The sequence below is a fragment of the Cricetulus griseus genome, chromosome 2 (genome assembly GCF_003668045.3).
Source record: "Cricetulus griseus strain 17A/GY chromosome 2, alternate assembly CriGri-PICRH-1.0, whole genome shotgun sequence".
Lineage (NCBI taxonomy): Eukaryota > Metazoa > Chordata > Mammalia > Rodentia > Cricetidae > Cricetulus > Cricetulus griseus.
This window is the reverse complement of record NC_048595.1, coordinates 222,745,106-222,889,284: the sequence shown is the minus strand read 5'-3', so window position 1 is coordinate 222,889,284 and position 144,179 is coordinate 222,745,106.

The window sequence follows — 144,179 nt, the reverse complement described above, 5'->3', positions numbered from 1 at the left end:
AGTCTCATGGCTTATTACCTCTCATCCTGCTACTCCAGTGTCTGCTGGCTTCTCCCAGACTCTGCCCTTTTCCTTATATCTCTGCTTGGATTTCCCGTCTGGCCTTATTCTGCCTGTCGATGACCCAAATCAGTTTCTTTATTAACCAATGTTCTTAAAGCATATATTTACAGCATACAGAAAGACATCTACACCAGAAACTCTAGGAGAACATAAACAAAAATGTGTTCTACCTCTCAAAATAGAAGGAAGGGATTTGAATACACTCACCAGAAAGAAAGGTTAAAAGTTCAGGTCAGTGAACTTGCTTATCACTCTGAATGGATCATTAATCAGTGTATCCAAGATTCCAAACATGACATTAAACCTTACAAATTCTTACACGTGTGTCAACAAAAAGTAACAAAAGGATTGGTAATATACTGGGGGTAGAATGTGGCTCATACTACCTTATTTCCAGCTCCAGGAGACAGTGCCATCTTTTGGCTACTGAAAGTACTGCACTCATATAAACAAATCTACCCCAAACACACACACACACACACACACACACACACACACACACACACAATTAAATAGTTTTTTAAATTAAGTAAGAAAATGGAATTTTAAAAATAGTTTTTCCTCTTTCTCTAGGATAGTAAGGGTATATGATTATATGGTTTGTGGGCTGTCTTCCGATATCCTCAGTCTCGCTCCCCTAACTCCCATTCCATGGAGTGGTCAAAGACAGAGCTATTCGGAATTGCCTATACTACTCCTACCAGGAAAAAACCAAAACCAAAAACAATAAAACAAACTTCCAAACTAGTATCAGTGACTAATACTTCCTGAGAATGCACATAAAGAGCCTCGGTTGGCATAGCTCTTCAGTTGCACTGCTCCAGGGGACACCCTCAGCATTGTGTTCTAGTTGAATGTCAGTGAGGTGTCTTAGGCTGCAAAATGGCAGCCCTGCACAGGTGGCCACTGTGCAATGACCTTTAAGTATAATTCCCACTATTTACAGATAAGAAATAAAAATGTAGCTTAGTTTTTCCCACAATGATAGGGCCGGGAACCAAAGTTTGCCTTAAACCCTTTACCTTCTCACCATCCATGTAAAATGGGCACAGAGTGGTTTTTTGTTTGTTTGTTTGTTTTGTTTTTCAAGCACATGGTAGGGCAGAATGAAGCAGTGATCCTAAACTCCTGGGGGCTTTTTGAGTGTTTTTACTATCATGACCCTGTTTGGGGAAGCCCTTATCTCAGGGAGGAATAAACAGCCCCAGTTGTTAAGTAGTCAAATGAAGACAGCCAAGGAAGCGGAAGGGAAGGGCAGAGCAGGTGTTTCTGAGAGGGTTGGTGTGGTAGCAGGATGCACCCACCTTCAAATGACACGATACTTTTAAAAGCAACCACTCCAAGCAGCAACAGCTTTGGGGACCACGAGGATGGCCCAGCTGGTGATATGCTTACCATGAAAGCACAATGGCCTGGATTCTACCCCTATAATCCATGTTTAAAAGACTGGGTATGGCGCCTCACCCTTGTAATGTTAGGGCTGGGTAGGTAGGGAAACAGGCAGGTCCTCTGGGTTCCCTGACCAGTCTATCTAAAATCTGCATTCTGGGCCAATACTGTCTCACACAAAGGTGGACAGCACTTGAGGAATGACACTCAATAGACCTCCAAATGCGCATACACAAACATGTGCATCCATACACAAGTGCATACACACATGAGCAACTGCTTCATCTACTGAGTCACGTGAGACAGAATTTTCCCTCTGCTATTTTTCCTTTTCCCCTTCATTTCTTCTTTCCGTTCCATGTCTCTCTAAATGACAAAGTGTTCCTTTAAAAGGGGAGGGTTTTGAAGGTCCTTAAGCCCTTCAGGCATTTATATTGCAACATAAAACCCTTTACCTGGGGTCACAGGTTCAAATCCAGGCTGGGCCAGTAGTGACTAAAAGTCTAATGACTCACCATCTGTTAGTCCTTCCATGGCTTATGTGCGATGAATGAATAGTCTCTGCTCGTTTGCCAGTCTGCTTCAGAATGGGTATTGCCAGACACTGGTTGGCGTCCTCAGCACAGAGGGCAAGACCTCAATTGGAAGCTTTAGCTTCGGGGTACTGCAATTACCTTCTACAGGACACAGCCATAGGTGAAGCAGCAAGGGTGGGAGGTGATAGCAGAAAAGGAGAGCCCTTGTCTCAGGTTTCTGTTTTCTTGATTAAAAAGAAGATAGCTTATCCATGGGAATTATCACACACCTATGATCCCAGTCCCCAGTAGGCTGACAAGAGGAATCTGGAGTTTGAGACTAGCCCAGGCTACATGGTAAGTCTGTCTTCCAAAACAACAATAGCTTTCAGAAGCAGGGAAGGGAAACACTTCTAGTCTGTCATTCAGTTTTGCAATTCCGCTCAGCAGACTAGAGGTGATGGCTTACAGCAACAGATGATGCATGCGGGGAATGCTACAGCAAGGCATTGCTATCTCTCTTAACTAAAAGCAGCAGATGAGAGGACAGGTTGGACGGGGACTGACAGGAGACTGGGGCATGGACTTTACACCTAGGACCTTCAGAGCCAAGGGGAGCAAGTGGCAGCTAGCTTGTTCTTTCTCATTTGCCTGCCTTTCTTCCTGCTGGTTGCAAGCTTCCTTCAGGAAGGCAAGATCTCTGTCACTGCCCCAGATACCTCTCATGGAAGGTCTTTGTCAAGGACAGGCAAGAACATTGGTAGCCTCTTCTGCTACTTTTCACTGGAGAGTATCCCATCACTGTGTATGGGTCTAAGCATTTCTAGGCTAATTATGGATCAGGAAACATATAATCCACACACATACTATCCTTTCAAAAAGGCATTTCAATTTTAAGCATCATTTTCTAAAAGCTACCCTTATTTTCAAAGTTTTGCCTCAATCCCAGGTCCTTCTTAGTTGAGCCTTCAAATCCTTAGTCCACTGCCCATAGAATACAATATGGTTGGAGGTCAATTTCAGTGGGTCAATGTAGGGAGAAACTCTGATTTAGAGGTACTGCTGTCCACGCCCGCTTGGGGCTAGTCAGTTACCCTGACCACACCCACTTGGGCATGGTCAGAGTGATGTAACAAGGGTTTAAGTAGGAGGGAGGCACCCACGTGGCCCCTTTTCTCTATTTTGCCTGGCTGAGTGGACTAGGAGGCATCTTGTGGGTCCCTCCTGCTCCAGTGCAAACCTGGTCACTGGCTCCCTTGTGTGAGTACTATTCCTTAATAAACTACCTGTTATCAATCTATTTCTGACTCTACTTTGTAAACCTCTTTAAGTCAAGGTGCAAATGAAGCTAGTTGGAATCGTGGAATGATCTTTCCAGAAGGCTGGTAATGAATACAGAGTAATGGGGTTGGGGATATGCCAGAAGTTTTGCTGCGGTGAAGAAGAAATCACGAAGACATCCCTAGTTTGAGAGCTAAGAGAGAGTGAGTATGCTTAGGGAGGAAGGGATGTTGAGCAGGGCCAAAGACAAAAACTGCTTAGGAAGTTGCAGTGAGTTTAAAAGGGAACAAAAAGCCATGGCTGCATTTCAGAAGAGGCAGGCTCAGTCAACAATGGGTAATCTACATTGTGCTTGCTACAGTTTCAGGTTTGAATATGTCTCCCAAAGTTGAGTGTTGAAAACTTGATCCTCAGTAAAATAGCTTTAAAGGGCTAGGGGAGATGACTTCACTGATAGAATGCTTGGTGTGCAAGTATGAGGACATGAGTTTGGATTCCCAGAACCCACGTAAAAGTCAGATGTGGTAGTATGTCTGTAATCTTGTAATCCTAAAGGGAGATGGAGGTGGGAGAATCTTCAGAAGTTTGAGAGGCAGCTAGCCTGGCATCTACAACAGCAATAAGACCCTACTTCCTATAAGGTGGAAAGTGAGGACAGACACTGTAGGTTGTGCTCTGACTCTACACACACACACACACACACACACACACACACACACTACACATGCACAAAGGTGCACACACACATACACATAGTGGGTGGGGGTTGAGGTATCCTTTGAAAGGCCCCATACTTATGAATAAAAGGATTACATCAATGTTGATTATAAAAGTGTGCAAGTCTGTGGTGGTACATGCCTTTAATTCCAGGACTCTGGAGACAGAGGCAGATGTAACTCTGTGAGTCCAAGGCCACCCTGGCCTACACAAGAGTGAATCAGTCTAGAAGAGAAACAGTCACACAAAGGTGATCTCAGCACTTGACATCTCAGGCCTTTAATCCCATCACTCTGGAGGTATATGAGACAGGAGTTCAGTGTCTCATGCTGTACCCTGGCATTCAATCTCCAGCCACACTGAGGATTCATGGAGCCAGTATCGCCCTTTCAGTCTGGGGTAGAGGTAGAGGCTTGGCTGCTTTGCTTTTCTGATCTTCACCTTGAACCCCGATATCTGTCTCTGGGTTTTTATTATTCATACTACAAGTCTGTGAACTCTTTTCCCTGCTTCCTTTCCTTGTATGGTTCCTTCCACCATTTTACTACACAGCAAGAATCCCTTCTCTATAGTTGGTTCTTGAGTTTGGATTTTCCAGCTTCCAGAACTGTGAGACAAATAAATATGTCTAGTTTACACAGTACCTTGACTGGGCTATTCTGTTAAAGCAGCATAGAAATGAGCAAGGCAGTGCTCTGCATTCTGGACAAGTGGACCGGGAGGCTATTCATAGAGATGTGGCTGAGAGCCCAGGGAAGGTGCTAGGAATCTGTAGGGACAGGGAAAAGATTCAAGGGAAAAGAAGAGCTGGTAGGGCTGTGTTTGAACAGCTTTGCATCCTGGCTTTGTATATTAATATCATATTTAAGCACCACCCAGCATAGCTTGGCTTTCAGTCACGCAGAGATCAGCACTGCTTTATATTATATAAGGAGGTTTGATGTGAAGAGAAAGACAGACTAGAAAATTCCATCCAGTGTGTCCATGGAATGAGGGAGGGATGCAACAAATGGGGTTGTCAGAAAGTTTTCAAAGAGCTTCACTCACACACACATAAAAATCTTTTCCCTTATTTAAGTCAAAGCAGCATGGAAAATAATATTATGGCATTCAAACTACATTCTCTCTGTTGGGGGTGATGCATGAAGCAAAAGAAAAGTGTATTCTGTGGTTAGTCAGATTTTAATTGGTCACAATATGAAGCAAAAGTTCAAAACTATATGCTAGAAATATCTCCCCTCTGGAACATTCAATTAAAATCTGTGGGGGGAAAAGGCCTCAAAATGACAGCCAGAGACTAACAATAATAACAACAAACTCACTGTAAGCTGAAACTTTAGTGGGGCAGATGACATTGTAATGAGCCTAGTGTGTGGATGTTTGAGGACTTGGCAAGCTTGGGTAGGTAACCCAGCTTCTCTTAGTCGATGGTTTGACTCAAACATTAGCATTCTGTTCCTAGAAAGGTGTTTTTTTCTAAGGCAGTATTACCCGGACAGAGGTTGTTAGGGAATTGGAAGCCCTACCTAGCCTCATGCTCTCTTAGCCATGCCAGGTCCTTCCTCCAACCCTACAAATTTCCATTGTCTTTCCTTCCATCACAAAGGACTAGAAATGAATTCACACTAAGATGGAAATAATGAGGGGTACAAAAGACCAGTTGCTCACCTCAAAAGCAGTGCATTTTAATAAGGCTGGTGGCCTTAGGCAAGATGGATGCCACTCAACTCTGCCCCATGGTGGTAAGAGCCTAGTAGGCTTATTTCTCAAATCCATTTTGAGACCATCCCATGTTCCACCCAACAAGAAGCCCCGGGAGAGAAAGAGCTTCTGGAAGAGAAGGGAGCTTAAAGGTTGTAGCATGTTCTATTGATTAAAATGATGTCAAAAGCACCATAGAAAACAATTAGGGTTGCAATTGGCCTCAGCACCACTTTGGCTACTCTATGTCCACTTAACATTTTGGTTTTCACCTTAAAGGTGAAAACACGTGTTCTACTGAACATGCAGAATACATGTGTGTACACATATCAATATGAGCTTATCTGAGCCCAGAAGTTTGGCAGAATTGTAACATCGGAAATATACTACCTTTGAAGAGCCAGTACCTGGCAATTAATTATCCCTCACAACCTCCCTGTGAAGTTACAGAGTACTGAGCTGAGGCAGAGCCCGAGAGACTTGCCAGATCACATTGTGTGGCACTGGGACTGACACTCATGGGTTCAATATGGTCCTTCCTCAATGAACTGGCTTTGAGAACCTGAGGCAAGCAGCAGTGAGGAGATGGATTTTAACTGGGCATTGAAGGCTCTGTTCTTTAGTTTGGGGTGGGATGGGTCAGATCTGGTGTGTTTCTTACTAAATTCTATGGTTTGGGGAAAATTCTGTATTGTGAGGAGGCACAGGATAGATTTGAATGCCTCCCCTACATTACTTTCTAAAAGCCAGAGCTTAGATGCTATTAATGTGGTCCCCTCAACTATGGAGGCTTGTTCATGTAGGACACTGAAGGCATGCTGTGACATTTGGGCTTGATTGGGAGGGAGAATGTTTGACATCCACAACTGCTTGGGAAAAATGCACAGAGAAATCTTAATAGTGTTAAAGTACTTGACTTGGTATTGAGTTTAGGTACAGATCTGTGATACCAGCTGCTCAGGAAGATTGTAAACCCAAGGACTCTTTTGGCCACATTGTGAGTTCAAAGTTCACCTGTAACTGTAAAGTAAAACAAGAGCTGAGCATTTTCAAGGCCCTGGGGTCAATTCTAGGTACCACAAAAGAGCAAGCAATTTCACATGGTAGTATTACTGTGAAAATGAGACAAAATGAGTTCAGGACTGTCTTAGTTAGGGTTTCTCTTGCTGTGAAGAGACACCATGACCATGGCAAGTCTTATAAAGGAAAACACTTAATTGGGGCTGGCTTACAGTTCAGAGAGGTTCAGTCCATTATCATCATGGTGGGAAGCATGGTGGCATGCAGACAGACATGGTACTGGAGAAGTACCTGAGGGTTCTACATCTGGATTGGCAGGAAGCAAGAGTAAAGAGAATGAAACTGGGACTGACTTGAGCATCTGAAACCTCAAAGCCCACCCCCTGTGACATACTTATACCAACAAGGCCTCATCTACTCCAACAAAGCCATACCTCCTAATATTGCCACTCCCTATTGGCCATTTTCATTCAAACCACCTCAAGGATGTATAGCAATATCTTAGTAAATTCCATATCCTCTTCTTGTTTCTTACTCATTCTTTTCCTTTCTCCTCTTGTTTTCCCTCTTCCTCCCTCCCTCCTTCCTCCTCCTCCTTGCCATCATTATTGGAGAGCATGCTCCATGGCAGTGGCTCCTCTTTTATATTCTCTGGCCTAGTCTCCACATTCAGGTGGCCCCTGTGAGCTTCCAGCCAGACAGGCACAAGGTAACAGAGTAAGACCACCTGAGAGACAGACTATCATGAACACTCAGGGCCATCTGGAGGTGAGAAGGCCATTTCTCCTCCCTAGATCCCATCTGTCTCATTTGCAAAACTCAGAGAAAGCTGCTGAAGGCTGGAACACCACATATTCATTCGGTCTCCACCAGGCAGTTAGGGAAGGAAAACATTCAGGTACAACTGAAAGCCCAGGTTTCATTGCTCCCAGCTGGGCTTCTGGACAGGGTCATGTTACCAATGCTTACTGCACAAAGCTGGACATCTAATATTAATAGCTAATAGATCCAGTATCACACAATTGGCATTGCATATCAAACACAGTGTGACTGGTTTTGAAGCTGATATCAAATAACATTTCCATGCTTGATTATGTTCCCTTTGTTCCAGGGCAGTAGGGAAAAAATGAGCAAAACATCCCTTGTCCTGTTACATTGGGAGTTGTCATCAGTGGTCCAATCAGCCAGGAAGTCGGGGCTAGAGAAAAGATTACATTTAAAGCATCATCAACACACCAGTGGTGTGGTACATACTAAGCCAGTCCTTCAGCAACCTGATGTGTAGGGCTTGTTGTGCCCAGTGTACACATAAGAAAACAGTGCCCCAGATTAAAGAAGGGTGGGGGCAAATGGAAATACTGGTGCCGGGACCCAAGTACAAATTATTTCTCAGGACAACCACATGGATGCAAGCAAGTATTAACACAACCAAATCTCTCTCTCTCTCTCTCTCTCTCTCTCTCTCTCTCTCTCTCTCTCTCTCACACACACACACACACACACACACACACACACACACACACACGAGAGAGAGAGAGAGAGAGAGAGAGAGAGAGAGAGAGAGAGAGAGAGAGAGAGCTCCTTAGGTAATATAACATCGACAAGGCAAGCCAACACTGCACCTGCTTATGGCTTATCATCAGTGGGAAGGACATAGTCACCATGATCAAAACCTGCCCAGGGAAAGCCAGCAGAGCTCCAAATAACAGATTAGGGACCCAGAGTGAGAAAGATACTAATTATTAAACTAAATAAGCAAGTAACAGAATGGCCAAGACTGCCAAGTGCAGTGGAGAAAAACACAGCAAGGAAGAGATGGAGAGTCTTGGGGACACCTTGACCTTGACCAATGGTGCTACTACTGAGAAAATTTCTCTCTTCATCCAGATTGCAAGGTTCATAGTGAAAAGATAATGTCTATTTTGTCACCATGGATGTTCAGTGCCTTTAGCAGGCCTACAATAGAGTTGGGTTTCAGTTAGCATGTGTTTAATAAACATGAATGAATATGCACAGGGATGTCAACATATACACCTTGCATGGGGCAGATTCACACAGAATCAGATTTGGGGCAGTAAGATCTCACGCCTGAATCATGAGCCTCTCATCTTAGTTAAGGATTCTAATTTCAAACTACGAAGGCTGATAAAAGACTTCTGAGAAAGGTGAGGCAATGTGCTAGCAAATTCCAGGAGGAAGAGGAAGCAAGAGGCTGAGCTGCAGGAGTTGGTAAAGTCCTTTTCTGTGTTGGCCCAGGAGGACTTAGCCTGTGGTTTTGGGGAGGGGAGCAATGAATCACCCTAGCCAGCCTTGGTCACTCTCAGTCAAGGTATCGACTCTGATCTTATTCAGTTCTCATGCTGCTCCAAGGAGCATGGGTTGCATTGTGTGCCATTCAGAAGTACTGTGCTCAATACAGAAACAGAATCAGGAAATGCCTTAGAGCAATGTCAACCCGGGCCTTTCTGGATGACCAAGTTACCCATTTGCACAGAGCTGTTTTAGTCCACTGGTTTCAGTGTATAATTCAGTTCATTTCTGGCTTCAGAAAATGGCCAGCTCTCGGTAAATAGATTGCTTCCGCACTGATCTATCACGTGTTAGTTCAAAATTAAAACTGACTGAATTTGGTTAGCTTAGATGGATAAAATGTCAGCTACCTACTGTCATTTTTGCCACTTGCAGAATGTGGCGATAGTAGCATGGGACACTACCAGGGCCAATTAAATTAAAACTACAATGCTTTATCTTGTTGCAAAGAACAGAGACATGAGCTGGATAATTTTAGCATCAGCAGGTAAGTGAAAGAATTCAGAGGCAAGCAAGGGAGCAACAAAATCATCTTGGATCTCCACAGGCTTCTTAGGGCTGAGGGGCCATACAGAAAGAGACGGAAGAAAGCAGGCTTAAGTTCTAATTCTACTTGCCAGCTGTGTGATCTTGGCAAGGAGCATAATCCCTTCATCTATTCAAGGGGAAAGGACAGTATCCACCCCACAAGGTTGTTAAGATGAAAGGCAGGCAGGTCCTTGTAGTGCCTGGCAAATGTGCTGCCTACCCTTGTAGCACTATCAATCGTTCTATTGTTACCATTAAGCTCATCCAGTTACAGCAATGGCGGTGACCTGCTCGTCTACGGTGGTGGATCGAAAAGTGGACACTCTTATTCTTGTCCCCATATTAGGAACTCAACTGTTGTCTGATGTCATCTTGGTGTCACCTCTCCTCTCCTCCTTTAGCTTTCTAGTTGGCTTACTCCTGGCTCCACACCATCAGTATTTAAACCTCCAGTCATCCTTCTTCTCCTTTTGTGCAGCAAAACCACATACTCCCCAAACACCAAATAAGCTCTGAACGAATACAACTGTCCCTTCTCCTCTCAATGAGACCAAAAGGAATTAGAGGAATTCTCTCACATTCTTGCCAGGAGCTCCAGAAGACAACTTTTCTCAGCACCTCATCTGCTGGCTTCCTGTTTTGTCATAGTGTCCTTCCTGTCTGGACCACCCCTTCAGTGGACTCTGAATCTCATGTCGGCCACCCTGCCAAGTGTTTACAAAGATCCTTTCTTTTCAAGATTGCCTATATATGTTTCTTTTTTTTCCATTTTAAAAAATATCCTATCCATGTTCCATCTCACTTTCATTTCTAGAAACATCTCAGTGCATTAGCTGTCTCCATTCTGACTCTTACCCCTTCCTAACCAATGTTTAGCCACCCCAGTCTCCTCTCCACCTCTCTAGTCAACTCCAACTCTCCCACCAAACCATCAGCAATTAGGATTTTGCTTAATTTATTGGACACTATTCATTAGCATCCAACCCCTTAGGCTCCTCCCTCCCTCCCTCCTCCCCTCCTTTCTTCTCTCCCCCCCTTTCTCTGTCCCTTCCTTTCTTCCTCTCAGGGAATCATACCTTACTCAATGCTGGCCTTTTTATCTTCTTTCTAACTTCTCTGGCCACTTGCTATTCCTCTTTGACATTTCTTCTTCCTCTTTGGAAATTAAAAGAAAAGCTATCTGATCTACCCTTTCCTCCACTATTGCCTCACTCCAAAGCTTCTTTCCATGAGTGCTGCCCCTGTAGCGACTCTCCCACTAGAACTCTATTCATGGTTTCCCAGATGGCTTGCATACAAGAAAGCAGTGGTGTTTCTTGTCGTAGCTTGGAAGATTCTGCGTGTTCTATTATCCACTTTCTGCTCTAGAAGTACTGACTTGGGTTGGTCCCTCAGATGCTCATGTTTCTTTCATCATGGGTTGTCAAGTTCACTGGTGCTCACCTCCAACTCAGTACTTGCCTCATTGTTTCATTTACTTCTTCCACATCAGAAGCATAGAAACTTTAAAAAACAGCATTTAGAACTCTTTTCCATTACAAAATAATACATATTCATTGCAATCACTTGAAAATGTATTTAAGAAAAATAAGACTAAACATTTGAGCAAACAGCAGCAACCATTATACCTCTTTTGGTTATACCATTATAAAGCTCTATCCATACATATATGTACATTATTTTGAAAGTATCATGATCTTTACTTTTTAAAAGGGAAGAAATACAAACTTGCAATTTTCTAACAAAACCAAAATGGCTATTAAATATATGAAGTCATATTTAACCATACTAAGGAATGTAAATGAAGACAATGACAAGATGCTTTCCCTGCCAATTTTGCTAAAAGCATTCATTGGACACGTAAACTTGAACATTTCTGTTAGGGGAACTTCAGAATAAAACTGTATAAGTAAACGATTATCAACACATTGTCATTCTTACTTAGCTTTCCTAGTAATTTTTCTTTTATATTTTTAAAATAAATTCCAGAGTTCATGAAGTCTACCCCCATAAGATGTCAATTCAGTATATGACTGTAAAATAGAAAATTCAAGATTATAACTGAAACATCATTAGTCTATGTAACAAAACCAAAAACCAGTCCTCCTCTGTTTCATCTATTGCTTAGTCCATATTTGGTTTCTTCTGTCTCAAAAGTGTCTTTTTACAGCTTGCTTGTTTAAATTATAATCCAAAACTGGCATGTTATATTTTATTCATATATACAGATTTTTAAAATTAAGAACATATTGAACAAGCTGCTTATAATATGCCTTTTAAACCCAACATATTATGTGAATTTTCCCATATGTTGGGGATTTTTTTTTTGTCAGTGGTTCTAACATCTTTCCAATTGCTCAAACTTTTTACACTGTCTTAGATTGGGCATTTAGTTTCTTTTCAGATATATTTCCCATGAGTATGCCTTTGATGTACGCAGCTAGGCATGAGACTTGGGCTCAAGGTGAATGAATTTATAGTGCAACATTGCTCCTCAGGCATCATACACCAAATATTCTTTCCATGTGTGTTTCCTTGTAAACAATCATGACTGTCATTGAAAACATGCCATTATTTTTATCCACACCAACAAGCAAAAGTATCTTGCTGTTGCTTTACTTACATTCTGTAGTATGGTAAATATGGCTTCATATATCTAATAGTTGTTTGGTATCTTTGGAAAATTGCATGTTTATAGTCTTTGTTCATTGCTTTAATTTTTTTGTCTTGAATTTCTTTTCAGGGATGCTTTATCCAAGGTATGTTAAGAATGCTACAAATGTTGTACTTCTGAAGTTTTTCACTGAAGACTATTTACTCCCCATCTCACAGTCTTAAATGACCTCAACTTTTAATCACCTTGAGTCTTATTTTTTCATGGATTCTGAAATGTGAGCCTGATATTACAATGCTGTGACTCCAGCTGAACTCTGCTGCAGCCCTCTATCCTGGCGGGTTTATTTCTCTCTTTTGTAGTTCATTGTGAAGACCGCAGTCTGATGAATTATCACATTTACTCTATCTCTCTTCCACTGAGGACTTGCCAATGGCTTTTTGCAGCCTAACTGATAGAATCTAAGCTTTGCAATCCAGCATTTAATAACACTCATAGATGAGCTGAAACTCCCCTTTGTAAATTCATTTCCATTCTCTTTTTCACAGGGGCTGTCCCTGGCTACCCCCATGATTTCTCTGCTCTGCCTATCATACAGTTCTTTGGCCTATGTCTTGCTTCTCTTCTTTCTGAAGCTCATTTCCATCAAGACTTCTGTGTCTCTGAGTGGCACCCGAAGTCTCATCTGCTCTGAGATGTCTTCTGTGAGTTGCTTCATGCCTAGGATGTCTTCTCATCTCCAGCATGTTTATACCACCATGTCTTTAGCATTTCAAGTCTAAGATATCATCCCATCTCCACACATGTTTATACCTACCACCATGTCATTAGCATCTCCTAATTATTCAACTCTAATGAAGCAACCCAACTCCAAAAATGCCAGATCTAAATGTCCCAATATCTGAATTTTCCTAGATACCTCCTAGATACCCAACATGACATCACAAGTGGACAGTTTCATATCTGACCTCCTGTGACAGTCTGCAGTCACAACATGGGCCTACTAAAATTGCTGCATAAAATTTCCTCCAGGCTGTGTGTATAAATTGTGTAAGAAACATAAATGAATTTCATCTTTCTGCTTGGGTCCCATCTCCAAGATATCTCATTATATATATGCAAATTTCCTCAACTCTGGGAAAAGCTGAAACACTTCTTGCCGCAGGCATTTTGGTTAAAGGAAGCTCAACCTGTATTTAAATTTAGTTTTCTCAATAAAAGTGCAATTATTTTCTAATGGCAGATATTCTGCCATCTTCTTTTGACTTTTGTGGGTTGTTTTTTTTTTTTTTTGCAATGTGTGTACCTCCCCAAGTTGGACACTTAGTGACCATGAGTTAATAGTTAATTCTTTCCTTTCTTTCTTCTTTTCCTCTTTCTTTCTTTTCCTCTTTCTTTCTTTCTTCCTTCCTTCCTTCCTTCCTTCCTTTCTTTCTTTCTTTCTTCCTTTCTTTCTTTCTTTCTTCCTTTCTTTCTTTCTTTCTTTCTTTCTTTCTTTCTTTCTTTCTTTCTCTCTGTCTCTCACCCCCTCTCTTTCTTCCTCCTTCCTTCTTTTTTGTCTTGAGACAGGGTTACATAGCCTAAACTGCCCTAGAACCCTCTATGTAGCCCAAGGTAGCCTTGAGTTTTTGATCTTCCCGTTGAAGCCAACCAAGTGCTGAGGTCACAGGTATGGGACACTGCACATGGCTATTAACCACACACAGGTTTTGACAGCTTGACTGTATTTGGGAAGAAGGCACTATTTATTAGCCAAGAGTAGACCAGGTACTTTTTAATCATTCTACAGGCAGTAATAGCGTGGGTACTATTGCATGGATTTTCTAGGTAGTGATGAGAGGATTCCGGGACCATATCATCTAAATCTTTTTTATTCATCTATAATTCTCAGTCCACTCTTCCTTTTGGCCTATACCAGTTCCTTACATATAAACTATGATGCTAGTCTCTTCATCCAGGAGTGGATTAGTATGTTCATCTGTATACAAGCCAAAGGACTCACTGGAAGCAATTTATTTGTTCTGCCAAATGGAACTGTTGTCTCAAAAACAGGAGAAAATACAAGACTCAATCTGCCTCTTAAAAAGCTAAACTAGAGCTGGAAAGATAACAGTGTTCAGAGCACTTGCTGCTCTTGCAGAGGATCAGACTTCAGTCCCCAGCATCCACACAGAGTGACTCGAAACCACCTATAATCCCTTTTCTCCCTTCCCAGAATCAGTACCCACCTGCATCTTCCTCCCAAACACACAGATGCATACTTATTTTTAAAACTAAGTCTTGAAAAGAAAGCAGAGTGAGAAAACTAGCATTTATAACCACTTCATTTCTACTGATAGGGTTGGGGAACAGCCAAGCTCAGCCCTCTTCTAATAATTTATTTATTAGCTTTTTTATTTCTACCATGGAGGTGGAACGGGGAATCCACTGTTTATGTCTCCTCAGAGGAGAACACTGAAAGTCAAGGGGTATGTCCAGTGGCTTTGCAAAGAGACACCTCCCTAGCAGAATATTGTCTTTGCCAGAGTGAAGGGCATTTAATCACCCAATGGTCTGCTTTTCAAGGTTCCATCATGGATTCTACTGCTGGAAATGCTTAAATCTGTAGGAAGCCGGTTCCTGCATTATAATGCTGCCTAAAGACACCAAGGTGTAAATTACTTCACAGGCGCTGGGTAATCTCCATTCCTTTGATCTCTGCCTATCCCATGGCTCATTCTTGCCTGAGGAGCTGAAGCCATTCATAGGGTAATACGTCCCAGGCGGCTGGTCAGCCTTTTATATAGGGATGGTTTTCTTCGTTCAATGTCTCTGCTCAGTCTCTGCTCAGTCTCTGCTCAGTCTCTGCTCAGTCTCTGCTCAGTCTCTGCTCAGTCTAATGCATTAAAGCTTGTCTGCAGAAGGATCCGAGTGTCCTGCGTGTATTTCTTGCTGGCGAGGAATACAGAGCGGGCGCGGGACATATGGTGCCGAAACCCGGGACGCTTAACATCTCCAGCATATGGTGCCGAAACCCGGGAAGCTTAACATCTCCAGCACCTCAGAGACCCCTCTAACGAGGCGGATTCAGAACTGCAGGGTGGTAAATTCGGAGAGGTATGATTTTTCTGGACTTTGGCTTGGGAATGTTGCTATTTTGGGAGGTTAATCTATTTTGACTTTTCTCACTGTTGTAACAATCTTAAAGAAGTCCAAAATTACATATCAGAAACCGAATGTAATGAGAAAAATTCGGAGAGGTATGATTTTTCTAGACTTTGGCTTGGGAATGTTACTATTTTGGGAGGTTAATATAGAGGCTTCTATACTTTTACTAGGAGCTATTTTGACTTTTCTCACTGTTATAGCAATCTTAAAGAAGTCCAGAATTACATATCAGAAACCGAATGTAGTGAGAGATGGGGCGCGCCTAACAATAAAATATAAGAAAAAAGGACCTCCCGGGATGTCTAGTGACATGGGAGTGTATGTAAAAAGAGAAACTACAACGTATAAGAAAAAAGGACCTCCCGGGGTGTCTACTGACAAGGGAGTGTATAAAGCTTTAAATCTTGATAGCTCTAATGACTCTAAAAGCTCAAGAGATAAAGTTTTAAAAGGAACAGCTCAGCTGGATGAGGGAGAGACAGAGAAGGAGAGAGAAAGAATGGGGAATAACCGGTCACACCCCGGTAAATTTAGGAGAGATGAGGAACCTAGCCTCTGCCCTGCAACGAAACTGGAAGCCTTGGAGCTGAGCAGCTCAGACTCTGAGATTTTAGACTCTAACAAGGAAGCAAAGCTAGAGAAAGAAACAGCACGGCCAAAAATGCCAGCGGGTGTGCTTCCATCAGCACCCCCACTATTTGGAACCGACTCCTTCTTACCATCAGAGGAGCGAAGAAAATTACAGATGGCTTTCCCAGTCTTTGATAGGGGAAAAGGCCATGCCTGCTATTCAACACTTCTTAAAGGCCTGGAATGCCTGGGGCTTTAAAGCCTCATTAACATTAACGCTGGGGGCCATACCGAGGCCAAGCGTCTCACCTCAAAAACTAAAAGGCCAAAAGGAAATGGTAAAATGGAAAGATATCTTAACTGATCTTTGAAAAGGCCCGGATCCTATTCTCATAAGATCCAGGGGAGCGATATTGTGTTTTCTCACAGGATGAAGAGAATCCCCTGTGGATCCCAGAAAGACTCACCCGAAGAGTCCCTTCAGACCTCCAAAAGTCGGAACTCCACCCTCTACCCCCGGGAGTTGAGAGCCGCTATTGTTATCCAGATTAACTCCTGCCCTTGGCGGAGCGATTGTCTCTACTTAAGGGGTGGGGGTAATTGTTCGATGCAGCCGTTTACAGATTGCTGTTATTTTTGGCTGGCCTGTGAGAAAAGGGGTGGGTGTAATTGTTCGATACAGCCGCTTATGGATTACTATTACTTTTGACTGGCATGTAAGCTCCAGGGCTCAAACCAAGAGATCATCCAAGCGCTTATATCTTTGGCTACTAAGCGATAGGCCGCCGGCCAGACAGCTCTTGCACACCCGGAGCCTAGGCTCACTGCACAGGGTAGAGTGTCTGGTTTGTGCAGCCCCAAAAAGAGGGATGCTGAGCATAGGCATCGCACAGAGTTGCCTATTATACAGGCTTCTCTGGGAGGTACGTTGACCTGCATAAGGGTTACCTGCCTTGAGAACCCCCTTTCCCAGAAAAACGGCAGAGGACAGGTCGGGAGTACTTCGGGTCAAACTGACAGCCTGATGGTGACTCTCGTACACAGTCTTAATGTTTGATTTTGGGAAGGTCAACCCCTGCCTCTATCCCTCAACATATGGGTGACCTATTTGCTTGTAATAATATAAAGCCTTTTCATTAATTAATAAAAAAAGGGTGATATGTAGGAAGCCGGTTCCTGCATTATAATGCTGCCTGAAGACACCAAGGTGTAAATTACTTCACAGGCGCTGGGTAATCTCCATTCCTTTGATCTCTGCCTATCCCATGGCTCATTCTTGCCTGAGGAGCTGAAGCCATTCATAGGGTAATACGTCCCAGGCGGCTGGTCAGCCTTTTATATAGGGATGGTTTTCTTCGTTCAATGTCTCTGCTCAGTCTCTGCTCAGTCTCTGCTCAGTCTCTGCTCAGTCTCTGCTCAGTCTCTGCTCAGTCTAATGCATTAAAGCTTGTCTGCAGAAGGATCCGAGTGTCCTGCGTGTATTTCTTGCTGGCGAGGAATACAGAGCGGGCGCGGGACATAAATCAAAACAGAATCTTAAGCTGTCTAATTCTGAGTGTGTACTTGAAGTCTGGCTGCCTGGTATTGCATCAGCACAGTTTATCAGTGCATGTTGTTTGTTGCTAGAGGATGTACGATCTGAGGTTTAAGAGGTACCCAATAAGTAGTTTCTAATTTAATTTGTTCTTCTCAGTCACATGTGCACGTGTATATATGCATGTCTGTGCTTGTGGTTTCAGTATAAGATGGCCTTCATGGGTTCCTGAGTTAGAACATGTGGTCTCCAGCTGGTGGGTTATAAAGCCTCTAAGAAGCAGACCCTGCCCTGGGAGAAGCGGGTCACTAGGGGTATGCCTTGAAGCGACATACATTGACTCTGCTTCTTGTTTTTTCTCTGATTGCTGAATATAGATGCATCTGTATGTGACCACCCACTCTATGCTCCTGCTGTCATGTCTTCCTTGCAATGATGGCCTGTATCCCTTCTTAAGCCATAAAACAAAACAAACATTTCTGTCCTTACACTGCCTTTATCAGCTGCATTTGGTCACAAAGACAAGAACTCAGAAATTCTTTGTGCTTTAAATATCCTAGATAATAAATACAACACAATGACATTCATGATGCTTTTCAATTTGTGAAGATCTGTCATAATTCATTTAGTTGACTTTTGGGTGGTACCTGGAATGAACTTGCCACTCTGGTGGGAATCAAGGATGCAGTGATGATGCCAGTCTGCCTGGGTTTACATCTAGATGAGAAAAGTGGGCAAAAAATTCTGTTACACAATGCTGTGAAATACGGTGGCAATCAAAAGGAATCTATGATAAAACCATTCACCTGAACATGAAGGTCCCAGAGCCCTTTCCTTGTCTCATTCTCTCCAGGGACCCTGGGTTTACATTTCAGCTGCCATCAGGAGCCATAATTTACCTTCTATAGTGTCAAGAAAATATAATTACAAGGGCCATGGTGTAGTCAGCACCTTCTATGTGTCTATTGTGTGCTAGGGACATGAGCCATCATCATATATAATGACATCAATAAACCTGAAAAGTAATTCTCGGTAGCAGGTGAGAAAAATGAGACTTCAAGAACTGAACCATATACATAGGGTTATACTTACTTGCAGGCTTAGCCTTGAAATTTGGCCTTTATAGCTCCAAAGCTATGATCTTTTTAAAATGTTGTATGACCACACTCCCAGTATAAGGTCATCCTGATGAGTTATTTCCCAAGAAGCCTTCCAATGAAGAACTTCAAGCTGTTTATAACCTGTCTGTAAAGGCAGAAAAGAGACTTCTACAGTCCTCTGACCTGCAGTGCAAACAATTCAAGGTTTCTTGGACATGAAGTCATGTTTTAAGACTATGGAACTCCAAGAAACAATGGCAAGTTATACATATCTGCTGTTGGGAATACGGAGGTAAGAGATAAGTTTTGTCTTTAAACCTAATAAGGGAGTTAGACTCAGTCAAAGTACTGCCGTGGATCAGCCTTACCAGTAATCCCAGAACTCTGGAGACAGAGGGCAGAGGGTTGTGAATTTGAGGCTGGTCAGGACTAGAAAGCAAGATCCTGTCAGAAACAAAATAACAGTGTAGTAGAGAAAATGCAACAATCGAATTGCGTATAAAGAGTGGTGTAAGAAGAGGTGAGATCAAGTCAGCCCTGGGACTCTGTGGAAAGAGGGGTCACAGAGAAGATGACACTGGTATCAGGCTGTGAAGTTTGAACAGAGATCCAGGAAGCAAAGGAAGAAGACATCAGAGATACAGGGAGTTGAGTTGATCTCAGGGTCCTGCCTTGGTCAGCCAACATGGCTTGTATGTACAAACAAGACACTTGGTCCCTTTGGGTCTCTGGTTCCTCTTTACTGAGAAAATACACTACAATAGCTAAACACAGAAACCCACTAGCATCCTTTCCTGCTTGCAAGTCTGCTGAGTTAGCAGAAAAACCTACTGTAGTGTTCTTATTGCCTAGGGGAAGCATGAGATTCCCTGGCCTTTGTGTTCTCCAGTGGGAGGGCATTCACCCTTCAGAGCATCCAGAAGCCCATTTAGTTAATGAATACTGGAGGTGCTGGGGATTGAATCACAGCTTGCCGTTGTCTTCAGCATAGCACTCCTGGAGACACCTCTCAATGCAGGCTACCAGGTGCTTAGGAGAGAAGGGTTAAGTGTCCTCCCATTTCTTCTGGTTGTAGTGATTTTCATAAAGATGAGTGTGGAGAATAGCTCTGTTTAAAAGGGGAAATAATTATGACACTATCCTTCATGTATGTGTTTTTTTTAAGTTGGAGATAGTAACTGTAACCAAGTATAATGCCAGCTATTCATAATGTATATTTACATTTTTAATTTCAGTTTTTATTTTGTTTTGTGTATGGATGTTTTGCCTGCATGTATGTTCCTATGCCACAATTGTGCTTGGTGCCTGTAGATGCCAGAAGAGCATCAGGTCCTGTGGGACTGGAGTTGTAGGTGGCTCTGAGCCCCCGTGTGGGTGCTGGGAATCAAACCTGGGTCATCTGGAAAAGCTGCCAGTGCTCTTCTGAGCCCTCTCTCCAGCCCCCAAAATGAATATTTCTCATTTAGTAGGCACAGTTAGCATCTATCTCCAAAATACTCCAAAATCTGAAACTTTCTGGTCAATACCATGATGCACAAAATCCCATTCCTGACCTGATAAAAACACACACAAGACATTTAAAATATTGTATGCAGTTACCTACAGATATGTATATGAGATATGCAAGGAACATAAATGAGGTTTTCATTTATATTTGGATTTCATCTTCAAGAGATATTTTTTTAGCAAAACTTTTTTAAAAATTTATGTGGCTGTTCCTGAGGATGCTTTTGGAAGCTGGAAGAGAGACTCAGAATCTCTGGAGCTGGAATTACAGATGCTTGTGGACCTACTTCCCTGGGTGTGGGGAGCCAAACTCCAGTCCTCTTGTAAGAGTGGCCAAGTCTCAACCACCCAGCTGTCTCTCTTGCCCTGGATAGTTCATCGAATTTATGTAAATATTCTAAAATCCGAAAACACTTCTAGCCCAAGCATTTGTGGTAGACACTATGTGACCTGAAAGTGGAAACATTATGTTTTAGTACTGTGATAAACTGTTTTTTAAAGGCTTCATAATGTATAGACATTGTATAACTTACTCATGCTGTAGTAAACCAATGTCCTACCACAGGGCAGGGAGATGGTGTTCTAGCACAGTCATAAACAACTCTGTGATGAACATCTTGAGCTAGCTCTTTAGGCAAATAGGTGATTGCTGCAAGCCTAGTCTGGTATTAAGCAGGCAGATTGGATTCAAAACTAAGCCTTCTGCATGACTGCATGCATGGAAGCTTTGCTTGGAGAGTTATTTTCCCTCAGTTGTGTGTGCTGGGGATGATTGGCCAACCCAAGACCCTCGGCACACCCTGCTGAGTCATATTGGTATTGCCACCTGGCACCTCCCTATGTGCTCTGAAACCTGCCACCGGGCTGGGGCCTTCCAGTTGAGATGGAAGGCTTGCAGGGTGGGAAGGCACCGTGGGGAGAAGGAGGAGAGGGCCCTCAGCAATTTTTTATGACACCAGGCTTCTGTTCAGTGCCTTGGATAATTAAAAATAGACCCCCACCCAGGCCTCATCTTCAGTCTAAAATGTACTGCGTGTGGATTTTGGAATTAGCTCCTGAGGGACGGGGTGGAAGCAAGGTCCTCTGGGACATTTCTACTAGCTGCAGGAGTGTTCCAAAGCTTTGTGTGGAGATGAGGCCTCTGCAGGCAGTGCTCAGAGAGATGACCTCATAGGTCCTTCCCATCTGTAACTCCTGTGATGATAGGAACAGATTTGAGGCTGTGACCAGACTCAGAACACAGCATTTAAAAAACGATATGCCTGTGCGCAGTTATGGAGAAATGAGATCTGCTTTCTCTGTATTTTCAGCTCAGCTCTTGGAAAATGGCAGCATCTCTTCCTTAGTCCCTATGACTGGAGGGAGGTCTGTTTGCCTGAGTAATAGCAGAATATGCCAGAACCCACTCTTTGGGGATTTACAGATGGTCTCCTATCATGGCCCTGTCTGCACATGAAAAAAACGGGATCAGTGCACAATCTGCCAGCCTCATGTACTATGAGATGCCCAGTGATATCACTGGGACACTTGAGATTGAGCCACAGACTTCCTGCTTTTCCCCTTGGTGACTTGAGGGGTGTTTTCCTCAGTTGGAGTAGAAACTATGGCTGCAAAGATCTGGCCTGCAGGTATCAAAACTTCATCTGTAAGCCAATGTTTACTTCAAGAATGATACAAATCCCTTGGTTTTATTACTAAATTTTATAATTTAGTATGTTCATTTAACATTTGTCTTTAGGAATATGGCATGCCTTCAATTGATATTTGTTGAACAAATGAATGAGTGGATGAATGAAGCATCCACTATGGCAAGGCACTGTAGTAGGTGATGCCATCAACATGGTATCACAGAAAGGCTTTGATTTCCACATTTATGGGTTCCAACATACAGTTCTGAGGTCTCTATTTCTCCTGAAATCTGGTATGGAAGATGGCCCTCCTCATCCTAGGAAGACTGTGGTGGTTTTATCTGTTGGTCAAATGCCTAGTCTAGGACCCAGACCCAGGACTTACCTATCGAATCCTTATGATTTTCCTGATGGGCATTCTGGACTGTGTGGCTCCTGAAGACCAGCCACACTGGGCAAATGTTGCATGAGGGAGCCTTGGCTGTTCCTGTGTTCCACTGTTCCTCCCTTATGCCACGTGGAGGAGACTGCCTGTGCTTGCACTAAGCCGTCCATCGTTTCAAGCCACACACCTGGAACTGGGCATAGAGAGGAATCTGCTCCAGTGGCAGCTGCTTTATTTTCTAGCTACAGACCAGATGCTCGAGAATTAAGAGAGGAGACAGTTTCATGTCCCTCTCCATGCTTTGAGAGGCCCTCATTTTTGTTCTGTATATTGAAATACCAGCTTGGTGAGCATTGCCCTGCATAAAACCACACCATTCCAACTTAAGGCACACCAGAACTTCACTATATTTTAAAGTCAGATAGAGAAGCTCTCCCTGGTCCACAATGGGGGAAAGGAGAAGCAGCACCAGCTATTCTGTGTACACTTAACATTCCCACAACTAATTGCTCATTTGCTTAAACAAAAGGCTTCAAGTACAGTCCTCAGCAAAGCAAGCTGATGACATTTAATAAAAATGAGTCAACTACCTGAGTTTTATAATTCATACCAGAAACCTTAGCTGAAATGTTTTCATGTGGTAACACCATCGATGGAAGCAAAAAAATAATTTAAACAAATAATTAGCCTTGAGAATAAAAGTATACACAAAAGCACAATAAACGAATTTACTAATTGTTCTTCCCTGCTGTGGACATTGCTCAAAGTTGAATTTTAAGCTCTTGAATAAATAGAAAGTACTGTACTAAGCCACCAAACTGGGTGATTCACCATTAGTCACCAGTGCTGTCTTAGAAACAAACTGGAGCTCCGGGGGCAAATGCCTGCACCTAGGCAGACGTTGTTGGGAAAATAAAGCAAGTCTTGGGTGATAAACTGTGTTTTGAGACTTTGGGAACACACACATACATACATACATACATACATACATACATACATACGTGTATACACACACACACACACACACAGAGAGAGAGAGAGAGAGAGAGAGAGAGAGAGAGAGAGAGAGAGAGAGAAACTGGGGGATTTGTGGGTCTTAATGCCCTGTGTAATGTCAGACAGGCACCATCTCTTATTCAAAACTCTCCATTAGTGACAAAGGAATAAATTTGGTCTGTCCTGGCCATTTGATCAAAAATGTCCACTTCCATCTCTACCCCAAGCCCCTGTTGAGGGGCAATAAAAATGGGACCTGAAGTGCTTCTATACTTGGTGCTGATGGCTTTACCCTTCTCCCCAGCCTTCCTCTCCCCTTCTCTCCTTCCACTTTCTCTCTCTCCTCCTCCCTTTTCTCCTTCCATCTTTAATTCCTGTCAATGCAGCATTCTCTGGGTTTGTCAAAAGAGCTATAGGCTAGAATGAAAAGCAGAAGTGGGTCTCTCTCTCTCTCTCTCTCTCTCTCTCTCTCTCTCTCTCTCTCTCTCTCTCTCTCTCTCTCTCTCCATCCTGGGAACAACAGGAAAAGGAAAGCAATGCTCAAGAGTTGGTTCCCTTCCCTAGCAGAAACTACTGGATGTTTTCTCCAACAGAAAACTCCAGCAGCAAAGGTCTTTCTCTCATAGCACTGTTCGCTAAATACAGTCCCCAAAGACGATAATTTCTAACTTTCGTATTTCACATAAAGAGATCATGCAGGGCAATGCTCACCAAGCTGGTATTTGGTATCTGCCTAGGACTTTGCAATCCAAGATATGAAACATCTGGATAACCATGGCACTCTGTGTGTGTGTGTGTGTGTGTGTGTGTGTGTGTGTGAGAGAGAGAGAGAGAGAGAGAGAGAGAGAGAGAGAGAGAGAGAGAGAGAGATCTGTCGTTTCATCTACACTTTATATTGCACTGGACTGAGTCACAGCATTATCCATGCTGGCATCAGGGAATGAGAAAATAAAGGAGACCCTGGGCATCAGGAAATGTCTCAGGCCGTGTGTTCAATGTCACAGATTCCAGGAAGGAGAAAAAAAAAAAAAAGAGGTGAGCCTTCTAAACATGGGGGTTTAATTACTAGACACTATTTGAAAACACTACTTGGAAATACTCCACCGGGCAGGCAGCAAAGACCTTGATGTGGCAAGCATTGGGAGTTGGAGGAGAAAAAGAAGGCTGGGGAGGGGGTGGGGTGGGGGATTCTGCACGGAGCGGAAGGTTCCCTAAGTCCAGCTGCAGCCGGGGCAGGGTAGGAAGCAGTGGAATAATAACGCCGTTTCGGGGGCTTTCCACCTGTGTAAGGTTTCTATTAGAAAAGTTTGTTCCCATTTCCGCCACCCTGTTTGGGCCCCATCCCCTGGGTGCAGGGAAGACGAGGAGGCGGGAAGGAGGGGCCATTGGTGCCTTTCTTGTCATCTTCGCAGCTTGGATGAGGTCACGGTCTCTTCATTTCTGTTTGTGTTCAGATAGTACATTGCTGATGCTTTGGGTAATTTCGGCAGAAAAGGAGGGCCCGGCTCCTCCCTCGGGGCCAAGGAGGAGGCGCGGGGAGGAGAAGGGACAAAGGACACTGAGCGGAGGGGGGGGTGTGGCTGGCAAGCCAAGGTATTTTTCCATCTTTACATTTCTCTCCAGGCCTTCCAAGTCCACCAGCTCAAGAGCTACTAGCGAGAGCACTTCTAACCGGCAAAAAAAAAAAAAAAAAAAAAAAAAATTCTAAGCAGAGTGCGTGGTTTTCAGCCAAAGGCAGCACAGCCGGAGTCCCGACGCTGAGGTGCCCGGCGCCAGAAGGAGCAAGCTTGGGGAGGGAGACAAACGCCCAAAGGCGTGAGCAGGGGTTGGGGCTGGCTGCTCTCTGATGATTTCTTAGCGAGAAGTCCTGTGCTCGGGATCCCAGGGAGACAGATGGCCGGATGCCAAGCTTCCCTCTCTTTGGATCTTGGCTCTGCCATCTCCCATCTGTGTGACCTTGGGGCAGAGATTTGACCTTTCTGCTTCTCAATGTCCCCTCTCTTTGAAGTGGGGATAACGACAGGACCTACCTTCTCCCCCAATTGTGAAAAGAGTTAATTCGTAGAAGGAAGTCTTAAGTATCCTAACTGTTAGCTGAAGTCTCAGTAGCTTCCTCCAGAGAGGACAGAATTTGTCTTTGCATCCAAGTGAAGAACGAATCATTGTGTTTGAGTATTTTTTCCTTTCTCTTTTTTCACTATCCTGGAATGTTCTCCAGGATGATTTGGCTTCTGAAGAGGGAGTAATAAGGCAGCTGAACTTGCCCGGTTCTGTCTCCCACTCATTATCGCACAGGAGTAACACAGGTTAATCACATAGCTAATTAAGAGATAACATTAATGGAATCTGAGTTGGTGCCCTGATAAAGCCGGAACCCTGGCAGATAAATGCTGAGGTGGAGCCAAGCCATTTATTTGAGGAGCAGCAGGGCTCCTATCAGGGCACCGGCTCCACTTCCATTAAAGTTATTGATATTACACCCCAATCTACAACTGTAAGAAAATCCAATTCTCTCTCTCTCTCTCTCTCTCTCTCTCTCTCTCTCTCTCTCTCTCTCCCTCCCTCCCTCCTCCTCCTCCTCTCCCCTCTTCTCCTCCCCTCCCCTCCTCTCTTCTCTCCTCTCCTCTCCCTGTTTTTGTTTTCCGAGTGTTAACCATCCAGATTGAACCCATGAAAAGAAAGCTAGGTAACAAAGCCCTTATCATCGGGCACACTTAATAATCAATTAACAGATAAATGAATGACTACATATTAAAGAAATTCATTCATGCAAACACATCTGCAATTAATATGTTGTTATTCTCAGGGAATGTTAACTGGGAATCTAACAGAGTCTTTTGGGTTGATTCATCTCTCTCTCTCTCTCTCTCTCTCTCTCTCTCTCTCTCTCTTTCTCTCTCTCTCTCTCCCAGACTTCCATTTCTTTATCTTTCCCTGTCTCCTTCCAGTTCTGTTGATGAAAGGGCTTTTGGAGAGCCCCCCTTTCCAGCTTTAATAAATTCTCTAATAGCTTCTTTAATTGTTGCTTTTTTTTTTTTTAACCTTTCTCGGGGAATCATGATCAATTATGGCATTCAGCTGGTTGATAGCTGACAAATTCTATTTGACACAATGCAGGCATGATTTAAAGAAAGAGCCTCCTTGCTAACTACATAGATGCTTCAGGAGTAACAATGTGGTATTGTACCCTTTCGAAGGTGTGGGCGTGGGCATCTGCAGTGAGCCAAGTTTATTTCACCAAGAGCCACTGGTAGCTTGAAAGGGAACCAGACACTCAAGACACTGTTACCTCTGGTCACGGATTTAGTGCATCTCATCACATACATGCTGTGGTCACCCCTCGTCTCTGCTCCTTGAAGCCCCCACACAAGCAAAGTCCCTTCAGAGTCAATAAGCTTCGACAAAGGCCTTTGCCAGGGTGAAGGGAACCTGACAGCAGAGCGATGAGACTTCACTTGGCGTTCTTGTGCTGAGAATGTTAAATACCAATTCCATGATGAGAAGTAAACACTGGGGCTGTTTGAGAATCACTAATCAGCCAACCAGCAACTCCCTGGCCATTCAGATGTACCTGGGAGTGGATCACAATGGCTCCCTGGCCATTCAGATGTACCTGGGAGTAGATCACAATACCACTCTTACATATCTTAGACAGGGATATGTCTCACTGAATAAAATGTCTGGCTAGCAGGCACCAAGTCCTGTGTTCAATTCCTAGAATTGCAATCAAACCAGATGTGGTAGCACATGTCTCGGAGGGAGAATGCAGGAGGATCAGAAATTCAAGGTGATTTTCAGCTGTTTTTGGAGCTTGCGTCAGTCCAGGGGATAATGTGCCTCCTAAAAGAGAGCATGGGCTTTCTGGGTGATCAGATTTAATTGTTTTCGAAGCCAGGCATATGTAGAAGAAAGCTGGATTCCAAAGAACAATGAGAGAAATAACTGCCCATTATGAGACAAGTTCTCACCACATAGTCCAGGCTGACCTTGAATGTGAGATCCTTCTCTCAGCTTTCCAGTGTGGGGATGTTAGGGATGCACCATTCCACCCCAATTCCATTATGACTGTTAACTCATATAACAGGAAAATTCATCCTAGGTGGTTGTAGTTTGGTGGTCTGTTTAGGGCTTTGAATAGGAGTAAATTTAAATTCAAAAAAATAATCTGCCTTTTATTTCATTTATATAAATTAAAAATGAGTTGAAAATCCAACATTCATGCAGTTGTGTGCTCCTCAAAATTTTCATTTATTGAGTCTGAAAAGCATTTCTTTTAGCAATTTACCAAATAAATCTGAAAACACCAGAGACAGTAAAACTCAAGAGGAAAATTCTTTTTCTCCTGAAAATTTGAGCAGATATTTTACAATAAAATTAGATGTCATAATTGTGCTGTTATATAGGAAGGTCTGTAATTAAGCCTTATAAACACATGATTATACTATTTACTTTAATTGCTTCTTTGACAAGTAAGTCTTAAGCATATAAATATGTGACAAAAAAATAGTCTGTGAAAACCACACACAAATGGTCCTCACATGAGGAAAAGGACTTACAAAGTAAAGAAACTCACAATTAAGAATTAATCTCTAAAATCTACACACAAAGCAAACCAGGGTTTTATGGAGATGGTGACCTAGCGTGCCTATGTACTAAAGAGTAAATTCTATTCGCCTCAGTCCTTGCTAGATACACACCATTTCCACGCCAAGCTGACTCTAATTACCAGCAATGTCAATACAAGGTTCGTGCCCGAGAACACAGAATAGCTACTGGACATAAGGGTATTCTTGCCTTTTTTCCCCTAGGGGACTGAACTTGAGGTTTTAAACACCAAGTAGGCCAGTGTGGGTCTCTCTCTCTCTCTCTCTCTCTCTCTCTCTCTCTCTCTCTCTCTCCCTCCCTCCCTCGCTAACCCCCATCTCCCTTCCCTGTCTCCCTCTCTCCTCTGGCTCCTGTCACTCTCTACTTTTCTCCCTCCTTCCTTCTCACTCCATTTAGAGTTACAGCAAGATGCTATACAAGATGTCCTTGGGCAAAGTGCAGCATCTGACTTTCTCAGAAAGTGCAAAACATGTCTGGGGCTTGGTAAGAAGCTTGCTACCTGACCCAGCCCGGCTTGCTACAAGGAATCTCCCGTTTCCTTCCTGCTGTTCTCAGAGGCCTTCATTATATCCATATTTGTCTGCATCTCCTGCCTCTATTCAGCCCTCTTGCTTCACACCTCTGCATCTACAGTATGTTACCACCATCTGTATTCTTTCACTTAATTCATTGTAAGTCCTTTCAACCAAGTTTTCATTTACTTTGTGAGGACAGAAACAGTTTCATTTATTTCTCCCTATTCCCTGAGCCAGATGCACAGTCTCTAGCATGGAGAAGGTGTTTCCATGTGTTTATTGAATTGACTTATTCAATGTGATCCTCTTGGTCATCACTTCTCGTTTTGTGTGTGTGTGTGTGTGTGTGTGTGTGTGTGTGTGTGAGAGAGAGAGAGAGAGAGAGAGAGAGAGAAAGAGAGAGAGACAGAGAAAGAGACAGAGACAGACAGACACAGACAGACAGACACAGACAGACAGACACAGATAGACAGAGAGATGGCATCAGCTTTTTTTCTTGCTGTGAAAGGGGACCTAATATGATCAATTTTAAATAAGGAAGGGTGTGTTTGTGCGCTTGGCTCCAGAGGTTTCAGTCTAGCATCATTTGATTCTGTTGCTTGGGGCCACAGCCACAGTCTACCATGATGGAAAAACAGGAGGGGAAAAGGCCACTCCACTCATAGTAGGCAGAAAATGAAGAGGGTAGGGGGCTGGGGTCTCCATAGCCCCTTCAAGGACATGCTCACTGTGCCCCCACAGGTGCATGGACTGAAACCTCCCAAAGCCCTGCCTGAGAGCTGGTGGTTTCAGTCCGTGCACCTGTGGGGGCATTCATGATCCAACCCAGACCAGATCAGTGAGTTTGTGTCCTGTGATCCCACCATGAAATGGCTCTTAATTGTTGCTTTTTTTCTTGCCACACATACTCTTTGAGGTGTCCAAGTTCTACTCTCTGACACCTCAGAAATTCCCTGATATGTGCCACCTGTTCTTTCCTTTCTTTGTATTTTTCTCCCAGGGGGATGGCTTTTTTCTTTTGCTCAACAACTTGACTGATTAGCTTCTGGGTTCTCCTTGTTCTGTGGTCACCATGGGCATTAAGATTCCACTCCTCAGGATAGTCATTTTTAGGAAATACCATAGACTCCATGCCTCTGCACAGCAAGAGCTGCAACGGGGGTTTGGGACCTTGCTACACATTCTCCTTCCAATAACAGAAGCCAGGTAGCTCCATCTTCTCTATGACAGATGTGCAGACATCCACAAAGGTACAACTCACCCTCTCCTAGAGAAAGGATGGCAGCAGGTATTATAAGGAGGCTTTACAGAAAAATAAATGCCCACTAGAAATAAACTAGTGGTTCCTATGTCTTTTTCTTAAAATGAAAAATTACAAATACTGTCTAATGAATTTCTTCAAACAGCAATATCACCAGCCAGAATTCAGTCAGAGAAATAGTGCTTCCTTAAGGTCAACAGAGAGACTTGGACACGAGGTACTGTTTACAAAGGTGTTGGAATAATTAAAAGACAAGCACTACCAAAGAGCAGCGGGTAGCAAGGCTGCAACCAAAGCTACCAAGATGGCTCAGTTTGTAAAGTATTTGCTATGCAACCATGAGCCTTATAGTCCTGATCCTTAGCATTCACATAAATGCTGGACAGCTATGGCAGAGCTGTGGTCCCATAGCTCTGATAACCAGAGACCCAGGTTGCCTATAGCAAGCTTACTAGCTAGACTAGCCAACTCAGGGAGGTCTGAGTTCAAATTAGAGACCCTGCTAATGTGGGAAATTACCAATACAGAGCCAGGTAAAAATACAAGAGAATTTAATAAGGAAAAGCCTTGCTTACAGAGCAACCTAGCCAGCCAGCAGGGTAGCAGTAAGGCAAGCCGAAGATGAAACGGAAGAAGGGGCTGCCATGAGAGCGTCCCTTACTCTGAAACCTTCCTTACATTACTCTGACCACGCCCTCGAAGGCATGGTCAGGCACACCTGTAGCCAGACCCTACAGGTCTCGAAGGCATGGCTACAGCATCCCCTACACCCTGCCTCAGTACATATGGTGGAAATCTATCAAGGAAGATACCAATGCCAACCTCTGGCCTCTGTGTTGTGTGCACATACACACACAGATGTTCCCACCTACCTGTGAACACACACATGCAAAAGAAAAGAGTCTCTATGACTTGAAAGATGGTCTTTCCAGGGAGCAGTCACCATCTAATGGCCACTGGAATCATAGGAAGAAGACCTGCATTCGGGGGTCTGGACTAGAGTCCCTGGCCCAGCTGTCACTAGGAGCAGAAGAGGAAGGAAAAGAAACTTCGATTCCCTTCTTTTCTCCCTAAATTCCCAAGCCAGAGCCCAAAGCTTTCAGTAGCAGCTTCTATGGGGCAATGTTCAAGAACCACAAAGAAAATAAGTCCCAGGCAGAGCAGAGCAGAGACCCTAGCCAACCACATATAGTTCTAAGGCTTTCCATTTTGTTTTGTTAGCTACTTTTTAATTTTTTTATAAATTTTTTATTTGAATTAGAAAGATTATTTTATATGTCAATCCCAGTTCCCTCTCCCTCCCCTCCTCCCCTGCTCCCCCCAACTAACACCCTACCTATCACATACCATCTCTGCTCCCAGGAAGGGGGAGGCCTTCCGTGGGGGGGGTCTTCAGAGTCTGTCATATCCTTTGGGAGAGGGCCTAGGCCCACCCCCTGTGTGTCCAGGCTCAGGGACTATCCCTCCATGTGGGATGGGCTCCCAAAGTCCATTCCTATGCTAGGGATAAGTACTGATCTACTACAAGGGGCCCCATAGATTTCCAAGGTCTCCTCACTGAAACCCACATTCAGGGGGTCTGGATCAGTCCCATGCTGATTTCCCAGCTATCAGTCTGGGGGCCAAGACCTCTCCCTTGGTCAGGTCAGCTGTTTCTATTGGTTTTCATCAGCCTGGTGTGGACCCCTTTGCTCATCAGTCCTCCTTCTCTGCAACTGGATTCCAGTTCAGTTCAAGATTTAGCTGTGGGTGTCTGCTTCTGCTTCCACCAGCTGCTGGATGGAGGCTTTAGGATGGCATATAAGTCAGTCATCAATCTCATTATCAGGGGAGGGCATTTAAGGTAGCCTCTCCTCTGTTGCTTAGATTGTTAGTTGGTGTCATCTATAGTTAGTTGGTGTCATCTGTTAGTTGGTGTCATGTTGGTGACATTTCCCTTATTTCTCTTTAAACCTATAATGTCTCCCTTTATTTTAGTATCTCTTATCTTGCTCTCTTCTGTTCTTCCCACTTTTTAAATGAGGTCTAAATGGACCCTGGTAACAAAACCCCAGCACATGTCATTTGCAGCTCCTTACATTGTACTTTACTGCATATAGCTTTCCTTTCATGGCACAGGCTCAGTCATCTCAACCAGCATTTATATTGTCTTCATAGCAACTGATACTGAAGGAGTCTTACAGGTTTTGTCACAGGTAGACATATGAGCAGTTTCTCCCTCTTGACCATTAGAGGAACTACAGGTAGACATTTGAGCACATAGCTGCCCCCTCTTGACCACTGAAGGAACTACATGTAGACATATGAGCACAGAGTTGCCCCCTCTTGACCATTAGAAGAATTACATTGGAGCCTGTGTTGGTTTATGTTGCTGGGCAACTCCACAGGGTTGAGTTGGAGATAAATTTCTGTGTATGTTTGTAAGGGATTGTTTAGATTAGGTTAGTTGAGTTGGGAAAACCCACCTTAAATGTGGGCAGGACTATTCCCTGGGCTGAGATGCTGAATCACATAAGAGAAGATGGGCTGAACACCAGCACCCGTCACTCTCTGCTTCCTGTCTGGATGCAGTGAGCAGCTGCCTCCTGGTGCAGCCTCCAGGCCTTCCCCATAATGTACTCACCTTAGATGTGAGTCAGAATAAACCCTTCTTCCTTAACGTACACTCTTCGGGACATCTTATCACAGCAATGGGAAGAATGACTAACGCAGTGTCCAAGTGAGACACATGGACTGTGGACTCTGCTGTTTGACTGGAAAAACTGACTGTTGGACTCAAACTTACAAATCCCCTTTAGCACAGACCACCTTTGAGATGTTGTTCCATCAGTCAAGATAATTGCCCCCTAGCAATGCCAGCCTTCTACCAAGCTTGAGACGTTACAATGCTTGTCCTGCTGGAGTCCCTTAGGTCTCTCTCAAGACCACCCTTCTGGAATGTATTTTTTGCATATGTAGTTAGACAGGGAGAAATCCCCCAGCTCTTTCCTCCTCTCCCTTTCCTTCCCACCTACCACAAAGTGAACAATTTTTTCCACCACTAAAGCAATGAACGGAGTTAGGTATAGACTGAGCTATCAAAACCTAATAAGCCATACAACTTTTTTTCTCTTATTAAGATATATATGCCTTGGGTATCTTATTATAGTCACAGAAAGCTAACACAAACTTAAAAAAAAAAAACCCTGCATTCCCTCTAGAACCTTCTCTTCATTTCACTAACCAGTTAGGAGTGCCCTCCATTATCTAAGCATACTGACCCTTGGTGCCTGTCTGCACTCCCAGCCTTCACTAGACACCACAGTCTCCTGTCTCCTTTATGACTGTCCATCAGGACCATCTTGGTACTTTCTCCATGCAGGACCTTCCTCCTCCCATGCCCCATATGCTCTCCCACCTCCAGGCTAATCCCTGTGTTTCACTGGTTCCTGGAACTCACCCTTCTGTCCTCTGAAGTACCAGAGAGGAAAAGGCCCTTTCTTTGAAGCAAACATGTGCATCATAATCAAAGTTTTGAACAGGCAGCCTTGGAGGCTTTTTTACTTGCCTCTAGCCCATTTTCTTTCTGCTCACCCTCTCTTTTGACCTCCCAGCATTCTCCCCAAAGCACCAATCAGGGCAACAAATCCAGGTTAAAGCAAGCTCTGTGGCAATCTGGACCCCAAAGTCCTCCGAATCCTGAACCTGGTAGCCAAGGAAGGGGAACGTGCCCATCATTTCCAAGGGTGGGGAGCCTCTGTGGGGGTTTCTCAGCCTCCCATCTTAATGAATTTAACTCCAGAGATGGGCAGCTAGAGCATTCCCGCTGAGCATAATTACCATGATGGGCCACCTGGGGAGAGATCGGCACAAAGATAACTGGGTCTCAGGCTATTTAGCGTCTTACAGATGAGAGTGAGGTGGTGACTTGGAAAAATGAGGTCTGGTTGGGCTCATTTTTCCTCCCTCCTTGTAGAAGCATACACTGTTGTGGTTTTAACTGATGTACATGAGCCCCAAGCATAAAGCAGAGTCGCTTTTGGAATCACAGGGTCCTGACACCGGATGGGATTGGAGGGGTCAGGCTGTCCACACTTCCCCTCCTCCATCCGCTGCCTTCAGGCAGGACCTCCTGCTAACCGCTGTGGAAGGACGGCTCCCTACCCTTTTCATCAAAACCTCAGGAGGTCAGAACACAACACATAACCAAGGGCTGCCTGGGCACAGAGATGCCTTGCAAAGGACTATTTGTGTGTTTATTCTGGCTCTCCTCACTTAAAAGCCACAGTGAAGGTCAGGGTCAGGTCCCTAACACAGGCAGCTTGGAGTAGCACACTGAAATGTCAAAAAATCACCGGCAGCATGAATATACTGACGAACACCCAGGAAAATATATTGAATCAGCTTGTGCAAATTCACACTTCACTGAGGAGCCGAATGGAGAGCTTGACCTCTTACCCACTGTCAAGCTCTCCCTGGGAGTATAGCAGGTTGGGTGGGCTTCTGTCCATACCCCACAAGCAAGTGGATGGCCTCAAGCAAAGATTGATGGAGGGGGCAGGGGACAGGTAATCTAAGTCATTTAAAGGTGACATTCAGACCCTTGCAGAAAGCAATATGCTAACTGAGCAGGCCCAGAAGGCAGGGGTCTAAGGAGCTACAACTTCCATTCTGCTTCAGGGTTTTCTTTGTCTGACTATGGCGTCATTGAGAGTTCTTGTTTGAGGACTACACGGAGCTTATATTCTATAGGAACTATTTATCAGCATCTTCATCACGCTTCTCTCTGGTTTTGTCCATGATAGGATGTGGTTCTGTAACAACCACAACAAACAATGTTTCTTAATGACAGGAACCAATAGGATATGCACAGATGACAACCACAGTTCCTTAATGACAGGAGCCTGTAGGACACTCACAGAAACTGGACAACCTCTTGAGAACAACCAGCAATACAAAGAAAGCAAAGCAAGCCTGTGACGTTTAGTAAAAGCCAGCAAGAGAGGGGATGGGAGAATAGGCTTCACTGAGCCAGGGCAAACAGCCATGCTGATAGGGTATTTCAGTTAAGAGAGAAAAGGACCAGCGCAGGTAAAAATGTGGAAGCATTTCTAGTTAGGGATGTGATCTATCTTTTTCTTGTCATGTGTTTAGAAGTAAGGCATGTGGAAAAACTAACTGCTCAGACTCTGAAGATGCTGCCTGGCTAGAAATTTTGTTACCTCACTCCTAATACTCACAGGGCCAGGTGAGTACAGGACAATGGACTGTGGCCAGAAGTAGCAAGCATCACTCCATGGTAGGATGGCAGAATGCCTAAGCTACCTTCCCATGTGCTTTTCTACTCTGTGCTCACTGGCAAGGCCCCTGGGTTAAAACTGAAGTCATCTCTAAATGAGCAAAGTCTTCATGCCTGACTCATGGCTTTGAGAACACCCAGAAAAACTGGAAGCAGGGAAATAGCCATTTTTGTCTCTGGTTAGGGTAGAAAAGAAAACCCTTTACTATACTAAATACACTTTTGAGTTTTGAGGTGGTTTGTTACAACAGTGCTCTATATTTATTTACCCAGAGTAGGAAAATTTTTCCAGAAGTGGCTAAGTGCTGCCTGAATTTACTTCTAGAGCAAAGGGCAGGCAGGGCAGGAAGAGTTCTGGGTGGCCTTGAGAAGATATACGTGGAGGAGGGCTGTTGGCTCCCAATCGCATTCCCCCATTGATTTTTGCTGGGGGCAGTGGTCTTGGACTCATCGATCTTTATTGCTGATTAAGTCATGTTCCTGTCTGTCAGCAGTCACTCTGTTTTCTTTCATCGAGGTTTCCACAGGCTTGCAGCTTCACAACCATGGGATCTTGACTCCACAACTAGACATTCCAGAAGGATTGAAAATAGCTCCTCTTCTGCATGGCATTGTTCAGTCCAGACACTTTTCTTTCCTTGAAGAAAGCTGCTCTCAAGGCTATATTGCCTGTTAGACACAGGAAACGGTAAAGCAAGAGGCAGCTAATATTCACAGACTGAGTTCCATTTGGAGGAACTCAGTCCTACCAGGAGTTACCTTGATACAGTAATACTGTTTTCTCCTCCAAAGAAAGAGCTATGAAGATACCCAAAACCCAAAGCAAGCTTACCAGCAAACAGGAAGTAAAGAGTGTAGGGCAGGTGGTAGCTGGGATACCAAAGCAAAGCTCATTCCTCAAGTAAGGGAGTGAAAAAAATAGAACCTAATGTGGTCCAGAGTGCTTAGACTGGGATGAAAACTCTCCTCTCCTCTCCTCTCCTCTCCTCTCCTCTCCTCTCCTCTCCTCTCCTCTCCTCTCCTCTCTCTCCTCTCTTCTCCTCCCTCCTCTCTCTCTCTCTCTCTCTCTCTCTCTCTCTCTCTCTCTCTCTCTCTCTCTCTCTCTCTCTCTCTCACACACACACACACACACACTCAAATTTAACAAGATAGTTGGGGATGGATGCCTAGCACCTGAAGAACACCAGCTCCAACACTCATGGGGCAGGTTTGTCCAGGTGTACACATGCCACAGCTGTTCTGTCCAGCAGGCCACACACCTCTTCCACTGATCAACCTGCATGTGCTAATGGTTTGATTTTGAGGACAGCACACAGAGATGAGAGAGACTCTAAGCTGGGTGGAATTTGCTCATGGGAGGTCTTCTCTATATCTTTTTCTCCTCTTTGTCCTTTTTAGGAGAAAGTGAGGCAACCGTGAGAATCAACCCTTCCCCTCCCTGTACTGCACCACCTTATACAGAATGCTCCCAAAAGATGGTGTTTGGTGCCATCTTCAATGCCCCAGAGAAGAGTCAAATGATCAGAACAGACTGGAAGCTTTGGGTAGACAGGAGATGTGGCTTTCTTTAGAATTAGAAACAAATTCTGTCACCAGGCTGGGGGCAGACAGGATTTCTGACATGTAGAGGCATGCACTTTATGTTCATTTTGTACTTTATCCTAAGAATAGACAAACCAGTATGTTAGCTCCTGAACAGTAAGAGGCAATCTGATGTCTTCTAGGAGGCCAATGCCATGGACAGCCCTGTTCCAGATACAATGATGGTGGCCTAGATGGACAGATGGACCCTCAGGGCTCATTCGTGTATATATGTGTAAGTGTGTGTGAGCGGATGTGTGGAGATTTTTGTGTATTGTTTTATGTATCTCTGTTTGCTTTCTGTATACACATGCATGCTTTGGTTGTATTTCAGCTGTGTCTCTTCTGAAGTTTTCTTTACAGCCATGGAGAGATGGTCAGACTTAGCAAGAAGGAAAAACCACATATCCAAAAGATGGCATGTGAGATGAACAAGTCCTGGAATCCTTGCTTTATTCTCCTAGGAAGCCAGTAGAACATTCTCAATGCACTTCTAGGGATTCCCACCTCTTTCTCCTCTCACTGAAGTCTATGCAACAACCATGGAGGCCTTTGTGGAACTCCCTTCTCCTTTTCTCCCTAAACATGGTTCATGTATTTTAACTTCAGGCCTGAGACTAGCCTGCCAAACTTTCCTAATCCCCCTATGGTGTAAGTCAGAGGGGTCTCTTCCTTCTTTGAATGGCAGTCAGTGGAATGGATCACATAATTTTTCTGCACCCTGTGTGGCTCAGATAATTAGCCCTGTGGACACCGGTACCTTGCCTTAAGCATTTTGATGTCTCTATACCACAGAAATAACGGTGCTTATCAATTACTGAACTTGAAATACTCTCAATAGTCTTGAAATACTCTTGAATGTATTTTCGGGAGGAAGTAGCAGCTTCAAGTTTTGTCCCCTGCCCCCATCAAAACTTCCTCAAGAACCAACAACATACCTTTTAACTGACAAATCCCAGAGAGCTTTGCTGGCCATTGCCCCACCCACAGTGAACCCATTGGAATCATCTCTCCTAGGCCCAGAGCTAGACACGTTCATGGCTAAGCCTTGGGTTTTGAGTGCATGCAGAAGCATTTTCATATGTGTCCTTTTCCATCTGACTCTAAGCTAATCCTTCTCGACTTCAGATCTTTGCACAAACTCCTCCTGTCATCACTGGGGAGTTCTGGGCCCAGAGCAAAGGTAAGAAGAAAAAGCCCCAAATCTGCACGTTTTATTTCATTGGTACATGTATTTAATCCATCTGCAAACTGTTCATTGGATAGCATCGTCGGCTTCTCTCTCTGGGAACACTAAGGTATGTGTATTCAACAGTGGAAAATAAACATAAGATTTTATTACAAAGTGCCACTGCCGCTCTTGGCATGAGTAATTTGTGCACCTGCATTTTTAAAATGTTTCAAAGTTTGTCCCCTTGGTGGATTCGTGGTAACACACATTAGCTTCCTGGCTGTCACAGTTTGGTTCTTATAGGCTCCTGTTATTTCTACTCAGGCTATCCAGAAGTTATTGTCTTTAGAACAGAGAGCAAGCAAATATGATGGGTGACCTTGGATGTCTCCAGAAATTCAGATTTTGCTTCTGTCCTGATAAATACCAGCTTCCAGGAGGTCTGCAGACTTGTTACTGGTCTAAATGCCAAGCCCCGAGGGAGAGGAAGCAAAAATCAGAGTGGTCCCCACAAGATGTGATTTCTGGAGTTGACCCCTCCTGCCATCTTAAGCACTGGAATGAAGCTGGTTGACTGGGACTTCTCAACAAATATAGTGACCCAGTCTAAACCACTTGGACCTGGGAAGGCAGTCAGAAGAGAGCCTGGCTTCGGGGCTCCTCAGGTTTGGAAAGTGGTATATAGCCATAGGAAGGAGGGACTGTTGCTACTATGACAGCATGCTGGCTTCCTCAGGCTTTCCACTCTTGTGTGTGTGCAATGATTCTGGTTTTTGCAGGTGTCTAAAGTCATCTCAGTATGCACTGTGCTAGCTAACAATTTCCCCTGTGATGTCTGTAATCTCCTGGAAATGTTCTCTGATTCCTTCCAATGTCCCCCACAACAACCCAAAAGGCTGGCAATTCCAAGTCATCTCAGGCATGCTAATACTTTCTTGAGTCAAATTGTAGCATATTGTACTCTTCCCTCCAACAGCAGGTCTCAAAGGAAGATGCTAACGGCCCAGTGCTACACCAAGTTGATCATTACAGTTTCCGTTTCTCTAAGCGACATCAGGCAGAGAACTTGTTCTAAAGAGCATTTATTTATCTGTCCAGCACTGCAAATTGGAACAGAGAGAGCACCCCTGATAGAATTGCTGGGTGTAACACTCTCATTGTTTAGTGTGATGGAGAGCAATGCAACTCTTATTCTTTTAAGCAATACTTAGTTTTCAAACACCACACACCATCTGCCTTGATGCTCTTTGGCCCAGGCACAGGGTTGAATACACACAGAATTTTCAATAGTTTAAATGCCAGCCTTCTCTGTCTTAGCACCATGGGTATTTTGGGAATGGTAGGTGGCATTTTACTGGTGAAGCTCAAGTTCCTTATTGTGACTATGGACAGGTGTCTTTGGGCCAGCTGTTCATTTTTTAGTTTGACTATTAAAGTGTTTTTTAAGAATCCTTCTTGGAAGGCAGGAAAGATTGTGGGGTGATACCTTCTGTGTTCTGTGTTCTGATGCTTATGTTAAAGTCCTGAGTTTAAGTTAACAAAGATATTTCTTGGAGTCCTCTAAAACTTCCAAAGCAGTTGATCTTAAATCCTGCCTCAACTAATGTATGCACCGTTGTCCAAAGGCAAAAGCTGAATTGTAACTGAAATCATACCATACGTACACCATAGAAGCACACACTACACACATCATATATAAAACATACACATCACAAAAGTACACACTACACACCACACATCCACAACAACAAATCTACCACATATATGGTCCTACATAAACCATGTAAGTCACACTCACCACACATGCCATACACAGCACACAAAACATACGTACAGAGCATACCCAGCTACATTTATCCCCCAAATCACCACCCCCACATACATATCACCCAAACATACACATAATACCACACTGCACGCATAAACCACAGCACACACCACTTCACACACATACCACACATCATATCCCCATATGTCACACACCCCATATTTGCTTGGAGAGAAATCAGGTTTGAGAGTCTTCTAGATTAATCTGTGCCTTAGTTGCTTGTTGATATAATTCTATGTAACATTTTGGAAGCAGACTGGCAGTAACTGAGGAAATGATGGTCACATTCAGTAGAGGCCCACATGACCTCAACATGACTTACATTAAAAAAATCACTTAGACTATCCATGGTTTTAGGCAAGAGATTACTGCACTGATTATGTCAAGGGCCCAGAGTAAGGGCCTTGCACTTGGAGAACACACTCAAATGAATAATCCCACAGTAACAAGACTAAGGTATATTGTCTTCCCATGCAGATCTTTGTGATTTTCTTTTGTGAATATTTTTTTAATGCAAGGTCTCCTTATAGCCTAGGGTGTCCTCAAACTTACAATGTATCTGAGACTGATCTTGAATTCCTAATCCTCTTGGCTCCATTTCCCAAGTTCTAGGATTACAGATATGTGCCACCAGGCTGGCTTACCCATCAGTCTAAACATGATGGAAGCAATGGTATAAGGTTGGGCACCAGGCCATAATTCAGAGATTCAGGCTACTTCCATCTTTTGTCACTAACAATGTAATCTTCAAGGTCCAATAAACAGAATGTATCCCAACTCTTCACTTCCTTGTCCCCAAAGTTCCTTCTCAATACAAAGGGACTTGGAAGTATCATCCGGAGCAAGTCTCTGCCACTTCAAGAGGAAATATCCAGCTCCAGTCACAGATTGTTCCGCATTCTTCTGTGTCTTTGAATGGGTGGAAAACTTGCAGGGCTCCTTCCTAAGGCTTTTCAGCGTGAGCGTTAACCCAGTTCCATTCAGCCTGAGCTAGTTATGACTATGTCATGTGCATGCCCAGGTCTTAGATATTCTTCAATCAGCATCTACCACCTAGAGTTCACTATGTAGACCAAGTTGGCTTAGAACTCAAAGAGATTTGCCTTCGTTTCCCTTCCAGGTGCTGAGATTAAAATGTGTACCACCAAGACTGGCTGACTTGGTTGCGTTTGACAGTAGTATTTTTTCAATCAGAAAACCAGTGATATCAAAAATGGATTATAACATTATTTTAGGATTCCAGTGATAAATTAAATACTAACTTTATAAGTGTAACCAAATTAATAAATACTAATATTTATATATACATAAATATATTTATACCCATTTATATACTTCCATAGTGTTTATAATATTATTATATTAATAGAGTGTTAACAGTGTAATTCATGAAGATCTATAATAGCATACAAGTACAATTTTCGCTCATGATCCATTATTTAAATATTTAAGCTTAGTTTCAGCATGTCTGTTCCTTAGCATGATAATTTTGCTATGTTGGCTTACACTGCCTAAAATCATAATCATTTTTTAATCATTCTGAATATTGGTTTTATTTGTGGCATCCTATTTTTAGGATTCTGGTGAAAAACAAAAGAACAGTGAAGCCTCTTCAGAAATTTCATGAAATGGAATTTGAACCATTTGGAGAAGAAACTTCGTGGTCTAATGACACCAAGATCATAGGTTTGTGGGCATTTTGCTCCATTGTGCCTGAAATAAACTCACTGTCTTCCTGGTCTCTATTTTGAGCACACTGAACTAAAGGGGAGTCTACTTCTCAGGAGAATAACCAAGCTAAAGATGTCATGTTCCATCTCTGTGATGAAATACAGATTTGTCACTAAAAGGGCAATTTTTCATTCCTAGATCCAGAATATAAATAGATCCCCAAGAAATGTTGACTAATGAAACACTGGTCCCTCTTCCCTAAAGAAGAATTTGGGAATATGCTCTGGGCCTTAGCCAGAGTCTTTCATGGGGGTGCAGACCATACACATGTTCTTTGTCTTTTGATGTTGTCATACAGTATTTTGCTGTCTACAGGGTGGCAGGCCATTGTCAGTGGTCTCCATGAGTCCTACCTGTGTACCATGCCTGACTTATTTCCAGGCCGCTTGCAAGGAAACACAGTCCATATGATCCTGGGTGCTCTGGAGGGAGTACCTGAATCAGCAGAACTGCTAGCATTCTGGGTGTTTGGGGGACATCCAGGCACTGACCTGATTAGCTTCCCTCCTACTGGGCAGCCATTTTCTTCTTCTTCTTCTTCTTCTTCTTCTTCTTCTTCTTCTTCTTCTTCTTCTTCTTCTTCTTCTTCTTCTTCTTCTTCTTCTTCTTCTTCTAAACAGAGTGTACAAATATTAAGGATGGGGATGCCTTCTTTCTTTCCACCTGCTTCTTCTATCAGTTTATGTTTTATGTTAGTGTGTGTGTGTGTGTGTGTGTGTGTGTGTGTGTGTGTGTGTGTGTGTGTGTGTCTCCGGCTGAGCTTCGGAAGTTTCTAGGTCTCAAGGGATCTTAAAGATTCACCCCTCACTTGCCAGCTAATCCTGGTGAACTGCAGTTTGGGGGCATTCCCTTCATTTCCAAGCATCTGAATCTCCTCCTTCCCCCATCGTCACTGATATTCTTGTGGTTTAGATGAGTCACAGTGAGCCCCAGTGCCTGCGGTGGACTGGCCAAGGACAGGATGGATAGAATTTGGTATCTTCATGCCATGTTGGTGCTTTCAAGTATCTGGCTGTGTAGACATGGTAGTCTTGTGTAAAGAGAGGTTCCAAGGGAGACATTCCAAAATGCAGGAGGACACAATCAACACATGCCATAGCAAACAAATTTACTTCTTTCCTGTTGAGGCCTGGAGAGGGGTCGGGCATACCACCTAACACCTTCTTGCATTTGCCTTGGTTTTGCTGTGACTTCCAGTGTGACTTTGGAGGTTTAGCCTCCAAAGTTTGGCCTGTCCAGCAAGGGGACAGTGAAGTCCACACTTCGTGGGTGTGATGGGGAAGCAAAACTGCTTGGAAAGCTAGCTTCTACTTGCCCATGGCTGAGGAATGCAGAAACAGCAACCTTCACCCTAACATGCTCGTCTCCAGATCCCCCATGGTCAGTGTCAGGGTTCTGCACAGAAGCTAAGTGAGGAGACAGGTAGGTGTGACCTCCACACTAGAGGGGGGCCAACCTCTCAAGCTATGGTTGCGTGGCTCACTCTTGATGTAAACTTGTGCGGAGTGACATCCCAGCCTGAAGAGATTCCGTTTCATCATTTTGTACACATACATTCATGATGTGCTATATGTTATATATAATTTACTAAAGCATGCTTTTTAAAAATAGATTTGAGGAGCATGGAGACCCCAGAAGCGTATGTTATTGTACTGGGCTCAAGTTTCTCTTTCCTGCCCACGGGGGACCTCTGAGGTCTATTTGAGGGCATGAATATGGAAAATCCATCTCCAACTCCCCACCCCCACTCCCTGAACAACACTGCAGAACTATGAGATTTTGCAAGAACAGATGCAAGAGACAAAATAAGTGTAAAAGGAATTTGGGGAACAGGTCCTAGGCATCAACACATTTCCTATCACTCTCAGAACATGCAGATATATCCAGGGGTACTGTGCTTCCGGGTGGCTTCAAACTGCCAATTATTTTCCCAAGCAACATAATTACTGCCTTCTCCCACAAATGCCAACCACTCGAATGAAATGCAGCTTCAGAGATCTTCACTTAAGTTAATTGGTTCCAATTATTCAGACCTGCTCTGCCCCCCAAAACACGTGAAAGCCAAGTGTTCATTTTCTCCCCCCCCCCATTTGCTTTTTGTAAAGGAAGAAAGGACTGGAGAAAGGGAAGGAAACAAGCAAGAGAGAAAGCTTCGCATGAGTTCTCCACATTTCATTGGGAGTCAACTGGACTTGGATAGGGAGCATAAGTAATCGAACAGACAAGAGAGACAGTCCAGCTTGTTGTCTGCACAGACACTGAGGGGTCATGGATGTCGTTGGCCTTCCCATCCAAGCACTCTGAACATACTTCTGTGGGGCTTGGTTTGCTGAGTGCACATGTCGGTCAAAGAATGTGGGGATAGATTATTTATAAGATGTTCACTCCAATTAGTATTGCTTAAAATGTGAGCTTGCATTTGGCACACAGCACAGCAGCTGGGTCTGTTCTGGGACTGGGCATGTTTGGGAGTGGGGCGTGGTTAGATGCCTCTTACTGGGCAACTATGAGACCCTTTATCCAGGATGACAACTGGGTATAGCTTTGACTTGATGCAGATTCTTAGTTTAGATGTACAACCATGTACATGACATGATGAAAGACATAGAAGGGGATATGCTTCAATGTCCCTGGGAACAATGCATACAGGTTTAGAGACTGTTGGACCATTTTGACCTATTCTTCTGATGCCTACTTGGAGAACTGATCCATTTCATTCAGTAACCATGTCTGTCTCAATGGAAACCAGCCCCACATTGTAACATCATGGAGGTTGAGAGCCACTGGCTTCTTATTCCAGAATCTGATACAGTAAGTAGACCTTCTAAAGACGAATTCACCCAATCCAGTTAACTAAATTTAAGGGCCCCTTTTGCCGAGTTTGATAAGACCCCTGTTAACAGCTAGGAAGGTGGTCAGGAGGTCAGAAGGGAGATCCGGGTCTCTCTTGATGACAAGGCAGAGGGTGGACCTTTGCCTGCTGCTTATCCAGCACCAGAAGCAGGGGGCACAGCACAGGAAAATGGGATGGGAAATGAAGCCTGAACCTCGTTCTCAGAAAGCTATTCAAAGCCTGCCTTTGTTCTTCAGACTAGAATATGGTGGATCCCAGAACATGCCACATTCCATGGAACCTGCAGCAAGACCCTCTAACTTGGAACATATGTGAAGGGGGGTGTGTACACTGCCCATTACTGCTGTTGCATGTTACCACAGCACTTCCTCTGCAGTTAAGGCCTTCAGCAAGGCAGAGCGGCAAACACCCGAAGCTCCCATCCTGCTTGAAGTTTAGTCTCCATGCAATGAAGTGAGTTCAGCCTGAGCTTTACTTGCCAAGTGTTACTGTCATAAAACTCCCCTTCATCTGGCATTGGCTGTGAGCCCCCTTGGACGATATGACTGAGGTTTGGATAGACAAAGGGCTTTTTCCTCCACAGTGGTGTACCCTTAGCAGTTCCGAAGCCTGCTGTATTTGTGGGCCCTTGGGGACAATCAGCGGGCCAGCCTGTCCTTGTTGGCAGGGTGGCATTGTGAATGTCAATCTGGACTCAGAACTAAGACTCGGAGAGATCTTTGCAGACATGAAGAGAAAGATAAGAGAACGTTCTGTAATGGCACATGACTTAGAGAGCACTACAACAGGAAACCACAGGATTACAAGATAGGAAAATCAGGAAAAGTATGGTCAAGATATCACACACTATTGAATACAAAATTTCCATGTTGATGGGTGCAGGGAGACAGCTGAGTGTAAAGGTTTGTCTTGCAAGCATGAGGACATGAGTTCAGTCTTCCAGGGCCAAGTGAAAAAAAGCTATGTGTAGCAGTGCATTTGTGATTGCTGCACAAAGGAGATGGAGAAGGTGTGGACCCCTGGAGCTCACTGTTCAGCCAACCTAGCTTACTTTCATTCCAGGCCAGTGAGAGACCTTGTCTCAAAACAATAAGGTAGACACTGTCTGAAGAAAAACAGCTGGCAATGCCCTCTGGTACACACACACACACACACACACACACACACACACACGCACACGCACACGCACACGCACACGCACACGCACACCACACGTTGCCCATTGAATCTGAGGTGTGCTTTCCCTAAACTTAAATCTGTTGCTCTCAATCAAAACCTCAGTGAGCTTGAAATTTAAAAACAAAGAAACAAATAAATAGCAACAACAACAAAACAGGAAAATAAAAACCTAATCAGGAATTTGGGGAGAAGTCTTCTTCCTCTAAGGGAGTGTTTTTGTCAAACCAGTGGAGCCAAATGATAGCCATACAGTTTATTCCTTATCCATCAGAAAGGCAAGGAAAAACAAGAGGCCACTAGGCACTGTGACAAGGATTTCCATGGAGCAGAACACTCTCATGCTGGGGAAAACACAGTGACAAGATCTGGATCCCCTTCTCGTGAGGGGAACTTTGTATTGATTATTCTCAATCTCCTTCAAAAGATTTGTCCTGGATTCAGAATAATTGTTAATAGGCATTATTCATTTGTGCATAAGTGAGATGGCTCCATTTATTCTTTTATGCTTTTGTTTGTTTGTTTGGGCAAGAGGGGCATGTGTGGAGCATGTGTGTGGAGGCCAGAGGACAACTTGTAGGAGTTGGTTCTCTCCTTTCACAATGTGGCTCTCAGGACTGATCTCGGTTTGTAAGTCTCGGCAGCAAGCACTTCTACTTCCTGAGTCATCTTATCAGCCATAGATGGCTCTTTTTATTTTTTTGTTAAAATGTACATAATAAATTTTGGCATTACTTAGTATGAAAAATATTTTCATGATGTCTTCCTATAAAATTATCCATGCCTTCACATTGGAAGTAGTCTTTTTCTGAAGCATATTAAGTCTAAGCCATCCGCCTCGTTCATTATCTAGATAAATGCCTCTCAATAACTTCCAGCTCTCAGTATGAAGCAAAAATGGTTTAGATGTCCTGGAATTGCAGTAACGTCATCCCTTACTATCTCTGAGGAATTGGCTCCAGGCCCCCCGTGGGTACCAAAATCTAAGGATGTTCAAGTACTTCACCGAAGATGGTGCAGAATTTACATATAACCTACCTCTACCCTCCATATACTTTCAGTTGTCTCTAGATGACTTCTAATACCTAATACAATGCAAATGCTATGTAAATACTTGTTTTGTTTAGGGCACCAATGCAGGCAAATGAGTCTGTGAGTGTTCAGTAGAGATGCAATTTTAAAAAATATTTTCAGCGTGTGGCTGAGTCCAAAGATTGGGAAGGACTGAATGTACTTCTCTGATGTTGACTGAATGCTTATGGTGGCACTCCTTGTTATCATCTTTGAGCTTCCCCTAGGGGGTCAATAGGGCCAAGAGCTTATTCCGGGAATAACTGTTCATCACTTCTGTTAAGGATGCAAAGGAAATAGGGCCATAGTTTTTGTTCTCAGAAAGAGAGTAAATTTAGTTAGTGAACTCTCTCTCTCTCTCTCTCTCTCTCTCTCTCTCTCTCTCTCTCACACACACACACACACACACACACACACACACACACACACACGTTAATAATATTACACTCTTGCATGCTTCATCAGCCATGGGCAAGTCAATCAGAATGGACTTTGTGATTCAATTCAGGACCAGGCTGAATGATCATACAATCAAACACAAGGAAGTGTTAGGTATGAAAGTGACAATCCTGGAACAGTCATCAAAGACAAATTGTTTGCATCCTTGGCTCATGGTGCCAGAGCCAGATCTGAAGCCTGCAGAAGTCACAGACAAGTTCAGCATTGTGCAGGTAAATGATCTAGACTTGCCCATCTAATTCCTCGTTGTGATTCCAGGGTTCCCACTCAAGTTCATGGTTAAGCATTTCCTACTCAGTCTCAGTGATGTCCTCCCATGTACTAACAAAACTTGGGGCATACCATGGGAAGGAGATGAACATACTATGCCAAGCTTTGCCTCTGACTAGCCATGTGTGCAGCTGAGTGGGTTGTGAAATGACTCTTGGTTTCAGATTCCTCGCCTGTTAAATGAGGTCATTTGCCTATTCCATTGCTCTCCACACTTTTCCACAGTAACCCTCGAAGCAGAGAGACTTTGGGCAGGATTCTAGTAATATACCAATCGGCAATTCCCTCAAAACAAGAGTTGTTCTAAGAATTGGAATTTGTCCATCTTTGTGATCTGTATAACTTCTACATTTACATTAATGTGGTGCAATGTGGTCAGCAGTATAGGACATTAAAGTCTGTTTGGTTGTAATATGAAAATCATGTTGGAAATTTCTTCCCATTGCCAGAGAGTTAAGGACTAGGTTTTCTAAGGCTATCTCCCTCACACACTATACTTCTCTGTGGCCCTCAAAAATGCTGGGACATTTGAAGAAGGAAGAGAAGCACACACACACACACACACACACACACACACACACACACACACACACACACAGAGAGAGAGAGAGAGAGAGAGAGAGAGAGAGAGAGAGAGAGAGAGAGAGAGAGACATGATAGAATTAATGTACTATGTGTCTCGAAATGGATAACAGGCATCCTACAGATGCCAACTGGAGTTCCTTTTCTAGACAGTTCTGTGGACCATCAATCTAGCTTTTGTCTAAAGGAGATATGCTTTGGTATCTAGCCAATTTTTGATCCTTTGCCTTAAATCTTTTCTGGAAAGAAATGGGCTGTGAATAAATATTTGGGTTTAGGAGGAATTAACCTAAACATGTCTAAAACTCACAATCATTACCTCTTACTTAGAGGCAAATCTTTTGAGTGCCCAGGAGTGTTGTTTCTCTCACCAGAGTCAACACCACAGCAAATGTCTAGCTCTCTCTGAACTCTAATGGCAGCTCCCCTGACCTCTTGGAATTATGGGTAGTTGGAGTAGAAGGGATAATACCGGGGTTGCAAAGAAGGTTGGTTCTCACCCAGTCCCTGGGCGGTTATCAGCAAAGACAGGAAGGTCAGCCAAATGCCTCATCTGCTGTAGTTGCAGAGTCGCCCTCCCCAGTGGCTTTTCCAGATGGAAAAGTACTCTGAGCTTTTGACCATGTCCCAGAGGATAGAGTGAATTTGAGGCAGGGAGACGCTTGAGCTTTGAGGCAACTGAGCCCATGGGAATCAAGTTGTTTGTTGGCATCTTCAAGCAGCTTATGTGTAGTAGGCATGTGATAAGAACAAGTCAGACACAAAAAACGGTGCTAGTTCTCCTTGCAAACAGATAGTGCTAAGAGATTTATGAAGAAGAATATCTCCTTAGTGACCAGTATCTCTTCAGGTTAAGCTTTCAAACTTGAATTTAGAGAGAAAGAGGCTTGATTAACATAGAGATGATGGAATTTCACCTAACCAAATGGTTCAGTGCTGGCTGCATATTAGAACAACCTGGCAAGGTTTTAGAAGTTACTGATGCCTGGGCCCTGCTCCAAAGTGACTGAATCAGAAACTTTAATGAAGGGCTGAGGCATCTTTGTCTAACTCCCTAGTGGTTCTGATTCAGTGAACCTGGAAATGGTTCCTCTTTTGGGGCAGGTAGAGTGGCTTTTCCAGAATCCCAACAGGTTGGTGCAGTGCAGGGTGGAGAACTCAGGTCTCCCAGCCGAGTACTCTCCACTTTCCCACACAACACATCAACTCTCCTTATACCCTGTGGCCCGTGGGATAACTTGCACTACTCCACTGGGAAAAGGGAGCAGAAGTTGACCCCTCACCTCCTGGACACAAGTGCTTCAGTACCATGGGAATTTTCCTGGTCCTATTTGTGGAAATGGTCCAGCCTTGGATGATTTTCCAGGAAAGAATATTATGAGCAGAGTTCCTTTGGTAACTGCCTACAAGCATTACTTGTAATGCCTGGGAATATTCTGCCCCCAAATATCCCCCCTTGACTCTCCGTCACTTATGCTCAAAGGCATCTCAGATAGGGTGAAGCAATGTTACACATCAGAACACAAATGAAGTCATGGACCCCTTTTCTCTCCCCACTGGGATAAAGGAAGGATTGAAAGCTTAAGCGCCTAGCAAAGTGTTTGACCTTAATAGTCTCACAATCCATGAATGGCAAGGATCATTTTTATATAATTACTCTGTGAGAAAGTCATGCTGGCTCTTATGTGCATTCTCTAATGTAATTATTACCCCAAACTTATGAGGTAGTTATTATCCTTGTATTGAAACAAGGACATGGAAGCTCTCATTCTAATTATCATACCTACAGGCTTAAATTGAACCAGAAGATCCTATTAGCAGACTAACCCCTCTGTTTTATGTATGAGGGGACGGGCCTAGGGAAGTGGTCGGGCTTTCTCAGGGGATGTATAACACATTCAATGGCTTATCAATGATTCTTGCTGTGTTACAAATTAATGAACCCGTTCCTTTCAAAACCGAGAAAGCAAAGGCAGGCTAGTGAATCGCTCAGCTTAGTGTTCAAATCCTGCTCTGACTATTTTTATCCAGGGGCAAGTTACTTAATCTGCAAGAGGTTCACATTTAGAAGGGAAAGAGGAAGGAAAGAAAAGATGGCTGGGGAGAGCAGGGAAGGAGAGCGCTAAGAATGACAAGACAGAAAACAGGAAGGGCCAAAGGGAGCAGGGAGAGAGGAAGGGCGAACCCTCTACAGGAAGTGGAGGGATAGGAGAGGCAGTGACGAGGAAATGGCTGGAAATGCAAAGTCCATGAAGGACCTCGATCCTCCGGGACTGATGTCCAAAAGGAGTTTTTCTCTTCCCTATGACCCCGGCCAACCTCGAGGGTGGGAGGGAGGACTTGAGACAGGAAAACATACAAGGACAAAGGAAGAGTCTAAGTGACTGTCCCTACAGAATAAGGCCAGCACAGTGGATGGGTTTACTCTTGAGACATTCATTGACAAGAAGGACATAGGAAGAAGAAAAGAGGGGGGAAAGTGGGAGTGAATTTCTAAAGATCGGCTTTCCTCTCTGACTGCATTGAAGAGCAAGGTAGCCCTAACAGGGGTAAAATGCAAACCCCTCCACCAGGAGCATGTACCACTTTGAAGTGTCACCCCACCAAAACGGCATGTCATGGGCCATAGCTTTTGAAGGAATGACAAGGACAAAACTGGTCAGAATAAATCAAAGAATGTGATAAATCTGTCTGTGACCCTTGTCTGAGACAGAGCACATGTCATTAATTAATGCATTTAGCTACCTGACCAGAGCAGCCTCTGAGCCAAGCCCACCTTGAGGGCCCCATCTAACATGGAGGTCTTTGAAGATGAAAAGCACTTTTAAGAGCTGACTCTGACCATGACCATGGATGCCGCTAACTCCACAGGGAAAGAAATAAAAACACATATTCAAAGTGTTACGATACTTACAAATGCCTCTTTGAAGGCAGTGTCCTCTAAGCACAGATAGGCAGATGAGAGAATAACAAAGGTAAAACGGGGAGCAAAGTCTTTGGGGTGGTCCTTTACTGCCCATGCTGGGACGAGGGTGGGAATGTCCAGGTGGGAGTCGGGAGAACACTTAAAAGAGGAATGCTGTGCACTGCTCTAAGAAGAGTAAACCAAGCCTCCCTGAGGTTGGCCCACATGAGAGAAAGGAACTGTGACACACTGAAGGAGTTGTCGGTGATGCTGCAGAGAACAAACCTGACCAACACGTGAAGACACCAAACACGAGTCTTTAGAGGGCGTGAGAAAACAGACAGTTGAGTGTGATCATGCATACATGCATAAAATTCTCAAAGAATAAATGAAATGTAACATCAAACTCTGTTTTCTTAAATTGGCCTATGATTGGTTCCCCTTAGTAAAAGTTTGGAAGTTTGGTGTTTTTCATAATTTGCTGGTATCATTTTCAAAACATTACTCAGGGCTCATGAATCCAGGAATAAAGGAAGGGGCTGCATCTTAGCTCACTGCTTCTGACTTCCTAGCTGTGGCACAGTTGCATTTTAAATGCCTCTCTAGACAAGCCTGTATAGTCTTATAGGGAGCCAAGGCTGGGTGCCTCAAGGCACCGCCTTCTTGCCCTAATGAGGCAAGACCCGTAGAACACCTCTTCTGGAGTTTCTTGTGCATATCCACTAGGGAGGCAGGAAGGACAGTGGGGCAAAGATGTGACTAGAATTCTAGGCTGTCTCAAGCACAAGCTGTTCAGTTTTTTCATCTATGAAGAATTACTGTTACTGTATTACTGTTGTGATCATTCAGTAAAATGACACATGGAAAACTGTTTTATATGTAGGGTGAAAACAATAAATGAGAACCATTGTCCTACATTTCTTTCCTTTGACTGTGATAAACACCGTGACAAAAACCAATGTGGGGAGGAAAGGGTTTGTTTGACTTACACATCCTGATCACGGTCCATCGCGGAGGTAGGTCAGGCAGGAGCAGAAGCAGGAATGGAGGCAAGTACTGTGTGGAAGAAAGCTGCTTCCTGGCTCAATCGCTCTGGCTTGCTCAGGAGTCTGATAGGAGCTAAGTTCAGATGCCTGGGAATGGCATCACTGACAGTGTCTGGGGCTCTCCTACATGAGTTAGCAATTAAGGAAACACTTCACAGACATGACCACATGTCAGGCTGACCAAGGCAATTCCTTAACTGAGATTCTGTCTTCCCAGGTGTATCAAGTTGACAACAAAAATTGGCTGCCACAACTAGTGTCATTCACAAGGGCCACAATTACAGGGAACTTGTTACATAGTGTGGGGGCTCAAACTGAACTCAGCGCACTTCTCTGAGCGATCAGCACTGTAGTTTTTCTCTTGCCTTTCTGATTCTCACAGTGGTTTCCCCTTTCAGAATCTCACAGGCAGGAAATTGTTGAATAAGGGCAGCTAATTCAGAGAGTTGCTTCCTCTGTATTTTAATGCTTTAATTCATTCTACCCACCTTTTCTGGGATCTTTAGGGTTAATTGTGGGCAGCTTACTTCTTGGAGCATCAGTTAATCAGGATGCAGAATGTTGGGGAAAGCTTCTCAAATGATTTCCATCTTAGCATCCAATTCCCAGGAAACCTGGAAAAACATCATTTTGTGTGTCTAAGGCCATGTACAGTATGAGGTAATTATTAAAGCTGATTGCATATCAGAGCCTAAGTAAAGCACTATAGCACTGTACTTCACTCTTGTTTCCTCACAGTGAATGAATCAGAGATGCCGCCATGTACTTTTGAAGAGTAGAGCTTTGTGCTAATTAATTATATCAATACCAACATGTTGATATTGATATAATTAGCACAGTGGATGACACTGATATAATTAGCACAAATATTTACTCTTCAAAAGTAAGTGGCAGTGCATATGCATATAATAACTTTAATAACAATACCACTTGGTGACAGGACCACTTTCTCTGAGGGGCTTCTGAAACATGTTAAAAGGCAAAGAAATGAAACTCGGTCTTTCTGAGGGCTTTGATAGTGGTGCTGAGCAAGGTAGAAGGGGTTGGTGTAGTCAGAATCTACATAGATCTGTCTTTGAAAGGGGAATTTTCTCCCTAAATACCAGTGAACCTAAGCAGCTACTAATAACCCTAAAAATAAGGAGAATTACAAAGTGTTGGGGGCTGGAGAGGTGGCTCAGCAGGAAGAGTGCCTGCAGCTCTCCCAGAGGGCTGGAGTTCCATTCATGGTACCCACATCACGAGGCTCGCATCACCTTTAACTGCAGCTCCAGGGGATCTGATGCCCTCTTCTGTCCTCCAAGGGTGCACCTGACTCAAGTCACATATTTATACAGAATACACATTCGTGTAATTAAAAATGAGATCTTTTATAAAATATTTCTATAGTTCTGAGTATGGATTAAAGATGTTTCACATTTTCTTACTAAAACTGTATTTCCAGCCACCGTGGTTTAAGTCATCACATAATATATAAACAGAAACACATCCATAGATACATTCTGAGAAATGTGCTGTTCGTTGCCTTTGCTGTACAAATCGCATGTAGAGCTAAGACGGCTACGAGGTGACTAGCTGGGAGAAAGAACCTTGGGGGACCAGCTCTGCATAAACTGCACACGATTGCAATTGGGTTGAAATTGAATAGGGCTCCCTTTCTTTCTTTCTTTGGATTCATGTTCAGCTAATCTAAAACCAAAATTATTTTGTTTAGAAACAAAACAGAATTAGGTAAAATCAGGGATTCAAAAATAAGACAAAACGAACATACTCAGTTTTCTTTTCCATGGCATTGTTAAAGAGACCTCAGCCCACTTACTCTGTCTGTGTCACCCATTCTTTGTTTGATAATGTAGATTCCTCACCTTGTCACATAACTGTGACAGAAGAGAGGGTTTGGGGAAAACGTGTGTGGTACCATGAGAGGAGAAAGAAAGTGGCATGGTGCCTAATGGTTCTACTGGCACTTTGCTTCCAGGAGCCAGTGAGACCCACCTTCCCCACTGTGTTTGTGATGGGAGATATTAATCTCAACTAATTTCTTATTTCTTTATTTCTGAGTCCTGGAAAAACAAATTTCACATTTTCTTATCATAACAACTATGGAGACAGTCACCACGGTTTTGGAGTCATCAAGTACATATAAATAGCACACATGCAAATCTGTACATACAAATGAACACCAAGTCACACAAGACAAGGCTCCACTGTGCATTGAAAGAAAAAAAATACTGGCTCAGAAGACTGTGAAAATTGGTTGCATTTTACAAACACTGACCTCCTGGCAAACACTGGAAAGTGAGCCTGGTTTTATGGACAGCCGGGAAGGAATGTTTGCTTTCACCCCGTTTTCCTCCTATAACAGAATATTCCAGATGTTTTGAGTCTTAGGGCCTCTTTGGATGAGAAGATTACACAGCAGGAGGTAACATCTGTGGGAAATGGGAGAGATCATGAGAGATGTAGAAGATTGGTGTGTGCCTGGTTGTGACTCTTAAATATGTTTGAGAGAGGTTTTCTGGCTGCCTGCATCACAGGTTTACATTTACCATTTCTGGGATGACGAATACTATGCCAGGAGTTTTTCCTGAGGCTGGAGTTACTGAATTTTCAATCTTCTAAAGAAAATAGAAGTTTTTTTTTCTTGCATTAATGCAGATTTCAAATTTCAGATACAGACTGGCCTCCTCTTTAGCACAGAACACACTGTTTTTAAGCTTCTTAACACATAAAATCTCTTTTTAAAAGTTCAATAAAGAACTCCATTGTTAATCGTGGTGAGCAAAATGAGGCTGCCCTGGTTTTGAGGGCTCATCATCACACAGACAGTCTGGGTTCAAGGGGGATGGAGTTCACGTCTGATGCTTATGATTCGTGTTATTGTCTCGTTTCATTTTGCCACCACAATTGAGACTAATCTCCACATTCCCCCACCCTGACCTTCTTGCTTGTGAATTTAGTCTTCCAATACAGTTTGAACACAACAGAATTGGAAAAAGTCCATTCTTGGAGGCACACATTGGAATCATTTGCCCTGTAGCCTCGGCTCATTACTCTTTCCTGCGCAGGTATCCAGAGGCACACACTGAAGTCATTTTGCCAGCATCATCGTGACTTTTAATAGCTTCCTAACAGGGCATCCAACGAAACACTCTGGAAACATTTTACCCTCCTCATTTCATGTTGTAACGACACCAAAATGTCATAAAGCAATTATCATCCCAAGCACAAAATGATCTTTAGAATTTCCTTTTCTAGCTTTAATATCTTGATTGTTTTTTAAAAATGTTAATAGCAACTGACTTTGTCTAAAACTGCATGCCATTTACTTAGTGAGCTCTCTTTCTCTCCCCTCCCCGCCCTTCTCTCTCAAATTGCAATAGACTGACAAAGCTCTAGATTTATAGGTACCCATACACCTTCTGACCTCTCAGTTAAAATCTGAGTGGAATTGATCTGGTGGCAAGCAGAAATCAGCATACGGCAAGGACTGCTTTGAGGACAAAGGGGAACGGGAGATAGTGGCAGTGTCCTTAGCAGTGAGCACAGCCAAAAGTTTTGGCAACGTCTCTAAAATGAAAAGCTGGTTAGTCACCATGTTATTGGGTCTGGAAGAAATGTGACGTGCTTAACTAGACAAGTTTCATAGGGCAGCACAACCATCCGATTCCAGCCCCCCCATTTCTCCTGACAGGGGTCTGCCATGTGCACTTCTCCAAATGGAAAATGTAAATCAAGAGAAAGGACAATGACAGATTGGGTTCCACTGCTCTGTGATGCAGGCTGTGATTTGCAGCTGTGCCCTCCCGAATCGTCTATGGGTTAAGTTCAAGTTTCCATGTTCTTTGGGCCATTTGAAATAAATAAGAAATGGCAGCCAGTCTTACTTCTGTCATAAGCATAGTCACCAGTTTGCTGGTGCACAGCGCCAGGTGCCTCTATAACTTAACCTTTACCACCCACGCACATTCAGCTCTGGAGAATGGGAAGGTGTGGCACAGTTCAAGGGGCATATGGCCCCTGTACCCAAGTCAGGAGATGCTGGTGGCCTCTGGCTTTCTCTACAGACCATGACTAAGGCCTTAAGTAAGATTTTCTGTCTCAAAATCTGTCAGATGTGACCTGTAGAGGCCCAAGCATCAGTCTCATTATTTACTGGAGGAGAAACCGAACCATTGATTCTGATGCTCAGAATAAAGCTAAGGTGGGGAAGGAGCTATTTGCTTCATAATAAATACAAGGAAGATATATGAATTAAAATAAGCACCTTAATGATTTAATGCCACTAGCAAGCCAATAGGCTGGTGATCCAATCTGATACCGGCAAATTTGTATAATCCTCCGGGTAAAACAATTTAATAGGCTGTCTCTTTTATAGTTACAAAAGGCCTTTCATGTGATCAATTATACATAAGAGTACAATAAATGTAACTTTCTTCATACTAATCACATCTAACTTAAATTCTCCTGTTGGCCTTTGGAGCGTATGTAGCATTCCCAATGAAGTTTTTAGTTCTGACTTGTCCCAAAAGTTAATCTGCCCAGAACTTCCAAATAAATGCTCAGCATGAAAGCGCCCCCTCCCCCCTCCTCCCTTCCTCCTTCTCTTTCTTTCTCCCAATAAAACTGATCAAACAAGACACTTGGTCAGGAAACGGTCACCTCTGCCCAGTCTGGCCCCTTCTTCCACACAGCCATCCTGCTGCCTGTGGGCAGTGGGGGGTGGGTTTGATGGGTTTTCTTCTGTTTGGTTTTGTGGAAAAGGCAGCCTAACACTGTGTTAACACTGTCACCCGAGGCTAGCAAAACTTTTTAAGAGATTGGTATTTCCAGTCTTCACTTTAGTGCAGGTCTCAGAGGCCCTTGGACCCCCAACGTCCTACAAAGACCCCAATTCCATCTGTTTTATCATGTTTGGTTGGTTTGTTCCTCTATGGAGCAGGAAAGTAAAATGTAGTCCCTCATCAAGTGCCACTTAAGTAAGGGGCAAAGGTCACTTTGACTTTACTCTAGAAGTCTGGGTTAAGAATAAGACATGGCCATGCCTAACTATAACTTTAGTTGACTGGATAAATATTTTTGACCTCTATTACATAGCAGGAGTTTTTCTGGGAAGTAAGATTCCTTGTGCTCTTTGCTTCAAATAGGAAGGAACTTTAAGCAACTCCCTCTTCCTACATACTCACTGTATTTATTTTATGGTATGAAATAAACCAGGATATAAAGAGCAACAACAGAGAATAGCATAGAGGAAGATCATGGGCCCTTCTCTACCAGTTTCACAGGAGAGAACACTAAGTTTAGTGAAGGAGATATCCTTGGGTCCCTGTTAGGAGACCATTATGTCCCTTGAGGCACATCTTTGGAAAGCAACATACACATAAAAAGTTTAGGAAAATCCAGTCTTAACCACTGAAATAAAGAGTGTGAGAACGTGTGTGTGTGTGTGGGGGGGGGTGGCCTGGTGTGTGTTAATAGGTTTTCTGGATTGAGATAATAGCATTCTCCACAGACACAGTAAGCCAAATCAAGTGGAATTAAAATAGTAAAAGGCCACATTTATCCTGAGCAAAGCAACTCCCGGGTGAGTCCTCCAGTCCCCAGAGATGAGGATGGGAGAAGGGGCAAGAGGAAATCATACGGCCAGTCTATGGCAAGGCGCTTATGTACCCTATAGGCGAGGGGTGAAGATGTGCCCTCCATAAGCTGGGTTTGTGCCCAGGTATGGTACACTTTCAGGTGTGGTCTTGGGCTACCGGCAACTTCAGGGGAGGAGCTACCTTTGTTGTTGCCAAGAATGCTGAACAGGGCTTTTTGGAGGCTCTTCTCTATTGGAGATTCTCTGAGAGGGTGGGATTTGGAGAGACAGAAAAGAGAAATGGAGCAGGAGCGAGCTGGAGGTTCCAGCAGAATGTCTGTGTGTGTGTGTGTGTGTGTGTGTGTGTGTGTGTGTGTGTGTGTGTGTGTGCGTGTGTGTTTAGTTTTCCCAAAGAAAGTTTTTAAACAACATCTTCTAAAGGCTTACTTGTTGCTTCTGGGTCTATGCCTTTTGCTTTTCCAATGTAGTTTGCTAAGAAATCTGGCTGCTAGCACAAAATAGCAACTTGAAAAATGATTTGGAATGTCATATATAATCTGCTTCAGCTTTAGAAAAGAAAAAGAAATCTGGTAGACCTCTTGGAAGTCAGCCAAAGAAGAAGACTTCAATTAGAAGAAAGAACATGTCCTCGGGAGAGCATCACTAAGCTCAAGAAGTTGTAAGTCCTGTGTACTACCTTGAAAGCCAACTCTCAGAAAAAGCCATTTGAGCAAGACAGAGTGAGCAAGCCTCGAGTTCTTCCAAGAAATATTTTTTTCTGAATTTACTATCCTAATTGATGATTTAATAGTAAGTGCCACAACCCAGTGATAGAAACAGACTAGCACACAGAGAGAGGAGCTGAAGATCAAGGGAGCTGGATGCTATCACAACATTACTGGTGCATGATGATGTGGAGATGTGATGGTGATGACCAGAAGACAACTGAGCTTCAGTTCCCACCATCTGGTTCTTACCATGACCCTCAGGCAAAAAAGAGCTCTTCATTCTTGGGGATCTCAGTTTACTCACCTGAAAAAAATTAAGATACTAAGGCTTACTTTATAGATTTAGAGGGAGGCATACACAAAATATTCAAGAATCAAGACAGTTGATTCAGTGCATGGAATAAATAGCATACCCTTCCTCCCTGCTCAGTAGCATAATCAGAGAGAGGAGAACAGTCATGTTTGCTAAGAACAAAATACTAATTTTCATCTTTGATATATGAAATCTGATATAAACAATGTTGCTGAAATAAAAACCTTGGCTTATAATATATTGTGTTTTCTTGAAGAATCATGTGACCCCAGAAGTAGTCTCAAATATTGAACATAGAAACACTACACAAGAAGTCATTTAGTCCACACACAAGAAAGAGCAAATAGCCAGGTGGTGGTGGCACACACCTTTAATCCCAGCACTTGGGAGGCAGAGGCAAATAGATATTTGTGAGTTTGAGGCCAGCATGGTCTACAGAGCAAGTTCCAAGACAGGCTTCAAAGCTACACAGAGAAACCCTGTCTCAGAAAACAAACAAACAAACAAAAAGCAAGAAAGAAAGAAGAAAGAAAAGAAAGAAAGAAAGAAAGAAAGAAAGAAAGAAAGAAAGAAAGAAAGAAAGAGAAGGAAAGAAAGAGCAAATGGCGAGTAACTGCAAGTGTACTAGGGTCCCGAACACTGAAGTGGTACAGTAATTTCAGCAGACTCGAAGTCTCCTTAGCAGAGAATCATTTCTGTATTGTAATTTCCCCCAGAAATGATAGATAATCACACAGGCATAAACTCAGGTGAATTTAAGATAACTATCATGGAATTAATGTAATGATTGTGTATGTTGATCGCGTTCAGCATGTTTTGAAACACATGCACATGGTGTAATGTGCTTTAGCTCACAGACTTAATCTATTCTCTTAGCTATTTTCAAAAATATAATTCAGTGTTAAATTACTAACTATAAGCACCATGTTACAGTATAGACCTCTGAAACTTCTCCTATCTAACTGAAAATTTGTCTTTTACACAGCGTCTCACCACCTTCTCCCTAATCATTGGTAATCACAATTCTAGCCACACCCCATGAGTTCCCTTTGTTAGATTTCACATATGTCCTAGTTTATTTTCCAATTATCATGATAAAATACTCTGACAAGAGCAACTTAAGAACTCAAAGGTGTATCTTATTTTTCAGTTCCAAAATGTTAGAGTCCATCTTGAGGGAAGATATGACAGCAGGCCGGAAGCAGAGAGTGAACAGGAAATGAGACCTGAGGTCTTGTATAAAACCCTGAGGTCCACTCCCAGTAGCCCACTTATTCCAGCAAAGCTCTGCCTCCTCAAAGGTGCCATAACCTTCCCAAATAGCGCCACCAGCAGGAGAACAAGTGTTCAAACACAGTAGCTTGCATCTTGTTCTCACCTGGCATTTCTCATTCAAACTACAAAAACATAACATGTATGTGAGATCATATACTAGTTAAAATATTTTTATGTCTGGCTTATTTCACAAACCATAATGTCTCCCACATTATCCATATTGAGACAAAAGTCAGCTTTCCTTTCTTTTTTAAGTTTGACCTGCATTCATATACATTGCATATATATTTTTGTTGTGTATACATATACCTGCTGGGAACACAGTCTAAGAATGAAGTCATGTGAGGAGAATTCTGAGTGGTTGTAAGAAAACTCCAAGAAAATAAGACAAGAATTTGGTGACCTCGGTTTCTTTAAAACATGGAATTATTCTTGGAATGTGTTCCTGTGCTACTCCCAAGTGGAGTGGATTGGAGCATGCAGCTGCACATATGACCAGAAGAGGGTGACAGATGTCCTGGAGCTTGAGTTACCATCTGGAGCTACCAGAAGTGGGTGCTGGGAATCAGTCTCTGGCCTTTGGAAAGAGGGACAGATGTGTTGCTGGAGTTACTTGTCCTACCAGATCCCACAGCCCTCCTCAGCCCCAAATAAATACACAGAGACTTATGTTAATTATTAAACTGTTGGCCCGATGTTGGTGGCGCACACCTTTAATCCCAGCACTTGGGAGGCAGAGGCAGGCGGATCTCTGTGAGTTTGAGGCCAGCCTGATCTCCAGAGAGAGTGCCAGGATAGGCTCCAAAGCTACACAGAGAAACCCTGTCTCAAAAAACCAAAAACCAAAACCAAAAAAACAAAACAAAACAAAACAAAACAAAAACAAACAAAAACTGTTGGCCAATGGCTAGGGCTTCTTATTGGCTAGCTCTGCTTAATTATTAACCCATTTCTATAAATCTATGTATTTCCACATGGCCTTGGCTTACTGGAGATTGCCCGGACCTGTTACTCCTTTTGACTGCTACATGGTGTATCTTCACAGTACCTCTCTACCTATTTTTGCCAGGATTCTCCTTGTCTCCCAGTCCAGTCTATCTTCCTGCCTCTCTTGGCCAAAAAAGTGCTTTATTCATCAAACAATAATAGAAACATATATACAGAAGGACACCCACCATCACAAATGTTCTCAACTAACGAGCCATTTCTCTAGCTCTCTCATAGTAATTTTGACTGGCACTTATTTCTCTGAGTGATTTCTTATGCTGAGCACATTTTCATATACCCATCAGCCATCGTGTGTCTTCTTTTGAGAAGTTCCTGGCCCAGTTTTTACTGGCCTTCTCTTCAGGTTGTTTCACATTCTGTTACTGAGTTGTTGAGTTACTTGTGTATTTCAAATATTAACCCTTGCTATGTATATCTAGTTCCGATACTTTCCCTCCTTCTGCTGCACTGAAGCACTTTGTTATGATGTAATCCCATTGTCTATTTTTGATTTTGTTGCATGAGCTCTGGGCTTTAGACTTTAAAAGAGCATTACTCAAACCAATGTTAAAGAGCTTTTCTTCATTTTAAAAATCTTTTATTTCATAGCTTTGCATTTATAGGTCTTCAATGTAAGCCTTCTATCTATGTTGATTTTTTTTATGTGGTAGAAGACAAAGGTCTAGTTCACTCTGTTTTAAAATTTCTTATTACATCAGGCATTGGGAGGCAGAGGCACTCTCCGTGAGTTCGAGGCCAGCCTGGTCTACAGAGCGAGTGCCAGGATAGGATCCAAAGCTACACAGAGAAACCCTGTCTCAAAAAAACCAAAAACAATTTCTTATTACATTTATTTTTCCATTCATTTATTCTGCAGATATATTGGGATGGACTCATGCATAGTATGGCATGTGGGCACAAATCACAGGACAGCTTGTGATACCCAGGTGCTTTCCTTTCACAATGTGGATTCTGGGGCTGGAACTCAGGTCATCAGGCAGTGCGTGCCTTCCTCACTGGGCCATTGCTGGCCCTAATCCCTTCTGCATGTGGGTATCCATCACTTATTGAGGACTACGTCTTCACCTAGGCATTCTTGGCAACTTTATTGAAAATTAGTTCACCATAGGTGTGTGACTTATTTGGTCTGTCAGTCTGTGTGTCTCTTTTGCATCCCTAGCATTGTTTTAATCACTATAGATTTGTAGTGTAATTTGAAAACAGGAAATTTGAAGCTTCAAGTTATGTTCTTTTGGGGGGTGTTTTGTGGTTCCAAATAAATTTTAGTGTGTTTCTTTTCTATTTTAGTGAAAATGCCATACATTTTCACAGCAATTGCTTTAAATCTGAAGATCATTTTTGAATAGTATAAACAATATTAATTATTTCAATTTATGAACATTGGGTATCTTTCTATTTATCTGTGTTTAGGTCTGTACTTTTTCAGTGTGCCGATCTCTCACCTTTTGGGTTAAATTTACTCCCAAGTGTTATTTTCCTAACTTTTCATTGTTGTTAACCTACAAAGTCTGGCTTTCACTATGATGTTTTCATACATGTATGTTATTGTACCTTGCTTATCTTTACCCCCTCCATACATCTTCCTCCATCCCTCTGTCTCCTCCAAAGTCTCCTTTCTGCTTTCATGTCGTAACACACACACATGTGCACACACCCCACAAGCACATGCACAAGCATGCACGGGCACTTGCACACACATGCACATACACATACACACACACACACACACACACACACACACACACACACACACACGTGCTTGCATGATTGATTCTGCAGGAGAGAAACTACATGACATTTCCTCCCTTGTTACCCCACCCCTTCCTTAACCCCTCCCCTTCCCTGGAGGAGAAAACTCTTGAGTGATCATTAGCTGATTACTTAGTTTGTTGAGGGTATCTAGTTAATCACTCCAGCACCACTCAAGCTCTCTGTGAGTCATGAGCCCATGTCCCAGCAGTCATAATCTCTGGGTCTCTCCAGCTAGTCTGAGCACCCCGGAGTGGAGACTCTCTTGTTTCTCTCAGTGCTCAGCTCTGTCACAAAGACTGGCACATGACATACGATGGAAGAAAATCTGTCCAGTGAATGAGTGAAATTACTCACTAAGACCTGTGGCTTTTGTGAGTGGGCTATGTAAGTGGTGAGGGCAGCTGTGGGGCCATTAGACCTGAGGCAGGAGAGGAGAGGAGTTTAACAGAGTGGGGGTTAGGAATGGAAAGCTCACCTTCTGCCTCCGAGGTCAGCCAGGAAAGATTCGGGCCTTACCTTTCTAAATCCAGGAAATTGCTTCGTGGGGCTGTTGACCTCAGAAAGGCTAAAGTTCACTAGTAAACACCATCTTTCTATCGAGAAATTGATGGATGGCCTCTGAAATGAAGAGAGGCAAACAGTGACTTCCAAACCTGCAGTTACAGTTGGAGAAATCCCCTACCCAGCCCACGTACAGAGACAGCCTATCCTCCTACAGGTGTGGAGTACTGGTGCTCTGCCCCCCCCAGGGGAGGAGCCAATGGGATCTGAAGGCTCAAGTCTTGAAAGTGTGAGTGGGTTTTCTGTGAAGACCAGAATGTGCAGAGCTCAGAAGCTGAGTCCGTGCCAGATAATCGTGGCCTGAAAAAGAAAACCTTCTCAGGGCTGGTGAAGGAGAAAATAATGAAAACCCAAAGCACCAAAAACAATAGAAGGGCCAGGTAGAGAGGTTAACTGTATTGTAAAGAGCCTACTCTTGTGCACAAGCACAAGGACCCGAGTTCAGATTCGCAGCACCCACGTGAAGGTTGGTTGTAGAGGTGTATACTTGCATCCCAGCACAAGGGCAGGGAGCAAATACAAGCAGATCCTGGGCCCTTATTGTGCAATGTCAAGTCCATTTGGTGAGTCTCTAGTTTGGTAAAAGATCTTATCTCAGAAAGTGAACTGAAGGGGAATGAAATACTTCAGTTTGTAAAGATGCTTGCTGCCAAGACTGATGACCTGAGTTCAAGCCCCAGGACCCATAATGTAGAGGGGTATAAAGAATGACTCCCAGCCGGGCGTTGGTGGCGCAGGCCTTTAATCCCAGCACTCAGGAGGCAGAAGCAGGCAGATCTCTGTGAGTTCGAGACCAGCCTGGTCTACAAGAGCTGGTTCCAGGACAGCCTCCAAAGCCACAGAGAAACCCTCTCTTGAAAAACCAAAAAAAAAAAAAAAAAAAAAACAAAAAAACAAAACAAACAAACAAAAAACAGAGGATCTCATAGCCACCTTATCTCTGTCTCCCAATCCATACCTTCACATCCCTGAACACACACACACACACACACACACACACACACACACACACACTCACACACACACTCACAAATAAATTATTTTAAAATGTAAGGTGAGTAAGTGATCAAAGAAGATACCCAGTCTCTCTCTCTCTCTCTCTCTCTCTCTCTCTCTCTCTCTCTCTCACACACACACACACACACACACCACACACACACACACACACACACACACACGAATGGAAGAAACAAAACAAGTTTGGGCCAGTCTTGTGACCATATCAAAAGCAGTTTGGAAAGAAGAAAGAGGGAGACCAAGTCCTGATTTGGAATGCCTGTGTAAACACATCTCCATACTTTCCTCTCTTGATTTGTGGTAGATGGGAAGTCTGCAACGTGAGAGAAATGATTATCATGTGCGCTGACTTCTTCCTAATTCCCTAACACGAATCTTCAGTCTGAGAAGCCATGTGTGCAGATGGCTTTTCCACAAGGAAAATCTGAAGAGATAATGGAACAGTCCATTCTATCACTGTGGCCTTTGACCTCTGAGGATCATAAAAATCCACAGTCCTTCCCACTTATCAAATGCTGGTAGCTCTTTCCTGGAGTGGATACAAGTGTCAAGAGGAAATAGCAGTGAGGGCTCTTCCAAGTTATTTCATTACTGAACCACTTGGGTGACTTCCATGCAGGTGAGACACCACAGATGTGCACCACACAGAAATCATCTAGAAAAAATCTCAAGAGGGCATGAGAAAAATTTTGCCAACAGTTTTTTCCTTTTTCCCTGAACATCTTTCTATATTCCATCTAAGATCATACAGTCGACAACAGCACTAGAGAAATAAAAGAAGTTACCCAGCCTGAGAGCTAATCCAGTTTTCATTTAGTAACTGCCCCACCTCGAAGAGTTTGCTTACCTTCTTATTGCTTCTCCATTACTGTTTGTGTCTCTGAAAAAGAGGCTCTGTCCCTTTTCCTTCAAGGCCACTCTTTGTCCCCGTGACAAAATGCTCAGGATAAGAGGAGATATTTACTATTTATTTATTTATTTATTGAAACAAGATCTCCCTGTGTGGCTCATTCTGGCTTCAATCTTGCCATCTTAATTCTTCAGCCTCTCAATCCATACACTACCACAGCTAGGTGAAAATATCTATCTTTCCTCATGGTATTGGTCAGTCATTACTTGACCCCATCATTGTTTTGGGGCCTGTTGGTGAGGCAGTCTCTTGTTATGGAAGCATATGGCTGAGGAAAGCTGCTTGCGGTAGCCAGGAGACAGAGAAAGAGAGAGGGTTCTTTCTGGTGGCAGCTTCAGAGGAACACTTCAGTGGCTCCGCTTTCTCCTAGGTGCTCACTTGTCAGCGTTTCTACCACCCCTGGTAGCTCTATAGGCCAATAGTCAAGACTTTACCACACAGATCCAAATTCTAACACTTCTTCAAGGGTCATCTGGACAACTGACTGGCCAAGTCCTTGCAAAATCACCTGGCACATGATAAAAGTATAAAGAGATACTCTCTGAGGTTTAGTGCTGAGTAGAACTACTCTCAGGCACAACTTGTTGACTCTTTGTTTCTTTTCGTTGTCTGCAGTAGCATGGTTAGTATTATGTGGCTGACACCATGTGCCTGGTCTCCTGTGTCATTTTCTAAAATGCTTTTTAAGTTTGACCTGCCAAACCATCAGATAAATAGGGCAGAGCTACAAAACCCACAATGAAATCTGCAACTTGTAATAGATTGAAAAAAAGTAGATGTGTCACTATGACTGATGTAATAATTGTAACTTCATTGAGTTCCTAGTCTGGAGTTCTCTCTGTGTGCCATTACAGTATGTTTTATATAGTGCCATTTACAAATTATGATAGCTACTTTAATTTATTTTTATTTGATTTTCTTAGAAACCAGAACATTTGTTATACAACTGATGGGTGAAATTCTTAGAAGAATTGGGTTTTGGTTTTGGTCACCCAAACAGAATCTGTTTGAATCTGAAATATATAATTTTTAACTGACTTATTCCCACAGTCTGAGTATTCAGTCTTAGCCTTATCTCTCCAGTTATAAGTCTTCTTACCTTGGTCAATGTCTGAAGATGGCAGCAGGCCTTAGAGCCACAGCACAGGCGCAATGATGACACTTTTCTAATGATGAAACCATGCCCTAGCATCATCTCTCGTCTGCTGCTGAAACTAAAGAACCCCACTATTTACTCTTTTATGTACTAAAAAGCTGTTTGTCACTATGCTGTATACTTTTATTTACATTTATCTCATTTGTTCTTCCACCTTGCAGAGGAAATTAAGACTAAATGAAGGAAGTGAATTGCTGAAGGCTACACAACTCCTGTCGGGTAAGGGTGGGGTTGTGATTCAGGCATGTCTTTAATGACTTTCTCCATTAGCCACAAACTGGTAATGTTTCTGTGAGTAACTAAGTTTCTAGATGGGATTCCATCAGGACACAGGATGCTCCCAGAGCTGGAGACAAAGGGCTGCCAAATCTGAAGATATTTGTGGTGGTTTGGACAAGAGATGTCCCCCACAGGCTCTCGTGCAGTGTGTGTAAACACATGGCCCCTAGCTAGTCCTGATGATTGAAAACTTGTAGAGTGTTTCAGAGGTGGGGCTTTGTTGGAGAAAGTAGACCACGGGAGGGTGGGACATGGGGTTTTATAATGTGGACCCACTTCCTGTTCCTCTCTGCTTCCTGACTATGGCTGTGACATGACCAATCAGATTCTTGCTCCTGCAAACAGGCCTTACCCTTCTTCTTGCCTTGCCATGTCTTCTCCATCATGATGAACTATTTACCCTGAAGACTCCAAGCCAAAGCAAGGCATTTCTTCCTTAAAGTGCTTTTTCCAATGCATTTTGTTGCAGCAACAGGATGGTAAATAAGACAGCATCCACTCATCTTACATTAAACTTGATAACTTAGAACCCCACGTGCCCTTCAACCACCACCCTTAAAATCATGCCTCTTTGCCAGGCAGAGGTGGCACACACCTTTAATCCCAGCACTCGGGAGGCAGAGGCAAATAGATCTCTGTGAGTTTGAGGCCAGCCTGGTCTATAGACAGGTACCAGGATAAACTCCAAAGCTACACAGAGAAAACCTGTCTCAAAAAAAAAATCATTCCCCTTATTGGAGAAGTAATGACAATCTGATGATATTTGTGTCCCTTCATTCATCCCAGGATTAGTTACTCAGGCTTAGGTTTGGAGTGAGTGCCCTTCCCTACCTTTTTTTGTCATTGCAAATCAATCTCCATTGGGACTTGGGTTGTTTCGGTGAAGTTTTCCTTAGAAAGTCATATCAGCAATGATAGAAGAGTGGTCCTCACCACCAGGGCCCACAGAATCTGGGGTGGGCACTCCTGTCATGTGTATCCCTATCCTTTTGATAATGTTTAGTGTTTTCTTCATGGGACTGAAGCCGGCATACAGTGGGATGACTGGTTCTGGCAAACAGAACCGAAGTGCCAATGGAAGAGAAAGTATTTGATTTATTTGTGTTTAGGCAGCTCCATGTTAAGAGAGAGAGAGAGAGGTCATTAGGATACTGCAGCTGCAAAGCATGGGATATATGTAAAGCAGGCATAAAAATCCATGTAGAAGCACATCCCAGAATTTATTTCACTGAAGAGCAGAGCCTAGCCTAAATATGGCTAATGGCACAGACTGTGACAAATGGTTAGAAGCTGTTTAGACCCAAGTTGGTGTCTCAAGTATTAGAGGTATGAAAGGGAAACCAATAAAGTGGTGAAGAGTTTGGGGTCCTAGCAAGGTGGCTCAGAGGGAGTTTCCTGCCAAGACTGAATTTAATACCTGAGATTCACACTGTGATCCAACCACTTAACTCATGTTTACATGTACACACACACACACACACACACACACACACACACACACACCAGAATGAAATATTAAAAGAGTTTGGTTCAGATATCTTCCTGGATTTGATCCACATTTCTATTGTTTCCAGCCATGAGTGATCCCTGAAATGTTTTATTGTCTCCCAACTAGACTCCTCTTGCATCAAATGAAGATGATACTTTGCAAGTATAAGGATCTAAGTTCATTTATTCAGCACAAGTATAAAATCTGGTCATGGTTGTGTGTGCCTGTAATCACAGCCCTGTGGTGGGGTGGCAAGAGGGGGATCATTGAGATTTGCTTTCAGCCAGTCCAGCTGGACCAGTGAGGTCCAGGTTGGATGAGAGATGTTGTCTTAAAAATAAGGTGGCTCCAAACTCTCCACCTACACAGAACATACACACCCTTCTCCACAACCTCCATATCCTCCTGTCTGCTCCAGCCTGCTCTGTACATATCAGACTCAGAGCTAACAGAAGTAGTTCACATGCCCAGTTCGAATCACAAAAAGTCAAACAACATGTAAGATTGAGCCAGAGTCTCCACTCAAAACTACCAATCCCATAGACATGTTTGCTAATGAGAATTACCTAAATGAAATCAGGGACACAGAATTAAAAATCATAAATTCCATCTGAGATTCAAGGAGTTTAAAGAAGACACAAACAGTTTAATAAAATCAAGGAGGAGGAGCTGAAGGAGAATAAACACCTGAGAGATACCCAAGAAACACGAAGGTAAGGTTGGTGGGAATGACAAAGACTTGAAAATGTAATTCAGTAAAGAGCTAGGAACACTAAGGAGATCACAAGCTGAAGTGAATGGAGATGGAACGGAAAAATCCAATAGTTCAACTAGAAACTCAAAAGAAAGCCTGAGGAATGGAATAAATCCAGTAGGAGACAGACAATTAGGACTATCAGAAGATAAAGGAGAGGATCTAGACCAAATAAGAAACAGATAGGAATTTTTTTAAAACACAGGAAAGGAACAAACAGGAAATGTGGAACACCATAGAAAGATAAATCTTAAATTATAGGTATAGATGAGGGAGAATGCAAAGTCAGTGACATACACCAGATCTCCAACAAGGCCATAAAAGAAAACTTCCCCAACTAGAAAAGGCACACCAATACAGATCCAAATAGACATGACCAGGTAAGAAAATATTTTTGGTATATCATAGTTAAAACACTAACTATACATAATAAAGACAGTGTATTGGATATCCAAGAAAAAAAACCTCACAAGTCACACATGAAAACACAACAGAATGATAGCTGACTTCTCAATAGAATCTTTGAAATCCAGAAGAACCTAGAGAAATGTGTTTCAAGTTTTAAAATACCATTATGACCAAACTATACTAATATAGCCAGCAAAACTATCTGCCATAGTTGAAGAAGAAAGAAAAACATTCTTTCTATGGCATAAGCCGCCTACAGAAATTTATTTACAACAAACATAAAGAAAATAAAGTAAGCAATAATTTAGGCTGAAGAGAAGAATGAGCATAGGCAAGAGACTGTGGGAAGACACAATTACTAAAACACAAAATACCATTGGGAACACAAATGCTAACACCAAAAATCAACAACAAATGATAACACCCAAAATCAGCAACATGATTACTACACTTACATTTCAATGATAACTTTAATTTCAATGGCCTCAATCCTTAAAACAAAAGATATAGGGTAAGTGAATGGATCAAGAAACAAAATTCATCTATCTGCTGCCTACTAAAAAACACATTTTAGTTTTAAAGACAGGCACCACCTTAGAGTAGAAGGATGGATGAAAGTACTCCAAAGGGACCAGGAAGGAACCAGAAGTCCCCATCCTAATATGTAACAAAATAGACTTTAAAAATCATCAGAAGAGAGACACTTCATTCTAATCAAGGGAACAATTAACCGAGAAGACATTGCTATCATGAACATATATGCACCAACTGGTACACCCAATTTTATAAAATATGTATTACAGGATTTAAAGGCACAGATGAACATCAATCCATTAACAAATACTACATAATTTTAAAACTCTACTTTCTATAATAGACAGGTCATCTAGACAAAAAAATAAACAGAACAACATCAGAATTAAATGACATATCACATCAAGTGAACTTAAAATACATCTGTGGAATATTCTACAAAACACTAAAGAATACACATGACACTCAGAAGCACATGGAAGCTTTTCTAAAATAGACCACATCCTGGGACACAAACTTTTCAAAAATGCTGAAAGAACCATGTGTGTCTTAGCTGATCATGATGCAATAAAACTTAAAATTGACAGAGAACAAATCTCTAGCAAATATATAACCTCATGGAGATCAAACAAATCATTATTTAATGATGAATGGCTGGGTCAAAGAAGAAATTAAGAAAGAAAAAGAAAGTTCCTGGCACTAAATGAAAAAAAAAATGGGACAGTTGAAAGCAGTTTTACAAGTGAAATTTATAATAGTAAGTGCATAAATTAAAAAAATCAGAAAGAGCATAAATAGATGATGTAATAGTACAAATAAAATATTTGGCAAAAAAATATCCAAACCCAGTGATCAGCAGGAACTGATAAAAGTTAGAGCAGAAATTAATGAAACAGAAGCAAAAAAAAAAAACAATATAATAAAAAAAATCTAAGAACTGTTTCTTTGTTGAGGGGATAAACAAGATTGACAGACCTGTGACACAACTAACCAAAAGAAAGTAAGAGAGGACCCAAATCAACAGAGTCAAAATGAGCAGGGAAACATTACAACAAATACTGAAGAAACTCAAAACAAAGCCAGTATTTTAAAAACCCGAACTTCATCAAATTGGAAAACCTAAAAGAAATGGATGAATCTAGATTCAGCCAAATCACCAAAATCAAACCAAGAAGTCAACAACATAAACAGGACTATAACAAATGAGATTGAAATGCTAACAAAAAGCCCCCCAGCTTAAAAAAAAGTCCAGGACCAGATGGATTCACAGTAGACTTTTACCAAACATTGGAAGAAGATTTACAGCATCTTAAACTATGAAAGAAAAGAGAAAGAAAAAGAAAAAGAAAGGAACGAAAGAAAGGAAGGAAGAAAGGAAAAGAAGGACACATAAGGAAGGAAGGACACAGAAGGAGACCTGAAAATCCATCTACAAGCTATCATTCTAAAACCAACAAATATAAAAAAATAAGTAAGAAAAATAAAAGAAAGCTACAAGCCAACATCCTTGATGTATGTAGATTAAAATGTGCTTGATAAAACACATGCAAACAGAATAATAACATACTTCAAATAAATTATCCATTATGATCAAGTTGACTTGATCCCCAAAATGCATGCGTGGTTTGACATATGCAAGTCAATAAATGTAGTAAACCACAAAATGGACTTAAAGACAAAATTCACATGATCACCCCAATATATGCCAAAAAGCCTTTGACAAAATCCTACATGCCTTCAGGACAGAAGCCCTAGAGAATATAGGACTGGAGGGAGTGTGCTGAAGCATAATAAAAGGTATATACAAGCAACCCAAACAGAAAACAAAGTCAGACTATCCCAATTTGATGATAATGTGATATTAAATTAAATTTAGAAATCTCTAAAATTCTACCACAAAACTTCTAAAAATGATAAACAAATTTAGAAATGTGGCAGGATACAGAATCAACTTGTACAAATTAATAGCTTTTCTATGCACCACTAACAGACATAAAGATAAAGAGATCATGGACACAATCCCATTCACAATGGTCTCAAAGAAAATAAAATATCTAGGAATAAACCTAACCAAGGAAGTGAAGAATTTCTGCAATGAAACTCAAACCTCTAAAGAAAGAGATAGAGTAAGACACTAGAAAATGGAAAGTCTCCACATGCATGGATCCATAGAATTATGGATACCAAATACCAAAAGCTATTTACAGATTCAGTGTAATCCTAATCAAAATTCCCATCTCATTATTTGCAGAAATAGAAAAATAAAACGGCCTTAAAATTTATATGGAATACAAAAGATCCTGTATAGCCAAACAATCCTGAGCATAAAGAACAACGCTGGAGAGATTGCCCACTCCCGGTCTCAAGATATATACAGAACCATAGTTGTAAAAAGACAATATGGTGCTGCCACAAAAACAGACATGTAGACTAATGAAACAAAATCGAAGACCCAAACATTAGTACACGTATCTTCAGCCATCTAATATTTGACACAGTGGCCAAAAACATATGCTGGAGAAAAGAAAACATCTTCAGCAAATTTGTGCTGGGAAAACTGGATGTCCACGTGTAGAAGAGTAAACTTATACCTATAACTATCATCTTGCACAAAAACTAACTCCAAATGGATCCTTAAACACATAAATGTGAAACCCAAGACACTGAAACTGCTAGAAAAACACACAGGCAGTACCTTTCCTTATAGGAAAGGGCTTTCTGAATAGGACTCCATATTCCCCAAATTAAGACCAATAATTGAACAAGTGAAACTTCATAACTAATAAAATTTCTCCACAGCTGAAGAAACAGTTACCCAGGTGAAGAGGAAGCCACAAAAATGGAAAGAATCTTGGCCGGCTACAGGTCTGACTGAAAATTAATAACCAGAATAGATAAAGAATTAAAAAACCAAAGAGTCAGTAAGACAAATGAGAAGAATGAGAGGCATCTCATGAGATAAGAGAGATGGAGATAAATACTGAAGAAGGAAGAAGATGGAAAAAAAAATACTAGTAAGGATGTCAGGAAGTGTCAGAAGGGATTATGACACACTACCTAAAAAAAGACACCTATAATTCATGCAAGTCAGTGAATAATGTGCATCTATCGTCTAAATGAAAACTTCCCATCTGAACTGGCAATACTCAGTCCAAAAGTCAAAGGTCATCTAACACAGAGGTTCTCAACCTGTCGGTCACAATGGGGGTGTCAAACCCCATATAGGGGTTGCCCAAGACCATTGGAAAACACAGTTATTTACATTAAAATTCATAACAGTAGTGAAATTATAGTTATGAAGTAGCAACAAAATAATTTCATGGTTGGGGGTCACCACAACATGAGGAACTGCATTAAAGAATCTCAGCATTAGGAAGGTTGAGAACCACTGATCTAACAAAAACCCCAACACCAGTCATCAGAAATCCTCCTTTGAGTTGTTGGTCAGGATTGCCCAAGATATACTCAAAACATTACAGGCTATTGCCATTGCCCTTGGTTTCCTCCCAGAGGTAGTAGCTAAGTCCCTATTGCTGAAGACGCCATGCACTTCAGATGCAGGGCCCAGGGACCCGAGCTGGAACTGACCTGAAAGCCTCCTCTCTGAGAACTAGCTTTCATGATATCAAAAGTCACCATGCAAGTTTCCAAAGGAGGGAAGCAACCAAAAGCCCTGTCCAATTATAATACCTATGAACCACAACAAACACCAGCATGACACCATAACCCTAGAAGTACAGTAGTACCACAAATACCTTGGCAGTAACCAACACCTCTCTAATTGGACTACTCAAGAAGAGGGAAATTATGTCTGGTACTGGAAACCCATCTAACTACCCAGAGATAGTGAAGTCCCTTTAACTACAATAAGTACAGCCCTCATTCAAAGTCAAGAGAACTTCTCTTTGTAAAACCACAGCCCATCAATATGGAGAGTTGTGGAGCCTAGCTCCATATGATACACCCACAATGCAACTCCTGCAGCCAAGGCTCAGGGATCATTGAGGAAGGAGGGGCAGAAGGAGTGTAAGAGCCAGAGGACCAGAGAACTTGCTGTGAGAATGTGTCTTGTAGGAATGTCAGAAGCTACACCCATAAAGTATTACCAACATGACTGCCTAAACAGGAGCTGAACAAGGACAACAGCAATACACATGCCCAAATGGACAGGGAAAAGACCACGAGGCCTCAACCCTACACAAAGAACTACTATTGGTAACTAAGGAATAAGAGCAAGAGAAATACTCTTCCCCAGGAAGATTAATGAGTCCAATAACAAATTATCAGCCCTGCAAAGGTACATTTCAGTAATTTTCAGACTGAGCGAGTTGTATTTACAAAATTAGGAATGTGTGTGTGTGTGTGTGTGTGTGTGTGTGTGTGTGTGTAAGAACAATTAATGAAACACAGGCCATGAATTTGAAAACAAGTGCAAAGAGAAGTGTGTGGGGATATTTGAAGTAAGGAAAGAGAAAAAAATGAAAAAAAAACATTTAAAAATAATGTAAAAAGCAATCAAGGCAGACACTAGACACTCATCTCTGACCTTCATATGTACCTGTTGGCAGAGTTTCTGTTCATCCTGGTCCCTCTGTCCTTTAGCCCCAAATAAATACAGAGAGGCTTATATTAATTAGAAACAGAATGGCACCCTCAACATGGGGCAAGAATTTCCACATAAAACCTGACAAAAATTTTAAAAGGGATTCTAAGAAGCAAAAGAACAGAGGTAAGCATGGCTTCTTGGTGGCAGTGTTTTCCTCTGGTGGGCTCTGTTTGCGGAGGCAAGCAGAGGCTCCTGGATCCTTTAAGAGAGGTTTCCTGACATAGCATTATTGGCAAAAAGCACAGGGGTCTTTTAAGAGGCCCTGCTACCAAACAATTAAATGGTGTTTATAAGCAGCTTGCAACATGCTTCTTAGTGGTGGCATAAACCTAGTAACTCTGCCATGAAGCATAAACTCTCAAAAAAGCCAAGGAATAGGCAAGACCAGTCACCACTTTAATCTTAGCCATGCAGATTAAAGACTCACGGTCAGAAAAAGATAGAGATACAGTAAAGACAGATTCAGAAGAACAAAACCTCTAAATGGTATACATTGTGTTAGAAAATATACATATGCCTGGGAGAGAAAAGAAAAGGATAGATAAAGTCCTTTAAAAAAAGAAATAAGAGTAACTGGATGTGGTGGCACAAAACATTAATCCCAGTACTCCAGAGGCAGAGGCAAGCAGATCTCTATGATTTCAAGGCCATCCTGGTTTACAGAGTGAATTCCAGGACAGATAAAAAATACACAGAGAAACCCTGTCTCAAAAAACTAAAAACTATAAAGTAAAAGAAATAGAGTAATTTAAAAAGCCATGTAAAGATGGAAAATACAGAGTCTGGATACTGTATGTTATTATGTTTTCTTTGAATTGTTTGACTGCTAAGGAAGGAGCAACCACTGCTAAAAGCATTTCATTATAGATGCTGCTGGATTAATCCAACTTATATATTTTGAAAAAGCCTTGACTTCAAAATGTGTAATTAAATACAGATTATAAGGACCTATGATTGTCAAAACTTATAATCATATTAGGTTTTCTAGATATACAGAGATATATTTCAAATGGATAGGAATTCTTCAAAACCTTTCAAGGACCTACAGAGTATGGCATTTCAAATGGTTTATTAGGGTTTATCATGACAATGAGACACAACTGCTCCTGGCAACACCAATTACATCAGAGAGGATAATGGGCATTGAAGAAACTCAATATGGAGTTTGCCTTCAATATGGCAAGACTAGCCATTTATTCAAGAAATTGTTCTTGCCTGGATTATTTGACTGTATGCTGAATAAACTGGACATAAAGGACCCACAGGAAAGTGACTGCCGAACTTGCCAAAAAAGATGGGACAGTCTTGCAGGGTTCCTGTTTCATGGACATTCTACAAGACATAGAGAAAAATGACTGACAAACTGCCAATACAGGCGAGACAGTTTCAAATTTCCTGCTTTGTTGAGAAGTCTGCCAGACACTCTAGGCCTATAGGCTGAACTTTGGGTCACTGTCTAGACTGTGAAGATGTCTCTGTCAATTCTAGAGTTTATACATTATCCTTCTGAGGTCTTTGATGGAGTTGAAGACAGATAGTTATGGTTATGTTTTTTCTTAGTTATGATAAAAGATAAGTTACACATAAACTTTAGACTCACAGAGATTAGATGATAAAATATTTTCTTCAAATTTTGCCAAATATCAATGGTCTAAATATTGTTAACTATAGTTCTTGCCTGATAACTGTTTTGTTATATATAATTTTACTATGTTAAAGTTAAAACCTTTCTTTTTATTAAGACAGAAATGATGGAGGATGTCCTTCTGTATATATGTTTCTCTTACTGGTTGATGAATAAAACACTGATTGCCTAGTAACTAGCAGGAAGATAGGTGGGGCTACCAGACTAGGAGAATTTCTGGGGAGAGGAAGCAGAGAGAGGTCACGGGGGAAATGCCATGTCGCCTCTGAAGGAGTCACATGCTGGAGCCTTCTCTGGTAAGATAAGGCCATGTAAAAATACATAGATTAATAGTTATGGGTTAAAAATTAAGAGACAGATAGCCAGCAAGAAGCCTAAGCCATTGACACAGTTTATAAATAATATAAGTCTCTGTGTGTTTATCTGGGACTAAACGGCATCGGGACTGGGCAGAACAGGAACTCCATCGACATGTACCCAAATTTGAACATGTACACACAAACAAAATATGGTTTATTAAGTGTTGTTGATGATAATAGCAGTAGTTTGTGTTCATTTTCCCTAGCTCCCCTTATTTTTACTCAGTGTGGTCAGGGGAGAGAAGTTTATCTTCAAGGCTTTCAAGAGCTGACGACTGTCCTGTGAGCTAAGATGATGAGAGCATGAGGAGCAGGGGAGGGCGTGGTGGGTTCCCTTGGGCTCTGTTAGCCCTGGGCTTTGAGGACAGCGGTTCTGATGCCTTGTGTTTATACAGCTTCCTGGATGAGAGCACATGGACTTCATTATTCCCATCAAAAACTCCCTGGCGTGTCAGTACACTCCTCCCTGTTTGGAGGTGGAAAGGTTGTTACCAGAGTCGAGTATATACACTGGCCCCTGGGCCACTCTGTCCCAGTGAAGTTAAGCATGGGACAGCTTGTCAGTGTTACTCCTTGATTCATTCCTGAGTTCTGAGAAAACCAGCTGTTTAAGAGGCTGTGTCACAACTCACTGATTTCTAGGCTCCAATAACACTTGCTGGAAGAGACATGCTATCTCAGGATGATCTTTTTACCAAGCCCTCATGTCTGCAGGTCAGAGCCTTCCAGTGACACATTCCAGGTGGGCTACAAGTCAAGTGGATTTTCCTTACAAATTCCTAAGAATGCAAAGCCTGATGTGTAATTCTGCACTTGAGCCCTTAACCCTCGTGATGGAAACCAGGTAACCATGGCCAATGCTAAGAAAGCTCAGGACAGACAGCTACGAAGCCAGCCCTCTGCCAGAGAATGAAAGAGGGCTTTGAAGGACCCAGTCATACCATGAGTGTGAAGCCTGGATTCACAGGGAGTTTTCTCTTGAAGCCAGGATTTGTGGTACAGCTCTTCTGTGAGAGATGGTGGATCGTGGCCTGTGTGCCCTTGCTCTATCTTTGAGCCCAATGAGTACTTCTGTCTTCAGTGCTCTTTCTGGTTGACATATCAATGCTTTTGTGTCTGCAGTTAACACAGAAGTTCAGGGTTCAGAACTTGGGACATGAGAGCTGCTTCTTCCTCCGCACAACACCTTGTCCTGCCTCTGTGACCATCCTGTCCACATGCACGTCTCCTCTTTCCCTATGTCACCTGGCACATTAGCTAGTGTCCTTCCTGGGCACACTGCTGGGCAGAATGGCAATAGCAACTGAGAAAGGACCACATGTTCGAACCCCATGCTCTGAAACGGTGAGCTTTGGTGTGAATACTCTACCACTACCACATACACACTCATGCAAACACAAAATTTAAAAGTAATTACAAGTCTTACAGATACAGTCCTCTGGGAGATGCTGTCAGGAGACAGTCTTAGAGCTAGGGTAAAGGGTACAGACACATAGGAGGCCCAGAAGAGAAGGGGAGAGAACAGAGGGCAGGGATATGAGCTAACAGTGTGCTAAAGAGAGAGAGAGAACTTTCCCTGTAGGAAACCACACCCCCCACACACTTCTTTTTTTCTCATTGTCACTTGCCCATTCCTTTTTTATTGTGACAGTTCCTCAGATTTTTTTCTGGGCTTTTAACATTTTACATTTAACTGTAATGTTTTGTTTTGTTTTTAAAGCAAATTATCAAATCCACCCCTCCCTCACCCTTTTCTTTCCAATTCCTCCTCTATCCTCCAAACCCCCTTTGCTTCCCAAGTTCACAAGCTCCACTTTGTTTTGTTTGGTTTTAATCCCTGAATGTACTTTGTTTCACCAGTATGTGCATGGGTAGTCCACAGGTTCATGGGTCATCCACAGGTTCATGGGTCATCCACAGGTGCATGGGCCACAGGGGTAACATCCCTGAAGAAAACCAACTCTCCTCAAATACCATCATTTCCAAGTGTCAAGAAGCCCCACAGTCCTCCTTGTGATTTAAAAATGTCTATTTAATCCCACAGCCTATAGCTACTGTTCTGTGCTGTGTGACATTGGAGCTACTTCTGCGCTTCTACTACTAATGTTTTGCTAAGTGGATATAGCATCAATGTACCTTCTAAATACTTATCTTGGGCTGGAGAGATAGCTCTGTAGTTAAGAGGACTTGTTCCCTTTGCAAAGGACTGGGATGTGGTCCTAGAACACACATGGTAGTTCACAAACACCAGTAATTTCAGTTCCATGGTATCTAATATCCTCTTTTGACCTCCATGAATACCACTCACACATGTGGTATGCACACATACATGCATTAAAATGAATAAATATAAGTTTCTGCATACCCATAGACTAATGTGGTTCTCGGTCTTCTTTTAGAAGTGTCTGGAAATCAATACAGAGAGTCACAGCTTGTCAAAGTGTAGATCATGGGGTGTTCATATCACATGACATACACAGACATATACACAAACACAGTGTAGACCATGGATGCTCACATCACACACACACACACACACACACACACACACACACACACACACACACACACACACACCCCTCACCCCCAAGCTCAGGGAACATTGTAGAAAAGGAGTAGATAGATTGTAAGAGCCAGAGGTTGTGGAGGACTGCTATGAAGCAGTATCTTCTGGAAGCCCCACTCCTGAATTTGCAGCAGCCATTGGTTCCTCCATAAGACCTCTACAAGATGAAGCTGGGTCAACATTCCGTAAGAAACTGGTGGGGGGCAGGCAGCTTATGAGGCTCCAGCATATGTGGAGCTGTTCACAAGTGGCTGCTGTGGGAGAGGGACTCATTTGTTTCCAAGGCTGTGGCCTGAGTAGTTTGGCCTTGTTGCAGTGGACAGGCACATACACAGATGCTAACTGGATTAGGTAGGGAATCAGCAAGAGGACTTGAGAGGAAGATGGGGGTAGTGGTGTGCGGACTTGGGGGAAGATGATAAAAATATATTGTATGCATGTATGAAATTCTCAAACAGCAAATAAAAATCATGTTTTTAAAGGCATCTCAGTCAAAAAAGGAAAGACGTGGGTTCTAGGTTCAAATCCCAGCTCTACCACTTGATCTGTGGCAAATAATTTCATCTCTCTATGCTTCACTTAGTTGTGGTAGAGAGGAAAAGGCAGCAAGCTTCTCATCCGTCTCCTAGCCTATGCTGATAATTCAGTGACTTTGCCTGTGGGTGAGGACACTTAGAATGGTGTCATCAATGTTGAGTATAAGTCAGTGTTAGCCAGGCCTGGTGGCTCACACCCGTAACCCTGGCACTTAGGAGGCTGGGATGGAGGGCTGCTGTGAGTTTCAGATGATCCTGTTACAAGGTCAGCCCTTAGCTCAGACATCTGCAATGAGCAGATAAATAGCACTTTATAAAAATAAATAAATAAATAAATAAATAAATAAATAAATAAATAAATAAATCTCCCCTTAGATGGAGATTTCCAGGTGGCATCTATCTACTTCCGGGTCCTAGGGAAGTCTCTGGAACTGAAGTAACCAGTCTACAAATGCGTAAGCAACGCTCTGAAGACAGCCACTGACCATGAGGGTACATGGAGTAATAGGTGGGCATTATCTGGGAGTCAGTTGGCTTGGAAAATTACACAAGCATCCCTTTTCCATGTCACTACATAGGCAGTCACCCATCCGTGCCAGTCCTGGAAAAGGTCGTGTGTGTGTGTGTGTGTGTGTGTGTGTGTGTGTGTGTGTGTGTGTGTGTTCTTTGTTTTTGTTTTGTTTTGTTGAGCAAGGTCTAGAATTCCCTAAGTTGAGGATAACCTTGAACTTCCGATCTTCCTGCCTCTACCTCTTCAACTCTGGGATTATAACTGTGTACCACCAGGCCAGCTTTTATTCAGTGCTAGGGTCAAACCCAGACTCTCTTTCATGCTAGGTAAGCACTCTGTTGACTGAGCCATAGCCCCAGTCTGAAGCCTTCCATAGCTTTGAAACTGGGTAGGGTCCCGGCTAGGGGCTCTGTTTCTGGACCCACAAAGGCTGTCTCTTAATGATGCAAAGGGCTGAGCTCCCCAGGCACCGTGGGAGCTGGGGTCCCAAGGCAGGGGTTCTCTGGAGCTGACAGATGCTATTGTATTCAATGTGTGCAAATAATTCAGGCTGCTCTTCAGAGCACTGGCCTCTGCCTTCAGTGCTAGCACTACAGTAAGTGGAAAACTTGATGGCGTTACCCTTTCTTCACTGCCAACAAACCTGTAATTTCATTTTTAGGTCAGTTGTTGTCAGCCCAAGACATTAGATCATGTTTGACTATGATGCCTTACATGGAAATGCCTTTGCCCCTCACAAAATAATTGCTTTTCCAGCTTCCCCTGTGGCCAGTGTCCTCTGGTGAGTTCTAGATAGTTAAATAGAAGGCAAGTCTCTTTGGGGCACTACTTTTAAAAAAGAAAACAAAACCAAAAGAAAAACAAACAAAAAAGACAAAAACCACTTTTGCTTCCTTTGGTACCACTGCTTTCTATTTCTAAAGGAGAAATGTGATTTCTGGACCTATGGCTGTCACACTGCAATCATGAGACTGCAAGCTTCCGAAGGGAAAACCAAGCACTGAAGGGTGAAGAGAAGAACACAGTGACAAGAAGAGCTTGAGTTCTGACACTGCGGTGTTGCAAGCCTGAGCCAGCTCCCTCTGGACTTCCTGTCCTGGACGAACTTGGGGGTTAGTAAATACCTTTTTAGTAACCAGATAGTGAACAGTTTAGGCTTGTCTAGTACCACTTCACGTGGCCACTGCCCAGCCTTGCCATTTCAGTACAGACGATAAATCTACAGATATGAATGAATCAAGTTCTACTCCATTAGAACCTTATTTATGAAATAGGTGCTGGCCCATGGCTCTCTTTCTAGCTCTGGTTTGAGCCACTTTGGGGAAAGTGTTTCATTTGCAACTAAATGAATCCTCTCATCTTCACTAACATGCAGTCAAAATTCTACATTTGTTTTATTTAAGTAAATGATCCCTTCTATGTTGCAATAGAAATGGTATTTAAAAGGCTAGACCACCAATCATCTGTCATTTCTACCTTAGTTCAAATTAGTTTAGTTGATTCTTGGTTATACAGAGGTTGCCATAAACTGGACTGGTTTTCAGTAAGTAGCCCTTCCATGTCTCCCTTCCACAGAAGTCAGGCGTGCCTCTGACTCAATTTGGCTGAGAGTAGCTTTTTCTTGCCTCTCTTCTTCTGAAGCCTATCCATGAGTACAGACCCCCTTGTGGGGCATTTTCTTCAGCAGGCACTGCTGGTAAGTCCCATCCGTGTACATATGAGGGCAGAAGGGAGACTAGTTAGGAAGAAGGAGTGGATTGGCGGGGTGGAGGTGGGGGGACAGGACTAAAAGAAGACAACTCGTTGAAAGAATGTGTTTGAAATACATTATGCATATGTACAAAATGTCATCACAATGAAAACCACCGTCACGTATGACTAATACATATGCTAATAACATTTAAAGTTTTGAAAATCAAAATACTTCTCTGCTAACAGAATAGGGAAGGGCACAGAGCTCCAAGCTACCAAAGGCAGCAGAGTCTGTTCCATACCAGGGCCAGGGCCCAGCCCAGATCACTTAGGTAGCAGTCAAGGCCTGGATCCACTTCCAGGAGCATGGCTAGGAGAACATGGAGGGATGCTTAGTGGTACTACCACGGAAATGATGTGACTGTTGTCCTGTAGCCCTGTAAAATTGAGAAATGGCTAAATAAGGAAGAGGAAGGGCAGTTCCTTGCTCTAGCCTTGCTTTCTCTTTCTTGTTGGAAGTGCTGCCTCAAGTCAGTTCAGAAAATCACCAGCACCCATGGGGGTTCAGAGGGAAGGGGCAGCCTGCCTGTGTCTACACCTGCAACCTGTAGAAGACTCAGAGGAAGATTGCGAATTTGCCCAGCATGTTTTCCAACACGGGGAAGGAGAGAGATTGAGAGAATCCTTCTCCGTGACAAGAGATGTCTCAACCAAAGATTACTGATGCAATTGGTAGGGGCATTTGTCAGTTGGGCTTGAAAGCAGAATGATTTGCTGATGGCATTGGGACCCAGCTCTCAGGACATAATATGAGAGTGTAGAGGGTGTCAGTCAGAAGAATTGGCATAAACAGGACTTGGATGGCCACATGACTCCACCCGGTGTGACCATAGGTGAGCTATGTAACTCTGTTGGGGATATTTCTTCACCAGCAATGTTGGGGTCAAATAGCAGCCTTTCCAGGTTACTTCGAGGAATAAATGAAGTGATGCCTGCTGGGTTGGGGAGGTGGTTCAGTGGGTAAAGCCTGTGGACCTGAGTTCAGATTCCCAGCACCCAGGTAAAATCCAGTGCCTCTCCCCATACTGTGACCTCAGCATTGAGACTGCAAGTGAAGAGACCCCTGGAAACTGCTGACTTGTCAGTTTGGGGAACTGGGCATCCAGTTTCAATGAGATACCCTTTCAAAACTGAAGGTGAAATGGGTTTGAGAAAGAATCTGACCTCCACATGCATACTGGAGCACTCTCTCTCTGTCTGTCTCTCACACATGTGCACACATGTGCACACATGAAAACATAACACGTGTATACAGATACATACATGTGTGCACACAAAGAATCTCTAGTCATGATAGATGGCTTATTATAAAATAGCCAGTTTTAGTTTTACTTCATTTTCCCTTTTTCTGCATGAGAAGATGCTATGACTGATGAATGACATCAAACATGTCACGCTATTTGTGTTTGAACTCTGGTTGTAATCACGTCAGGAAGCAAGTGAATGATTTTCCACCAGTGGGCTAACACCAGGCCACTTCCTGTGGGCAGGACTGGAAAGTTCGGGTGTCACTCCTGCCCACCTCAGTTTGGGCACCAAGAGGAGGGTTTCAAGGAGGCTGGCAGTAGAGTAGTGAGCCAGTTGTAAATTCACCAAGCCTCTCATGCCTTTTGTCAAGGCGAGGCATAGTTAGATTAACCGTTTTCAGATGGACTCAGTCCTTCCCACTGACTCAAGGCAGACTGGCTGGTGAGGCTTTTCTTGAGATGCCATTTCCTGCCAAACAGTAAGATGTGGAATTTGTTAAATTAAGCCATGTGATGGGTCTGTGATGTATTAGCTTAATCCACAATGAATGTCATTCTTTCCTCTTAACATGCTTCCCCAATTAAGGCCATTCGGTCTCAGATATCTAAAGGAATTGAGCTGTCTCGTTTGTTGCCAATTGGCTAATTCCTTGATGATGGATAAAAGCTACTAAATGCTTTTGTTTGTAAATCTTTGTTTTCTTCAGTAATAGCAGTCTTTTAATCAGCTGTCACAAAGAGAAACCCAAATGTTCTAGAAAGTCCAGGGCCAGCCGTATAAAGATCAATGCAAGCAGGTCCCGCCCAGGGCCAGAGGGACAGCTCAGTGGTTAACAAGAGCAATGGCTGCTCTCACAGGGGACTGAGTAGGGCTCCCAGTACCCAGTACTGTCTACTGTTCTCTGTTCTCTGTTCTCTCTCTCTCTCTCTCTCTCTCTCTCTCTCTCCTAATTTTTTAAAAAATTAAATATTTAAAAAGAAGAAAATGCCTCTCCCATTTTACTAGGCTTCAGTGTGGTGCTACTAGTGTCCCTGTGACGTGTGAAGATGTTCAGTGGTTTTCATTGTGTGTGTGTGTGTGTGTGTGTGTGTGTGTGTGTGTGTGTGTGTGTGTGTGTGTACAGGGAATTGAATGTGGGGATTTGTACATGCTAAACAGGCTGTCTACTACTGGGCTATATCCATCACCAGCTGTGGGTTTTTTGTTTGTTTGTTTGTTTGTTTGTTTGTTTTGTTTTTTGGTTTATTTTGAAACAAGATCTTGCTAAGTTATCCAGGGTAGTTATCTTAGGGTTTCTATTGCTGCAATGAAACAACATGACCAAAGAGGAAGTCGTGGAGGAATGGGTTCATTCAGCTTACACTTCTACATCACAGTTCATCACCAAAGGAAGCTAGGAAAAGAACTCATGCAGGGCAGGAACCTGGAGGTAGGAGCTGATGCAGAATCCATGGAGGGGAGCTGCTTACTGGCTTTCTTCCCATGGCTTGCTTTCTTATAGCACCTAGGACCACCAGACCAGGAATAACCCCACCCACCATGGGCTACATCTGGATCATCAGGCACCAGGAAGAGAGAGACACTGGGCCTGCCTTGAGCATTTGAAACCTCAAAGGCAACCTTCAGTGATACACTTCCTCCAACAAGGCCACCTACTCCAACAAGGCCATACCTCCTAATGCCACTCCTTAAACATTCAAATATATGAGCCCATGAAAGCCATTCTTATTCAAACCACCACAAGGGGCTTGTCAGAATTTTCTAACTGAACCTTGCAGGGCTTCGGACAGGTATCCCTCCCATGGTGCATTATAGATACCAGGGGCCCTTCCTCATGCCTGTGGAATATGACTGAGATTCTCAGGAAGATGACTTTGCATCCACTGTGTGTATCCTATGGGAATTGGGTAGCCATAGGTAGCCACTATCCCATGTCAACATGTGGCTTAGTCTCCTAGGTTGTGCCTGCCTTAGCAGTTAAAGTAGGTGTGATAAATACCAGACATGTGATACACACCAGACATCTAGAGAACTTTCTGGACAATGTTTCATTTGCCCACAGAATCATGGTGCAATGTACTGAGTGTGACTGAAGATGCATAATGAAGTGAAAATATATCAGTGATTTTCTTGTTGCTGTTACAACATTGCTGACAGAAAAACAATTTAATGCAGGAAGGGTTTATTTTAACTGACAATTAGAGGGGATGCCATCCATCTTGGCAGAGAAAGCAGGAGTTGGTCACCTGGTCACACAGTGTGTCCACAGTGAGGCAGCAGAGAGAGATGCCCAAACATGGCTCACTTCCTCTTGTCAGTGTAGTCCAGGGAACCAGCCCATTGAATGGCACTGCTCATAGTGCAGGGTGGAGCTTCCCTCCATAATTAAGCAAATGTAGGAAATCCCTCACAGACACTCCCAGAGACTAGTTTCTAGGGTGATCTTAGATTTTGTCAAGTTGACAGTTAATATAAACCGTTATAAAAATAATTCATATTTTTTGGACCTTACCTTCAATGGTAGGCTGAAGAAATTTGAAGGGAGTGTAAAACAAAAGACTGCCTAGAGAGGAACATTCCTGTGGCAGAGCACTGCTATTTCTGGTGTCCTGTTACCTCTTGAGCTTTCTTGGTACTCTCCAAGGCATCAGTGAAGACTCCTCTGTAGGCATAAACCAGGCAGGGCCATAGTGGCTGAAAGTAGAGTCAGTCCAGTGTGTGGCACCAAGATGGCCCCCCACATGTTTTTGTAAATAAAATTTTGTTATAGAACATGTCCAGTCACTGATGTCTGGGATTTGGATGCTTTTGAGCTAGAATGGCAGAGTTCAATGTGAGAGAAAGCATATATCTCACAAGGACTAAACTAACTACTCACTATGCAACCATTGAATAAGTTTGCCAATCTCTGGTTCTGGGGTTTCTAACACCTATTTTCCTTCTGCCTTCTCTCTGAAAAATTATCCCTTCTCCCATCTTCCCATTAATGCTAGATTGTTGTGGAACCTGCTTTTTCTTAACTGTTTGATGGGCATGCATAGTGCAATGTGAAGAGACTTTGTACATGGAACAAAAGAGGCATATCTAAAATCAAGAGTTGTGGTGGCAACCTGAGGAAGCAATGTAACCCATAGGTTCCAATATTTGAGCACTGTCTCCCCTGTTGGTGGTGCTGTTTGGGGAGCTTTAGAAGATGCAGCCTTGCTGGAGGAAGTGCAGGACTGGCCTTTCCCTGCATCCAGTTTGCATTCTTTGTTCCCTGTTTGTGACTAAAGATGTGAGCTGTCAGTTCTCTGTTCCTGTCCCCATGCCTGTGGTGTGCTGCCATGCCTTCCCATCATGATGAACTCTTAGTCCACTGGGACCATAAGTAAAAATAGACTCTTCTGTAAGTCACTTTTGTCATGGTGCTTTATCATGGCATCAGAAATGCAATGAATACAAATGTCTCACTTATCTAGTGTTGTGGCTTGATCTGAAACATCCCCCACCATTCATGTGTTTGTACATATGCACACCAGCTGGTGGTACTGTTTTGGAGGGCTGTGGAACCTTTAGGAGGTGGAACTTTGCTGAAGAAAGTGAATCAATAGGAACAACAGATTGCCTGTCTGCCTTCTCTTTCCTCCATGTGGACAAGACATGGGCAGATGCCTCAGGCTCCTGTCATCATATCTTGCCATCATCATGATGTCCTTATGAACTGTAAGCCAAATAAGCCCTTCTTCCCTTAAGTTACTTTCTAGTAGACATTTTGTCACAGCAACAAGAAAATAAAGCAATTGGCTATAATTCTGTTACTGAGTCCCAACCATGAAGAAGTGACTCTGGCTGGACTCAGTCAAAATGAGAGGGCAAAATACATGCTACTCAAGGGGGAGATGAACAACCAGGAGCATGGGAACCTGAGGTGCTTTTGCTGGCTTTGAGCATGAGGTGTGGAAAGAAGTAGGGGAGGAAACATTGACAGAATCTAGGGGCAAAGATTGGCCATGACTGACAGCTTGCTTGGAAATTCCAAGCTCAGTCGAACAACCCAAGCAAATGAACTTGGCCTGCAATCTTAATGAACTTGGAAGCAGGTTTTTGCTAGATGGTTCAGTAAGGATTACAGCACCATTGCCTCCTTAGTCCTTCATCAATTCTGTCCTACAGAAATGTGTGTACCAGATTAATACTCGAAGCCAGTAAGTCTGAGGAAGCAATCAGAAATTGAATACTGGGTCAACCAGTGTGACTGGGTATCAGTTACTTTTCTCGCTTTTGTGATGAAATGCCTGACCACTTGAGGGTTAAGGGTTTACTTGGGCTCACTGTTCAGTGGCCACAGTCCATAGAGGTGGGGAAGGCATGATAGTGGGCAGCTCTTGCCTGGGGCAGTGGGAGGCTGCTTGCTCATTGTGGCAGACCACAAAGCAGAAAGAGAGGGGTGCTGGAGCTCTGCTAAATGTCTCCCTTCCACACGGTTTCTACTTGTTTGTTTGTTTTCAGTCTAGGGCCCTGGCCCATGGAATGGTGCCTACATTCAGGATGGCTCTCCCTTTGTTAACCCTCTTTGGAAGTCTCAAGGTACTGAGTCTGTATCAGCCAACCCATGCACTACTTGAATGTGGATATGGGGAGGGCATATACAGGTCTTGAAACCAGAGAGGAGACAAGAAGGGGATCCTTTTGTTGCTTGTTTTGGTTGCTGTTCTGTTTTTGAGACAAAGTCTCCATGTACAGCCCTATCTGGCTTGAAACATGCTATGTACTCACAGAGGTCTGCCTGCCTCTGCCTCCACAGTGCTGTGTTTAAGATGTGTGCCACTAACCATGCCTGCCATGAAGATAAAATCTTAAAGGAGGATTGGGGAGAGTATAAAGAAGAGGTGAGAGGGGAGGAAAGAGGGCATCCAGGAAGTGGGAGACTTAAAAACAGTATGTTGAATGTCACCGTAGGAGCGGCAAGTGGAGAGTGCTTCCCCAGCACACAGGAAGTCCTGGGTTCAGCCACCAGCACATGAAGTCAGTGTTGTGGAATGCAACCTGTGCTCAGTATTTGGGAGGTAGAGTCCAGAAGATCAGGAGTTCATGTTTATTCTTAGCTATATATCTAGAGATGCAGGTCAGACATGCTCATGAGACCCCATCTTAAAAACAAAAGTGCCATAATGAAACCCATCACTTTGTTAGCTGATTTTAAAAACTTAAAAATGAACCCCCACCCCTCAGGAAAGGGATACCTGTCATCATTTGTCTTGTAGACTTCCACACTTACTATGGATTAGAGGCAACTGTGGGCCTCCCTTTAGAGAAGAGTGGCTTAGTATGTTCCACACCGTGACTTACTTTCCGTCTTTAAGTCAATGACCTTAAACCCAAGAAATCTGGGGCTCTGAGATTGATGCCATGATCTCATGAGACTCAAGTTTTCCAATAACAGCAAGTGGGACTGTGGGTTTGATTTTGAGTCATTTGTTTTAAGTCGTATGCCGAACCAAAAGAGGCCAACCCCAAATAGGAAGGATTGCAGAGCAGAAGCCAAGTGAGAAGATGCAGGTATAGGGAACCTCTCTGCCCTCCCTCTAGTCTCTAAAATTAGGACAAAGTTACAAAGATGAAAGGCATCTGGCCCAACCCAGGAAGAGCAAAGGTTAGCCACTTAGGATGCTTTTATATCTGTACTGGACCAGAGATCATTCCAGAGGGTTCTATATCAACAAGCCTTCCTAACCAGCCTGTATCCCTGCTTCATTTGCTTCCCTCCAAATAGCTTCCCTGAGGGATGCAAAGCCCTTCCCCTTCGTCTTTTTACAGTACCAACATTTATTGTAGTTTGTTGAAGAGTGTGGAATTCAAAGCCACCTTGATGAGAACTACCCATCCCTGAGTGTCACTCATGTATATGTGGATTATAGCTGCTAATAAAGTTCTGTTTGTTTTTCCCTGTCTTAATCTCTCCTTTGTTACAGGGATCAGTTCCTAGCTAAGAGCCCAAGGGTGTTCTTCTTCCTCTTCAGTCAATAGAATGCTATCAGATGTGACAGGACCAGGGACGGAAAATGTCTTTCTGTGGTTAATCTTATCCTCTTGTGCTTCTGTCACCGCCTTGATAAGAAAATGTCTTCACTGGTCCACTGGTCCAAAAAGATGAGACACACACAGAACAGACTTGGGCCACAGACAAAGCTCAGGCTCATTTTACCTGAGCCCAGTCTGGAGGCAGGGACTCTAGACTGATCTCCAGACACCTGATGGTCCTGTGGTTTCCCCTGACTGGGAGTTTTGTTATTACATTACAGTAGCGGAAGCTAATGATGTCTGGATTTATTCATTTATTTATCTATTTATTTACTTTTCTTTCTCCCAAGTATTTTATCATGAATATTAGTGTACCAGTGGCAAACATATTTCCTTGAGACTTTGTTTGTTTCTTTTTTTTTTCCCCCTACTAACTAGTCATGTAGTAGATAGAGTCTTCCTTTGGGGCCAGAAGGCCAGGATTTATTTAATTACTCATTTATTTACGTTATTGGCATATATTATTTATACAATGTAATGAGTTTCATCATGGAATTTTCACATGATACACTGGATACAGTGTACTCTTACATATTTACATATTCTCCACCACTTTATTCTTCTGAGTACCCCTCACTTGTGTTGGACCTCTCTTTTCTATTGTGACATCATACATACATAAAGATTCCTCATACAAGAGAAACTGTGATAGCTGCCTTTCTGAGTTTGCCTTATGATGATCGTCAGTTTTATCTCTATTCGAATAAAACATATACATGCACATACATACACACATATGCACACACATACACGCACATATGCATACACACATATGCACACACATACATGCACATATACATACACACATATATATATAACCATACACATATACATGTGCGCACACACATACACACAAATTCACACATATGAGAATACATACACATATACACACATACACACGTGCATATACACACATTCACACATAAGCATATTCACAGATGCACACATGCACGTACACACACACACCATTTCTTTATCAGTCTTCTCTGGATAAGTATCTAGGCCGATTCTGTAACTAGCTAATGTATGGCAGTATCCATGGATGTTCAGGTATCTCTGACTTTGAATCCTTTGGGCACATGCCCAGGCATGGGAAAGCTGATTCTTATGGTTGCTCCATTTTAAGTTGTATGAGCAGCCTCCAACCTGATTTCATAGTGGCTGAACTAATCTACACTTCCACCAGCAGAGTCTAGAGCCCCAGGCCCCACCCTTGCCAGCATATGTTTTTATTTTTAATACCAGTTCTATCATATTTTGGTTCTAAGAACTTCAGACAATAAATTAATACTTTCAGGTCTCAGTCACCTTCCCTAAAGTAACAAAAATCACTCCAAATTCATAAGACTTTGTGGGGGATGAAATGACCAGTGTGTTTCAGAGAACAGTATGTGCTGACATAAAGAATGGCCCCAATACAATTGGTGTCTAAATTATTGAACGGCAGCTGAATGACCCCTCAGATTCTTTCTAGTTCAAAACTAGAAAGCTGAGCCATTCTTGGCCTACATACCAACATGTGCTCACCAATGCCCATTCAATGATGACATAATTTTCTTTGATTATTTGAAACAGTCTTTACCCTGAGCTCATCCTAGGAGTGTCAACACATGGAGTTAATTTTTGTTGAGTTGTCAAGGGCTAATCCCGAGGCCCATTTCAGTAGAAACCATTGAAAGGACAGGAAGCATTTTGGTTTATAAAGAGGATTCTACCACATGTAGAATCACTGTATGGATACAGAAAAGAACACATCTATTTGGCCCACAAGCCAGGAGACATTTATATATTGGTAATTGTCTTGAAGACCCTAGAAGTATGTGTTTATTGCCAAAAGGCAGTGTAGCCATTTTTAGGAGAATCCTGGGTTCTAAAGCACCCATGCAAGAGAACAAAAATTTGTCAGTCAAGTCCTTCAACTCTTCTTTTAGAAATTCATTGTTTATTTCTAATTCTTATTTTGAAAAAGCAACAAGCTTTACATTTTATACCTGGGACTTGAGATTTCTTACTTAAAAATCTCCAGTCTTTCAAGCCTTTAATTTAGTACATTCTCTTGAAAAACATGTACAACATACAATGTTCTTTTTTTTTAAGGAACAAAAATTGATTGGCTCATTTTCATTTGAGAATTCTGGGTGCTGTGGAATGGAGTTTCTTAGCAATCATTAAAAATGGGACCTCCCCGTAAAGGATTACAGACACAGGAGATATCAGAGGTTGAAATGAATCTCTGGGAATTATCTTATCTACCCCAGAAGTCAGTCTTCCTCCCTCCTCTCCAACCTGCTTTATTTTGCTGTGGTTCTTTCTTCTGAAACCTACTCCAAACAGAAACAAAAGATAGCAAGCAAACAAACCGGATGTCAGGACACACTCTATTCATTGTGCCTCACTTGCAGATCAGCTGTATTTCTTCACAACGCCATTTTCCTTACCATAACCATAGATTACCAGAGTGGACTATTTCATGCACAATTTATCGCTGAGACAGGCAGTATTTATTAGTTCCTTCATGGGGAAGAAGAATCACCCGTCTGAAGGCCATCACTCAGCCTGCTGTCAGCCGGGTGGCGAGGAGCCGAATAATAAGAGCAAAGGACCCCAACCAATGTCGGGTGTGTGATAACTTCATCAATTTCACAATTACAGGACTTTTTTTTTTTTTTTTTTTTGAATGCCTGGTAAATTCCAACCTTTGAGCAGACCCTTTTAGATCCGGTGGAGCCCACGCCCTGACTCATCTGTCTTTGTTTGGAATTAGCCTCCATGCCCTTGACCTTAAGCCTCAGTCTCCATGTCAAGCAGGATTGTCAACAGCAATGGAACTGGTTCATGCTTGAAAGTCCTCAACGGGTGGGAGTCTGATCACACTTCTTTCAGGCACTTACCTTCTCACAGTAAGGGATCAATTAAAAACAAATGGAACACATTTCTCTGGATATCTGGGTCGTGGGTGTGCTATGGTTTGGGCAGAGAATCATTTACCTGGAGAAGAGAGGTGCCCCTGGCCCCAGCACAAACAGGCCAGGCTTGTATGTCAGGAGCTGCAGTATGTAAACACATTCAGACCTGGACACAAAAGGACAAGGACACAAGAGACCGTCTGTCATGTCATTACCTGAATATCTGGCTGTATTATTTATAAACCAACTTGCAGCAGATGTTGTCTTTTTTAACACAAATTCTCCTTCCAGGGCATTATGCATGAGGCCTAATTGTAAATGCCTATATTGTTTCTTTCCCCCACTGATTTATTGTTCTATAGACATCTACATGGGCACGCAGTGTGGAACTGTGCTGTTTTCTCTATTAATTATTTTCACTCTTTGATTACTAATTTGAGAAGACAAACTTTTCACTGTTGACCTCCTCGGGAGTGGATTGTTTTACAACGAGACTGTATTAGGGAAATGAGTCCCCAGTGAAAGCGAAGGGCATGAAAACCTTGTGTCTTATTTACATGAACCCAACACAACTTTCCCAGTCACTTCCTTCTTAAAGCTGCATATGGGGAAAAATAGAAAGCCACAGATCCAGAGGCAACAATTCCAACTGAGGTTATTGCACAGTGTTGGAGTTACTATATTAAGAAATTCTGAAAATTGTTATAATTAGACAAGATAGCACTCCCGAAAATTTCTGCAGGGAGAACTTGCAAAAATATTCCAGCACTATCCCTAGCACACAGGCACATAGTAGGAGCTCAGGAACTATGGATCCCTTACAAATTAGAGTCTGACATACTTCCCATTGTTTTCATGATACAGTGAATTAAAATTCCATGGGACATAGAAGTCTTCTCCAGAGGAAACTGGATGCTTTTGTTGTGTCAGGATTTGGAAGGTCTTTTGGACCAAATGTTGACTTGTATGTGGGATTTCCACTCACTGGCCTACTGAGAGTGAATTGTAATCCCTGGGGAGCACCCAGGAATCTGGTCCATTTTATTACCTTACTCTTACCTGTACTTAGAAAAGAGGGTTAACTTCACACAAGCCATGTCACAAGTGCAAAATCTATTGGATGCTGGGTTATTGTCCAGACTCCCAGTGGGTAGACGGTGATGGAAGCATCAAGGGATCATTTGGGCAGGTGTCTTCTGCACTTGGCCTCTGCCTGGCTCCCTCACCTTCTTTAGGAGTCTCCACTGAACTGAATTTCAGACTTGGGAAGGTTCAAAACATACCGTCTCTCTTTAATTTGTCTATAACCCAAACTTCCATTTTTACCACATCATCTCAATTAAATAAGATGCATTTTTCTATTGGCTGTGCCCTGGGCCCTTGGATGGAAAGCCCTGTTGAGGTAGGAGCTCATTTCTCTCTTACAGTAGCTCTTTTTATTTTTACATCTCGTGTGTGTGTGTGTGTGTGTGTGTGTGTGTGTGTGTGTGTGTGTGTGTGTGTGTGTGTACTTGTGCATATGTGTTGAGCTTAGAGGATAACTTGTAAGAGTCAAGATTTTCTTCACCATGTTTGTCCCAGCGATCAAGCTCACATAGTCAGCCTTGGGGATCTAGCCCAGGGCTTCTCACATGCTAAGAAAGCAGTCTACCAACTGCTTTCCATGCCCAATCTGGCTTTGTGATTTCCTGTTTTTGTTCTGTTTTATAAGCTCTCTGGATCCATACAGACAGGCTCAACTGGTATTCTGTTTGCTAGATCCTGAATCTCCTGATGAGACTGTGTGGGGTCACAGCCCCATATGACAGACAATCTTGAGCACAGCGGAAATGGTTGCATTCACCAACTTTCTGTGCCTCGTCCCCCTTCACACTGTCAAAGATGAGCAGAAGTTCTCAGTCAGCGAAGACTTCATGAGGAGCCTGTTCAGCTGCCAGAGCTGTCTACTATCTGGAAGGAATTTGGGGGTGTAGAAAGTATGACAGTTCTTGATGATTTATTTTGACTGGGCCTCGTGAGTCTGTTTTAGTTCTCAGAAGGCTCCACGAAGCTTTGTGTGCACTGGTGACAGCCTCTGTCCCCGCATCTTTTCACCTGACCTTTGGAATGGGATCCAGATATGGAAGCAAACTCTTGGAGCTTCAACACTGGAAGACACTGTCAGAATTACTGTAACTATGGTTGGTTTATGGTTAAAGCCCAGTGTTTATAATCAGATGTACCAACTTGAGCCTAAGAAGTCCACATTTGACATTCCATCCCAAACCATAAGCCATTTGATACAGGAAGAGGCAATCATGTCTCCCTGCTGTAGAGCTGATGTTGGAGTTTCTTCAGTGATTGCCATCCAATCACTTACTCACCCTGTGCTCTTCTTGTGCATGTGTGAAAGCACACTAGCGTGTGCATCCTTAGTGCTGGCCACCTTAGTAGGCTTACTGAGGAAAGCACACACAAGGGAACCATAGTGTATCCCCAGGTTGCTAGAACCCATATGGGACGCCCTCCACCCAACTTTAAGAGGCTTCAGAGAGCTAAGTGTTTTCTTAGATGGCAATGTAATAACGTGTGATTTTAAAGTAATGGTAGTCTCATAAGAGGTTGCAATGCTTTGATAGTACAGCAAGGTCTAGAGCTACTCTTACTGAGTTTCTGAGTTTCCATCAGTGGTCATGTGACACCTGCACAACAACAATAAACTGTCAATCCAGGAAGTTTTACCAGTGTCAATCAACATTAGATCTTAACAACTTTTAAGGCAGTCATTTCTGCCACCACACATTCTAAAAAATTAACTGGTATTTCTTTTGTGGTGTAAGACTGGCACCTTAGATGAACATGGAGCCTGCTTCAAACCCCTACGTGAGACCGAGATGTCCACTGTGGAGGTTTCTAAATTAAGCTGGCTCTCTCAAGATCTCAGAGCTCCCTTTCCCCCAGACTTTGGCAGGTCTGGTATTATGGCTGTTGGATACAACCTGTGGTCAGGAAGCAATGTAAGTGGGGAGAGGGGTGGGACCACACTGAAAAGACAAACTTCAACCTAGAGCATGAAGAGAACACATGCCCCTAAGCAGCACAGCAGCAGAAGTAGGCGGATATACCCTGTATATCCTGAGTGACAAATACTTCCTATTTCCTAGCAAGATGCTTGCCAGGCTTCAGGGGAGACCTTGGAGAGTCTCAGGAAGACCCTGGCAGTAGAAAGAAGGGAGGTGGGGGTGGGGAGTCTGTCCAGCCCAGACCTACTTCAAATGGATCAGCAACCGCGGAATAGCAGCTTTTGACATCTCAGTGGGTCGTGAAGGAGGTGTGGTCATCACAAATGAAAGAGACCACAGGGGGTGTGGGCCCTCTGCAGGGCCCCTAATCAATTACGAAAAACACAGAGAGGGTCCGCAGAAAATGAGTGGAGGAGACAGATGCCTGCTGACACTCAGTGGTATTTCTGGGCACCAGAAGAGAAGTTGTGGGATTTTCAGCTTCACAAAGGATGGGGTGATGGTTTTCTTTCATCAGCCTCTGCCCTCAGAAAACAAAACAGAAACCAAAAACATTGGCCTATGGGGGAGTGTGTAAGTGTGTGTGTGAGTGTGTGTGTGTGTGTGTGTGTGTGTGTGTGTGTGTGTGTGTGTGTGTGTAAACAGGGCTTGTGAGGAGATAGGATGAGGAACAGAATTCTGCTATGCAATAATTTAAGTAGTCTTGAATGCCCTCAGGACCTAGGCACTATATTATGTGTTGCTGAGAGGCTGGGCTCTCCCCAAGGGGAGATAAAGTGGGAGATGAAGACATGAATCACCCTGATTTGGTACATGTTAGGAAACAAGGGAATGTGAAAGTGAGTAATTTTACCTCCGGATTCACAAGCAGGGGCAGCCACACAACTGGGATTGACAGAGCAAGGCAGAAGGGTGACTATAGGATGTAAGGAGAGGTCCACATCTAGGATGTAAGGAGAGGCCCACATCCCTAAATGGAATGATGCCATTGTGCCTCATAGCACAGGCTGGCTGTCTTCTACATGATGAATGGTGTAAGTGTGGCTGGGCAGGGTCAGGTACACATGCATCTCACTTGCATGGTCTAGAATCGTTCCAGTTCACTGAGAATTAGTCTGTCAGACTGGAGTCCTGTGGAACACTGCTGACCAAAGTGTGGGAACAGAAAGCAGACTATAGTCCCACATTCATTAGGGTACCAGTAGTCTATGCAGGACCATTGTAAAGCCCAGAATTTAGAACAATTCCTGGTACCATATCCACCGTTATGGAATAAAGGAAGAGGGTTATGCTGTCTCTTCTGCTCCTCCATCCTTCTTGAAGCAGTTCTGTGAGATGGTTATGGGTGTTCTGAAAAGAGGAGTAAGAGCGTTGACCAGATACACACAGGAGTGGCTAGGCTTAGTACTGTTACAACCTACAGTAAGTAAACATGGTTTATGCTCTTATGAGGGGAGCACAGGTCTGTGTCTTTTTCCAAGAATTACCATGGACGCAAAGCCTCTTTCCTTCCTACATACACCTCTAGGGTATGCAACAAAAGTAGCCTTTGTTCCAAAAACACCACCACCAACAAAACCACATAGCTCCCTCTTTTGACTAGCTCCCAGTCTCTTGGTGGTAATTTCTATGCAAGGTCTGCCAAGCAGTAACTCAGTCCCCCATGCTCAATGGTCTGAGAGATGGTTTGAATCCTTATAAAACTGTGCCTTCCAGTTACTACACCCCAACTTATTTTCTGCCCATCAGCCTGCTCACCCAGCAGCTCACCAGTCTCCAGCATGAACCATGGAATCTCCTCCACTGTGTAGCCTGTGATATCCCAGGGGAAGACCCCATTGCCTTAGTTTTAAATGTAAGCACAAGCTGGTGACCTGGCAGAGTGAGCAACCTCACCCAGTTCTGTTCTTAGTAATTCCACCCAATCCTACTGCCAAGCCTATTCACTGACACAGAAACAAATCACCAAAGAAAATTACCCTCTTATACCACAACTAGAATGTGCCTCCCTGAAATGGAACCCAGAGCTGGCAAGGCATAGCAGTCCGAGTCTCCATGTCCAGCCTCTGCTGCTTATGGAGGCCATGCATTTCCTCAGACAGAAAACTTCAGTGTTTCTGTAATCTGCACAAACCCCAGGACCCTCACACTGAAGGGGGCTTGTTACACTTGGAAATACTCCAGGGACTGGACTTTGTTGGGTCAAAGACACAGGCAAGAGTAAGATAGTAAATATGCATCTACTTTCCTGGAATAGTAAGAGCAGACTCCATGTTTCCTAATTTATAATGGATGCCCCCCTCTTTTGCAGGCGAAGAGCGAGAAGAAGCATAGCAGTATTTTTCTTTCAGGTATAACAGTCTGTCAGTATCAAATTCTCTCAGTCAGTGGGGAGCATATAGTGTTGATTTACTGAAAATCTGGGATTATGTCTGCTCTGTGGTGAGTATAGATTTAAGAGGAGAGAGGTAAGGGGTCTCAGAAAGGTGAGGAAAAACACAAATGAAAGCTAGGAAGGAAAAAATAGCTTGGCAGTTAAGATGCAGTGCAGTCACTGCCAAAACCTTCTGGAAAGAAAGGCCCCGGAAGGAAGGAATGTCTGTGCACACATGAGCGCGAAGACTTCCACCACCTCCAGTTCGACCACAAGGGGAAGGTCTGTGGCCTTTTCAATTAACCCCTTTGTCTTTGGGGCTTTGTGGATGTGTCAATGAGGGCTTAAAAACTGTCATTTCTCAGGCTGGAGAGAGATTGAGAAAAAGGACACAAAGTTTTGATGTGATTTTTAAAAAGCCGGCCTTAAAAAAATAAATCTTGTGAGGGGGTAAAAAGGGAAATCTCTCCTTCAATGGACTTTGACATTTGACTGTATTTCTGGACCTTTTGGGCACCAACATTTCATTATCTTGATCATCTCTCTGGTCGCCTGCCCTCTCACCCGTTCGTCTCAAAATAACTGTCACCCTGTATAACTTTACCCCAGGAATGTTTCCCTAACAGCTTCGTGTGCTCCTTCCCCATCTTCTCTGTCCTCTTTGAAGTGGAATACAATAACTCAATGGAATTAAAATGTAAGAGAAGAAAATGCGACCCTGTGACAGCATCTATCTGCTTTGGAGAAGGTGCATTGCAACTCTGTGACAGCATCTAAATGCTTTGGAGAAGGGACATTGGTTGTCTCTGGGATACTGCTCCAGGCAATTGCTACTAAAGAAAGAGGCCATACAATTGGTAGCAGCTGACCTATGTGACCCCTCTCCCTTACCACTTCCTGAGTTCCAGTGTCCCCAGAAGACACCTCCTAGACTTCAGGATGTCTGACAGCTGAACTTGAACTTTGCACTAGAGGGTTGGAACCATGAGCATGTGGTCCAGCCATTGTCAAGAGTTTCATGAGAAAGCCAGGAGCGAAGGGCCTCTCTGGAAGCTAGAAAGAGTTAAATATATGACTTTCTTTCCATACTTTCTTCCTTCCTCTCCCTGTCTCCCTCCCTCCCTGTCTCCTTCTTTCCCTCCTTCCCTTCTTCTCCTCCTCTGTCTTTTCTTTTTTATTTATTTGACAGGGTCTCCTGTATTGCAGGCATGTTGCAGGGGATGACCTGAAACTGACTGATACTCCTGCCTTCACCTCCAGAACGCTAGGATTTCAGGCAGGGACAACCACAGCAGGTTTACTTGGTGATAAGATCAAACCTAGAAGTGAGCTAGGTGGAAACCGCTGTAACAACTGAACTGTATCCCTTGCATTTTCAATTTGTTTTTAATGTTAGCTGATGATAAGTGACAGATGTCAGGGACAAATGAGACCCATACTTGTAACACCCAATTTCTGTGGCCAATGAGAAGTGCCAAATGTTCCAATGCTGGAAAAGGGATAGAGGGAGGAAGAGAAAAGAGGCAAATGAAAGAAGAGGGTTCCCTGTGGGTTTTGGAATTCTAGTCATAGCCAGTTGTAAAAGAAATGCCTTTTTCCTCTCTGATTTTGCATTGTTCATCTTTCACCTATGCTTCCCTGGACTCCTATGCTATTTGTTAAGTTAGCAATCTTAGCCTGTGATCATGCAATACACACATGTGACTACCTAACACATGTGATTATCCAACACACACACACACACACACACACACACACACACACACACACACACACACACACACACAACCACCACTGATGTTAGGATGGGGGTCGTTGGTTAGGAAACTAGGATTCTGCTATAGAGCCACAAAACTACCCCTGCTTTTTGCCTAGAATAATTCTGGGTTTTGTCTCTTGTCTGAGTGGTTTTGATATCTTCTTTCTTAGTTAGGGTCTTAGTTAGGGTTTCTATTGTTGCGAAGAGACAGCATAATCACAGAAACTCTTATAAGGGAAAAAACATTTAATTGGGATGGCTTAGATTTTCAGAGGTATAGTCTATTATCATTATGGTGAGACATGGTGGCATGCAGGCAGACATGGTGCTAGAGAAGGAGCTGAGAGTCTTATGTCTTGACCTACAACAGGAAGTGAACTGAGACACTGGGCATAGCTTGAGCATAGGAGACCTCAAAGCCTGCCCCCCCACAGGAAGTGACACACTTCCTCCAGTGAGGCCATTTCTACTCTAACAAAACCACACCTCCTAATGGTGCCACTCCCAATGAGCTTATGGGGGCCATGTACATTCAAACTCCCACACTCTTTTGTCTTTCTAAGACCCATGTGTCCCAGGCTGGCCTCTCACTCACTAAATGCTAAGGATGATCTTGATCTCTTGATCCTCCATTCTTACCTCACAGGTGATGAGATTCTATGTCTGGCCTCCTTTCATGTCTTGGTTTTAATGGAAAACTACACAATCAATCTGTAAATAAATAGAAAAATTAAAGATCGTTTGGTTTTGGTTTTTGAGACAGGGTCTCACTATGTAGCTTAGGCTGGCTTTGAACTTTTGATCCCATGTCTTTTAAGAGTTGGAGTGTGCTGTGGCATTACTATCCTAAAGCTTTTATTTAATAGGACTCAGTACTCCCTAGCCCCATTAGATTAAAACCTCCCTGAAGGATTAGTCCAAATGAAACAAATTCAAGATCAGAAACTTCAAAATCACTTCCATAGAGATGAGAGCAGCTACACTTAGAAGAATCCCAGTAACCATAAATCTGTCTGTCTGTCTGTCTGTCTGTCTGTCTGTCTGTCTGTCTGTCTGTCTGTCTGTCTCTGTCTCTCTGTATGTGTCTCTGTGTGTGTGTCTCTGTCTGTCTCTGTCTGTCTCTGTCTCCCCCCTCCCTCTCTCTGTGTCTCTGTCTCTGTCTCTGTCTCTCTCTCTCTCTCTCTCTCTCTCTCTCTCTCTCTCTGGTTCATGGATCCAGATAATCAATGGTACAAGAACCTGGTTGTTGTGACCAAAATCATGGATGAAGCAGCTTGACAAGATAAGTGTCATTGCGAAACCCCACATAAGGGCCAGCCCAGCAATGGGGCCCACAGGGCAAGCAGGCCCTGGATTCATTTAAAAAATGTAGCCTTGAGGGTGTCTTTCCCATTACTATCAAACCCCGGGAAGAATGCTGCAAACCATGAAAAGACTCCACAACTCCTCTCAGATTCTCAGCCCACCGCACCTTGCAACAAAGCCCGCCTTTTTTACATTTCAAAAGAGGCTGCTTTCTCTTTAAAAAGTAGGAGCTACTGGGTCTGATGCTGCTGCCTTTATCAACCATGAAGTTCCCAGCAAGGTGCTGTTAGTGCCTGATTAAACCTCATACCAGCCTGTGTCCCCTGTGGTAACCCAGAAGACATCCACTGAGACTGGGGAGCTGACTTGCTGTAATTGCCCCAGCTCCCTATGATGGCTGGATTTCTGTCTCTCAAGGCCTAGAATGGAAATCCATGTGATCAGATGAACTATCCGGGTGTCCTGACAGATCTGAGATATGAATATGGAGATGGCATTGTGCTCTGCAGTGATTTTGGAAACACCCAGTGGTAAAATCTGATCTGCAATTTCAGGAGTATCTGTGTGATTCACATACAATTCACTTCCTGATAAAACACTAATTAGTGATAAATCAGAACCAAACAAAATAGACAAAAAGGAGTCTGTGCATATATGTTCAAGCATACATATTAAGTGTATGTAATAAATATGTATGGGCATACATATGCTTCTACTTATCTGGCTATGTGTATAGATACATATGATCCTATTTAGACAGTACTTCCTTCCATATGTGTGTATGTATACACATATGTGTATGTATGTATGTCTTTATATGCATGTGTGTATATATATGTATGTATTGGTGTCTTTGGAGTCTTGCTTTTTTCTTAGACTAATAGGAAATAACAAGCTGTTTTTACAGAGACTAATACTCCAAGGATTTGAGCACTGAAAATATTTAGCTTATTCTTCCTCTCCTAAGAGTGGCGTGAAGGAACAAAGGAGGTCATGTCCTTTCATTTCCTAGATCATAAAAACAAGGTGCTGATGAGAATTTTTCAGTTCCCTGGAAACTCCATCTACTTCCTGTTCTGTGGAAAGAGAAAAGCAATGAAAAGTCAGACAGGGTGCCCTATGAGATCCCCAGGGGCACTGCAATCCTGCTCTAGTGCCCCTTCCTTCTGGAAAGATGTAAGAAGCAAGCATTCTGGCCCAGGAGGGCTGGGGGTCATTTGTGACTTGCTGCAGAACAATGATTCTTGACTGCCTCAGCCTCCAAATCCCTTTTAGATGCTTCCACCCTTCCACCTGCAATCCCAGTTAATAGCAAGCTATCTGACATATTCTATGAACAGTTCTGAGCTCTACAGTGTGACAATGCCACCTTTCCCAGACACACAATTATCCAGGGTTAGCACACAGCCTTGCTATGTTTCTAATCAAATCAGAGACATGCTCCCAGTTTCTTCTGCCAACTTAGCCTGGGTATATTTGTGATTTCCATTAGGTTTTATGAAATATGTAAACTATGTAGACTCCCGTTACTACCTTCAGGACCTCTAGGTGTTTGGGGACCCCTTACTGGGAATCACACTGATGTCCAAAATGAGTTTGAAGATGGAAATTATTGCTAGGGGGAAAAGAACAGTTGGTGAAGCAGGATATTTAAAAGCAAAAAAGTAAAAAAAAATCTCCCATGCGGGTGTGTCAGGGTCTAGCAGTGGAGAAAGCGGTGTTTTCGAAATGAGAAAAACAAGCCAAGTCAATTCACCAAGTGGAGGCAGGAGGCACACAGGAGAGCATGGCCTGGAACGACAGTCCTCCTCAGAGGGGTGACTCCCTGCTGGACTCTCCAAGTCTATGAGATTTGGGGAAATCACTCCTGAACATCCAACGAAAGAGAGGCCATGCTTCCTGGGTAGACATCCGTGGTGAGTCAGAAATAAAGCAAACACCAGACATATTTTCAGTGATGGGTGTATTTTTCCCTTAGTGTGTGAAGGAAGAAAATTGCAAATTTAGAAACCCAATGTTTCTTCCTCACTAGGGTTAAAAGACAGTTCATTGTGCTATGTGATTTATACTCTCTGATTTTAGAGATCTCGGTGCTCGTGTTGGGCTTTAGAAAGAGCCCTATACTCCTTTCTTACTTAATCTTTTGGGGTGGTTCTCTTGGTTCTAAAACCCTAGTTTCCTGAGTCTCAAGTTTCATGGAGAAAGACTTGGAACCAGAGCCCACTGGCGGTTTGGTGAAGTCTGTGCACAGGCCATCAGCCAGGACATTCTACCATGCCCACAGGGGGCAGAGTCTGGGGTGGTTTCTCTAGAGATACACTTGGATTAGAAAATGCCCACTCCACACCATTAGGAAAGAGATGGCAACATTCATCAACAGACAGGATCGTCTTGCTGAGAAAGAGAAAGGATAAATGCCCACATGACTTATTTTCCACTAATTAATGCAAAGAAAACCAGATAAAAGTGTGACCTTTTTGTAGCATTTTCTCCATGTTTGTAAAAGGCTGCCGAAGTGAATGCTGTATACTTTTGTTTCACAGATAGATTATCCAGAAGCAGTCTTCCATTGCTCCAAAAGGAAGTCACTTAAAAATAGTCATTGCCCTCTGGGGACATCAACTTAGTGTCCTGCAGAGGGTGCAGTGGGCCCAGGAACCCAAATCTACCTTCCCAGCTGGGGTTCTTGAGGGCAGAACAAAGAAAAGCATGACTGGAGGTCAGTGTTCTGAAATACTCCAGAGAGTAGTTTGGGGGCGGGGGGGGGTGTCTGGACGCTCCACCTAATGAGAACCCTACCATTAGAGAAAGCTGCATTGAAGGAAATCTGGCTGGAGACGGAAAACCAACTATAAGGATCACTCACAGAAGGGGCTGAGTTATGAGTTCCTCCCAGTTTTAATTTCTAAAACTCTGATTTGACTGCAAAAGAAAGAAAGAAAACACAGATTCAAACAGGGGGAAAATGGGGAGAGACAGGTGGGAGGAGAAAGTGATGTTGAGGCATGCTTAGAAAATGCCCTCGTTGTCTGGCCAGCACAGCGGTGAGTTTCTTCAGAACAGGCACAGAGGAGAGCTAAGAAGTAGGTGGCAAGTACTTCAAACAAGGATGAGAACCGCTGGTCTAAAGAAAGTGCTGGAAGAGGCTGGGGTGGATAGGGAGCAGCTTCCATGGTGTGACTTGAGGTGGTGGCTTCTCCTTGCTATTTGTCTCTGCACCCCTGTCCAGACAGCAACCTTCCTGAGCAGATATGTCACAGCCTTTGTCCTGAGTTGTCAAGATCACCATGGCACACAGCTTGCCTGCTTTTGATTTCCATGTCCATAGGCAAACACTGGTTGAATAGCCACTATGCTGGCAGCTCACCAGGCTGGCTTCATTCATTCACTCATCATTTGGACGTGAAGCTGGAAAAGGGATTTATGGCTCTTAGAGAAGCACTGTGGAGAAAGCACACCTCCTAACCCCTGCCCCTAGATTGTTATACTAAACCCAGTTCAACCAGCCCAGATGCAACATTTGCTCTTTACAAAGTCCCAGCACAGATGCATACACTGAACATGTGTGTCTGTGCGTGTGTGCAGGCATGCATGAGTAGGGAACAGCAGACACTTCCATACTTAATGACTTAAAAAAAAAAAAAACTGGCTAAAAGAGCAACAACCTGAACTGAGAGCCAAGCAGGCAGTTTCCCTGAGCGTGTGCAGACATAGGAAATAGTTTCCTTACCAAAAGGAATCACTTGGAAGCTTCTAAGCAGGCTCTGCTCTGGGCTCAGATTTCCTCTCTTTGGTCCTTTGATGAACAACTCATATGGAGATGGAGCGGCTCAGGCCTGGTTTGAATTTAAGCTGTTGCTGACTTTAGTGGAAAACTTTCATAAACTCAACTCAGGCTTTCTGGGCCTTCTTCCTTCTCCCAGCCACTGCAGACCAAGTTTTGATACATTCTTGGACCAGGGGAGGGGGAGGAGCTGGGCAGCCACTGGATTCAGGAAAAAGTTTAGGAACAGGAGTGACCAGAAACTGCTGGAGATGGCATGTCTCTGGGAAAGTGCCATGAAAGGGGCAATGCCACGTGAATGCCACCGGGGCACCCCAGCAAGAGGCCACAGATCCATGAGCCAAGATGTTTTTCTTTTTCTGTGTTGCAGAATGAATTGAGAACTTAATCTAAAAATCCCTGCCCTCAAAACAGGGCCTAATTCTGCCGGCCACTTGGGAACCGTCTCCTGCACGGGTTTCTCCTCTTTGGTGAGACTGGAATGCCCAGAACATTTTGTTCAGGAGCCTCTGCTGCCTTTGGATTGTATCTTGAGAAACAAGAACCTTGGCATCAATCCTGCCTGGGTCAAGAGCCCAGCTCTGCTGAAACGGGCAACCTAGAGCGAGGAATCCAAGTCTCCTGGTGCTTGGCTCATTTTTGGCCACAGTCACTCTCCCTTGGTAGGCATTGTAAGGATCTAAAGAGGCTGCTTTTGCAAAGCTCCCTGTCTGTGCTTCCTTCTTCCTCCGACCCTCCGCTTTTTCTGATAACTTAGGAAATTCTCCTATTCCCATGTAACTCAAAAACAATGTGTCCAGTCCAAGAGTGAAGTTCCAAGAAGATCCCTGGGGTTTGTGGGGCCCATGGCAAAGTACTCTGTGTGTCCCACTCCAGGAATGTTTACAAGGACACACTGAGAGATAAGTGAACTCCTGGGGCAGCTCTGAATTGAAGAATGTCACCAACAGTAGGAGTCTAAGGGAAGTGTGTGCAAAAGGGACATCCTGTTCAGACTTAGGATGACAGTATGGGGAAGGTGACACTCCCAGCACTGATCCCCAGAGGCTCCTGAATTACTCTCAGCAAGTTCATTGGAGTAGGCCCCGGGGACTCCTGGCTCAGTCCATCCAGATTGGCTGAGAGCCCCAGGAGTGGCTCTGCTGGGGCTCTTTCCTTTCCTGCAAGGAGAATGCCCAAACTTCAGGAGGCCCCTTTGCCATCTTGCATCCTTTAAAAGCTTGTCTCTCAGTAAAGCACATAGACCATACTCACTGTTATAGCAGGGTAAATATGATGAATCCCTTGCATCTATTTCCATTTTAAGAAACCTGGGATCCCTTTAAAAACAAGAAGGCTGTGCCTACATAGCTCAGGCTTCATCTCTAGCACAGGCTGAAGGTGCAAAATAGTGTGTCCATTCCCTAAAGCTGTTGTAATAAATGACTTCAATATAGTGGCTTACAACAGAAAGCATAGCCTGATGCAGTAGATATGCCTTCCTGCAATTCTAGATTTGGAAGGCAGAGGCAGAAGAACTATATGAATTCTAGGGTGGCCAGGGCTACATCCAAGTCTAAGTGTCGGCTGGACTCAGAGTCCTGTCCCTGTCATCCTAGCACTAAAAGGCTGAGGTCAGAGAGTTGCCAGAACCCAGTTCCATGTCAACCTTGATAGCTGAGCTTATATTTTTATTGTCCAAACAGTATTAATAAATATAAAATATAAACAAATATAGCCAAGGTGTCAGCGGTATTGGTCCATCTCAAAGGTTATAGGGAAAAGCACTACCATGCCTCATCAGGTACTTCTTGGGTTGCCACATTCTTTGGCTTGTGGCTGCATCAATTTCTTTTCACTATCACATTGTTCTCTCTTTTTCTATAGTCAATGACTCCCTCTCTTTTTCTTTCTTCTAAAGACACTTTAATGGATGGAGGGCCTGGCTCAATGGCATAGTGATTTCCTAACATGTCAGCAGCAAGGTTCAATTCCCAGCAATGTGAAGTAAATAAATAAGACAGACACTTATGGAGGGCCCACTAGGCTAATAAGAATATCACCTAATCTCAAGGTCCTTGATGTACTCACGTAACTGTCATGATAGGAACGTAATTCTCATACATGTTTTAAAGGGATACTCAGGACTCTTCTTTTGGTTAATTATGTTATTGAAACAATAGAGCCCGAGATATTGAAATTTCCCCAGGAATCTCCTGATAACAGAAGGAAAAGGCTCAGGCCTGGTCACAGCCAGAGGGAAAGCTCGTCTCATGGAAAGAGACATAGGACTTGTTGGAGCATCTTGCAGGAGAGATTGGGGCTGAAACAGTGATGCTGTGCAGAACGCATCTTGACCAGGAGTGCTCAGCTGTACATTCTCTTACCCTCTGTTTAAACCCAGACCTCATATACAGGACTCTGAAAATGAACTGGGTCAGGGAAATGGGTCGCTGGGTTTCTTTGTTCCTCTCCCCAACGTGGCTACATTGACTAATCATTATTACTTGTTTAGTCGGCTTATTGAGGTCAGGTAGCCAAGCATGACTTTCTATAACATGCATGCTCTGGAATCTGACCCTAAAAACTCTAGTAACACCTGCATCTATCCAGTCCTTTGCATTCGAGTTACGAGTCATCAGTCCTATGCTATAGAATGTGTGCATCTCTGAAGATCTTTATTAACAATGACCAAGAAAAGTGTTCCTTGCCTGATAGAATACAAAAACAACAATTCATTGGTGTCCTGACGTTTTCTGCATCGCAAATGTATAACACAGATGCAAGACCAATATACTATAGGAGCGTAGTTTCCTGCCATAGCCATTGTCTGCCATCTCAGGAAGGCACTGAGAAATTGTTTCTAAAGATAGTGACTGTCAAGACCCTGCTCTTCCTTAATGCGGGTTACTGTATACACACATAGCAGCCTCTTCCCTTCATGGAAAACTGGTGCATCCTCCAAGGACAGAACGTTTGTATGCTTTCCCAGACACACAAAGCTTCAACTTATACCTCCTTAAGGGACAGAGGGTGGCATTTGAGCTGGGAAGGCCACCCAGATGAAAAGCAGGAGGCTGAAAGAAATGAGCTATTTAAAAGTCACTCTTCTATGACCTGTTCCTCAAACAATTCATCTCATGGGCATAGCCATTGTTGTTAGGTGGCATAACATTTTTACGGTAGTGCCTGGGCTCCTTAGATCAGTAACAGACACATCCATTCCTCAGGGCATGGGCAAAAATGATTGTGCCCTCTGACCCTTAGTAAGCTGAACTTCAACCTCAGAGACACTGGTTGACATTTGTAGTTCCTAACATGGTCTGTCACCTCCAGAGGCAAACTCCCCTGTGGCCAGTCTCCCCCTACCACTGGTATCGTTTTACCTTATCTCTTTTGGGAAACTGGCTCTCAGGCTCCTGATGTGTGTGGCTTGCTGGTCAAATGCTTAGAGAGAACCCCTTGGACCTTGTGGTGTGATGGAACAGGAATTCATCAGAGATGTCAGGCAGAGTAAAGCTGTCAGAGAAACTGCAAATCAGCAAAAGGATGAACGCCCCTTGACCCTGCTTGCATCTGCCACATATTTAATTCCACATTCTTGCCAAGGCTTACAAACCCAGGCTGGGCAGACTGGGGAGCCTCAGGGTTGTGAAGCCCAGCAGAATGTACAGGTGGCAAGTCTGAGGTGAGAAGTGGGCAGACGGCTCTGAGCTCCTGTCTCCAGGTAGGAACTGGGCATGAGATGTGTGGTGGCCATGTGGACATGACTATCCCAAGGACCATCTGGACACAGATGGAAGAGTCTATGGAGTATCTGGGTGACCCCTGCAAGTTACACTTCTTTGCCAGATACTTTGCCAGCTGGCTCTGGCTCAGAGGAAGGAAATGAGCCCTTTGGAGCTCATTTAGGGTTCTGAGTTCCAAGCTGTGTGAAAGTAGTCCCATTATGGGAGGAAGTGTGGCCACAAGATCCTGAGATGATTTTGATTCCACATCCCAGGTCACACTGAAAGTGGGCCATTTAGAGGAAGTTTTTGTTTGGAATATGCCGGAAGGATTGTGATGACAGAGCCCCACCCAGATGCTCAGCCTCCCTCCCACTGCCTCCATCTCCACCCCTAATAGTGTCCAATTCCAGGAAGAGTGAGAATTCACTTTCAGTTTCCTTACCTCCCTCCTTGTTCTCCTGGCCTTTGTCATTTAATTAAAGTGTGACTGTGCTCTTGGGTGATTTTCTAATGTGGGTTAGTTTTCACCTTCCCACCTCTCTCTGAGCATCAGCCATACTGTACATGACTTGAGATTCAAGAATAATCGATTTGTCAAACTTTCCTACCAGACTGTCTTAGTCAGTATTCTGTTGCTATGAAGAGTCATCATGACCATGGTAACTCTTATAAAGAAAAGCATGCAACTGGGGCTTGCTTACAGTTTCTGAGATTTTGTCCATTATCAACATGGCAGGAAGCATGGTGACATGCAGGCAGACATGGTGTTGGAAAAGCAGCTTGAGAGTTCTACATACAGATCTGTAGACAGCAGGAAGAGAGATATATACTGGGCCTGGCTTGAACATTTGAAAGCCTAAAGGCCAGCCCAGTGACACACTTCTTCCATCAAGGCCACACCCACTTCAACAAAGCCACACCTCCTAATCCCAGTCAAGTAGCACCACTCCCAAATGACAAAGCATTCAAATACTTGAGCCTTTTGGGGCAATTTCTATTCAAACCACCACATAGACCAAGAAGTGTTGTGAAGGTGTGAATCCTGTCCCTTGCTTCCAGCCTGGCATATGGTAGTGATTCTATAACTGTTGAGTGAGGAGATGACGTGGCATTTATATATGGTCACTTATTGATGATGTTGATCTTGGCTATGATCATCAGGAAATGGTGCAGGCTGTACATATGGATATATAAGATGGAAAATCAACAAAACCTCTGCGGCTTCATGCAATAATATTAAGAAAAAGAAGTAACTCATAAAATGCCTGGGTTTGGGTTCCCAGAGTGCATATTAAAAGCCCAATTGTATGGAAGATATGCACAGGCTGTTCTGGGGTTCATTCACAACCAGCCTAGCTAATTGATGAGCTCCAGGTTCAACAAGAGACCCTATCCCCCCAAAAAATGAGGTGGAAATAATTGAGGACGGTGCCCAACGTTGACCTCTGGTCTCTACCACATGAATGCACATGAGATTACATCCACATGTTGTGAACACATGAATAAAAATACCTGCATAAACACACACACACACACATACACACACACACACACACACACACACACACACACACACACACACACACACACACACACGAGTTGCAACTGATGTTTTAAGATTTCTGTTGTTAGGACTGTAGAGTGGTTCAGGTGTTAAGATACTTACTGCTCTTCTAAAGGACTTGAGTTAGTTCCCAGAACCCACATCAAGCAGCTCACAACCCAATCACCTGCAACTTTAGCTCCAGGACACTCTCCTCTTCTGGCTTCTGTGGGTATCTGCATCACATGACATAACCATACACAGGCATACATAATTAAAACTAAAATAAATTTTTTAAAATTTTCTGTGCTGTATACATAGTCATCCCTTGGCCTTTGTGGCAAATGGTTCCAGGACATACCTGGACACCAGAATTTATGGCTATTCCAGTCCATAATATAAATTGGCATGGAATTTGAATATAACCTAAAAAATCCAGCAGTACCCTCTGAATCAATTCTAGGTTATTTCAAATGCCTAAGACAGTGTTGTGCTCTGTAAATAGGCACCATAAAATGTTGGCTAGGGAATAATGACCCAAAGACAAATGTCTATATGTTCAGTAAAGATGTGTTTTCTTCCTATAATTTTTTTGGTTCATCGTTGGCTGAATAGATCAGCTTGGAAACTGCAAATATGGAGGTTATTTTATTATTATCACTCTAGGGAGATGAAACCAGCAATGCCAGATGAGCACAAGTCTACTATAAATGAGATGTGGCCATCTTGGACAATCCCCTGCTCCATGCTGCTTCCATTTAGACCAACCTATTCAAATCTCTTCTTGGAATAAATGAAGGAAAGGTGAATGAAAACAAGGATAATGGTGGACCAAAGTGTTGCATAGACTCAGCGACGTTTCTTCCGTTTTTGATAGTTAGACTGGAGTATGTGATCTTCTCTGCTCACAGATTAAAACTGAAAGTCGCACAAGTCACTTCTGGGCCCAAATAACAAAAAGTAGACTTGATTTTCCAAGCACTCACTTTCTTTGGTGACCAAGGAGGACTCACGTTGAAGTGATCGAGCAAGAAGACAAAGCAGCTTAGATTACAGAATCACAGTCAGTAGCTGTCTTGGGAAGCTGGCCCAAAACACAGCAATGTTTGCATGTTGAGAAATGAATACTTGTCAGGTACCCCCAAAACTTGGGGAGGCAGGTGGTCTGCAGTGACTGAGGCAGGACATCGTTCTAAACTGTGCTCTTGCACACTTGTGAGCTAAGACTTCTACACAGCTGCAAAAGCATAGAGCTGATTGTTGCTTCTTCAGCTTCACTGCAGACAATCAGGACACATCCATACCTGGGGCCAAGCAACCTGGCAGACTGAGGGGCTCAGGGTTGCTCTGAGCAGGTTGTGGAAAATTCGGAGTAGGAGCACTGATGTATGGCCTGTGAACATCTGTGCTTTTTCCTTACACAGATTCCTGAATTGTAGTCTCACAAATCATTCATCACATGGCACAGACAAGATGATGGAGAGGAGGGTGAGTTGGAGACCTCCATATTTAACACTTTGTGATGTTTTATCATAGATCTGGAAAAGACCGTTTTGCCCAGTTACACCATCATTTGACCTTGACACGTGTTCATTATTTGAGTTTTATCATATACTTAATGATTAGAAAGTCTTATTTGCACTATAATTTTTATGGTCAGAGTCCTGGATATGTGCTTTCTGTATGTACGCTGTCAGCATCTATGGTTCACTTTTCACTGATTCAAATGCTAGACCTCTGACAGAACCAAGTATTCAATACATATTTTTGGATGGACAACTTCATTATCATATCTCACCTTAGAGCTGACAAACAACATGCACTAGCCTCAACCAAACAAGGCAATTATCCTTTAAGTAAACAATGGCTTGCTTGTACAGGTGTGGCCTCATCAAAAATATTCTAGAATTTCTTTTCTTCAGAAATAAATAATTATTATACCTAGAAGGAAAAATGAGTTTGATTTGCAAACTACCTTCAAAATACACATTCCCACCCCTCCTCTCTCGCCCTCTCTCATTCTCCCCATAGGCCCCATGAGGCTTTTCCTATTAAAATTTTCAGCTCTGCTTCTTATCACCTTTGCCCTCTTCTCCGCTCTGACTTTAAATTCAGGAGATGGTTTCCCTGGGGAATATAGATTCTCCTGCCATGTGATCTGGCCTAAAGGCTAGTATGACAGAGCGAAACAAAGGAGACGCTAACCTTGTCTTTCCCCCACCCATGTGCCAGCTCCCTGATGAATGCCAGGGCCTTGCAATAAGCAAGTCTGGAGGATCCTGAAGGCCTAGGAGCCTCTGACTCAATCATTGGCAGGGATGTTTCTGAGCTGGAGAAGGGGTGGGAAAGCAGCACCATTTCCACCATTTACAGGGACTATTGAGAAATGTGCATATGCTAAATGGCATTGATTTTATTTTTTCTTACTTCAAAGTTAATGTTAGCTCATTGTGGGAAAAGTTTTTAAAAAGTAAAAAAAAATGCATCAAATTCAAAAGACAGAAAAATCATTTTCAATCCTACTATTTCAGATATTGCTATTAACATGTTACTAGAACATTTTAAAAAATTTATTTGTTTTTATATTTATGTGTATGAGTGTTTGTCTACACATACATACATTCACCACATGCATGTCTGTGTCTGAGATCAGAGCAGGGCAATGGTCCCCTGTAACTGGAGTTATAGGTGTGTGTGAGCCGTGTTGTGGGTCCTAGGAACCAAACCAAATCCTCTGCAAGAAGAGAAGATTCTCTTAACGGCTGAGCCAATTCTCCTGCCCCAACAATGCGTGTGCATTTATTTGTTGTCAGTATATGCTTCTCGTGTACAGGTACCTGCAGAAGACAGAAAGGATGCTAGATGCCCTGGAGCTGCCTGACATGGGTGCTGGGAACAGAACGTGGGCACTCTGGGAGAGCAGGAAGCACTTTTCACCACTGAGCCTTCTTTCCAATTGCTTGGAAGTATTTCTCCGAATTTCTTTCTCTGAGTGTATGTATAGCACAGATACCTCTAATGATAAGTATTTACTATTAATAATCACTAATCTTAAGTTAAAATTTCTTCTCAGGATATACCTGCACAAATAAATACATTTATTTATATAGAAATACAATCAAAGGTAAACAGTATGACACTAACCTCATAATTGGAAGAGATAAACAAACCAAAAGGACCCCTTGACTTCTAGCCCTCTGACATTAGTTACATGCTGAGTTGCACAAATGACAGAATGACTCAGACACTCTAGGGAAATCCAGCATTTATCTGGATTGTTCTGTGCATAGCTGAAATATAATTCTCTTTGCTCTTTCTCCAAATTCCCTGCATCTTCAATGAACTTTCTGGAAGGCACTAAGGAACAACTTGCCTGCACCGCTAAGGAAGCAGCAGCAAAAAGAAAGACATGGTCACCTATGCATGAACCTAATTCTCTAGCAGTGCAGCCCTGGGACAAGGGAAGAACGGCAGGCAAAAAGCCTTACTGCTGAACCCCAGACCCTGAACCTCAAGAATATAGTCCTGGAAGACAGGGAGAAAGAATGAAAAGAGGTTTGGGTGAACTTAACTTGCATTTCAAAGGGTAAGGTGCTTTGGTCTTCATGAAAATTGCATGTAGTTGGTGTAAAAAAGTGTTACCAAATTGCCTCTTTTACCTCTCACTACAGAGTTTTTCTTAAGGACCCATTATCAACAGCACTTGTTAGCATTATTATGGGATTAGTGGTGATAACAGAGGTTGGCTACCTGACTTCGTAGCCAGTAAGAGTTCTCTTCAGTGTCAGGCTAGCTTTGCTCAGTTATGGGTGCCACTCTCTGCTTCTCACCCCTTGCTATTGGCTTGTTTCTTGGGAGAAAAAGGACAAAGATCTTAGGTGGATCTCATTTCCACTTCCCCATTTTAAGCAGAAGAGTCCTTCTACAGAGAGAGAGAGGGTGTCTGACCTGCTACCTAGAGTGTCATCCATTTCTAGATGGACAAATCTATGGGTTTTCAGCATACATCGCTGAGATGCATGGATGCTGAGATCCATGGGATTCTGAGGTGCGTGGATGCTGAGATCAATGAAAAATGAAATGCATGGATGCTGAGATGCACAGGAGGATACGATGCATGGGATACTCAGATGCATGGAAACTGAGATGCATGGACGCTGAGATGCATGGGAGGATGAGATGCACTGCAGCAGGAGAAGCCATCTCTGACTTATGAGGCCGCTCAAAACCTTTTTCTGATCCTCAGATAGAGGACAGGTTTAGGACAACTTAAATCTTATGTGACAAAAATCTGATCCAATGCATTGTAAGTCAAAGCAACATATTGTTCTGGGGTTAAGATGAATGAGTTCAACCATGTTAATAGCAGTGTTGTTTGTAATAGCCAGAACCTGAAGCAACCTAGATGCCCCTCAACTGAAGAATGGATGGAGAAAATGTGGTATATTTACACAATGGAGTACTACTCAGCAGAAAAAAGCAATGGAATATTGAAATTTGCAGACAAATGGATGGAACTAGAAGAAACCATCCTGAGTGAGGTAACCCTATCACAAAAAGATAAACATGGTATGTACTCACTCATATATGAATTTTAGACATAGAGCAAAGGATTACCAGCCTACAATCTTCATCACCAAAGGAACTAGGAAACAAGAAGGACTATAAGAGAAAAATGCATGGACCCCAGAGAATGGGAAGGGGCAGGATCTCATGAGCTAATTGGGAGCATGAGGGTAGGGGAGAGGGAGCTGGCAGAATGAGAGATGTGAGCAGATTTCCAGTTCCTACCAATACACACTCTCACAGTTCCTTACCAGTACACAGTCTCACAGTTCCCACCAGTACACACTCTCACAGTTCCCACCAGTACACACTCTCACAGTTCCCACCAGTACACACTCTCACAGTTCCCACCAGTACACACTCTCACAGTTCCCACCAGTACACACTCTCACAGTTCCCACCAGTACACACTCTCACATTTCCCACCAGTACACATTCTCAGTGCTGCTTACCACAAAAGCCAGCATGACTTTAACTTTTAAAGAAATCGCTACTTTGAAGCAGAGTGCTTTCATAACCAAAATCTGAAATACTTGTCCTTTACTTTTGTGACAGAATGGCGGGTGGCAATGAAGACAGTCTTCTCTCAGGCTGAGCACTTCATTATGTATGGGCAGAACAGTTAGTAATGTTGCTTACAATAACTTGGAGGGCTGACTGTACCCATACTAAGAACATTAATTTGGGGGATTGCTAGAATTGGAGTGAGCATGTGATGATTTAGCAAGGGCCTGACAAGAAGTAAAAGGGGTTTGTAATGAGACATGGTTATTTTCAAGTTTGAAGAGTCTGAAGAAAAAATGGAACTTTGATTGTCCACATTTCTGGCTTTGTTATTTACAAGGGTGACCACCACTTTATATAATATGGCTACAAGGCATTTTACAATCTGAACACATAACAATTTTTTTAAACAAATAAATCCCCATTGATGAAGCTGGGGTGTTTCTAGGTTTTTCCATGACTAAAAATCCAGTACTCTGATAGTACACTTTTCTCCACTTGTCTGATTATTTTCTTATACCATACTATTAGACTTGGAAGCACAGGCTTCACTAATACAGACATTTCTGGATTTCATGTATTTTGCCTGATTACCCTTTTCTAATCTGTACAGGTGTTGTATACATGAACATGTATGCGTGCTCCTGTGGACACATGTCCAGAGGACAGAGGAGAGTAGCAGGTAGCCTGCTGTCTTATTCTCCACATTAGTTCCTTAACACCAAATCTTGAATTGAACCTGGAGCTAGCCTGGCAATCCTCCTGTCTCTACTGCCCACAGTGCTGGCGTGACAGAGTGTGCACAGACACACGTGGCTTTCTTGTGCAGATGCTGGGGGTTCAAAATTCAGCTCCTCATGCTTGAAGAGTGAGAACTCTTACTTACTGAGCTGTCTCTAGCCCCCTTAACTCAGTTTTTAATTGTTTTGAAATTCCACTGGCATAGAGAGCATCGACATTAGAGGCATCACCATTATTTTTGTTTTTAAAATAGATTAGCAAAAGTTATGATGTCAGGCTGGCGAGATGGCTCAGTGACAATGTGACTTTACTGAGAGATCTCTAAAGAGTTAGATTGATCCCTTTCTTTCTTTCTTTCTTTCTTTCTTTCTTTCTTTCTTTCTTTCTTTCTTTCTTTCTTTCCTTTTAGAAGACTGGAGGTGTAAAGCTTGAGGGCTTTGCTTACTCCCTGAGTGACATCAGAAATGAAATATATATATTTCAAAAGCCTCAAACAAAGACCAATATGTTCTATATGGAGATTTGAATGAGTAATGTCCCCCATAGGCTCATGGATTTGAGCACTTGGTCCGCAGTTGATGGTGCTGTGTGGGGAGGTTGTGAAATCTTCAGTGGGTGGAGCCTGGCTGGAGGGCAGCCTTCGAAAGTTTATAGCCTCACCTACTTCCAGTCTACTCACTCTGGTTCAGGTCTGTAGTTGAAGCTCCGATCTTTCAGCTTCCTGTTCCAGCCACCTGCTGTCACGCCTCCCCTGACATTATGGACTCTCCCTTTGGATCGTCAGCCAAAATAAACCCTTTCTTCTGCAAGTGATCATAGCAACAGTAAAGTAACTAATACATTGTATAAGGACCTTGATTACCTCTCTGACCCTTTTTGCTTCCACGGGAAATGCTTTTATACAACTGGTAAAGGTATTTACAAGGACTAGGAGATGCTTCAGCCCCTTCAATGGGAGCATGTGAATACAAACTATTGATCAACGTTTCCCTGGCATAGTAGAAAGGGATGGTGTCTGAAGTCATAGGGTGTTGAATATTATTTACGCAGAACCAAACAAAGTAATTTTTGGCAGGTGAATAGAGCATTTTATAAGAGAGGACTTGCCTGATAAGACACTGGTAAAGAAGCTGTGTATCATGTGTTTATAATGTCTGTTAAAAGCACTCTTCCAGGCCATTTCCCAAAGTATGGTAAGAAAATAGTTCAGGAAATTTTACTTGTAGTTTTTCTTATCTTTGTTGTCAATTTTTTGTTCTTAAAGAAATATAGAAATATAGGTTTTATAATAAGATATTTAATTGAAGATTAATTGGAAAGAATCCAGTTATTATAAAACATAGCAGTAAAACCAAACAGAAACTATAACTGAAGAATGTATCTTTCATTCTGAGAAGAAAGTATCTTCAAAATGATAATGGACATAAATGATATCAGAAAACGACTTTCATGGTAAATTTTAAAAAGTAAAAACTTAGGCTGTCAAGATAGCTCATCAGGTAAAGGTGTGTGCTGCCTAAGCCTGGCCACATGAGGTCAGTCTCCAGGACCCACACAGAATGGAAGGAGAGTGCTGGACTCCACAAGGCTGTTCTCTGCCCCCTGGGATGTGAGCCTTGGCACTAACTAACTAACTAACACTAACACTAACTAACAACAACAATAAACAAACATGCAGAGGACCAAAACTCATCAAAGGACACATGTTTAAAGTTTTTAATAGTTACTATATGCTATTAAATGGATTTATTAAAAAGTCAGCTCTTCCTCAATTCTGCCGTCAGGTATGTTATATAATTTATATGATTATTATGTAACCTCAAATAAATCCCTTCTACATTTACAGAGGAATTCAGCAAGTATTCTAAATGGTATATATAATCGCATTTTTGTTACTTTTTAAAAAATGAGCAGTAATGTGAGAGTGCTTGCCTAGCCATCCCTAAGAGCTCATTGCAGAAACATTTATTCAGCAATTTAATATGTAATAATGTCACCTAAAGTGAGGCTCTTACACAACATACAGTTTGGTCTTGCTTTTTAATCTAATTGACAATTATCACCTTCTAATTGAACTATGTAGGCCAGGAACATTGAATACTATTTATTTGCTTTCTCTTTGGCCAATCTATTTATGACTTCCTTTTTCCATTATTTTTCTAGCCTTCTTCTTAGTGAATTAATAGATTATTTTTATGAATCATTTTCTTCTCACTACCGACTTTCCAGCTACATGTATCTCTGTATTTTTTGTGTTTGCTTTAGGTGTCCCAATGTGTATCTCTAACAAATGTTATCTTCAAATAATATTGTACTCTATGCATATACTTTGGGGATTTGTTTAATTTTAGTAAAGCAATTATAGAAGCACTTTTATAAATTTTCACGACTTAAATTTTGCTACTTGTTTTGCTTGTTTTTATCATCACATGTCTTTATCATCACATAAAACATGTTTGTTTTATGTGAAAATGCTTTACTAGATAGAAAAGTTGAGGTGGCATAATGAGCAAAGACACTGTTGTCTGGATTCACTATTTACATTTTGCCACATTTTACTCATTGGTTTATATTCTGCATTTAGTTTGCTAAATGCTGTTCATTTAAATATATATACTTTATTTGTAATTATTCTAAACATTATTTTTATGTTTATATAGTAGTTTAAGCTTAGCCAGTGTTGTTACATTATTTATTCTGGAGTGGAGTTGGGGTGCTGAGACAATGTATGTATTTGGTTACTTTACTAGTGTTTCCCCCAGTACTTATCCTGGTGTGTGTGTGTGTGTGTGTGTGTGTGTTGGTATCTCTGTATGTCTGTGTGGGGGTATATATATATGACTATTTGTACTTTTTAAGTTGTTATTTTATACCTACATTCTGTCATGAATTTAGCATTATTTTGTTTGTAGTTACAGTCATCAAAGCTACTTAAGTTTAGATTGATGTGTAAAACAAGTTTGTGATATAAGTATTTCAAGGGAGGTCATGGATTGATTCCCAAATGACCTACACTATCCAATCATTAGGGTTATCTTCAGTAAGTGATGCAAGGTTATTTTCTCTTAAGACAGGTGTTGTCCTCCTTAGCATTTCCTAGGAGTTAGGAAATGAGTAATAGATGCATAGTCACTAGGAGTCTTAATTCCATAACATCCATATTTGTCGTGCTTCCCTTTCTAATGTTAGGAAGTTTATGTGAAGGTCCTTTCCTGTAAATTGCTTGGTTATGAGTTTCAAAAATTCTTCTTTTGCAAAACAATGGAATCTTGAAATGTGCAGGAAAATGGATGGAACCATTCTGAGCGAGGTAACCCAATCACAAGAAGACAAACATGATATGTACTCACTCATATGTGGATTTTAGACATAGAGTAAAGGATTACCAGCCTACAATCCACACTGCCAGAGAAACTAGTAAACAAGGAGGACCCTAAGAGAGACAAACATTGTCCCCTGGAAAAGCAAATTGAGAACATGGGAAGAGGGGGGAGGGAGCTATGAGAATGAGAAGGGAAGAAGAGGAAGGATGCAGAGGTCATGAGGGAGCAGAAAGGTTGAGTCAGGTGAAGAATAGAAGAAAGGGTATGTGATAGGTAGGGTTTTAGTTGAGGGAGCTGATAAAGGAGGAAGGGAGGGAGAGGGAACTGGGATTGTCATGTAAATCAATCTTGTTTCTAATTCTGATAAAAAAAATTCTTTTTTTGCGTGTGGCTTTTTCTTTCTGAGACTAACGGCTTGGATGCTTCTGGAATACTTGGTCAAGAGCTTTCCTTCCTCACGTTCTCTGCTGCTAGAGTGACCACGGCATCAGCGATGGTTTACACTGTCCGTTACATAGTTCCACTGGTTGAGTGCCAGGCAGCAGGCTAAATGCTTTTTATTTCACTTTTAGGATAATAGTTTCAGACTTATTTTATTTTATAAATGTGTATGCTTGTGTCTGTGCGTGGGGCATGTGCACTTGAGTGAGATCCTTGTGGAGTTCAGAAGATGGCATCTGATCCTTGAGTTAAATGTGGCCTTTTGCTGCCTCAGATGGGTGCTAGGAATGAAACTTGGGTCCTCTGGAAGAGCAGCAAGTACTCTTAGATGCCCTCTTAACGTCCCACCGAGCCTGCTCAACATTGTAAGCAGTGGATTTGAAGCAGCAGCCTGAGTGCAGTCAGAAGCAGCAGCACATGCAGTGAAGGGTTACTTTGCATTTTGTTTCTGATGTTCCATAGTGTTGCTCAGAGACACTTTCGGGTTTTGTGAATCTGCTAATGTTATATATTGGTGTTTGTTGGTGCAGTGTTTGCCACCTGCCCTTGTTCTTTCTGTAGTTTTGTTCTCCAGGTTAACAAACTGCGCTCCATCTTTATTGATTTGTTTGATTTGCACAGTGATCACTTCATGCGTGGTCTCCTTCCTGCTCTTCCATGCTTGATTCTGAGTGATTTCCTTTCTATAGATTGCTTCTAGTAGGCTTCATGTGCTTCGAATCTTCTAATTTAGTTTGAATTCTCTAATAAAGTTATTCTCCTCCCTTGCTATTCATTTTCAGGCCACACATTCCCTTTGCTGTCTTTGTCCACACCCAGTCTAGCAGAGCCATCTATCTTCTCATTTTCAAATGGCTTTGATGCTGCTGAGTATGTTCCAATATGCCTTGTGGGGCACCATTTACTTCAAACTATGAATTTTTACTTTACATTCTTTTGGTATAGTATATTAGGCCTATATTTTGCATTTATTTATTTACTTTGTATGTTTGTGTGTGTGACAAAGAGAGAGCCAGCGAGCGAGAGATAGACAGAGACAGAGAATGTGTAGAGATAGAGATTACCCTGCTGGAATTGGTTCTCTCCTCCCAAGGTGTGGGCCCCAGTGAAATCAAACTCAGGACCTGGTGGCAAGTGCCTTTACCTACTGAGCCATCTAGCTCATTTTATCTGTTCTTATGACACAAGTTTCTTTTCTTTCTTCTTTCTTTTTTTAAGGTCTCAAGCTTCCTTTATTAATTGTCCCTGATTTAAAGTAGATAGGACTTTCTAGCTCTGAATTTTCCATCAACATTGAGGAAGAAGTATCTTAGCCTCATATTCCATAGGATCTCCTCTGCAAGTCTGGATGGTGCAGATAAAAGAATCACCTGATGGCTTTTTCAGGGATAATTGGTATAGAGACGCTGCACACGATTCATATATATAATATGGCAAATGTATACATATGAATGTGTATACTTGCGTAACTGGCAATGTGGCCAAGGTAATAAACATATCCAACACTTGTGAAAGTGTCTATTTGTTTGTTCTGTGTTGCAATAAGAACACTTGAACATGAATATTTTATTTTTTTTAAGACAGGGTCTCACTATGTATCCCTGGCTGTCCTGGAACTCACTCTGTAGACCAGGCTAGCCCCTAACTCACAGAGACCCACCTGCCTCTTCTCTTTAGAAGTTCTCCTTTAAAATTCTCTAAAAGTTCTTTCTCTTAAGTTCTCTTCAAAAGTTTCTAAAAGTTCTCTCTAAAAATTTCTACCTCTATAAGTTCTCTCTTAAAGTTCTTCCTAAAAATTTCTCCTTAAAAATTCTCCTAGACACCACAAGGTTTCCAGTTCTTATACCCACAGACACAATTAGCAATTCTATGACAACAGCAAGGATACCAGGCATGCACATCTCTCAGAGCTAGGAAAGCAGATAAGATCTTGACAAAAGTGAGGTGTCTCATGTCTCAGAGAGGTGACTTGTGAAGTTTCTGGGAAAAACTCAAGAGGTGGGGGAAGGGTTAAATGGAGTAAGGGGTTATGTGAGATCCAGAGGCTGCAGCTCCTACTGCTGACACGCAGTTAGAAAGAATTTCTCTGGGGTGTTCTTGAGAATATAAAGCACCCAGTATATACTGTATATTATCAAGACTATACAGCCAAATCCAGAGCAACAGATATTCTGGAGTCTATTTCTGACAGACTTCGAAAAGCAAGTTTTCTCCATCAGAAGCTAATTCTGGTGGATTGATACCTAGAATATTAATTGCTACTTCTGTGATAAATTATAAGGCTGTCAGCAGGATTAAGTCATGTGCCACTATGCCCGCTTCTCAAATATGTTTTAATGTGCATTCCCTTTCCAGCAGCCTTGGGGCTCATGCATCCTGGTAATTGTAACTTTTATTCATTGGCCTATGACTCCCTAAATCCCTTTTCCCTCATCTCCTGGTAACTATTATTTCATGGTCTACCTGTAGACTTTTGTCTACTGTTAATTTAGATGTTGCATAGGAGAGGAATCACATGATATTGGTTCTTCTGTTGTCGACAACACATCACTTACATCATGTATTCCATCAATTCATGCTACTGTAAGTGGCAGGCATTCCACTTGACTCCATAGTGATGGGGAATGTATTTCTTTGTATGTTTATCTTATTGATTGTTGAATAAAATACGGTTTGGCCAATGGCAAGCAAGGACTAGGAGTCAAAGAGGATTCTGGGAAATGTAGTAGAGAAGTGATGATCCAGGCAGGAAGTGACATGGCAAGGAGACTCATATCTAAGTGAGGATACAGGAAGTATCCCTCTTTTTTCCCCTCCGCTCCTGCTCCAGCAGCACAATGTGATCCACCGGCAAGGAGGGACGCCAATAAGGCGTCCGATAAGATAAGTCTTATAAAATATATAGATTTATGATAATTAAGACCGAGCTAGCAGATGAGAATCCTAGTCATTGGTCAAGCAGCTTTGAACCTAATACAAGTTTCTGTGTATTCATTTGGGCCTAACTCAGGTGGGCAGCTGGCGTAAAGTGTACACGTGGTGGTAGGGCTCAGGCGGCTTTTGGCAGAAAGATTTATCGTAACACCATAGCTTGGTTTTGTTTTGTTTTGTTTTTTTGTACTTTGGTTTTTGGGTTCTTTTTTTTCCCAGATAGGGTTTCTCTGTGTAGCTTTGGAGCCTGTCCTGGAACTCGTTCTTTATATCATGCTGGCTTCCAACTCACAGAGATCTGACTCTGCCTCCTCTGCTGGGATTAAAGGTGTGAGCCACCACTGCCTGGCATTGATGCCATAGCTTGGATATCATGAAAAATGCTTCAATGAACATGGGAATTCTAATATTCCCTTGATAAAGTTTTAATTTTCTTTTGCATATATATACAGAGTAAGACTGTTAGGAAATTTGCTATCCTGACACCCGATAGTATTTAGGGATTTTACTCAGTTGGATGGAGGTGGTCTTTCATCAGGGTTGGATGGATGGAGGTGTTCTTTCCTCAGGGTTGGGTGGATGGAGGTGTTCTTTCCTCAGGGTTGGTTGGATGGAGGTGTTCTTCCCTCAGGGTTGGGTGGATGGAGGTGTTCTTTCCTCAGGGTTGGTTGGATGGAGGTGTTCTTCCCTCAGGGTTGGGTGGATGGAGGTGTTCTTTCCTCAGGGTTGGGTGGATGGAGGTGTTCTTCCCTCAGGGTTGGGTGGATGGAGGTGTTCTTTCCTCAGGGTCGGGTGGATGGATGTGTTCTTCCCTCAGGGTTGGGTGGATGGAGGTGTTCTTTCCTCAGGGTCGGGTGGATGGATGTGTTCTTCCCTCAGGGTTGAGTGGATGGAGGTGTTCTTTCCTCAGGGTTGGGTGGATGGAGGTGTTCTTCCCTCAGGGTTGGGTGGATGGAGGTGTTTTTTCCTCAGGGTTAGATGGATGGAGGTGTGATGGGGAATGTACTTCTGTGTATGTTTATCTTATTGTTGAATAAAGCACTGTTTGGCCAATGAGGCATCAAGTTAGGCAGGACTAGGAGTTGAGGAGGATTCTGGGAAATGTAGTAAAAAGAAGTCTTGTGATCCAGGCAAGAAGTGACATAGCAGGCAGACTCATATATAAGCAAGGACAAGAAGGAACTCATCCCTTTTCTCTTGCTCTTCCTCCTGGTCTCTGCTCTGGAGTCGCCATGTGATCCACTGGCAAGAGAGGGTGCCAGTGGGAGGCGTCCTCGATAAGATAAGTCTTATAAAATATATAGATTTATGATAATTAAGACTGAGCTAGCAGATGAGAAATCCTAGTCATTGCCTAAGCAGCATTTTAACCTAATATAACTCTCTGTATGTTATTTGGGACCTTAACGTGGTGGCAGGTGGAACTTGGGTGGGCTGGCAGAAAGTGCCCATGTGGAAGCAGGGCTCGGGAGGCTTGGCAGAAAGACTTATTGTTACTGAGGTGTTCTTTCCTCAGGGTTGAATGGAGGTATTTTTTTTCCTCAGGGTTGGATGGAGGTGTTCTTTCCTCACAGGAGAAACTAACTTTAGATGATAGGGAACTCTTCTCTTGTTTCCCTATTCACTTTTCATTTTCTTGTTGGGGACATTATCAGGTAGAACAATGTTATCTCTCCTTATTCCCCCTAATTCTCTGTCATTTTTAACAAGTGCAGGAACCATGGTGATTCTAAAATGTTCTTTTGATTTTGTATGAAGTTTTCATTTACAATGTTCTGTCTCTGACAGGTTTTCCTCAGATCTTATCAAGGCACGCTCTTTAGACAGATCAGGAGAATCATTGGAGATGGATAAGAAACAGTGAGATCAGAGGGATGAGTTTCGAGAATTTGGCCATGAAATTATCAGATCCACAAAGGCAGCAAAAAGAATAAGGAACCCACAAGATTTATATAGCAGGCAGGCCACTGTAAAGGCTTAATGGGGGGAGGGAAGCTTTCAATGGAATGTCGAGGGCAGAAAAGAGAATGTAGAATGCTATTGCTGAATGAAAAAGTATGAAATAAATGTGAAGAGTGTGTGACAGGAGATAAAGTCATTGATGCAGTTTGGTCATTAACTCCCTTTCCAATAAAATAAGAAGCTGAAGTAGATGAGCCTCATGGGGCTTTCACCTTGGTGCAAACTATTCAGACATTTTCCTGAGCTCTCAAGGGTGAAACAGATCAGATGTGCTCTGATCAAGACTTTGGCTCCAGCTTTTAGGTTCTAGGGAATGCAGGGGTGGGGGAAGGAGTCTGCACTTCAGATTCCAATTAGGAAACAATGCAGCTCTATGCCAGATGTGAGGAGCTGTGTAGCACAATAAGTCAATGTCACTGAAAATGACAGTAAAGGAAAGAGGAGAATGAGCAGACCCTTGTCCTAGTCTAGGCATCACAGCTCTGCCTCTAAATTCTAAGCAGCCATCATGCAATATTCCAACCCTTGATGGCTGTGTCTAGCCACTTATCACCAGGACCTTTCACTTCTGTCTCTTGCTTTCTGCTGGAATCATAATTTCTTCTTCTCTTCATCAGCAGGGCTGTCCAGAAGGAACAACTGAAGGGGTGAGGGTCAGGACAACAGGAACTCATGCAGCCCACCACAGCCGAGACAACCCAGACTGTCCTAAGGCTGTTCAGCGTGTCTTCAGCATCATCAAAACCTAGGTTATGGGTTTGATGGAAATGACCTCCTAAAGGCTCATGTATTATAGGTTTAGGTCCCAGATGATGGCATAATTTTTGGTATGTTCTGGAAACTTTAGGAGTATAGGTCATTGTGGGTGTACCCTTTGGGATTTCTTGTACCAGATTCGTCCTCTTTCTCTCCCATTCTCCCCTACCCCATTTTCTGTCACAATGAGATAAAGAAGATCTTGCCACCAATATATTCTGTCTCAAACAACCATGGACTGAACCATCTACTACCATGAACTACCGTAAATCCTTCTTCTTTTTAAGCCATTCTGTCTAGTATTTTGTCACCATGGTCAGGAAAGCTGACTAATAGAGACACTTGTCCACAGTGACAAGTTACTCATGAATGCATTTTTCTTCCCATGGCTTTCATCCTGCTCTGTCTCAGTTTTCCTAGCCTTTCAAGTTTTCTTCCAAGCATGGCCCCCCATATTAAAATACTTGCACCCAAATCCTGATCACAGGGTCTGTTTGGAAGAAACCCAAACAAAGAGTCCTTGAAAATAAACATTCCCAAATTCATCATGAGTACAGTGATTAAATCCAGATTTAAACAGAGAGACCATAAAATTATATATTTGAGATAATCCAAGAAATTTGAATACAGACTCAGTGTTAGATGACAGGAGGAATTATTGTTAATTTTTTCATTATAATAATAATAGTATGTTTACAGGGTGATATCTTTATTAGAGTAAGCACAGTGCTAAATGACATTTTGGGGTTCTTTTTAAAGTACCTTTTTAAGAAAGGGGAAAACAATAAACAAGGCAAGTATAATAAATATGATAAGAATGGTTGAATCTGCAGAAAAAGTGGAACAATCTCGTTATAATATTATGGTCTGTATTTTGTGTGTTTTAGAAATCTATCAAATAAAATACACTTCTATTTTAGAAGAGCAACATGTAGAGACTGGAGAGATGGTTCAATAGCTAAGAGCACTTTCTGCTCCTGCAGAGCACCCAGATTAGTTCCAAGCACCCACATGGTGGCTCTCAATTGTCTGTAACCCAGCTTTAGGAACCCTGACATATTTTACTGGCCTCTGCAGACACTACACACAAATTTTTTTAAAGAGAGAGAAACATTTAGATTCCAAGAAAATACTAACTTTGATAGGAAGTAAAATTCCCCAAAGGAAGTTTTCTTTCAGAGACTGACGTGCAGAAGACTTTGATACAGTCCGTGCACTGAGACACACACAAAGACTCCGGCTCTCTGCGGAATGACACCCTCTAATTCCCCATCTTCAGAGGGCCCTGTATGCAGCCTCACCAAATGCCACATTTCTCTTTCTGAAGTCATAAAAGCTGCCCATACAAACCCCATTGAAATCAGTGTACTCCACTTCAAGAAGCCAGTCTGGGAGCTGGCATATGAGTAGGAGTCAGAGCACCAGTGTGGGTCTGAAATACCCTGGCCAAGAATAGTTCTGAAGGCAGAGCCCAGGCACACCATGGAGCTCACGTAAAGAAAATTCCATACATTTTCCGTGTGCTTATTCAAGATACCCACAGAAACAGACCAAGGCACTAGTGAATCGGCTCTTGAGATGGGAAGGAACCTCCTAAAAAGAAATTGCACTTGGCCAGCTCCAAGGTGGAATTCGTGCCTCAGATCTGCAAACGAAAGCCGATCACAAACATATGGTTAATGACTCATCTCAAATGGAAAAACAGAGTTGGTTATATTTTATGGAGAGTTTTACATGTTGAAGGTGCATCTGTTGCTATTTATCCTGACATGTATGTAGAGCTTGGCAGACCCAGTGCTCTGTAGGGAAGAGTGAAATCCAAACCAAACCACAGAACTTTCTAACTTTGAGGCTGGCTCCTGGGATGGAAAACAGCTTCCTGATCCCTTGAAACACTGCCCAGCTGAGCAGGGTGACTTTGAGAGGCCCACATCACAGAACTGCACAGCTGGATGAAACAACAGCAAACTCTGCTTTGCATGGGGCCTCTGGAGAGAACAGAGCAAAGACAGTAAGTCAAAGAGGTGTGAAGGAGCTTGGGGAATGGTCTTCTGATCACTGAACATCTTTGGGTGCCTGTTCCAGGCCAAATAGACCATATTTATCCTGACACAAACACACCACCCGGGAGCAGGCAAAGCCTACGCCCTTTATTCTGTTACTACATTCTCTAAGGGAGTGTTCCCGAGTTACAGCAATTTTTCCTAGTTGGGTAGCTCTGAGAAGTTTGAAGACATTTTCCAAGTTAGGTGTACCTCAACAGTCTCCTCCACCCTAGGACACTGGTGTTTAGTGTGTTCAGTAGCAGAATCACCCCCATTCTTGGCATTCTAGGTAATAGTTCAGGAACAATAGGTAAGTAGCCAAAGTGCCTCAAGGATAAAAGGGAGACATGAGTTGGGGGTTTTGGGGATAAACTGTGTCTGCAAAATCCATGTGTTTAAATCTCAACATCTACAGGCTTAGGATGGTATGGAGCACAAGAGGTAGTCAGGTTAAAATTCAGCCCCAGAGTGGGTCCTTATCAGAGAGGACTGATGTTCTAAGATGAGGCCTGTGGACACAGGAGGGTACAGAGACAAGATTGCCAAAGAAGCAAAGGCAGCAGACATCTACGGAGGAGAGAGGTCTAGAAGAATCCAGTCTAGACAAGGCTTTGACCTTGGATTTTTATCCTTCAGAACTGTGAGGAAATAAATCTGTGTTGTTTAAGTCACACACTGTGTGATATTTGTTAACATAGAGAGTCAACTACACAAAGTTGAGAGATAGAGGTGGATTAAGAAAAACTCTCCAGGAGAAGGCAGATTATGAGCCCTGGCATGAGAAATGGACAGGATTGCTCATGTTCTAATAAGGAAGTTAAACACAGGTTTGGAAGTTGGGAACGCTGATGTGCCCAAGGCTCATACCAAGATCCCAGAAAATACTCCAGATGTTTGCTACACTTTTGTGGGGAGGGTGTCCCCACAGCTTTTCAACAACCAACCCTATTCTTGGTTTCTGAACACATGCTTAAAAGTTAGCATGTTTGTGACCCCCTGGCACATGTGTGCATTGTTGCCATTTAGCATTGACTTAGGATAAAACATGAGCCAAATACAAAGACTCATCCCATTTTAGAGTCTCAAAAGAAAAAAAAAAGTGCCTAAGAGCAAGATTCAATAGATTCACAAATACTGTAAATGAGACCACTTCAGGGAACTCACCGTCTAACCATCCCCCAGAGCGATGGCTGCCGTTGAGTGGTGTACTGCCCACCTGTTAATTGAACTTGAGTTACTTTAATATTGTCTTAAGTATTGCCATCTAAATCTGTTCCTTCAAGATCTACATGATGAGAGTTTATGAATTTATTACTGACAGCCCTGGAACGTATACTTGACATTCTTTTACATGTTATAAACCTCTCCTTGGCAAGGAGAGAATTGCTCCTCTCTATTTATTCAAGGGAGGTCTGGCTTCCTCAAAGGGAACTGAGAAAAGAAGTATCAGTGGGGTCAAAAGGCAGCTTTTATGTCACTTTCTTCCCGTGTTTTAAGACCCCAACTTCAGAGAGATCACACGTATTCAACCTGGATCTTAAAACCAACAAAGGGTGGCAGATTTTTCTTCTGAACTTTAGGGCATGTTATGACTTGGATCTAAACTGTTCCACAAAAGTCCTTTCTTAAAGGTCTGGTCCCCAGATGCAGTCATGTAGAGAGATGGGACCTTGGGGAAGTGATTAAATCACTCTGGTCTCATCAATGGACAGAATGGATGGCACTATTTGGAAGTGAAGTAAACTTTGGGAGGCTGACCCTAATTCGAGGAAGTGAGTCACTGGTGGTGTGCCTGGCCCTGACCCCTAACCTCTCTGTGAATCTTGTCTCTCATGAGAACAACGTTCCTTTGCTATGTCCTTCCTTCTTAATGTTTTCACCATGCCACGGCTGTGGTAGTAAAGGAGCCAGCCAGCTATGGCAGAAACCCTGGGCCAAAATGAATCTTCCATCCCTTAAATTATTTGTCTCCAGTATTTTGTCACAGCACTTGAAAGCTAACTAACAGGGGAGGTGCAGCAAGTAGAGTCCCTTTGAGCTGTCAGTGAACACATTGAGTCCAAACAGCTCCAGATGAATATTGGCAGGTGCATGCATTTGCTATATAGCCACACAACAAATAGTCTCTTTTAAGAAAGGATCTTACTTTTTAAAAAAAAAAAATTATCTTATTTTATGTGCATTTGTGCTTTGTCCCCTGGAACTGGAATTATAGACAGGTGTGAGCTGCCATGTGGATGTTGGGAAATGAACCCAGGTCCTCTGGAAGAGCAGTCAGTTTTCTTAACCACCAATCATCTCTCCAGCCTCTTATGCAAGGATCTTAAATCTTCTCTTTAAAATTTTTTTTCCAAGTTAGTATACAAAGAAATGGGTTTCAGCACATTATTTCTGTATATATGTCATCAACCACACTTCTAACTCATCGTCTTCCCCACTCCTCATGCCCCATGTCCCCTGCTTTCCTGGGTGGCTTGCATCCTTCCCCCAAATAATCTGCTTTCATGCCACATGTATTACACACACACACACACACACACACACACACACACACACACACACACGGGGGGGGGGGGCGTTCACTTTTAAATCTAAGTTTTGCCTATGAGAGAAAACATATGTTTTTTTTTTTCTTTTTGAGTCTGGCTTATCTGGCTTATTAATTTGTTCCAACTAGTTCCATCATTTTACCGCACATGAAATGATTTCATTTTTCTTACCAGCTGTATAAAATTCCATTGTGTATATATATCATGTTTTACTTACTCATTCATCTGTCAGTGGTCATCTAGGCTTGTTCCTTTCCCTCAATATTGTGAATGTACAGGTGCATGTCTGGTGTGTCAACTTAGAATCCCTTTAGATCTAGCCTCATGGATCTAATCTTATTCTGCCTCCCCTGGACATCCAAATTCTCCAGCATCATTAGTTAAGAGTAGTTTCTCTCCAGCATATGCTTTGACACTTTTTGCAAAAACAAGGTGGCTGTGACTTTCTTGGCTCAATTCTGAGTCCTTCTTCTTTTCCACTGCTCTTTATGTTTCGTGCCAGTACCATTCTATCTTTGTTACTATGGCTCACAGTATACTTTAGATCAGACATTGCAACACCTTTGCATTTTCTGTTTCTACTTAGGATTGCTTTTTGCTATTCGGGGTCTTTTGTATTACCAAATGGATTTTTCCCATATCTCTGTGAAGAATGCCTTTGGGATATTGATGGAGATTGTGTTGAATCTGAAGATTACTGTTAATAAAATAATCATTTTCAAAACATAAAATCACTTAATATATGACCATGGGATACCTTTTTATGCTCTAGTGTCTTCTTTAATTTCTTTCCTTGGTATATTAAGGTTTATGTTATAGAAGTCTTTCATCTCCTTGGTTGGATTTATTCCTACATATTTTAATATTTTTTAAAGGAATTATCTCCAATTTCTTTCTTGGCAAGTTTGTTATTGGTGTATAGTGAAGCATTGGTTTACATAGTATGCCACTTAGTATGTTACTATTTTGCATGGCATTTTTATTAGTTCTAGGAGTTTTCTGGAGGAATTTTTGGGATGTTTTAAGTAAGTAAAGGAGTTGCTTGCAGCTAGGAGCAATTTCAGTTCTTCCTTTCTTATCTTTACTCTTTTCCTTGTCTTTATTGTTCTAAGACAGAGTACTGTATTGCAACAGAATAGAGACAATGAACCCCCTTTCCTCATTACAGATTTTAGAGGAAATATTTTTCACTTTCCACTCTTTTAGTATAACATTGGCTATGAGGTTTGTCACATGGAACCTAATGTGTTGTAGCATGTTTCTTCTGTTCCTATATTCTTTAGGACTTTATTATCATGAAGGGATACTGAACTTGGCCAAAGACCTTTGATGATGAGAAGGTCATTTTATTTCTGTCCTTATGGTTACTGATATGCTATAATATGCTTATTGATTTGCATAAGCTGAACCAACTTTGCATCTTTGGAACAAAATCAAAGTGGTCATAATGAATAGTCTTGTTACTGTGCTCTTGAACTTGAAGTGCAAGAATTTTAACATCTGCGTTCCTCAGGGAAATGAGTCTCTTTTTTGTTATAGTCCTATCTGTTTGGTATTAGGCAATGCTGGTTTTGGAGAGTGAGTTTGGTTGTATACCTTCTCTTTCTATTTTAGTTTGGGGAAATGGCATTAATCCTTTTTTAAATATTTGGCATAATTTGGCAGTGAATCTATTTGGTCCTGGCCATTTCTTTGCTGGGAGACTTTGTATTATTTCTCAATCTCTTGATGTTTTGGTTGTCAGCCTAGCCTTTAATGGCTGAATCATATCTCCAGGCTCTATTTCTTCAATCCCATTGTTATGGATCTACATGTGTTGTTTGCATCCTCTTGTTTTAATTTGCATATGCTTTGTGTACCCAGGAATTTATCCATTTGTTCTATGTTCCAATTTTCTTATACACAGGTTTTTCAAAGTATTCCCTAGTGGTTCTCTGGATGTTGTTGGAATTTGTAGTTTGTTTCACTATATCATCTCCAATTGTATTAATTTGCATCTTTTCTCTCTTCCTTTTGATTGACTTGGTAAGGGCTTTATCTATCTTGTTAACTTTTTCTGAAGAATCAGTCCTTCATTTGGAGCTGTGTGTTGTTCATTTAGTCTTGATCTCATTATTCTCTGAGATGATCTTTATTGTTTCTTTCTCTTACTGCTTTTTGTGTTTGGCTTCTTCTTATTCCAAAACCTGGAGAAACATCATTAGGTATTTGTTTTTCATTTTTTTTCTAAATTTTAATATAAAGAACTGTAAAATTTCCTTATAGAGTTGCCATATATACATATATCAAAGATTCCAGCAAATTGTGCTTTCATTTCATTTGATTCTAAGAATTTTTAATTTTCCTCCATGATTTCTCCAAAGGCCCACTCATCATGTAAGAGTGAATTGCTCAGTCTGTTTATATTGTGTAGTTTCTGTAATTTCTCCTACTATTGATTTATAGCTTTACTGCACTTTGATTTGGCAAAATGCAAGAAATTATTTCAATTCTTTTATTGTTAGTAAGATTTGCTTTGTGGCTTAGATTATGGTATATTTTATAAAGGTTCTGTAGGCTGCTGAGAAGAGTGTGCATTGAGTTTCTGTTGGATGGAGTTCTTTGTAGGATGTCCATTAAGTCCATTTAGCCTAAGGTGTAGTTTAACTGTGAGGCATCTCTGTTGGCTTTAGGATGACCTATCTAAAGATGAGAGGGAGGTACTGAAATCAGTACCCACTATAATTGCATCAGGACTTGTCTGAATTTTAGTGTCCATTGGTGTTTGTCTCATTGAATTGGCAGTCCCAGGATTTTGCATATACAGTTACAATTGTAATCAGTGCTTGATAATTTGTTCCCTTGAAGAATTATGTAGTGTTTTTTTCAAAAGTCTCTTCTAATTTTAGTTTGAAGTCTACTTTGTGAAATGCCATGATAGCTACCCAAGCTTGCTTTTAGCTCCCATTCCCTTGACAGGAAATCCTAGCCATCCTTTTACTCTGGGTCTGTGTAGTGTTCCTTTAAAAATCATCCCCAGTGCTGACATGGTGTTAATGAAATGCCTTACTTTGTGCTTGTCTCAAAATAGAAGAACCTTAAAACATTTTAGGGTTTCATGGCACCCAGACAGATTACCCCAGATAATCTTCCATCTCAACCTTCCTGATTTATTCATATCTATAGAATTCCCTTTGCCTCGAAATGCATTTACAGGTCCAGGGATTCAGAGGTATGACTGTGTATGGGGTGATTACATTAGGTTTAGCTTTTCCCCAAATACTTATTAGCGTGACCTCTATGAGTTCATGTTCTTGAGGTCTTGAAGAAAAAGAACACAAGTATGATTATTACAGTAACTCAGACCAGGAAATTTCTGTCCAAAAGAATCCAACAAATGTTGGATTTGGGGGTAGTAAAAAGATCTCATTTTGTGTGTGTGTGTGTGTGTGTGTGTGTGTGTGTGTGTGTGTGTGTGTGTGTGTGGTGTCATAGTATGCCTTTTATTGCTATGTTTAATATAATGACCAAAATCAACTTGGAGAGGACAGGGTTTATTTCATTTCATAGTGAACTTAGAACAGGAACTCAAACAGGGAAGGAACCTGGAGTCAGGAATTGATGCAGAGACCATAGAGAAGTGCTACTTAATGGCTTACATCTCATAGCTTTCTCAGCCTGTTCTGTTATAGAACACAGGACTCTCAGCCCAAAGGTAGCACAGTGGGCTGACACTCCCCCATCATCAATCAAGAAAACGTGTCAGAGACATATCCACAGGCCAAGCTGGTTGGGGAATTTTCTCAGCTGAAGTTCCTTCTTTCCAAATGACTCTAGCTTGTATCAAGTTGACTTAAAACTAGCCAACACTAGTGTGTGTGTGTGTGTGTGTGTGTGTGTGTGTGTGTGTGTGTGTGTGTGTGTGTGTGTGTGCTAGAAAAGAAGCAAGGGGAAAATTATTATTATCCAGGAACTAAGGATGGAGTCTAGTAGCTAGGTTTCTTCTTTATCTCTAGGGGGTAGAAGAATGTTCCCCTCCTCTAGTCAACACACACACACACACACACACACACACACACACACACACACACACACCACACACACACATACACACAAACACACACAATACATGGATGGAGGGACACAAGGACAAATGTGAGAGAGAGAAGAGAAACATTTGAAGTGTTTATTGGCTGACTATGGTGGCCCACATCTTTAATCCCAGTGTGCAGGAGGCAAAGGCAAGCAGATCTCTGGGAGCTAGAGGCCAACCTGGCCTACACATTGACTTATAGCCAGCTAGGGTTATATAGCAAAGCCTTGTCATCTCCCTCCACATATTTCTGACATTTATTTGTTTGTTTTCTGTTTATTTATTTATTTGTCATATGGGGAGGTATACATGGAGGTCAGAGGACACCCTGAAGGAGTCAGTTATCTCCTTCCACCTTGTTGGTCCTGGGGATTTACTCAGATCACCAGGCTCAGCATCAGGCCCCCTTATCTGCTGAGCCGTGTGGCTGGCCTGAGACACACATTCTTTCTTCTAGGAAGTGACAATGCCACCTCAAGATACTAGGCTATATTGTTTGGTCTTGTAGGGCTGTGTCCTACTTAAGGCTGTCCTTAGATTGGGAGGAATGGTGTAGGAGAGTCACTGTTGGAGGAAACCGAATGACTGATGTAGAGGCCAGACACATGAGACTTATGCATGTCCACCCCAGCCCTAAAGCCCTGGAGTTGGATGGTCCTCCTGCCTTGGCCTCTTGAGTAGCTGGGGATGCTGGGCACAACATCACATCTTTCTCTGACCAACCGATTTCAGACTTCTGAGGGTCCTTTGCTTTGACACATTGCATTTGTGGCATTTTAAGACAGAAGTCTTAATGGCCAACAGCATGAAACAAAACAGTCCCCTGCTCTTGGGCAAGTAGCTCAACCAGACTGAGACTCAGCCTATACATCTGCAAAAGCAGGGACGATGATGAGTATCACACGGTGCTGTCCTGGAAGGACTGAGAGAGGCCATAGCAGTAGGAAGCACCAGCTAATACTGGTAGGCAAAGGTTAGAGCTGTTGCCACCTTCCTTTGCCTCTGCTTTTATATTAGTATTCCTTCTTCCGTTTGTGTTGAGTGTGATTTTTAGATCCAATCCATTTTGCAGGGTAATTGTGCAGCTCAAAGGAGGAGTGATGTAAGTCGGAGAATTTAAAGTGTGGTTCTGTTCGATCTTTCTTTTAGCTCTTGTTTGGTCTGTACCTGGTGAGTACGGGTTCTTCATTTGCTTCTGACTTACAGAGAAAGCCCGTGCCCTCCAGCAACATGGGGACAGTACTTAACCGCTCTTCTACCCCCTAGGAAGTTAAGAGCATACACAGCCTTCCACCCTCCCCGCCTGGGAAGCTCTGGGTAGAGCCTCCTGGTTCTTACCTCCATCTTCACACTCCTGCTGTGTTTGTTGGAGTTATAGAAGCCGATGAAACCTTCTTATTCTTTTCCACACTCAATACAGGGACCTCCCTCCTCCCATTTTTTGCTACTGCTACATGGCTGAAACTATTTCACTGTAAACCAGTAGTTTCCAACCCTGGTGCACATTAAGATCACCTAGGGAGCTTTTAAAAAAAAATTACTGGTGCCCAAACTCCACCCTGGACCAATTAAATGAGCTCTCGGGTGGGTGGAGCCTGGACATTGGTGATTTTTTAAAAGGTCCCCAGGTGATTCCAATGTACAGCAAGGTTGAGAAGTAATCCAGTGTGCAGCCAGTCACATCGGAACTCTACCTCTGGATGCAGAGTTCTGCATCTGAAGTAACCGGCCATTTATCTAGTCCTTTAGCCAGATGTGATGTTGTGCTTTAAGACACAGAGTCTGACCATCTCTGGTGAAAAGATGAATTTCAGAACCACAGGAATGATGCATGTGGATGTCTCATAATCAGGCCAGGAGAAAATGGCCCTTGTTCTCCCAGTGGCTTAGCATGATCTGAACTCTTAGTCAGATAGACCTACTGTAAGTACAAATTGGAGCAATCTGTGTCAGATAGTTCAGAGACTGTTAAATCTATACTTTGATCTTTACGTTTCTGAATGCAAAGATGATCTACACTGCCAACTATGACATAAGCTAATAAATAGTCCCATGTGACCCTGTTCTAATCTCAGCACCCCATCAGGTCACAGGCCTAGCAGATAAGGGACATCAAGAAATCCCAGAAGCCAGAGAAGGTTGGCATAGGGCATGCAGGAAGCAGGCTAGACCCACAGCTGGGTTGAGCTGAAATAAATCAAGCTGCACCTTCTTTTTAAGGTGTTGTTTTACTTCAAAGCTTCTTTGGGGAGTTGTGCTAAGATAATGATGTGATACTGACACATTTATACAGTGATCAGTATTAAAACTGCTTGACAATGCCAGGAACAGACATCTTCTATGAGATCTAGAAATGTGGGTGCAACCGTTGGAGGAAAACTTGGCACATGGAGATGATTGTATTGGTTCTATTTTAAAAATCATTTGTGCATGTATATGTGTTCACCTGTATATGTGAGGGTGGCCATGTATGTTCCATGGCACATGTGTGCAGGTCAGAAGATAACCTCAGGGCTTGGTCTTCATTTTCTGCCTTGTTTAGGGCACATTTTCTTGTCATGCACACAAGACTGGCTGGCCCTCAAGCTTGGGGGACTCTCTTGTATTCCTCCATCTTGCAGACAACACTAGGGTTATGGACATGTCTCTTGGTGTCCAGACTTACCTGGGGTTTGGGGATCTGAACTCAGGTCCTCACACTTGCATGACAATGCTTTACCCACCAAGTCATCTCCCTGGCCCTTCATCACCATTCTTATTTGTATGTCCAGGTCTACTGAACTTTGGCCAGTGTTCTAGGACAGGTATATTTTAAAAACTGACATCGGCCTCTTGTAGCTTAGGGAAGGAAAGCATTCACTGTACTTCACCAGGGTTCTTTACAGGGACCTTTACGCCCCATCAGAACAAGCAATATATGTTATTATAAGTTACTTAAGATGCCAAAAACCCATTCTAATAACCTCAACAAACTCTGTCTTTAATACCAAGTCATTGACTAATAGCCCCAAGATTGTCATCTCTCCTGATATATGGCTCTTTTTTAGCTGGCAGAGGGATATTTATGACCCTCATTAAATATAGATGAGTAAATGATACAGATGGCTTGAATGCCAATTAATACATATGAAAATAACCAATAATATATCTTCTTTTTTAAAATATAAATGTTTGTTGCTTGACAGCTCTGAAGTAATTTCACCAAGGTCTTAGAATTATGTTAATTCTACCTCCCATCTTTTCCTTTTATTTATCTCTGTTGCTGGGAACACCTACACGCACATTCACAAACTCAGGGTAATTACTATCACTTAAATTTATGTGCTAAGTCAGCTATAAATGGAGATATGTGGAAAAGACCCACAGGCATTCTCACTAATTACCATAGTCTCTAGTTTTCTTTACCTATTAAGGTATATTTTTTAAAAAATCATACTTTTTTGTTTGTTTTATTCAATTTCTCTAATAAAACTTTTCTCCCAGAAGTACAAAGTTTTGCCTTTTAGAAAAATCTCAGCCCTGCATATATGGCAAGTTGTCAGAATTTTTTTTTTTGACATTTGAAGTATTTGAAATGACTTTGGTAAGTTTTAAAATTTATTACATTTTAAAATTTTACAAGTGTGTGTGTGTGTGTGTGTGTGTGTGTGTGTGTGTGTGTGTATGTATGTGTATGCATGTGCACATGTGTGCCCATGTTCTAATTATGGAGGTCAGAGAATAAGTTTCAGGAGTCATTATCTCCTTTCACCATGAGGGTTCCAGGACCAAACCCAGGTCATCAGACTTGGCCAGAAGTGCTGTTTCCCACTGGCCTTCTCCATTCTGAGCCACCTCTCCAGCTCCAGGATTTACACTCCTACTCTGGATTATCTAATGAATTGAGATTCATTTGCAGGATTAGTATTTTATTCCTTCTTATTTTTTAGTGTGAATCCATTCTTGGTGGCAGACATTTGAGTTGTCCCTCCCAGAGGCCACTCTGCATAAATCTGCTATGAAAATGCTTGGACAAATCTTTTAGAGGAGGATATGAATGGATCTTTCTAAGGTTACATATTGTATAATTTTTTTATTGTTGGATTGACAAAATGCCTTACCCCAAACAAACAAACAAACAAACAAACAAACAAAAAACCACCTCAAGCATCAAGTTAAGAAAGAAAGGGTCAATTCTGGCTCCTAGTCATACTGACTCTACAGGAAGTAGAGAGAGATCAGTGAGGGTACTTACTGGCTCTCTTTCCCCTTCATGTGTTTGTACAGCTATGATGCCCATGTTCAGGGGACTGTGCATGCATGTGTGTGGAGGCCAGAAACCAACAACAAGTGTCGTCTCTCAGATGTCATCTACCATGTTTTGGGACAGGATCTCTCACTGATCTGGACCTCCCTAAGTGGTCTACAGGGGCTGGCCAGTGCACCCTAGAGATTTGCCTGTCTCTACTTCCCCAGCCCTGGGGTTACAAGTGCACAACTCATGTCTAAGTTTTTGTGTGTGTGTGGGTTTTGAGGCTTGAAGTCAGGTTCTGTTCTTGCATGACAAGCACTTGGGTAAATGAAGTTTATTTCCAGCACCCTCCCTTTGTCCATTTTCATTCATTCTGGAAGCTTAACCCATGAGATGGCACCACCCATATATCTATATGGTGAGTCTTCTTCCTTTAATTTTCCTTAAAGACACTTTCACAGACATGCAGAGAGGTGTTTATCCTGGCTGACTGATTTTACATCTAACCAAGCTGACAATAAAGGTTAATCACTACACACACTCTACACACTGAAATCCCAGTGCATTCCAAGACATAAAGCGGCTTCAGAAGCATAGACAATCACCTGCATGGACCACTGTGATGCTGTCCAGCCTAGAGTTATCAGGTTTCAGGACTGTCTGTCTCTATCCCTTATTTAACAGTGTCAATATATACAGAATTGATTTAGTTTTCCTTCTCCCTCTTAGACTGCTTGCTACATAGAAATAAAACCTGGATTCTTACTAAATGATAAATGAATGTAAAATGGAATGAATTGGTACAAACTTGAAAGGATTAGCGAATGTGTTCAAAACATGTATGTCCTGGTAGATTTTTTTTTAACTTGATACAAACTAGAGTCATCTTGGGAGAAGGAGCCTCAAATGACAAAATGTCTGTTAGACTGGCCTGTGGCAGTCTTGATTGGTGATTGATATGGGAGGACCCAGACCATTGTGGGTGGTGTCGTCCCTAGGCAGGTGGCCATGGAGTATATATGAAAGCAGGCGGAAAGGCCATGGAAAGCAAGGCAGTCTCCCTCCATGGCTCCTGCCTCTGCTCTAGCTTGAGTTCCTGCTCTGATTTTTCTCAAAGATAGACAGTGATTGGAGCACGTAAGCCCAATAGACCCTTTCCTCCCAAGTTGTTTTTAGTCATGGAGTTTTTCACAGCAATAGAAAGACAACTAGGACACCATGCAATCCAGTGTGATTTTGATCAGGATTGGGACTATTATGATAAAATTTGAGTGGATATGTTTTCTTTTTCTGTGAGATAAACACAGTCCAGAAAGGACCAAAGAACTATGAACATATCAATGCACTCATACTCACGACTACTGCTTGGAGAGTGCCCAGTCAGAGATGTCCTTACTTGTAAATCTCTCTGATATGGGATGTCTTTTATTCTCTTCAGTGTGATCCTGGAGACACATGCATCCCACAAAAGGGAGCTTGGAGATGCATCCCAAACACTGTCACCCTCTCAATCCACGCATCAATCCTTCAGTATCCCCATCCCCAACAACTCTGAATGCTCCGTAATGAAGGAAACTTTTACATTGCTATCTTGTAATGAACTTGTCTCAGCAGCCCCAGCCAGGCTTTTCCACCACTTGTGTGACTATTCTAACACAAATTTCAAACTGGCTGAGAAGCCTATATTGACATCAAATCAAATCACACAATCAACAACCATACTGTTGCTTCTCTGTGGCAGGTGAAGAGGTGTTTTTTCTTTCTTTTTTTTTAAACAAACAAACCAACAAACAGAAAACTTTCAACCTCCGTTTCTTTTCCTCCATCCGGAGAGCAGCTGGCTGGGCTCAGGCAAACATATTGGTCATCTCTGATTCGTTCTCATTTCCACTAACAAGCTCTGCCTTGTGCCTGCAATTCTCTGCTTGTGCACAAATTTATTCCTCTGGACTCACTCCTGAAGAGTAGCCTGTGTGTATTACTACAGCAAAATGGAGTTCCTAATGACCAGGCTGCGGCCTTCTCCCTCCCTCTAGCTGCAGGCAAGGCATTGAAAACCAATGAAATCAGGCTGCTTTCCCCTCCACACGGAAATGAAGATGTTGGAATGGTAACAGAGTTGCACAGGCTGGAGGAAAAGCGCATTTGCTTGTGGCTGGGAAGTGAACACCCCTTCATGTCTCATACAAACACACACAGTGCCTCTATCAGGCAGTGATGGGCTCTGACACCCGCGGGGTGCAATCAGGCACCGCACACCAGCATACTCCTTAGGACCCAGCCTGTATGGAGATTTCCAGGTCCCTCCTCCTTGTCCATGCTCATCCTTCAGCAGTGACCTGCCCTTTGCCCTTGCCTCTCTGGTGCTTGTAGAAGCCAGTCTCCAACTCTCAAGCAGTGAGAGACGTGAAAGGCTTTCTTCAACCGTTTTACTCTTTGGAGAAACAATAGTGACTCTCTTCAAAAAGGCCTGAGCAGAAAGGGCAATGGGAGAGGTATAGCACTCTCTCACACAGAGGAAATTGAAATTTGCCTAACTAGATTTTTTTCTGGGCACTTAGATGGCACAGTGATGGATGCCATCTAAAAGCATAGACAGGAGGAGGAGAGCACAGATGTGTGAAGCCACTGATTTAGTTCCAAGTCAATACTCTTAATTAAGTGCAAACTGTTTAAATATACATTTCCAACCAGCCAGCCAATAACACCTATATGGTGCTCTTGCCAGTACCTCAGCACAAAAAGCAAATTAGCACTCCTGTCCAAAAGCACAAAACTGTACTAATAATTGCTTATATTTAATGTAGATAGATGGCTTCTAATCTTAGCTCTGTTAATAACATTGCATAATCAGTACATCATTTTCTCTTTTCCAAAGAAGGAATAGTGGCATCAGAGAGGAGCAAAAACTGGGGGAGGCCTTCCTTCTTTGTTGTTTAATGAGCAACTGGTGTAAGTAAAATGTCCCTGAGTCTTAGGTTGGTTGGTTCATTGATACAGAATGAACATGGTGAGCTCCTGGTCAAAAGGGGAATCTGGGGAGAGACAGATTCACATCTCACTCAAGGAAGTAACAGGGTAGAGAGCAAAGTTGAATAAAGGAGCAGAGAGTTGTGGGTGTCAGGCCACTGGCACCTGTGAATCCCGTGCCTCTGAGAATTTCCTCAGCCCTTGGCAGATCTCCAGTGACATGATCTTTGGAATAAAAGTTGAAAAGAAGACAAGTGGTTCCTGGATATTCTCTTTTCTTATTAGTCACACAAGACAACTCCAGGTAGACAGGTTCCCCTGACTGTCATTTCAGAAAGCCACCCACAGACCTGTACAACTCCCCCAACTGTGGATTCTGTCTCTGGATCTATGAAGAGATTTTGTCTTGTTTTAAAGCATCATGTTTTTCATTTTGAATGCACAGCTGAAGTCTGATCTTGTATCTGATTGAAAAGCAAACATTCCTCAGACGTTTACTACATGTTAATTGCCAGATAGACAATAACACACAACATTTGTCTTCCCTCATGTGGTCCACAGCACCCACAGAGAAGGTGAAAATAAATGTGCAAGCTCATGCTTCTGGAGATGTGAGTGTGAGCACAGCAGATACTAGAAGGTACGTGGTATAATTATTATAAAATCTGTAGAATATTACTTTTATAATAGCTATTTGTAGGAATAAGAACATGAACCCAAATAGACAAAAGCCTAGAGAGTCAACTTCTAAAACACTGCAATGGAAGAGGTAAAAACCTGGGTGTTTGCAGTTCTCTCACCACTATTGTTTGGGGCAAAGGAGAACATTGGTAACCTTAGAGGCCCAAGGTGACAGAGGTCAGGGCAGGTGACAGAAGTCAGGGGGCAAGGAAATTTTAAGGGATAGGTTTAGAAGCTGAGAAGGGAAAATTTGAGTATAAATTCTACCTGCACCACAGAGTGGCTGCTGAAACATGCATATAAAGGGATTGTGTAGCAGAGACATCAGATGTAACTGGTAAAGACCAGAAAGGAAGCTGGCCTCCAAGGACGTACTGCAGGGAGTGTCCTCCACTGCCCAGGGAGTGCTCAGCCGCTGGAGTCGGAGAGCTGAGAGGAGGCCTGCCCCCAACACAGCATCGGGGAGACAAAGGTTGTGGTTCAAGTCCAAGTAAATTAACTCCCAACAAAACAATAGCAACAAAGCAATGCTCAGAAGGCTCTAACAGTGTCTCATCATTACACTGTACTTTCTAGAATTTCTCCTTTTAAAATGAAAGTCACTGAACATGCAAAAGACCTGTACTCAGGAAAAACCACAAAGTCAACAGGAATAGACTCTAACTGGGTCCAGATGTTGGATTTTGCAGAAAAGACCTCAAACTAGCTATTAGAATAAATATGTTCAAGGAATTTTAGGAAAATAGTCTGAATGCATAGTCAAGAAAATTCCATAGAAAAATGACAATGAATAAATTCTAGAACAAAAATACATCATAACAGAAATGAAGAATTTGCAGTTGCTGATGCAGAACTTTACTAGATTGGTTTAAAGGTAGATTAGGAGATCAAGAACATAACAAATGTGAAAAACTCATAGAAAATAGGAGACTGCTGAGTAGAAGATGGCTGCCTGGATGATAACAATTACTTCTCTTGCAGAGGAGCTGGGTCCAGTTCCCAGAACCCAAATGGCATCTCACAACTGTCTGTAACCCTAGGTTCCAGTGGTGCACTGCCTTCTAGTCTCTGTAAGCACCAGGAACACAATAGTACACATATATGGAGACCAAAACTTATTGACATTAAATAGAAATAAAATCTTTAGCAATAACAACAAAAAGAAAATCGTCTAAAGAGAAAACATGTAGAAAATTGGGCCAAACTTTAGGGAGTTGTTTGTATCCAGAGATGAAAACAGATGTAACTGGAATGAAGGGAAGAGGAAAGAAGGAAGAAGAAATTTTTAAAAGAAATGGTAGCCTAAAACTCCCCAAATTTTAAAGACTTAAAAGTGTGTGAAACTGGAGAGATGGCTCAGTGATTAATAGCATTGGTTGTTTTTCTAGAGGACCCAAGTTCAATTCCCAGCACCCACACAGAAGCTGTAACTCCTTCTGTAACTCCTGTTCTGGAGGATCTGACACCCTCCTCTGACCTCCATGGGCACTGCCCATACCTGATGAATAGACATACATGCAGGTGAAACAATACACATAAAATTAAAATAAATCAAATCTTTATAAGAACTCTAGCTTCAGAGACCTGTTCGTTTTCTAATGAGAGATTGGGTGTGGATTTAGATAGGAGGGGAGGTGGGGAGGATCTTGGAGGAGTGGGAGAAGGAAAACCACAATTAGAAACTATTGAATGAAAAAAATCTATTTCCAATAAAAGAAAAAATAACTTTAAAAACATTAAACTTGGCAAATGTCAGTGAAAATAATTATCTTAGTTAACATGCTGAATGTCAGGGATAAACAGGAACTTTGAAGCAGCCAGAGGAGGATGGCATGTTAAATACAGAGAAACATGATGCAATTCACAGTTAACATCACATCAAAAGAAGAAATGCCTGACAATGTCATATTTCAACCACTGGAGAGGAAAGAAGGTGGTAACAAACATTATATACCGTCATAGTGAAAGAGAAATTAAGACAAACAGAACTAAGATAAATCATTGCCAGCAGAGCTGTGCTCTCAAAGTTGCTATAGGTTGATTTTTAGGCATGAGACAACACTACAGATACACAGGAAGAAATGAACACCAAAGATGAAAGCTAGAGCAAAACAAAAATAACTAAGTATATGTAATGATAAATCTTTCCGCCAAGCCGCCTGAGTTCTGCCCACTGTGTTAGGGCCCCAAATAATATACAGACTTACGTTAGGTACAGTGCTGCTGGCCAATCCCTAGGATTTCTTACTTGCTAGCGCAGTCCCAATTATCAACCATAATCATAAGACTTGACTTATGGAGGACGCAGGCCTTGCATCCTGTCTTCCTGGTGGTTACATGGCAACTCCACAGAGAGGAAGAAGAGCAAGAGAGAGAGAGAGAGGACGACTTTCTGTTTGCCCCTGCTTAGATATGAGTCTGCCTGCTATGTCACTTCCTGCCTGTATCACAAGACTTCTTTTTACCACATTTCCCAGAATCCTCCTCAACTCCTAGTCCCGCCTAACTTGCTGCCTCATTGGTCAAACAGTGCTTTATTCAACAACCAATAAGAAGATAAACATACACAGAAGGACCTCCTCCATCAAGTATATACTCATACACCCTTTCTCTTCTCAATTTTGAGAGGCATGTCACATATTAAAGTTGCAAAAGAGCACTTTAAAGTCAACAGTATATTTATGTCAAAGTCAAATGACAACAAAGACATTAAAAGTAGGGACCAAGCAAATTAAGATATTCTGTGGAAAGCACACTACATTTTACATGAAGTACTTCCATATTAACATAATAGACCAAACAGTGCTTAAAGCACATGTTGTAATCTCTAGAACAATATCCATTAATGTGAGAATTAGCTTGATACAGCTAGAAAGTCAATAAAGAAAGTAAGACAGAACTAAAGATATTTGAATATAGGAAAGGAAACACAAAATAGAAGATAAGACAAAGGAAAAGTTGCAAAATGGTAGCTCTAAAATCGCCCATTCTAATAATTATTAATGTCATTAAATATCCTAACCAAAAGGCAATTGTCTAACTACAAAGAAGTAGTTAGATGCATTCTATAAGATCTGATCCTGAGACACAGAAACAAACAAGTTAGAAATTAAAGAACAGAAGGAGATAAGTACTAACAGCGACACAAAAACTAGACATGCCATCTCATTGATTGCAAAGTTCCAGATGAAGGGTGTTATTAGACACAAAGAGGAAAGTTTCAGAGTGAGAAAAGGGTAACTTCAGCATGGAAATAGAATACTCTTATACTTTAAAAATTATGCTTTAGTAGAAACAAGTAAAAATTGACAGAGAAATAGACAAATGCACAACAACCAAATAAACAAACAGACAACCACAGTGCCTTTAGTATGGTTATTAATGATTGACAGATAGCTACACAAAGGAAAGATCACTGAACATGCCATCTAGTCATATGACACTAACAAGCACTCTGGCCTCATTGTGATTTGTAGAACATGGTAGCCAACACTTGGGATTCTCATGTTTCTTGAAATTCAGTGGCATGTTCACAAAAGCAAAGCATATTCAATCTTCAATGACTCAATAGATTACAGAGTTCATTTTCTGAATACCATAAACTTTAACTAGAACATAAGAATAAAATTTCAAAAACAG